A 133032-nucleotide genomic window follows, 5' to 3' on the forward strand; every position below is an offset into this window, starting at 1 on the left:
CCGACCAGAACAACACGGATCTATCCGAACCAGAAGCCATGGATAAATAGCGATGTTCGCGCGGCACTTAATGTGTGGACCTCTGCTTTTAATTCCGGGAAAGCGAAGGAGCATAAACATGCCAGTTATACCCTCCGAAAAACTATCAGAACAGCAAAACGCCAGTACAGGAACAAGACTGAAGGACAGTTTAACACCACCAACTCTAGAAGCATGTGGCAGGGAATTAACATCATCATGGACTTTAAAGGGAATAAAAACTCCGACATGAACACCGCTGCCTCTCTCCCGGTTGAGCTAAATAATTTTTATGCTTGTTTTGAGGGAAATAACACCGCCCTCGCGGAGAGAGCTCTCGCGGCCGAAGCTACAGAGGTTAGTTCACTCTCTGTCTCTGTAGCGGATGTAACCCGATCCTTCCGACGGGTGAATATCCGCAATGCCGCAGGCCCAGATGGCATTCCGGGCCGCGTCATCAGAGCATGCGCGAACCAGCTGGCTGGTGTTTTCACGGACATTTTCAACCTTTCCCTGTCTTTGTCTGTAGTCCCCACATGCTTTAAAACATCCACCATTGTGCCTGTTCCAAAGCAATCCAAAATCACTTGCTTAAATGACTGGCGTCCTGTTGCTCTGACCCCCATCATCAGCAAATGCTTTGAGAGACTAATCAGAGATTACATCTGCTCTGTGCTGCCCCTCTCTCTAGACCTATTGCAGTTTGCTTGCCGCAACAACCGCTCCACTGATGATGCCATTGCATCTACAATACACATTGCTCTCTCCCACCTGGAAAAAAAGAACACTTGTGTGAGAATGTTGTATGTAGACTACAGCTCAGCATTCAACACCATAGTGCCCTCCAAGCTTGATGAGAAACTCCGGGCTCTGGGCTTAAACAGCTCGCTGTGCAGCTGGATCCTGGACTTCCTGTCAAGCAGATGCCAGGTGGTTAGAATAGGCAGCAACATCTCCTCATCACTGACCCTCAACACTGGAGCCCCACAGGGCTGTGTTCTCAGCCCACTCTTGTATTCCTTGTACACACATGACTGTGTGGCAACACATAGCTCCAATGCCATCATTAAGTTTGCTGATGACACGACGGTGGTAGGTCTGATCACTGACAATGATGAAACAGCCTACAGAGAGGAGGTGCACACTCTGACACACTGGTGTCAGGAGCACAACCTCTTCCTCAATGTCAGTAAGACAAAGGAGCTTGTGATGGACTTCAGAAGAAAAGACAGAGAACACAGTCCAATCACCATCAATGGAGCACCAGTGGAGAGAGTCAGCAGCTTCAAGTTCCTGGGTGTCCACATCACTGAGGAACTCACATGGTCCATCCACACTGAAGTTGTTGTGAAGAAGGCTCATCAGCGCCTCTTCTTCCTGAGACAGCTGAGGAAGTTTGGAATGAACCACCACATCCTCACACGGTTCTACACCTGCACTGTAGAGAGCATCCTGACTGGCTGCATCTCTGCCTGGTACGGCAATAGCACAGTCCACAACCGCAAAGCACTGCAAAGGGTGGTGCGAACTGACACATCATCGGAGGTGAGCTTCCCTCCCTCCAGGACATATATACCAGGCGGTGTGTGAAAAAAGCTCGGAGGATCATCAGAGACTCCAGCCACCCGAGCCATGGGCTGTTCTCACTTCTACCATCAGGCAGGCGGTATCGCAGCATCAGGACCCACACCAGCCGACTCAATGTTAGCTTCTTCCCCCAAGCAATCAGACTTTTGAACTCTTGATCTCTCATGATCAAATACATCAGCACTGCACTTTATTACTCTTACTCTTATATCTCACACCGGACTGTCATAAATTATATTATTATTATATATATTCTCTCTTAACAACTTACTCTCAACCGACAGCCTGAATGTCAATACAGTACAATACTACCTACTGTACATTCTATATATACTATATATACTTTTTTTTATTGAATAATGTGTATGTATATTCTGTGTATTGTATATTGTACAGTGTATGTTATTATTTGTATATTGTGTTGTGTGTAATTATGTGTATATTAGACTTTAAATTGTGTTGTGTTAATTTGATGTTATTGTAAATTAATCACTGTCACGACTGCTATGTTAATCGGAACTGCACCCAAGAATTTCACACACCATTGCACTTGTGTATATGGCTGTGTGACAATAAAAGTGATTTGATTTTATTTGACATCTTTGTTATATTTCAGAGTGTCAGACCTGTGCACAACCATGGACAAGGAGGAGTTAGATGCCATAGTGACAGGGATTCTACGACAACACCCAAACACTGGGTACAAAATGATGATGGGGCATCTCAATGCTCAAGGCATTTGGATTCAGAGTATGAGAATTAATATCTAAAGTAGTGGTTCTCAACCTTTTTGACTCCAAGGCCCCCCTTTGTCCAAGACAATATTCGAAGGCCCTCCTATGTAGGCTGATATGTACCTCTGGTACTTCTGTTGTATTGAAAATAAATAAAATGAAAAACATGATGTGAGTTTAATGTTGTACATCTTTATTTTTAGTGTTTTTTTTATTTTTTTATTTTTTTTTATTTATAGTTTCATTTTAAATGCATCTCATCTCTGTGGTTTTAATTGATTGAATCATTATTTTATTTCATTCTATGTACTAACATTATAGAAATTATTTTGATCGTTAATATACCATTTGGGTCTGTTTGGTCTATTTTTATAGTTATGCATATGTAACATTAAGTAATAAGTAATTCATCCAGGTTCCGACCCTGCACCATAGTCTTTCTCAGCACATTAAGACATACAGATATTGGTTTTGGTGTTTCAGAAATGTTGATAGATAAAAGGCAAAATAACAAATGACACTGAATTATTTTTTTCCAATGCACATTATTTGTATATATTTATATTTATTATGTACACCATGCATATATGCCTTTAGTTATCGTCACAATTAAATGGGTTCCTTGCTCTTAAACTGTGAACCTCTCCTACCTAAACATCTTTATATTTTATTTCCTTACCACAGTTGCCTTTGACTTGCTTACTTGCACAGTTTTCCGTAAAACTATTGAAAAAAATTGACTTGTGTGATCAGAGTTATAATACTGTTTTTGTGCCTAATAATGCTTAAATGTTTATCATGTGTTCATTGGTCTCTTGTGATAAGCTTTGTTCACTTTCTATTACAAATGAATTTGTTAATAAGTGTTGCTTCATTTATGTGGTGTGTTAGAACCCAATTATTGACAGCTTCTCTTACCCAGCACTACTGCTACCTGTCCTTATCTCAGGAAGCCAGTTGCATCTTATCAGTCCATCACTAGAAACAAACATCTCTAAATGAACCTTCCTGGTTGAATTATTATATTTTTTTTTTTTTTTTTTTTTCAATTTGAGTTTAGATTAATGAACCAATGGTGTTTCTATCCTTTTGGTAACTAATATAAAATGTATGCATTCGTAACAGATGGCAAATCGTTGTGCATGGTGGTATTGACGGCTTTAGCCATCTTGTTTACCAAAATGCTGCTACCAACAACCGTGCTGACCAGCTTTAGAGAAGCAGTTACTCTCAATGGGTTGCCATCTCGAGTCAGGTCGGACAAAGGAGAGGAAAACATTGAGGTGGCAACCTAAATGGTGAACAACAAAGGGGACAACAGAAATTCCCACATCACTGGCAGAAGCGTACATAACCAAAGGTATTCAATATAGAATGTCTTGAATTTCAGACAGAGTTTGATTGTTGTGAATTTTTCAGGCCAAGGACCCGGTGGTGGATAGAGTGTTAAGTCTGGCCAATAATAATTTTAATGTTTACATTGTTAATTAATTGCACATCCATTAAAATAACAATTTGCATCGGTATTGATTTATCATCTGATGACTAAATTCATACATGTGTACATTACATTAAATTTCACATTCATTAAAAAATATTTACTTCTAAAATATTTCAGTGTTTTCAATGAAAACATAAAAAAAATGTAGAACACTGAACATTTTTTGGCAGAATTTTTACTTAATTTCAAGTTAACACATTTTTTTAGTTTTCCAACACTTTTTTGAGATCAAACAGTAATTGGTGGACCCCATGTCTAAGACCCCTGTGATAATCTGTTAAATCAAAACTCCTTTTCAGGATAGAAAGGTTGTGGAGCGATGTTTTTGGAGGGGTGCTTGATCTTTTCTACACCGCATTTTACAACCTGGAGCATGAGGGCCTACTAAACCCAGATGAAGTTCACCTGTATGCACTGCACTGGAGCTTTCTTCACACAAACACTTCTTCAAAGATGCTTGGAATCACCATAGACTCGGAAGGGATGGCAATCAATCACCTTACCAACTCTGGACACGTCATCGACTGGCAGAAGACCTTTCTCCGGTTTACATTACTAATATTGTTTTTTTTATATTCTTGAATTAACAATTTCATGTTTGGGTCTGTCTACAGCTTGTCATGTGTACTTACAATATCTGCTTACAGCATAGATATCTAAAACTAAAGGGCAAGGAGAGGAAACTGTTATACTATCTATATGTCAAGAAATACTGTATGGCAGGCATGCTATAGTGAACTGTAATTACCAACCACCTCTAATACTGTATCAGCCATGCACCACACTGCCTGACATGAGCCCCACTTTTATACAGTCATATTTTTAATTTTTGTTCCATTAGGTTGACCCTGAATATGGCATTGACTGGGCAGGTCCATACAGTCCTCATCAACAAGGTGTCCTCATCCCTGAAGTGCAACTTCAGCGCCCATTGACAGAAGAAATTGAGAGGTTGCCGAACCCAGAAGCATCTTTTCCAGTGTGTTGGACATATACAAACATTCAGTAGCCTTAATACAGGGAATGTTAAATTAAAATGCAGTATTCTAGTTAAGTCCTGCAACCTTTATTATTTGAATAAAGGAATAAAGAAAAAACATATTTTGTGTAGAAACAACTTAATGTCTTTTAAAAGCATTGTACAACAATAAAAACCCTGAAAAACAGTGTTGAAGTTTAATGACATGTAACTGCATAGCCATTTCTACAACATTGTTCCAAGATTTAAAAAGAAAAAAAAGCCACTGTTGTAAGTAGTCTTTAAATTAGCCCAAACCCTGCATCAGTCATGCCTACAGCCATGGTCATGTCTTCTTCAAACCTTTGATATTCATAGTATTGCTTGGACAGATTCAGGAGACAGACGCATGTTGATGCTTTAGGCAAGTCAGCTTCACTCTCAACTACAATGTCTAGGGATTTAGGTGGTACTTCCCACCCAGTCCTGAACTTGAGTAACTGTCCAAAAGTTTTGGAAGGGACTATAAAGAAAGACATTTAATCAATTACAAATAATGTACTCTATAATAAAAAATAAAACAAAAACACATTCATGCATACAATTTTCTGTGTAATCACAAAGGAAGCCGACAATCTGACAAATGTCTTCAAGACATCCTCGTCATCATCCAAATCATCAAATGATGGCCAGACTATTTTGTCCAGAATCATCTTAAACAAAATTGCCAATCACTACATCACACACATCAAGGCAGACAATTGTAACAAAGTTGACATTTAGAACATTTATGAAATGTTTATCTACTAAAATGGGAAAGAATAATTTCTTAATATATTTATTGTAATAAATTTAGCTTAAAGCTAAACTAATGCTATAAAATTGAAGATATGTAAATATATACATTTACACACATACTTTGAGGGCACAGCATGTCTGAGCATCTGGGAAAAAGCAGGGGAATAGTGTCTCTCCTCTCCATAAACAGAGGCCAAATGAGGGTTTCTTTCAAACCACGCCGCAGCTGCTTCAGTGGTTTGGCTGTTCTTCCTATGACCTAACAAATGCAGCAATTACCATATACATTCATTAGAATTACATTTATACAGATGTGGCACTGTTGGGAAAAAAAAAAAAGAAGAGACTCTCAGCATGGAGAAGCATTTTTTCCATCAACCACTGTCTGCTTTCCTGAGTCACTCCTGGCAGATCCCAAGACACAGCCAGTTGTATGATGGTTCTCTCCTTCTCCAAATCCATCAGTTCAGCAGTTCCTTGCAGCTAAGGCCTTGTCCACACTAATATGTTTTCATTTGAAAACGCATCTTTTTCTCTCCGTTTTGGCCTTCCGTCCACACTGAGATGGCGTTTTTGTCTGCGAAAACGGAACATTTTGAAAACACACTCCAAAGTGGATAAATTTGAAAACGCCGTTTTCGCGGTGTAGTGTGGACGGTGAAAACGGAGGCTTTTGAAAACGATGACGCAGTCATGTGACCCATTCAGTCCAAAACAAGATGGTGGACGACATTGTATCGCAGTTGTTTTGGCTACTCTCCAGTTTGATTGCGTTGTTTAAGATTAACGTCAGTTTGTACATACTTCAGCTTACATTTCTTCAAAGGAGACGGGATGTTTACTCGCAGTTGTTGTTCAGTGGTGGAACGCAAGGACAGTTGCGCTTTCAGATCTTACATGGAGCGGAGATTTTGGGTGAGACCTGGACGCACCCGTGCGGGGTGGGATAATTTTGTACATGAAATTATAGTGCCCAAGGAGTGGCGTGAGAACATTAGGATGTCTAGGGACTCTCTATATCATCAGAGTGAACTTCTACGTCCTCATATTCAAGGCCAGACAACATAACTGAGATCACAGGTGGATGTTGTTACAAAGGTTGCATGTACTCTATACTACTAAAGCGATGAAGGTAGATTTAGAAAAAAGGCGAATGCATTTGGATTAGCCCGACAAACTGTGTCTAAAATAAGAGAAGTGTGCAGAGCTATTACATTACACCTGGGTGTATGTTTGTCCGTCCATTTAAAAAACTCTGTGCCTTTCCTCGACATTGCCGCAACGTTTCAAAGAGGCGGTGTGGCAGCGGGGGCGTGGTCAAGCATCTCTCCGGAGAGAGAGAAAGCGGTAAGGGTGCTTACACCTGAGCTAAATTATGTCTAACACCTGTCTCTAATTTCAGTGAGCATGGGGAGAGCGGCATAAATAGAGCGACACAACACTTAGTCGAGAGAGAGACTTAGTCCAGAGCAAGGATTTTTCTAATAGTGAAAGTTTATTTGTGAAAGCAGTGTGTGTTAGTGTTTAGTTTAGTGCATAAAGGTAAACTGTAAAGTGGTGTCGAGGAAGAGGGGAAATAAAGCCTCACCTTAAGAAGGAAAAACTGCTTCTCGCTTCATCTTTTACAGGCGGAAAGTAAATAAATGGCTGACGTAAATTACGCATGTCGAAGCGTATTACGTTTTACTCATGCGCAGTACAGGGACATAAGCGTTTTCAGACATTTCAGTGTGGATGAGCAACTTTTGGAAAATGCTAGTGTGGATGGAGAGCGTTTTGAAACAAAAACGCCATTTTCAAATGTATCCGGATTAATGTAGACGTAGCCTAAATATCAACAAAGACACCATCAAAAAGGTAGCAAATGCATCAATTGTTTTAAAAAAATATTCTTGTGCACAATATAAAAGCTGACCAGCTGAATGGCCTCTCGGACATCACTATCTACACCGTCCCTAATTTCAATTGTGGATGTCTCTGGTGAACCTCCAAACAACACATGTATAATAGCTGGACTCAATCCAGTTAAACATGGTCCACCATGGAGGAACGAGTGGCCGATCATGCGCCCGGCCACAACAAACAGGTCACTTTCTAAGAGGAACAAATATGTTGATGGGACTAGATGTCCCTCTTCATGCTCAAAGAGCAGTGTGCCTCCAGGAACTAATTGAGAAAAAAAAAAAAAAGTTGAGTAAACATGCATATTACTAATATAATTAAATACAATGAATCGATCAAAAATACAAGTTCGTTTTCTTTTTCATCACCCTCTGAAACTGGTAGGTCTGCATGCATGAATGTTGTGCCTCGAAATCTTCAACTGTCTTTATTTGTTTTTGTATTTATTTTAAAATTAAAAATATAGATATTTTAAAATATAACAGTATAAGCTGTCAAGTTTGGGTTTGCCAGGCTGAGGAAAACTAAAGGCTATTGGCTATTTTTTTTTTTTTAAACGTTTGATATGCTCTGCCCCAAGTTTGCGTTCACATTGAAACATGAGAGAACACTGAGCTTATCAGACTATTTCATGGGATCCTTAATCTTTTCACATTTTTTCCACATTTCACATGTCAACAAAAAGTTAATAATTTTTTCTTAAATGATCAATAAAGTGTCAAAAGCTGTTGTAGAATTACAGAGATTCAGTTGAAATCCATGCTGAAGTTTAGACATTACAGTTGTGAAGAAATGTCTTTTCACTCCTTCACCTACTGCAGGATCACCTATAAAACAAGGGAAATAGAAAAACTTTGTTCATCAAACAGGTAACACTCAAAATAAAAAATAATAATAAAAAAACAAATACACTGCACACTTTACCTTCAAGTGAGCATTCGAGAGGACAAGCCCATTCCCTGTTGAGAATTTTGTAAAAGGACAGAAGTGACTTCTCACAATCCTCTTCTGTATCTCTGACAGCCATGTTTCGTACATGTGTAGGGTATGTTCTCTGAAACACTTCACAGCTTCCAATGGATCTGGTTCCATTTCCATGCTGAAAAATGCTAAATTGCATTAGAACCACTTATATCAAGTTACTAAATCAAACAATAAAATTAAATAATCCCAACTCCTCAACAGTATGGAACTCCCTGAAGCCTGAGATGCACTTGTGGAACTCCTTGAAGCCTGAGATGCACTTGTGGAACTCCCTGAAGCCTGAGATGCACTTGTGGAACTCCCTGAAGCCTGAGATGCACTTGTGGAACTCCCTGAAGCCTGAGATGCACTTGTGGAACTCCCTGAAGCCTGAGATACACTTGTGGAACTCCCTGAAGCCTGAGATGCACCGATGAAACTCCCTGAAGCCTGAGATGCACCGATGGAACTCCCTGAAGCCTGAGATACACCATATGGAACTCCCTGAAGCCTGAGATACACTTGTGGAACTGCCTGAAGCCTGAGATACACATGTGGAACTCCCTGAAGCCTGAGATGCACCGATGAAACTCCCTGAAGCCTGAGATGCACCGATGAAACTCCCTGAAGCCTGAGATGCATTGATGAAACTCCTTGAAGCCTCTTCATCTATAAGATCTATTATATGAACTTCCTCAGAAACCCTCACAGAAAAAAAATAATGGATCAGTTATGGTTACAGCAATTATCCGTGATCAGTTTTATTGGAGAATAATACCTCTAATACAAGAATTCTGCTAAATTATTTAGTAGAGGTATTATTTTCCACTTAAACTGATCATGGAGACAACTGAAAAAACAATAGTTTCTGGCACTTCATGTTTGGACCCCTAAAAATGCTCCTGTGTGATAAAACCATATAATTACAATGTACATTGAGAAAGTCAACAGTATGGTTTAACGTTTCCAATCTAATCCATGTCATTTACAGGTTTTCAAAATGCATATGTAGTAAATTACCTCATGCACAATTCACTGTGCAATTTTATGTCCGCAAAAGAAAACTCCTTTCCACAGTGTATGCAATGTTGTGGAGGACCACAGAGTCCACTCCTTTTCAATACACTGAACTCCTGTTCATACACACATACAAGAACACATTTAATAATAAACATTTAAACACCAACACCACTCAAATAATACAGAAAATAAATACAAATATATACATAAAAGATTCTCTCACTGCAATGTTACAAAAAGACTGTCTCAATCTCATATTTTGGTTAAATGGTGAATGTATTAATGAGCCAAGTTTGCAACACAAAGCATTTTTTAATGAATGCCAACACAACATTAGATCACACAGCATAAATTTCCGCTACACATTAAATTTTAGTAATACAGCAGAGACAAGTTATAGACTTACAAGATTTAAGTGTGTTTGAAGTGGACGGATAAAGATGGTGGCATGGCCTGTGTAGGTATGTGGGTCTTTGATATATTTAACATTGTAGTCATCATTTGGACAAAGGATGAGGACAAGTTCACGACTTCGTGTTGTTCCAGAAATTTTCATCAACTCATATCCTCCACCATTTCTCAACTGAGGAAAGGCACAGAAAATAAATTCCATGAACTCTTGCGGGTCTGATTGATTGCCTACAAAAAAGAAAATAAAAACAATTAAGAATGATTCTGCACTGAATAACCAAATGCAGTGGTCTTTAAAACAAAGGTTTCATTGGGTCATCAGCAGCAAAGTAATCTTTATATGTATGTGACTTAAACAAGCCATTCGTAAGCTTATTTCAATGAAAAGTGTAAACACTGTGGATCTGGTGCTATGGCAGATGGGGGAATGTTTGGGAAATCTGTTGAAAACAGTCAATAGGCTCATTTGAAAAGCCAAACGCCACACCTGATAGTAGACAAAGAGTATGCAGTTGCAGGGTAAAGTTTATATAAACTCAGCAAAAAGCGAAACGTCCCTTTTTCAGGACACTGTATTTTAAAGATAATTTTGTAAAAATCCAAATAACTTTACAGATCTTTATTGTAAAGGGTTTAAACAATGTTTTACATGCTTGTTCAGTGAACCATGAACAATTAATGAACATGTACCTGTGGAACAGTTGTTAAGACACTAACAGCTTATAGATAGTTTGGGAATTAAGGTCACAGTTATAAAAACTTAGGACACTAAAGAGACCTTTCTACTGACTCTGAAAAACACCAAAAGAAAGATGCCCAGGGTTCCTGCTCATCTGCGTGAACATGCCTTAGGCATGCTGCATGAGGACTGCAGATGTGGCCAGGGCAGTAAATTGCAATGTCCGTACTTTGAGACGCCTAAGACAGCACTACAGGGAGACAGGAAGGACAGCTGATCGTCCTCGCAGTGGCAGACCACGTGTAATAACACCTGCACAGGATCGGTACATCCAAATATCACACCTGCGGGACAGGTACAGGATGGCAACAACAACTGCCCGAGTTACACTAGGAATGCAAAATCCCTCCATCAGTGCTCAAGACTGTCCGCAATAGGCTGAGAGAGGCTGGACTGAGGGCTTTTAGGCCTGTTGTAGGTCCTTACCAGACATCACCGGCAAAAACATCACCTATGGGCACAAACCCACCTTCGCTGGACCAGACAGGACAAAGTGCTCTTCACTGACGAGTCACGGTTTTGTCTCACCAGGGGTGATGGTCGGACTCGCGTTTATCGTCGAAGGAATGAGCATTACACCGAGGCCTGTACTCTGGACCGGGAGCGATTTGAGGTGGAGGGTCTGTCATGGTCTGGGGTGGTGTGTCACAGCATCATCAGACTGAGTTTGTTGTCATTGCAGGCAATCTCAACGCTGTGCGTTACAGGGAAGACACACTTGCACATGTAATTATTTATATATTTATTTATGCAGGAATATGTGGATTTTTGTGATCATTTATTTATTTATTTATTTGTTTATTTATTGTTTTTGCAGGTTTCATCTTCCATATTGTGTGTACAATTTGTTCGGCCAGTCATAAAAATAAGATACTTATTGATGTTAAACAGAAGACGATCAATAGAGAAATAGTCAAACATGTTAATATGTAATGTAAAAACTCAAGTAGTAACCTAATCACTGGTAACATGGTTATTAACAGGTCACTCACTTTTGCATCTCACCAATATTACCAGAGTAATTAGCAATATCAAAGAATAAAGTTATAAGAAAAATTAAAAAAAATAAAAAAAATAAACACTTTGTCAGTTGGAACTAGATTTGTTTTTTAATGAATTACCTCTTTTCTTTTTCCGTGGCCATGCTCTACAAACTGAAAAAGTGAAAAAAGTCAGCATGGAACTGTTGTTTCAGTATGTGACCACTAGATGGTGCAACATAATTTAACAGGAATGAGCAAGTATACCAAATAAAATATTGTACAACAACAAATTGTACCCCTGCTTCACACCCATAAAGAACAAACAAATAAGAAAATAAAACAATGAAAACTCAAGTTCAAATTCAAATTTTTTGCACTGTTTAAAAAGACATTTCACCCAAAAAGGAAAATTCTCTCATCATTCACTCACCCTCATGCCATCCCAGATGTGTATGACAAATGAAGATTAGAAGAATATTTCAGCTCTGTAGCTTTGAAGCTTTAAAAAGCACATAAAGGTAGCATAAAAGTAATCAATAAGACTACAGTGGTTAAATCCATATCTTCAGAAGTGATATGATAGGTGTGGGTGAGAAACAGATCAATATTTAAGTCCTTTTCCACTATAAATTCTCCTCCCTGCCCAGTAGGTGGGGATATGCACAACGAATATGAATTGCCAAAAACAAAAGAATGTGAAAGTGGAGATTTAATATAAAAAGGACTTAAATATTGATTGTGGTTTCTCAACCACACTTATCATATCACTTCTTAAAATATGGATTTATCCACTGGAGTGGTATAGATTACATTTATGCTGCTTTTATGTGCTTTTGGAGCATCAAAATGTTGGTACCCATTCACTTGCATTGTGAGGAACTAGAGAGCTGAAATATTCTTCTAAACATTCCTGTTTGTGTTCAGCAGAAGAAAGAAAGTCATACACATCTGGGATGGCATTAGAGTGAGTAAATGATGAGAGAATTTTCATTTCTGGGTGAACTATTCCTTTAAAGGTCCCACATGATGGACATTAAGCCCACTGCTAGAGACCAACAAACTTTAAAAACAAATTATAATAATAAAATAAAAAATCTCCCTGACCCACTAAATAGAATAATTTGATGACTGAATAGCAAAGAGCAGTGTCCACGTACTCTCAAAACTAGGAAACATAAATAAAATGCTGTTTTATTAAAACTATCTGTCCATTAATATTTAATGACCCAAAGAGAAAAATCGATTATTGTGACTTTGAACAAGGTACTTATTCATGTTGCATCATCTCTGAAATTATCCTACTATTATTCAAAATCTCATCCATTCTTATACTAACTAAATGCATCTGTTAAATGCCAAGTAACCTTTAATCTTTGCAGAGCAATTCAGATAAACAAACCAAGTATAACACAGCTTTGGCTCAACATTAAAAATGTTCTTGTTTTAAAGACCTACAGGATCTAACATGTTGAAAATGACAAATCAGGATTACACTTTATGAACGGCCAAGCATCTGCACTGTAAAAAATTGCTGTAAATTTACAGCCAAATTCCTACAGCAGTCTACTGTGATTCTTAAATACAGTAGTTTGCTGTTTAAAATGTTCCATTCTGGGAGCTCAAGAGCAGGCTCACTGTGAAGTGACTAGTTTTACGGTAAATAGCTGTTCTATGCAAGGCATTAGGGGAAAATTAACATTTAAAATCATGATATCATCTTGGTGAAAGCTATAGTGACATTTTGAAACTTATATTTTAAGTAAAACACAAGTTGTTGCACTGTGCTACTTAGAAGACAAAACCTAAAGTCAGACTGAATATCTGATCCTACCTTGCAAATGGCACTATATGTGGCAATAGTGATGCATTACACATAAAAACATAAAAGAAAAACAGTAAAGGATATTTCAGCAAAATGATATGAGCAAATTGAGTGTTTGATATTTTTGATGAACTTGCAGCATAACAGGAGTTGTCAAGACACACAGAAATCAACTCTCGGCATACAAAACAACAATGGCGCCAATTAACAAACATACTTTTATGTAAAAAAGTAAAAGCTGAACATTAAAATACAAGTAACTTAGACAACAACAAAAACAATGTCAAATTAAACCAGTAAATAGTAAAAAATTTAAGTAATTTCTTCATGCCGCAGTGCATGCTGGGAACATAGCTGTTAATTTCAACAACAGTAGAGAGTATGTAATTTGACAGCTATATGCTGGTAAATTACAGTTGTATGCTGTAGCTGTAAAAACAGTATCTAGCTGTTCATTTCAGCAACAGCAAGACACTGGTAATTTTACAGTAAATTCTGGCAACCCTGCTGTCAATTCTTTACTGTTTTTTTACAAGAATTTCTTTAACAGTGTGTGAAAGGAATTTTTAGAGGCACATCCACAATTATTAATGAGCAATGTGCTCTGCGTCGGCTATAACATGGATAAAACAGGAGATTCAGCCTTTTCCCAAAGTGAACTATGCACAATGACAACATACATTAAAAGGCCAGTTAAAAAGAAAATTGCTCTATTTGCCAACATCTAAAGTTAATTCAGGGAGGAACTATTTCTTGTTTACATTACTGATGCCATTTCAAAAAGAAGTAAATGATCAGATTTAAGCACAGTGGAAAATTAATCAGAACAGTGTTATTATATGAATTTGGCCAGCTGTGCTCTAATTGCAGATTTGACAGCACCATAATTATGCATTATTCTCCATAAAATTAAAATAAATAAATAAATAAATAAAAACACTCATAATCATGTCAAGATTAAAGGTATAATAGCGGCACATTATGACAGATGAATTGGAATCTCAAGACAAATCTGACATATTTTGACAGCACACCCCACATCTAACAGCGTTAGGTTCTGCTAAAAATAGAACACTTCTTATGTATTTGAGTAGTTTTGTTTATTTGGCCTTCCTCTGCATTGTGACTTACATTCTCTGTGTCTGGCTTAGTCACACTGTTCTAAAAGAAGCAACCCTGTGTGAAGCATTTAAGCTCACAAAGGATTTTGGCACACTTGCAGTCTCTCTCAAAGTCTAATAGCTGTTTTGCTTTCTGAACTGGTTTCTTCACCTGTACAGAGTGCATGATGTTCCTAGTGAATTGTGGGTCCTTGAATACATCGTGGTCTTTTTAATCAATACAACTACTGTCCCCAGAGCTGAAATAAGCTCATAGCTGGTGGAGCTCCTTAGAGAGGCCTTGATTAATTTAACAAGGGCTGGTAAGTGAAAATAACCCAGAGACTAAACACATGAATTCATATGGGGCCATTATGAAACCACAACTGTAATGACATTAGAGATAGGTGACTTGTGCACTTTGCTTTGGTAGTGGTGATGTGTAGGATTTGAGGTTGTGTGTTTCTCTGCAACACAGGAGAAGGCTAACACACAAATGGATCTTGTTAATGTGTATCTATGATGTAATATTTACAATGACTGCATAGACCATAAACAGTGATTTCTTTCAGATCAGTGGTTTTATAGGATGACTCTAGTCATAATTTAAAAGTACATTATAAAATCCAAAAATTGTAATACAGAATTAAATTAGCCATTAAACTGATACATTTACTTTTGTATAAACAGTAGGTCATAGTAAGTAGGTAATTTCAGTGGTTTTCTACCATGTCCCGGCAGCCATCGAAATCAAAACCAGGTTGCATCAACCCTCCAGGTGTTGGCTCAATATGAAACTTATGAAAATATGAAATCATACTTTTAAAATATGAAACTAAATTATGAAATTGCAGAATCAGCATCTACCATGACAACAACAATAGTTTAAGTGTGCTCTGATGCTGCATTTCATTTACACAGAATCAAAGCAGATTTTGAGGTGGATCAGAGCAGGTATAATTTAGTCTGGCTTTTAAGCGGCATTGCATCTTTACACAGAATTTTGAGCAGGCCAGACCAGACTTAACTCGGCTGTCTAAAATTGGCTTTGGTTACCTAAATCCTCTTCAAAACCACTTTTTGAGGTCTTCAAGCTCATTCACAGCATATATCATTTAATAAAGCCTGATGGCCATTAAACCATACTGAACTGTATGTATACAAGTTTTTATTGTTGTCAACTCCGTAGTAAATACTTCATGTATCACCCTTACATTAATATACATTTTCATAGGTTACTAATGTTGAATAAGTGTTAAGCATTTATAACATATGAGGTAAAATGGCTTACTATTTAGCAGGTATACTGCATGAAAGTCACTGTTTTTAAGCACGTTGTTATTAACACACTATGACTTTGAATGCATTTGTAAATGAATTAGTAGTCAAGAAGAATGACTTACAATCTTCTTGTGTATGACCCCTTTAAAAATTCTTTAAGGGATAATTCACCCAAAAATGAAAATTCTCATTATTTACTCACCCTCATGCCATCCCATTTGTGTATGACTTACTTTCTTCTGCTGAACACAGAGATTTTAAAAAGAATATCTAATCTCTGTAGGTCCATACAATGCAAGTGAATGGTGACCAGAACTTTGAAGGTCCAAAAAGTATATAAAGGAAGCATAAAAGTAATCCATATGACCCCAGTGGTTAAATCCATGTCTTCAGAAGCTATATGATAGGTGTGGGTGAGAAAAAGATAAATATTTGTAATTTTTTACTATAAATCTTCTCCCTGCTCAGTAGGTGGCGATATAAACTAAGAATGTGAATCGCCAAAAACAAAAGAAGAAGAGTATGGAACTGAATGTGTGGCCCTGTCCCAATATCCACACTTGAGTTCTTGATACTTAAGTGTGCGTGCACACAGCACCGAGAAAGTGTTCAAGACTGTCCCATGTCTGAAATAAGCCAAAGTTTAGTGCACTTAACCCACACTGGCCCAAATACTGCTTTGAAGTGATCTTTCAGGCTAGTGTATCCCACAGTTTATCACATTCAGGAGCCTACACCCTGCCTACCATATAAGTGGAAATTTATAGTAAAAAAGGACTTAAATATTGATTTGTTTCTCACCCACACCTATCACATCACTTCTGAAGATATGGATTTAACTACTGGATTACTTTTATGCTGACTTTGTGCTTTTTTGGACCTTCAAAGTTCTGGCCATCATTCACTTGCATTGTATGGAACTACGGAGCTGATATATTTTCTTAAAATCTTCATTTGTGTTCAGCAGAAAAAAGTCATACATATCTGGGATGCCATAATGGTGAGTAAATGAAGAGAGAATTATCATTTTTGTGTGAACTATACCTTTAACAATGGGAACATTAATGCAAAGTGTCACCTTTATTTTTCACTTTCTTTTCCCCAAAGCTTGTGGTGGTTTAAGTTTGAGCAGATAATTAGGGAGTAATGAAGTATGTGTCCAACTATGATCAATGTATACCATGGAGGGGACAAAAGACAAAATAAAAATAACCTTCAGTTAATTAGACCACAAAAATATAATTGATTTTGTTATTTACAATGCTACAATGCATGAAACAAAAATGCAATGAAATATTTAAAAAAAAAAAAAAAATGTAAATGTATGTTCCCAAAGATGTAATTTCTTATTATTTAGGTTAAAATACTTTCAACTGAGGAGGACTAAAGTGATATTAACATAGGTCAACATATTGCTAATGTGATAAGTCATTTGCTCTTCTTTCTCTAATGATGTATGGCAATTGTAATTGCCAAATGTGTTATGAGTGACATTTGACCCAAAATGTGGGCTGTACAATATTTTGTAGTAGACTGCAAACTATTTGCAATAGCATTGGCAAAAAACACTAAAAACGGATAGTTTTTTAAATCTATGCCAAAGGTCAAGGTAGTCGAGGATAACGACAGAACAAGAGGATGCATCAGTTCTCCGGCGTTAGGACCTTGCGGTCCTCTTCCTCGCAAGAGAGGAGGGCGTATGCCGGTGTACGGGTTGACAGTCAAATAGACTGACATTCGAGAACAACTCAACGAGTGTCCTGGACGTGTTTAGAGCGATGCGAGGGCAAGGCTGAACCTGAGCCTGCGAGAAATAGATCAGAAATCCGTGAAACTCAACTCATTTAGTCGAGAAATAAAGGCTATTGTTCTTCTACAAGCGTTTGAAGGAAGCAGCCGAGAAATCATGTCGGTGCTGGCGCTGCAAGAGTACGAATTCGAGAGGCAATTCAATGAAGAAGAAGCCATTCGATGGATGCAAGAGAATTGGTACAGTAGCTCTGTTGCTTGATAAAGGATAGGCTGAACCATGGTGATGCGAGATAATCACAGCCGTAAACCAGGGCACGATTTGAAGCTGTTGCATCATCAGATACGAAGATATTTTAGTAAACAATATTGCGTTGCAGTGATTGAATAGCGTATTAAACATTTTAACCATGCATTAGCCGAAAGCTCTTTGCAAATCGCCAGGGGACTCCTGAAAGTCACTGGCTGCCGCCGTTTTAGACATGTATGCTACCATCCGTACCACGAGAGCACAGAGAGTTTTACCCCCTTGAGACCCATGATGTGACATCAGTATTATTTCAACATGGCGTTCTATTGAAGATCTTAAATGATCTGAACATAATGAGTGCGGCTATTTAAAACATCGCTGCTCTCTAATTAGATTTAAAGCCTGTTCAAGGTGATGCTGTGCTTTATGTGTCTTTCATTACTGGAATTTTCATCCTCTAGGATGCCGTCAATATCACATGCAGATCAAATAAGAAAAACAAAGATAACTTAATTTGGCTACATAAAATATCAGGTAATCGGTCTCCAATAGCCTTGGTGGTTATCTTGTCTGGAGTAGATCGCCTGGAGCCTAGCATAGCCCACTAATATCTATTAAGTAAAACATGAAAGCTAGATTCATTAAACCGGAAGACTTAATGTAGCCTATGCTTTTAATTAAGTGTATCTCCCTGTATGTGCATGTGCAAGCATTATCTTTTCATTCTTGCAGAAATGATCAGCGTTATTGCACATCTGGCACGTTTCCCTGCTGAGAAATACATCTGACAAATAGTAACGGCGACACGATTACTCGCCATGGATCAATTTCACGCGTTTGTCATTTTGTAGCGCGTGTGGAGAGACGCAGAAGTGAGGCTGGTTTAGAATTCATAGCCACTGACCAATGGGAGGCAGTTTAAGATGTCTGCTGACAGACATCTAACCAATCACGTTTCGGCATCACTGTCCCGACTTCTCTGGGTTGCTTGCATCGCATTTATCATCTTGCTTCGCGCACTATTGAATGAAGACCACATGAACCTGTTGTGAATTTATGGTTTTAGATTTAATTTGGTTGGTAAAAAAAAAAAAAAAAACAAAACAAAAAAAAACACAAACGCTTTAGCCTGTCTATTTCTGCTGATTAATAATGTAATGCGAGAAAGAAGATGGGGTTCATTAACTTGTTTGTCAGTGTCATCTTTTCTAAAACTGAGATGCACATTTAAAACATAATTAAACACATAGGCATTTGACACTTTTAGAGACAACCAGACAGCATATTTAATCATGCAACATTAATAATTAAATACAATTCAGAACAGGCCCATAAACTCATGTTTCCCTCCAGGTAGGCTATTTGGTTATCATGCAACCGCCACAAGTTTCATGGTTTCATAATAGTTCCTAGTAGTCACATTAACTATTTGAAAGATTATGATAATGGCCTCGGTGTTGTAATCTGGTGGGGTTTTTATTCCTGTTCCAACTTTCATATTGATCCATGCTGTTGCAGCAACTGTTCTGTTCTTAAAAGAATATTCGGGATTCAGTACACGTCAAGCTCAATCGACAGAATTGTGTGCATTATATCGATTGCCACAAATATAAATTTTGACTTGCCCCTTCTTTTCTATAAAAAAAAAAAAAATAATAAAAAAAATAAAAGAGCTAAATTCTGGGCTACAGTATGGCATTTTCAATGGATGTGAATAGGGTAAATCTGTAAACGTTAAAATACTCACTAGTTCAAAAGTATAGCTGCAAGACGTAGACTATATGCATGTTAACATGATTTTAGTGGGATGACATCACCTACAAATCTTTATTTGTAAAGTTATAGCCAATTTTACAACTTTGTTGCCATGAAAATGTAATGTCAACAAACCCTAAAACTGTAAAAATGACGATTTAAACAACTTAACAGCTCAAATAATACATGAGTTTTAACAGAAGAATTCCTGTAAGTGCTTTTATAAAATTATAAGCTTCACATTTCTGCCTTTAAACCCTCCAATAATTGGCCCCATTCACTTCCATTGTAAGTGCCTGACTGTAACTGCGATTTTTGGCTTTGTGCTCCATGTTAATTTAGTTCATACTTCTTGCCGATTTTTTAAGAGAATCAGAATCAATAGTCCTCCAGACAACAGGTCATGCACCTCTGTTTTAACATAGATGTACTGTTATTAAGAATTTACACAAAGAGATCAGACACCATGAACTGCTTTGAGGTCATTAAGCTGAATTTGCCAAGATAAATGGTATTAAATCAGCAGAACGTTGCCTCTAGACATAACACTATAACAAAGATTTGCCCTCCTCTGTAATGAAATCCTTATTGCTGACAGTCAAATGAATTTAATTTCACACTATATTTTGGTAGAATTTTTCACAATACAGATCAAAGCAGCTGCCCAAAGATCAGTACCTTAAAAACACCCAGTAAGCAGCAGTGCGGCAATAAGAATCTTACTACAGACTCACTGTGGGAAACCACCCTACTCTGTTTTGCAGTTAATGGTAAGATTTTACTTTTAGCGTTCATCATATGGTGATTAAGATTACACAGAAGAAGAAAAGCAGATAATGTTCGGCATTGCAATACTGGTGTTGTCGAGAGGTAGGTGAATGACGATAATGGCAGAAAAGAGCTAGATCTGGGCAGATGCAGGTATGTAGGGACTGAGTATGAGTTAATTGTTGTTTGTAGGTGGTTAGTACACATTCAGTGTTGTACTTTGTGCTAATAACGAAATCCACCATCCATCATCGCACACGTGTTGTAATTCACCTAGTGAAATGTTGCCAAAGGTCATTCAGCTGAGAGGTTGGTTGAAAATAGGGGTTAAATACCAGTTAGCTGTACCATTACTCAGCACTTTAAGACTATAGATCAGTTGGTTAATTCACATTGTGTAATTGCTACTTTCACATTTGATGAAACTGCATACGTGCTTAGAGAGTTGCTGTGAGGTGCACATTTCTGCTTTGTAAGGATGGATATTTTAATAATACTATGTTCTGCTCTGTGATGAAGGATTGCAACAACAGGATCTGTATGCACGTCTTCCTGCAATTATCAGGGAATCAGAATGTCAGCATTGATAAACAAATTGTGCATTATTTATGCTAGACATCCACAGACAGCGTGACATTTGGACTGTTCCTGAAGTTTTGTGAAAAAAGGTCTTGAAGTATATAAAGAGATTGACATAATATGGATTTTTTTTGTGTGTGTCCTGGCCTGGGCATGGTAATCAGTTGAATGTTTGAAGCAGCCTATGAGTTTTCATTTAGGTAATGAGTTCTTCATTAACAATATCACACAATACAGTGAACATTCAATTTAAGAAAAGCACTAAAATCAATTTGCACCCAGGAACAAAATGTTTACACAGACACATTTCTTTTAAAATACTCTGAATGTTTGACTTGGACAGGTACTTCTGCATTGCAGTGACAGAGCCAGTTGTCATCATGAATTCAATGTATGTAGCAGTAAATGTGTGTACGTGCTCAGGGCTCCATGCTAAGGATTTTTTCTACTGGCCCGGTCGGGCCAGTGCTTCAGATGTTTACTGGCCCTGCCAAAATTTTCACTGGCCCCAACACAAAAATGATAAATAGCTGTTTTTACCATCATGGCTTTAAAAATGTGTCCAAAGATAATAATTTTTTTACATATATTATGTTTTTAAGACAATGTCCCCCCAAACTGAATCACATTTATAATTTGCAAGATTGCCTTATGTGATCCCATATAAGCGCTTTACAGATATAAATTCATAAATACATCATATTAACCTTAGCTGTCCTGCCATTTACACATGAGTTTTTAAGTGAAGAGTTATGTTGTGCAGATGATGGGTTTTCGGTCACCCGTTTAGTCATGCTGTCATGCAACTTTTGGCCATGTGTAGTGTATTCACACACAGGATCAAAGATTTAATCACTGAGTTAAATATGTGATTATTGTCTGAATGTAATAAACATATGAATCCCTGAGAAGAGACTTGCTGCCAAATCGGTTGTGACGTGTAATATACATTAGGGAGATATTAGGCCTAATCTGTGAATTAAGAATGTGTATATAACATGAAATCAGACAACCTAAAGACCAACACAGACTGATGCACAAAGCACATAAACAAAAATACCTGTACGGTCCAGAAATTAGACATGTAACTGGTGTTTCATGAGGATGTTATGAAGTAGACTGTTTTGAATATTCATCTTCACCCTGCAGCTAAACAGCTCTGATAATAATAGCCTAATAGCCATAGTGATTTTGCTTCTTTTCATATCAAATGCCATTATAATGTTGAATAAATGATTACATTTTGAAACATTACCTAATTAAATGTATACTTACATTTTGGATACTGAACAGCTCGTGATTTCCAGACACGTGTATAACTGGGGTTTAACAAAGTTTATTACGTTTCATTTGGCGCTTCATCTCTAAAGGCAAATTAATGAGAGAAAATTGCTTTTTTTACAGTGGGAATAAAACTTGCGCTCTGTGCCTTATCGAGAGCGCATGCACATTAAACAGTCTACGCTGCACAGAGAGATATGATGATGAGACATATGCACAGAGAGACATGGATTTTTAGTCCTATAGAATGAAACTGTTGATTTTTTTGTGTTCCAGTGTGTGGATTATTGCTTTTCACCAACATGTAAAAATGAAAAATGTACTGCGTACTGTGAACTCGGAATGTGCGGGGATACTTAAAATGTTGCACAAGACGTGCATTCCTGCTACGAAATTCATTAAGTGGGTTTTTTTTAATCTACCTATTTTCTACACGTTGTGTTTTGATACACAGCCCATTTACACTATCAAATTCTTATGAATGTGCTGTCTTCTTTTATATAGACGTTGCTTCACAGGGAATGGATTTTCACAACCAGCTGTTTTGTTTGTGTAGTTACTGTGTAGTTGCAGCCTTTGTATGGCAGGAATGTCATCATAAAAAAGTTATAAATAATGACTTAATTATTTCTTTTATTTCATGAACAAAGTGGCCCTTTACATTCAGTATGCACCATACCATCAGTGAACAAAACATGGAATATCCATCAAATTAAATAAAAAGTTCTCTATCAAAACACTCAGTTTAGTAGAATATCACAATTTTTAGTTTCTTTCTTTAGAACCTTTTTATCAAAATTAATCTCTTTAAAGCACAAGAAAATAAATAACAGAAAATAAATATTGGTTCTCTATCAAAACACTAAAAAATGTTATCAAATTCATCAACTTATTATATTTAAATACATTTGTTTGTTTAAAGCATTGTTAATAATTTGTATTTAAGAATGTTTAATTATTAATTAGAATTAATCTATCCCAAGCAATTTTTGTTTTTTTGTTTTTACTAAAACCACAAATATAGGTTGCCCCTCCAGGATAGCTACATAAGATATCTGCTTCTGTGGGCGTGCAGATGTCAGCTTCTCCTTTCTTCCCCACAGATGATAGTACAGCGGCACAAATAGCGAGATTATTGCTTAAGAAATTTTCCATCTGTTTGTTCTGTGACTAGAAGTCTCACCTGCTTGAAATTTGTCTGACGGGTCATCAGGTGTGCACTCTGTTCCGACAAGCAAGAGACTGGCAACAAGCAAATGCCAATGAAATATAGAGAGCGCAAAAGAAAAGACATTGGGAAGCAGGAGACAAAAAGTAGAAAATAATTCATTAAAACATTACCCAGGTCTTCCAAACATGCTGTCTCAACTTTATTTCTAGCTGTTTGTTCCTGTTCTGTGCAAAACAGTGCAATAACAGGCACAAGCTTGTCTTTCATGCTGTTTGTTGACTTATCATGAATAAACTCTCCCATTGCCATGTGCGCAAGTTTGTGAATACATTTCAGGAACGTAATTTCAAATGGTCGTGTAGTGTGCGCTTGGCTTTAGTTAGTGTGCGCGTCTAACCATTTGTTTTCTAGCAGCTCTGTCTCTGGTTTGCACTTAAGCGCCACTACCCTGCCACGGTTTTCATTGACTCAGAATCAATCCTGAATTTCGATATCGATTCAGAATTGTTGGAGAAATAAAATCGCAATGCATCGGTAAATCGATTTGTTCTCCCAAATATATTCATTGCATACAGCCCATTTACACTATCAAATTCTTATGAATGTGCTGTCTTCTTTTATATAGACGTTGCTTCACAGGGAATGGAATATAAAATAGGGTGCAGATGGTGCAATTACTGGAGAAGAACCTCCGAATTAAATTGCACTAAACGCAGTCCATTAGGGCTTTGTGTGCACGCGTGATTTTCACAACCAACTTGCACTTAGACGAACACGAAAATACCAAAGCTTTATGGCCATGCCAACTGACTTTGCGCGTATGACATATTGAATACTCTTAAGATGTAGCAGTCTTAAAATAGGCCCTCCATCTTAGATGTTACTTTTGTGATAATTTTTATTATTATTATTTTTATTTTTATTTTTTTGATAGGCAAAACACTTTCAGCAAAGATCAATGAGACAAAGAGTAGTCATAGCCTGTGCTGTGTGCCATATTTGCTGTTGGTCTGGGTTGACTACAGAGAATTAGCCTAAGGTTGTAGGTAGCTGCAGGTCATTCTCTAATCTGGGTGTATTTTTATCCTCTATTCTCACAGTGATACACTGCACAAAAATGTTCTGTAATGAGCTCTATCGCATAGTCAAGACCCAAGTATAGTACGTTTTTCTGTGTTCCAAATCGGATCACGCCCTATCAACCGTGTTGCCTTTCAAAGTATACTGTTTTGACCGCAAGCAAATACAAACACGTCTGACGCATACGCACTATGACTGCTTTGTGATACTCTTCTACTACAGTCAATGCTAGGCGCATGCGCCGATGATGTGCACAGACAAGGATTGTCCTCGTGTCGAGAAGATCTTGGCAGTATGGCGACAGCCTGTGCAGAATGTGCTGATGATGAAATTTGCATCACGCATACAGTGTGCATTCCAATTAGCAACCCATACAACTGATGTATACTTTGGCTTTAAGATAGTCTGTCTCTCAAAATAAAAGACAATCAGGCATAGTTTCCTGACACAATCAGACTGATGCTAGTTGAAAGAAATGTTATTGAATATAATCTTACAAATGCATACAGTCACTGCCCAACACTGTGTAGTGAGATTCAGTCTCAGAAAAATACTGTCACTTACCTTGAATGTTAAACTTTATGAATGAGATTTGCTCTAATTGCATCCTTCAGTTGACACTGAAATATAAAAAGCCTTTAACAGAACTTAAAGCCTTTGACACTCACCACAGCTCAGAGCACAACAAATGCATTTCAAAATTTGACCTCTAAAAGAGCAGTCACCTTGTTTCTATTTTCATTGCGAGTAACCCTGAAGCAGAGATTGTATTTGATGTTTGGACAGGGCTGTAGAGAAAGAACAGATACCTCTGGCTACAGCCCTTTTTACCATGTCACAAAGTGTAACATCAGCCATGAGTTTGCTCAGCCTTACCCCTTCTTTACGCTCAGATATTAAACAGCAATTTAAAGTTCTTTCCAGATGATTACTGGTACAAGAAAACAAAGCAGTATTTCACTATAACTATACTTACATGGGGGAGACTAGTTGTCACACTTTTTACTTTAAAACAGCTAAATGTTGTCCCAAAAATCATTGTAAATAATAAATTACATTACATTTTTTAATGTGACAACTTGTCTGACCTGACATTAAAAATATCCGTGTCCTGAGAAAACAGTTTAACCTCTCTGTGTTAAAATCTCCATTATATAGTTGACTATAGTTGTCTGAATGTATGCTAGTGTGGTTTTGCTGAGTTGACTCATTTACCCAAAAACTTTAGTAAAAATATGATTATCTTGGTGTAAAAGTTTGGTAACACTTTACAGTAAGGTTGTATTTGTTAGGGGTGTAACGATATATTGTGCCAGCGCCACGATATGTAGCAATATAAGTAAGCGACCGTTTAAAAAACAAAAAATGAATCATGATATAAAATAGATTTAAATGTAACCAATTAAATATCTCAATTTTGACCAACAGAAGTTTGAATAACAGAGGGTGTAGTCAGCATAGGCCAATGCATCATGTGTTGGTATGATACATGATGCATCATTTCTCTAGCGGACATTCGATCACTCGTGCTAAAAAAGCGTATCTCTTTCTCTTACTCCCGGTGCTCCCTTATTCATTCGCTTAAATGATGAAGGAAAATCACCTAAAATGCAAAAGGCTGCGATAATTATAGTGCTTTCACGGATGTGAAAGTTTCAAGGACCTCAATCAGTGGAAGTGGGTGCAAAGGCGCTTTTGGGGTGGCCAGCGGTTTCACTAGCTGACATTCACGGCATGCAGTACATCATCTGCGAACATCCCCTCGAATGTCCGGCCAGTAGAAATGGGCCACGAGACGGTTCAGTGTCTTTTTTTGCCCTAAGTGACCCACCATCAGATTATAATGAGCCATCTGGAATAACATTTCCTGACGGCTCTTTGGTATCAATAACTAGGTTGTATCTTGCTTTGTCTGAGCGTCCTGCATCACTTGATACAACCGGTCATTTATAATAGAAAAGTACGGATATGCGAGTGCAATGTCTGGTTGAAGGCGGTGACCATCAATCACTCTCACTTGGTCGAAGGCGTGCCTAAGAGTCTTGTCTCGTGTCTGCTCCAGAGTGAAATCCCGGTGGGGATCCTCTAAGGGCTAGGGAAGCCGAGATTTCCCCCTCCCTTACATCATCCTGATGCAGAGCTGACGTAGATGGCCCCGGCTCTGCCTCCCCAGCCAGTGCATCACAAATCCCACACCGAGACGCTCTGTTACAGGACCCATCCGCACAAATTTACCTGAATAGAGTGGAAAACACTGACCAATTCGTGCCCAAAATTAGCGGATGGGTGAGGCGCAAACTAACCGCAGCCTCAACACTATGCTTTTGTCCCCGAAATCGAATCGTCACAGTCACTACAGGATAATCAAGGATATCCCCATGCACACACATTACCTTTACCTTGTGACTAGCAGCCATTGATGGATGGAGGTTTGGCTGCAACCTGAATCCATCAAGGCCTGGTATGTACCCCCCTTAAAACTCACAGGTATGATAAACCAGCTCGATCGGGGGCGGCCTGCGACGCATCTTGGACCCGAACCAATGAGCCCACCTCCATCAGCGGGCACTGGTCCCGGAAATGCCTGGGCTCCCCGCAGCCCCAACAGACCAGCCCAGGCTCCACACCTGTGCCCGTAACATCGGGTTCACCACCCTGGGAGTGAGAGCGGAGAGGGGCAGGGGAAACCGGCAGGTATTTCAATCCCAGGAGACGAGGAGCCGCTATTGGAGGGGCTCCTCAGTATGGGAGGGGCTCGTTTCCGGGGAGGAGGAACAGGACGGAAAGCAGGGGGAGGTGGGGAGACAAGGGAACGAGAGAGAGAGAGAGAGGGCTCGCCAGCTCCCGAATACGCCGCCATGTGGTCCTCTGCCAGCTGGATGGCCGCATCTGGACCCACAACGACGTCTGTCTTGGAAGTCGAGCTATGAACTGCTCCAGTACCACCAGATCGATGACAGCTCCGACGTTGTGTTCCTCAGCCAGCAACCACCTCTGGCAGGTGTCCCGGAACTGTTGGGTGAAGGCGAACGGGCGGCCGTGCTCGCCAATGTTTATATAGCGAAAGCGCTGGCGCTGCTGCTCGGGTGTCTGGCCGACCCATTGCAGGATGACTTTTCTCAAGTCGCCGTACACCAGGAGGTTCTCCACTGGTAACTGCTGCGCCGCGAGTTGGGCTTCCCTGGAGAGCAGTGGAATTCATCGGACCGCCCACTGGGTGCTCAGCCATCCGCATGCCCCTGCCGTCCACTCAAAGAGCTCCAAGAAGGCCTCCAGGTCATTGAGGGGGCCCATCTTGACAGGGTCCGGGGTCGCGGCGGCAGCACCTTCCTGGTGCAGCAAGCTCCAGAACATCTGCCGGTCCTCCGCTTGGGCCTGGAGGAGCACAATGAATCGCTGTTCGTGCTCAGTGCGCAGCTCGAGGAGGGCTTGATGTTGTGTCTAGTGAATGCTGGCAAGGGTCTTGACCACGTCCTCCATACAGTAGGTGAGGGATCCATGGTTGCATTCTTCCTCCCTTAATCCCGGGTTTCGGCACCAGTGTAAACAGTGTAGTTTTCTTGGAAAAGGAGGAAGTGGGAGATGCCGAGATCCAACTCAAAAGGGGCTTTATTTCCCACACTTTCACAGACTCAATAACACTTTTCAGTGTACATACTCAATAATGCTTTTCAGCTCAACAGAAATATTGCACGCTGGAACCATCTGCTCCGTGCAGCTCTCTCCCCCTCACTGGAGTCTGGCTCGCTCTTAAAAGCCCATCTCCACTCTCACTGCAACGACAAACAGCTGTTAGACAATCACTGCCAAGTGATGATCCTTACTGTTCTCATCTCCTGATCTCGCTCTCCATTCGCAAATCGTCGCTCAACCACGCGCCCACTACCACAGCTTAATAAAGCCTTCATTTTAAATGTACAGTGCATCCGGAAAGTATTCACAGCGCTTCACTTTTTCCACATTTTGTTATGTTACAGCCTTATTCCAAAATTGATTAAATTCATTATTTTCCTCAAAATTCTACAAACAATACCCCATAATGACAATGTGAAAGAAGTTTTGAAGTTTTAAGTATTGAAGTTTGTCTCTTTACATGCACAGAACAACACTTGCATTTGTCTGCCGCGGATGCATTTAATGTACAAAAATTTCAAGAATGTGAGCTGTTCCCAGAAGGCAATTATAATTGACAAAGGAAAGGTATGAGAAACACATTATACCATAATAATTGCGATTGGGAGCCTGCAAAGGAACAAATTATAGAGCATCAACGGCAGTTCACTTCCGCAATTAAGGATAATTGCATTCATATCAGCAGCAAACTGTACCAGAGTTCACATGAATCGTACCCCAGACAACCTTTTCAAGTGAACTCGGGTACAGTTCACAGGGGCGCACCCAAGTTCAGAAAATAGCATTCACATCATACAAAGGAATCGGGGTGCACATCAAAAGTGCAACTGTGAAAGCACCCTCAGTTAACAGTGACAGTAAGCAGAAAGCTTACATATCACCGGATATGAGCTCCTGATAAAAGATTAAATGATAGGGATCGGCCAATCAGAAAAATTGTTCATCGGTATCAGCTGTAAAAATCCTGTTTGGAGAATCCCTAGTTTCAAGTATAGAATTCAAAAAATTATTCTAATTAAACAGAGTTTTGAACTAGGTGTCTGAAACCAACATATAAAACCACTGCTTGAGAAAACACAATTGATGTATTTGGACATGTTTGACTCAAAGCTATGGTGAGTGTCAAAGGTTTTAAGTTCTGTCAAAGGCTTTTTAGACTTCAGTGTAAACTGAAGGATGCAAAGCTACTGAGATATAGCCATGTGACAGCTAGCCCCGGTCTCCCTTATATAATTCGCAGTTTAATGTTCATTAACGTAGAATCGGCACTGTTCCAAAAATGGACTGAGTTTGCATGTCCTCATGTAAGCTTTTGCAATGGTAGAAAATCTTTGCTGGCTGATATTTTGTGCTTGTATAGTGAGTTCCATCATCCTGCAATTTTCCAACATTGTGCTGCGTTTGGTTAAAAATCACTGAATTTAGCAGAATAAATTCTGCTTCCATCATTAGTCTAAAACTGCTATTAGGCTGTATATTCAATTTATTTAGCTGCTCTGATTTGCTTTGGAAGTACTTCAAGTGCACGCAGCTTTGGCCAGATGTGAGCTATTGCAGGTAGCTTCATTAGTCTTTTTCCGCTACAGGTCTGATGCACTCAAGGACTTGATGGTCTTGCTATGCATAAACCTACTTAGTCTGAGTTGATAATGCAGGACCTGAATTTGTTTGGCTGCTTTAAAATATTTGTTGTTCAGGACACTTCCATCTCACAAGCTTTTTCTGAATCATTTTGGCCGCATTATACACAAGCTCTGCTTTTTTTGACAAGGCAGCATGGCCCGATGTGAATCTTCATTCGCATCTCGAATGGATGGTCAGCACTGGAGGCTGGGCTTTACTGCAGCTGTGCGCCATCTGATTAAACCATGACCTCACTGGAGCGCTCAGCCTCACAGATTGAGATGTACTCTATGACACTCATTGGCTACGTTCACACCGCAGCTGAATGTGGCCCAAACTGATTTTTTCACTCACATGTGACACCAATCTGTTAATTTGATGACAGTGTGAACAGCCAAAAGCGCTTTGAATCTGAAATTCATATGTGGAAATAAATCAGATATGTATCAGATTTTTCCTATGTGCCTTCAGTGTGAACAGCCAGGTCAGATTTAATGAAATTTTTTTTAAATCAATCTTAACTCAACATTCGTCACTTGCCTGTGATAGTTTACAATTTCTTATTTCAAGTCATATCTTTTCTAGTTAATGCATTCAGTTCCTTTTAAGACATTAATAAGCTTCAACAATTGGGTTTAGCAGTTCGTTTGAATTTCACAAAGTAAAATATGCGCATGAAAATATGCAGAGTTAACACGGCTCTTTGCTCATGTCACTCGTACAGAAAACAGTTTATTTCTCAAAGTGTATCAAAATGTGAATGCAAGCAAGTAAATGGAAATCTGAAATAATTACAGATAACTCTTACCTTACATATATATAATGCCATTTTTCCTGTTCTTTTTTTATTTTTTATATTACAAAAACATTATATTACATTCTTGAGCTTCAGTTGTAAGGAAATTCCACCATATGACTGCAAATGACTTTATTTAAAATAACTTTATCCATCTGGTCTTCCATCACTTGCTGATATTTATTTATTTATTTATTTATTTATTATTTTTTTTTTTTTTGATAGTCATTAGTGTCCTATTTGGGTAAATAAAAAAAAATAATAAAAAAAAAAATAAAAAAACGTATAACTATTTTAATAAGTTAATTAATTATACATACTAAAATAATGAACACATCTGTGTTTGTTATACGCATCCGGGTCAGTTAACGAGCGTTGTCTGTTCAGACTAGTGCCTGATATGGGCTATATTTAAAATATTGTGTGAACAAACGTACAAAAAAATCTGATTTGAGCAGAAAATCAGATTTGGGCCACTTTCAGCTGTGGTGTGAACGTAGCCATTCACTCTCCTTGCAGGATATTTGAAGTCCTCCCAAAAACATGTCTCTTGACATGGCACTAATAAAAAGGGGACGAGATCGTTTTGTCCTTTACTGCAGTGCATCTCAGTGCCACATCTGTCTCTGAATGTCCATCTTCTATTAAATTAATAACCTTGCTGGTTCCATTAGAACCTGCCAATCTTTTTCTTCATTGCATCAAACGTTTGGTTCTGGTAGAATACATAATGACATGCAAACACAGATGTTTGTAACGATTTACTATTAGCAACGTCTTGGCATCCGTTTCTCAAGCTTTTTGTTTGCTAGCACAGCGAAGAAATGTCTCTGTTAGAGTGAGCAATCTCAGCCACTGTTTCTAACTCAGTAGCAACCAGCAACATTATCTTCCAATAATACTAATAAATTTGTCCCATAAAATATGTGCATACTGCTGCAGCCTCTGTTTGTACACAAAGAAAAATGCAATGACAAGTCAAGGTTGGAGGGGGTTGTATGCATAGAATGGACTCGCTGTTCTGAACAGAGTGAGGTCAGTGTTTCTCACATCCAGTAGGCAGGAAAATAAAATGATGCTCAGTGTGCCTTCAAAACCTACACCCTTCTTTTCTTCAAACAATGCCTTTCACATGGAGAAGAAATGGAACAACCTGGACAGATTGCTAAATATAAATGCAGACTTTCAGAACTGCATATTATATGTTTTGAGTTTGACTCAATGTACGCCTATTCAATGAAATCTACTGAATAGAGGAATTGTTTTTTGCTATACTTGTGTCAAACGGGGTGATCAGAACCCTGCAGAACATCTGGGGCTCATTGTCCAAGAGAAGTTTGAGTTGAGAAAACTTTTGAGTCTTGGAAAGACAACAAAAATCACACACATCTTCACAGTGATGATATTGTCAGAAAGAGACAGTTTTGGCTTATAATGCCAGCTGATAATGAGTGTTAGCCAGCTGAAAGCTCCTATCTGGTTGACTTATATAAAATAAAAAAAATAAAAAAAGAACACAATTTGCTGTCATAATTAATAAAAGCTCATTGATGTTAGTGTTGTTAGTACACTTGAACATAAATAATATTTTTGTCATTATGTCTGTGTTTAATGTACATATAATACATACATATATAGATCTCAGATAACTGTACAACAGTAAACCAGATGGTAATTCGTTTATTTAAAGTCAGTTATTTCAACATTCTAAATAATGATTGCAAATCACATTTAGGCAGATCAAAATGACCTCAGAATTTAATTAGGTTGCGCTGTGGATATTTCCAGCTATCACAGTGTAGTACAGCACTGCCAGAAATGATGAGGTCCTAAAAGCAACACAAGAAGTCAAAATAAGCCCAATAAGCTGTTTGTGTTGAAAAGCTCCAACAACAGTTTATTTCATTTCATTTTGGCAACAGAGAAGTGATGAATTTAGGCTAGAAGAAATACAATAACTTATTTATGCATTGTTTGACAGCAGCACTTGAAGCAGTTAAACATGCTGAGCCAAATGGATTACATTCTGAGGTCAGGATTTAATGTGATATGAAAAAAGGAAATATCAAAACCTATTGGTTTTACACAGAGCTCACAGTATCCTAGACCAATATGCAAAATGTATTTAGACTAGGATTGTGAGCTCAATAACTGTGGTTTCTGAGACAACATAACTGAAAAAGGCTGTATTACAGTCAGAATAGTCACAGGTCTAGTAAGAAGGAGGGTGCCTCACTATATGCAAAGTCTGGTAATTTCACTATGCAACATAGGCCATGTGTATTGTCAGGCAAAACAAAAGCATGCCAAAACTTGCTCATTAAGGTTGGGTATAGTTGGACTTTGAGAACATGGAAGTTTTGATGAGAGCAAGAAATCAGATGTAGAAATGAGAGCAAATTGATTATAACATGATACTTTCTCATTTGCGTTCTCCAGCACTCGACTCAGAGATATCATAATATTTTAGGATTACAGCTTCAAAATGGATTTTAATCAATAATATTAGATCATTTAGAATGACTAAAATATGAGCAGATGGTCACGTTATAGGTTGTAGCAGATACAAACATTTTTTTTAAACAAAATTATTATTATTTTTTACTCCTTACAGGAAGAAGTCCTTCCTCTTCTCTGCACTCTACGCTGCCTGCATACTGGGTGGGCGGCATGTAATGAAACAAAGGGAGAAGTTTGAGTTGAGGAAACCTTTGGTACTGTGGTCTTTGACACTTGCAGTCTTCAGGTAAATAATACTGGGTCTTACATGCAAATTGTCTACTAAAAAAATGATCTCACAACAAAACTGTAGGAATGCATCTACTCATCTGCCTGCAGTTCCTGTCAATGCTGGATTAAAATTTACATTTGCTTTAATTAAACACATTGCTGAGGGAGGATAGAAACATATGTAAATCAGTCATATGTAAACTAGATAATAACACAGTCAGCAATGTTTTAACACCACAGGCAATACCAAAGACTTACATCATGATGCATAAATTCTAATGTCATAATGTGGCAAATGCAACACAGTCAATAATAATGTAAGATAAAAGCATAGTAATAGAGACCTCCTTTCCATACAGTATGTACCAGTCATAATAACATTTTATGTTATATTATAATACAACATGGTTGTATTAGTTTAGTGAATACTGTGTATTCATAAACTTTTTCATGTTTTAGCAGATTAATTATGTGCATTACAGGCAGAAAAACAAGCCACTTCCTTGTTCCAAGTTACCTTAAAAAGACCTGCATTTATGGTACATAAGAGGCCTGCACATATGATTCACATATGATAACATTAACTCATGTTAAATAGTTTTACCATGTCACCTATTTTTTAATGTAAAGGGATCAATAATATAGTGACTAATAAGGGGTAGACACAGACTATGTTTCCTCACATTTCCAGATTTTTCATATGACCCAGTCATTAGAAATTAGTGTCCTAGAAACCTATAAACAGGAACCTGATCTTTAATTAACTGGGTCCATAATGTAATAAACTGTTAATTAGTAAGCCCAGCCAATGAAAATAAAGCATCATCATTCTTATTGCTTATTAGTACTGTTATGCCTTGCAGAAATCCTAATAGTGTTTATATGTGCAGATAACTCCTAAATTACAGACTATTTCAAAAGCTCATTGTGTCTGACTCTACTGACAGAAGTTCTTTTGTATTGTTGTACCTCTTTCCATTAGTATATTTGGTGCCGTCAGAACTGGAGGCTACATGATGTACATCTTGATGACCAAAGGCCTAAAGCAGTCAGTGTGCGATCAGAGCTTCTACAATGGACCAGTCAGCAAGTTCTGGGCCTATGCTTTTGTGCTCAGCAAAGCACCTGAACTAGGTGAGATGTAGAGTCAACCTCAAGACATTAAATTGGTATTGAATGTCCACAAAACAAAGACACCAAAGAAGTGAACAATTCATTTTTAATTTTATTTCTTTAACCCAAACGGGAATATACTTACACCAAGCAGTGTTGGGTAAGTTACTCTAAAAAAGTAATTCATTACTAACTACTAATTACATCTTCTACAGTGTTATTAGATTACTGTACTAATTACTCTGTCTGAAAATTGTATTACTTATTACTAATTACTTTCTAGAACCCTTATCAACCTCGACCAGATGAAAAATACAAGGATAGACATGAGATTGTTCTTTTAATACTTTCAAATAAATCATATATAATCAAATAAATTATTCATGAACTGGCCAAATAATTTAAGGGGGCTGCATTTAATTAGAAAACATAAATTTTAACATTAGACGTTAAATTTCGATTTTTAAATTCTATTTGTTTTGTATTATCCATTCTATTGTTTTACATAGAATTATTCTATAGTCTATACAGTATTTAACACAATTACATCAGAAGTAACTGTAATTAAATTGCTGAAAAATTAAGAATAATCCCTTTACTTTTTTTAATGAAAAAGTAATTTAAAGTAATTAATTACTTAGAAATGCATTACACCCAACACTGACACCAAGTTATAACATTAGCTATGTTTCCATCGAATTTGTCAAATGTTATTTATGTGAAAAAACATAACAATCACAAAAACAATTTGTGAATAAATCAGTGTTTACTTCCCATGTGTTCAAAAGAACAAAATTGTCACATCCGGAGAAACTGTAGCCACTGTAAGTCTTTTAATAATAAAATACTTGTGGTTTAGAGCACGCAGACAAAACATTCTTCTTATCGAATAAAACATGTATCCACCTCAAGCGAGCGTATAAGTATTTTTTTCCGCATCTTGGTGTTTACATCCAACAGTTTTAATGCAATATCCCACAGTGCTCTTAAAAATACATCGATGGAAACCCAGCTGTTGTCATTTTTTGAATGAACAATGGAGGGTGTATTTAACCTACAGTAAGTTTATGTTGTGTTTTTAATAACACAAAACACTTATATTAAAAACACTCACACAAATGTACACTTGTATAAAAGAGTGGAATGTCATTACATTTAGAATATTTGATGAATGTTGCATTTGTATAAAGCAAAACTAGGTACTGTTGAATCCTCAAGGCAGGCTATATTTTAAGGTTATGTAGTTAGACTACATTCTTACAGTGATGGACTTCTTCAGATCTTTCAACAGCAATGTATTTCCAGGTGCAGTCACTGTATCTTATTAAAAACAACAGTAAGGACTGAGAAATGGGAATGTATTAAAATAAATGGGAAAATAAAGTTGAAGACTGTTCTTTAAATGCATTCAACCTCTTCTATCTATTCTGCCACTGTGACAAAGCACTACTGAGAAGCCTAGTGTCCATCTGCACAAATATAATTGGTTGTGAGAGTATAACAGAATTCATTGTTAATGTGAATCTTGCAACATAACCCCAAGTCTAGAGATCTGGAATAGTGGTTCAATTTTCCACCTGCCTGGACCTATTGTGTTGCCCATACCCTGGCAGTTAGTGGGCTACCAGCCCCTTTGTAGAGAAAAAAAAAGGGGAAAAAAAAGACAACGTCAGGATCCTGAAAACCCCTCCTAGGTTCAGGCCAAGCGTGATGACTCATGATGCCCTGTCAGTGATAAATAGCAGGGGACACACCAACATACAGTTGAAGTCAGAAGTTTACATACACCTTAGCCAAATAAATTTAAACTCAGTTTTTCACAATTCCTGACACTTAATCGTAGAAAACATTCCCTGTCTTAGGTCAGTTAAGATCACTATTTTATTTTAAGAATGTAAAATGTCAGAATAATAGTAGAGAGAATTATTTCAGCTTTTATTTCTTTCATCACATTCCCAGTGGGTCAGAAGTTTACATACACTTTGTTTGTATTTGGCAGCATTGCCTTTAAATTGTTTAACTTGGGTCAAACGTTTTGAGTAGCCTTCCACAAGCTTCTCACAATAAGTTGCTGGACTTTTGGCCCATTCCTCCAGACAGAAGTGGTGTAACAAGTCAAGTTTGTAGGCCTCCTTGCTCACACACCCTTTTTCATTTCTGCCCACAAATCTTCTATCAGATTGAGGTCAGGGCTTTGTGATGGCCACTCCAATACCTTGACTTTGTTGTCCTTAAGCCATTTTGCCACAACTTTCGAGGTATGCTTGGGGTCAGAAGACCCATTTGCGACCGAGCTTTAACTTCCTAGCTGATGTCTTGAGATTTTGCTTCAATATATCCACATAATTTTCCTTCCTCGTGATGCCAACTATTTTTTTAAGTGCACCAATCCCTCCTGCAGCAAACCACCCCCAAAAAATTATGCTGCCACCCCCCACGCTTCCCGGTTGGGATGGTGTTCTTCGGCTTGCAAGCCTCACCCTTTTTCCTCCAAACATAATGATTGTCATTATGGCCAAACAGTTCCATTTTTGTTTCATCACACCAGAGGACATTTCTCCAAAAAGTAAGATCTTTGTCCCCATGTGCACTTGCAAGCTGTAGTCAGGCTTTTTTATGGCGGTTTTGGAGCAGTGGCTTCTTCCTTCCTGAGCAGCCTTTCAGATTATGTCGATATAGGACTCGTTGTAATGTGAATATAGATACTTGTCTACTTGTTTCCTCTAGCATCTTCACAAGGTCCTTTGCTGTTGTTCTGGGATTGATTTGCACTTTTCGCACCAAACTACGTTCATCTCTAGGAGACAGAATGCGTCTCCTTCCTGAGCGGTATGATGGCTGCATGGTCCCATGGTGTTTATACTTGCGTACTATTGTTTGTACGGATGAACATAGTAACTTCAGGCATTTGGAAATTGCTCCCAAGGATGAACCAGACTTGTGGAGGTCCACAATTTTTTTCTGAGGTCTTGGCTGATTTCTTTTGATTTTCCCATGATGTCAAGCAAAGAGGCACTGAGTTTGAAGGTAGGCCTTAAAATACATCCACAGGTACACCTCCAATTGACTCCAATTAGCCTATCAGAAGCTTATTGGCTAATTGCCTAAAGGCTTGACATCATTTTCTGGAATTTTCCAAGCTGCTTAAAGGCACAGTTAACAGTGTATGTAAACTTCTGAACCACTGGAATTGGGATATAGTCAATTAAAAGTGAAAAAATCTGTCTGTAAACAATTGTTGGAAAAATTACTCATGTCATGCACAAAGTAGATGTCCTAAACATCTTGCTAAAACTATAGTGTGCTAATATGAAATCTGTGGAGTGGTTAAAAAATGACGTTTAATGACTTCAACTTAAGTGTAAACGGTACATAGACCTTTGACCAGCTGAAAACCCTCACGTAGCCATCTTATACTAATATATGAAAAACTTAGGGTAAATGCACAAAATGTTTAACTCAGATTCAAGTAGAAAAGTGCTACTCATTCAAATACAAAAACAACTTGCAACACAAAGGCAAACTATTTCACGCTATACTATGTTATACTATCTTAATTTTTGCAACTAAAACAACCAGGAATTCCCGACACAAATAAAGGTAAAGTGTGTGAATTCTTCACCACTAGTATCACCATACAGAATTTCTAAAATAATTACAGGCTTCGCAAAATTCCCCTTGTCTGCCTTGTTCAAACAGGTTGTCCCGCCCCAAACTCATGCTTTTGGTTGAGTCAATGTTGCTAAGTTGAAAGCACCACACTGTTTACAGTTTTTGTGGAAATCAAATTTTGTGGAAATTAACGGTGACAGAAATAAGTTTTCTAACATAAATTACACACAGCATCTTTTATGACTTAATGCGAAATATGTCATTTCTTCATGTATCATTTTTTATTGGCCATTCTGTTCTTATCTTTTTCTACTTTATCAAACCTTTTTACAAAGTTTAATCAAGTATTTTCACTTGTCTGAAAAGACTTGTCTACTGAATACATTGATAAACTTTGCCCTGGTTAGATATTCAAGGACATGATGCACGTTTTTACACCTTAATCTCAATACCTCTCAATATCAAAAGCCTTCGGCATGTTAAACAAATAGTGAGATAGTTTACAAGAACAGATAAGTATATCCAAGAGGGGCCAATTGGTTGCGCAGAGACCAGGGGCCAGATTCACAAAAACATTTATGAGAAAAAAATTATTGAGATAAATGGAAAATTTTGCACTGTACATATTATTGTAATCAGTAAAAACCTCAAACTCATCAAATAGCCATGCGTCATATGTTGTTGGAAAGCTCTCAAAATTTTTTAATACAACCAGCCTATTTGTTTCACTCACAGACAAAACTATAGCATTGAGTCAAATGCAAAAATCATCCATATTTGGGCAGAGAGACATTTGATTGGTGACTGTTACATATGGCCACCAGGAGATGGCACCAAGTACATGACACAGACTCAATAATGGAGACTCATTGAGTCAAATGGCACTCTTTCTGTGAAATCTAATTACTAAAATCATGTCTGCATGCTATGTTGTGTTTGCATGTGTAATTGGTTATTAGTAATTAGTATGTACAATTATTATGTCTACCAGCAGAAGTCAGCAGCAGCATGTAAGTGTGTTTATTACTTGTTTCACTCGTTTTAGAGTAGTTATCGTTGCTAGGAGCTGCTTGTTTGTTTACTGTGTGCTGAAGTCGCGTTTGTTCTCGTGCTCATCTCACATGAGCTTTCAGTTTCGGTGCACTCATATACTAGCTTTTTTTTGCTAAGTAGTAAGGCGTGTCCTGCTGATTTCAAGCATCGAATTTACAGCGGTGTATATATTTGATACACGCACCGCAACAGCGGAAGCGGCAGCCCTCGTGTGAAGACATACGCGTGTAAAGACCAGCGAGTCTACCTGTGTGAGCCTACCTGTGCAAGTCTACCGAGCAGGGACACCAACAAGGCACTTAAGTATTTTACTTATTATCTTCTTTTCTTGTCTACTGCTTTTTGACATCTTTCTTCTCTATCCTATACCACTATGTGCTTCCAAATTCCTACTATCACTAACACTCGTCACAGACGCTCCAGGCACAGGAGACAGCGCAATCCTAATAACTTACGCACTATCCCCACGTCCTCTGCTAAGTTACTTTCTCTTCCTATCGGTCTTTGGAATTGCCAGTATGCTGTAAACAAAGCTGACTTCATTCCATCCATTGCTAGTCATTCAGGTCTCAACATTCTGGCCCTGACTGAGACCTGGATCAGACCAGAAGACACTGCCACACTGATCATGTTTATGTTACTCCACTGCACACTTCTGATCACTTCTTCCTTAGTTTCAACCTTAAATTGCATCCTGGCGCAACACACACTCCTCCTCAGGTCTCTTTTCGTGTTAACCTACGCTCACTCTCGCCCTCCCGTCTCTCCTCTATGGTGTCATCCTCACTTCCTCCCTCTAACCAGTTCTCCTTACTTTATGCAAATAATGCTACTAACTCTCTATGCTCCACTTTAACATCTTGTCTAGATAACATTTGTCACCTCTCATCAAGGCCAGCCCCCACCCCCTGGCTATCCGTTGTTCTCCGTGAACATTGCTCTAAACTCAGAGCAACGGAGAGGAAATGGCGCAAATCGAAAGATCTTGCTGACCTAAGTATGTATCAGTCACTCCTCTCTTCCTTCTCTGCTAACGTCTCCATGGCAAAAACATCATACTATCACAACAAAATTAACTATTATTCTGATACTCGCATACTTTTCAAAAAACGTTTCCTCTCTCCTTTGCCCACCTCCTCCCCATCCTGCATCATCTCTAACAGCTGATGACTTTGCCACATTTTTCATAGATAAATAACAACCATCAGCCATCAATTCTCCACACCACAAACCCACGAACACACATTAACATCACACACACTCGCTCTTCCTTCTTTCTCTCCCCTCTCGGAAGCAGAAGTCTCCAAACTTCTCCTTACCAGCCATCCTACTACCTGCCTTCTTGATCCTATCCCCTCCCACTTCCTTCAAGCCATTTCTCCTTCAATCTTACCTGCACTCACTCACATCATTAATACATCTCTTCTCACTGGCACCTTTCCCACTGCATTTAAGCAGGCTCGGGTAACCCCACTGCTTAAGAAACCCACCCTAAACCCAGCATTTTTAGAAACTACAGACCAGTATCCCTCCTCTCATTCATCGCTAAAACACTTAATTCAACCAAGTCTCACCTATTCTTACACAGAACAACCTGCTAGACAGCAACCAGTCTGGCTTCAAAAGCGGACACTCTATAGAGACTGCCCTGCTGTCAATTACTGAAGCTCTGAGACTGGCGAGAGCAGCATCCAAATCATCCGTACTCATCCTGCTGAACCTGTCTGCTGCTTTCAACACAGTAAACCACCAGATTCTCCTGTCAACCCTCACAACAAAGGGTATCACAGGATGCGCGCTCCACTGGTTCAAGTCTTACCTCACAGGTAGGTCTTTCAGGGTGTCTTGGAGGGGAGAGGTGTCCAAGTCTCCTCAACCAGGGTTCCTCAGGGTTCAGTGCTTAGACTGCTCCTCTTCTCCATATACATGTCATCACTAGGATCCGTCATTCAGGCACATGGCTTTTACTGCTATGCTGGTAACACATAACTCTACCTCTCATTCCAGCATGATGATCTGATGGTAGCAGCCTGGATATCAGCCTGCCTAGCAGACATTTCATGTTGGATGAAAGATCACCACCTCCAACTCAACCTTGCTAAGACAGAGCTGCTCATGCTTCCAGCGAGCCCAGCAATTCATCACAACTTCCCCATTCAGCTAGACCTGTCAATGATTACACCATCCAGGACAGCCAGAAATCTTGGAGTTGTGTTTGACAATCAGTTGAACTTCATAGATCACTTCGCAAGGACTGCCCGATCGTGCAGATTTGCCTTGTACAACATTAGGAAGATCAGGCCCTTCCTATCGGAGCATGCTTCACAACTTCTCATCCAAGCTCTTGTGCTATGCAGGCCTTCCAGCATGTACTTTCAAACCTCTGCAATTGATCCAGAATGTGGCAGCGAAAGTGGTCTTCAACGAGCCCAAGAGAGCGCACATTATGCCTTTCTTTAACTAATTGCACTGGCTGCCAATTGTTGCTTGCGTTAAATTTGCTTGCTTACAGAACAACCACTAGCTCTGCACCTCACTATCTAACCTCACTGCTTCAGACTTATGTGCCCTCCAGAAGCCTGCGTTCTTCAGGTGAACGGCGCCTTGTGGTGCCATCTCATAGAGGCACAAAATCACTGTCCCAGACCTTTAGCTTGACTGTTCCCCGCTGGTGGAATGGCCTGCCTAATTCCACCTGAGTGGCTGTGTCTTTAGCCTCTTTCAAAAAAACACACATCTTTTTCACCTAACCCATTCATACTAACACACTACCTTCATGTTCTTAAAAAAAAAAATTCCTTGCTATGTGTACTGCTCTAAGCTATGTGAGACTTGTATTACAGCACTTATTATATTGTTGCCCCTTTTGTTGGATGAATTGCTTCTATTATTCTCATTTATAAGTAAGTGGCTTTGAATAAAAGTGTCTGCTAAATTAATAAATGTAAATGAAAATGTTAAATTTGTTTGGAGAGGCTTTTTGTCACTTTGGTCACACGTTTTTGTACACTACGATAAATAATTTTTGAAATGCTATAACTTTTGATTGCTTTCTTGAATCAACACAAAATCTTACTCAATTACAGTTGACATGATTGGGAACAAAACAAAACCAGTTTTTCAGAGCCACCTTATTTACAGCCAGAGATATATAATGTCAAATCAGAATAATAAGGAAAACATTTTTTTTTTCTTTTTGGCTCTAGTTGTGTTTTGTTTTTTGTGATTTTTCAGCAGTTTCTTAGGCTGAGAGTTTCAAAATTTATCACAATCTACGCTACTGGTCAAAAGTTTTGAAACACGTGTCTGAAATGTTTCTCATGATCTTAAAAATCTTTTGATCTGAAGGCGTATGCTTAAATGTTTGAAATTAATTTTGTAGACAAAAATATAATTGTGCCACCATATTAATTCATTTCATTATAAAACTAAAATGTAATAATACATTTTTTTTTTTTTTTTTTTAATTAATGACTTGGACCAAATAATAAAGAAAAGCAGCCAATAAGTGCCCAACATAGATGGGAACTCCTATAATACTGTTTAAAAAGCATCCCAGGGTGATACCTCATGAAGTTGGTTGAGAAAATGCCAAGAGTACATTTCTGCAAATTCTAGGCAAACGGTGACTACTTTGAAGATGCTAAAATATAACACAGTTTTGATTTATTTTGGATTTTGTTTAGTCACAGCATAATTCCCATAGTTCCTTTTATGTTATTCCATAGTTGATGACTTTACTATTATTCAAAAATGTGAAGAAAAAAAAATAAAATATATATATATATAATAAAGAATGAGTAAGTGTTTCAAAACTTATGAGTATATCATTAAAAAATAAATTAATTATTATTTTATTTTGTATTTTTTTTTTTTTTTTTCAAGTTATAAGCCTTTAATTTTGGGTGTGCCACTGAAACAGGAAATATTTAAAAACACCTTCAGAGCTTAAAGGGTTTTAACTACCTTTTCTTTTTTTTTTCCTGTTTTTTCTTCTAACTAACGAAAAAAGGAACAAATATAATGTATTCCTGAAAAAAGACCTCTAAAGAATGTTCTTTTTTCTTAAACCATAAACATAATAGCTATATACTTTCTTACTAACTTCTTATAATGTATCCTAAGAACTTAAAAAAAAATTCTTAAGATTTTTGTGATTCTGTTCGTGAACATTTTTACAAAAATTAGGAGTCCAAATCACCTAGTTTGAGGTGTTAAATTTACCATCATTAACCAAGTTTCTTTCTTTAAATAACTACAATATTAATATTTTTTCAATACATTCTTCACTTTCTAAATCCTCCAACTACATCTCCCTCTGATCCTGTATCTTGTTCTTATATTTCAGGAGACACACTATTCATTGTGTTGCGCAAACAGAAGCTGATTTTCCTGCACTGGTATCATCACATCACAGTGTTGCTCTATTCCTGGTACTCCTACAAAGACATGGTGGCTGGTGGGGGCTGGTTCATGACTATGAACTATCTGGTGCATGCCGTCATGTATTCATACTACGCTCTTAGGGCTGCTGGCTTCAAAATCTCCCGCAAGTTTGCAATGTTCATCACTCTGACGCAGATCACTCAGATGGTGATGGGTTGCGTGGTCAACTACCTAGTGTATTCATGGATGCAGCAAGGGCAAGAGTGCCCGTCACATGTGCAGAACATAGTGTGGTCATCCCTCATGTACCTCAGCTACTTTGTGCTCTTCTGTCAGTTCTTTTTTGAAGCCTACGTCAACAAGACCAAATCCACTGCAGCCAAGAAAAGCCATTAAATGAAGCAAAAGATTAAAAATAAAAAATGGGGGAAAATTAACGTAAAAGTGGACCAATGAATGGATAGTGGCAGGGTAAATGAAGGAGCTGTTAGGGCTTATGTACTTGCGGAGGAAAGAAATGAAGACCATGATGGGCTACTATCAAAGTTTGTGCATTATCTATGTACTACTAACATATAGAGGTAAACCTCCTCAACACTAGGGGAGCTCTATTGGGCTGCACTGAGAAATCATTACGATTCTGATATCAGTTGAAGAAAAATGTGTCAATGTGATGTTTATGTGCCCAATATGATTCTCTGTATTTTAAAGAAAATGTATAGATAAGAAAGGGATTAAAATAAATCGAAATAGATGTTAGGAGAAGAGGACCAAATCGACTCAATGACATTTTGAAAAAAAAAAAAAAATGTGAATGAATTCTAAATTGAGAGGAAATTATATGAATATAATTTATATTTGTGTGGTTATGTCTTAAAAATTGTCTAAACATGTTACAGTTCCGTTATTATTTTTTATTGATTAGATACAAGAGAGTGTGTACGGTAGTTTTGTACGAAAGCCATGGATGACCTGTCAGTGTTGAGCTAAAAATGCCACAGTGTGTTCTATGTTTAGCATCACAGCACCAAAATTCTCTCAGGTCTTAGAGTTTAGCATTTGATGTGCATATCATTTTAGAAGAAAAAAGAAAACAAAAAGGCAAAATAGTCAAGGTATTTAAATAGGCCTGAAATGTTAATGCCATTGAGACATATATACACAAGCAACCACAAAAGTGTATAAATATATAAAAAAGAAAGGAGGAAAAAAGGCCATTAAGAGGACATTGGGACCAAATGATCATCGGAACACCCCGAGGCCCATGTGGAGTATGAACCATCAGAACCATCAGACCTCTGACCTCTGAAAGGCCTGGCCTATTCCCCATGGCTCAAATTCATCATCACCATCATCATATATTCCAAAGACCAAGGCCATAGAATCTAGTCAAACTAGTCCCGTCTAAAAGACCATGAAGTCAAGCATATTTACACAAATTGCAACACGTGACATCTGTATTCACTGTAACAAATCGGAATAGTGTCCATTGTGCTCTTGTGCATTTGCACTGTGTACATGTAAAGCAACTATAGACAATTTTAACAAAGAGCCAAGAGTGCTAAAATAATGTGTCTGATTTTAATTTTTATTTTTACATAAACTAATATCTGTCTCACAATCAGCACGTTTATATGTGCAGTTATAATCTACTGTGGGTTTTTGCAAAGTTGAGCTACAGCCTTCATCTGTCTGTCCAACCACACACACAATGCGTAATCGAATATTTGAAGGAAAGATGTCAGCTGAGAAAGTGCTACATACACGTTGCTGGTCACCTCTGTCCTTCCGAGCATGCTCTCAACGGCAAATCCAATTGTGGTCTGATTAAATTGTATACATGCTGGACAATGGCAAGCTAAAAATGCGTTATCTTGGTTTGTTAGTCCAACTTTGCAAAAATTGGGCTGGTCTGACTGACTAAAGCTTTTAAAAACATTATGTCATTTAAAATGACACTTTAAAAAAAAATAATTATTGTTTTAGTCCGACTGAAATCTAACTTTTAAAGTGCATGTAAATGTACTGAGTATGAGGTTGTTTTTAGTCATGTATCCTTATTAACTCTGACAGGAGCATGTGATACTCTTTCTGGCACATATTTTGCTCATGACTATTTTGAACGAGTCTGTCACTCTTGCTGTGAACAGGCTCAGCAACATGCCAGATGGGAGTACTATTGCCTCAGCAACAATGACATAAGACAGAAGTTCAGACTGTCCTTGTTTCTAAAGCCATACTAAGCAGCATGCTGTGTGTGCCTGATGAAGGGGTATGACAGAAAGGCTGCTAACAGGCATTTCAAACCTTTTGGAAATTATTGAAATGGACAATCTACTATAGTGTTACTGCTAACTTACACTGCTAAGAGCAGAGTTCACAGACTTAACTTATCGAGAAGTAAGAGATTGACATTTTCCTAGTGGAAATTCAACCAATATACATCATATAATCCCAATTGGCTGAAAGAATTTGGATCCACAGTAAATAAACACTGTAATGCTGCCTGTTATCACTGGACAATTGTGATCAGTGTTTTTTGGCCATTAGATAATTTGAAGAAAATTTGTTCGATGTTGGTTATTTGTTGAGTTTTTCACTAGTAAGTCTGCTGGTTATTTTGACCTCTAAAAATGTCTCTGAACACAGACACACCTTTTGAAATTTCATTAGCCACTCAAGATGATACTTTACAGTCTCCACACAGAGCTCTAGGTTAGCTTCACATTACCACTGGAGACTATAATGTGATAGACCATTTATGCAGACCACAACTATTATCTTGAGAGGCTTTTTTTTTTTTTTTTTTCACGGTTATTCACAACTCAACTGGAGTTTATATAATTATTCATGTTGTAGTAATATCCATGATCTCTCAGTGACACTACAGCAAGGGTTACATTTCTAGACTTTATTCAGAGCAGCACCATATTTTATTTATTTTTGACAGGAATGAAAACAAGTTTGTCAGGGATATACTTTTATACTCTTCAATGGATTTTGCTGTTTAATTTATTTATTTATTTATTTTTTTTAAACATGGAAAAAAACAAGTAGACAAGAAACTCCAGAAAACAGGAGTTGTGAAAATGATATGTGATCTATGACATTTATACAGTGCATGCCATTGTACTATTAAATCTATTCCTCACAGCCTCATTTCCCTTTCCATCAAAAATTAAATGTAGCACTATTCTGAATAAGGTCTATTAAACCAGTTTTTATGTTTTTATTTATGACAAAAGAACACTAACCTCAACATTTCTGGGAGCATTATTATATATGGGTATACAATATACATGTGGATTACAAGGTGAGTGTAGTAATGTAGTACAAAGTGTATTTTCTTTGATACAGAACAACCTCTGGAGGCTTTGGGATCTAATTCTACTGATATGTGGTTTTGGTAAATTTAGCATTGGACTTTGAAAATCATTGGCCTATGTCATAAATAACCAATAAATCAAAAACTTCCACCTTACATCTGATATCTTTAAATTCATGAAACCGATATAGAAGTTATCTAGTTTTCTAGACAAAAACTAAGAGACATTTGAGATAACACTTTGTCTTAAAGGGATAGTTCACCCAAAATTTATAATTCTCATATGACTTTTTTTCCTGCAGAACACAAACAAAGATTGTTTGAAGGATGTATGAGGTCCTTCTATCCATACAGTGTAAAACAATGGGGTCCAACACTTAAAGCTAGCATAAAGGTAATACAAACATTTTGAGTGGTTTAATCCAAGACATCTGAAGTAAGAACTTCTAGCTGTATCGCTTAGACATCAGTTCTCATGAGAACATGCAAACACGCATGGGTCAAGTGCAAGGATGTGTGAACGCGCTTCTTCATGAACCTGCATAAGAAAGCTGGGCGGACATGAAGATTTTTGGTGAATAAGGACTGAATTTCTGCTTTGTTTCTCATCCAAAGGGCATTTTATATCTATTTAATATAGCTTCAGAAGACATAGTTTAAACCACTCAAGTCGTATGGAATACTTTTATAATAACTTATGTCCTTTTTGAAGTTTGAAAGTATTGGACCCCACTGACTTACGGTAGCTTGCCAGGGCCAGTTGCGTTCCCACTGCCACTTCCGGTACTTCATTGTGCCTCCTCTGAACTTTCTCGGGGCCAGACAAGGGCAACTGGGGCAAGAGGCGGGGTCAATGTCAAAGGTGGAGTTTCACTGAACTTGCCAGGTTGTGTATCCGGTGCACAATGGTACAGGTTTGGGAAAAAATTCAAAATTGCGAGTACAGTAGTCTACAAATCCATTAAAACGCACAATGGACAAAGCGGTGCCCAAAGAAAGAACTTTCCATGTTTCGTTATCCCACTGTTAGTGGAGAAACCACTCGGGACACCATGGCAGTTACAGTCTTTGAGTTGTCAACGCTAACTTATCTTGCTAGCTAGCTAATGTTTACATACAATATAAACTTGATACTCTATATAACTAGATAACATGATATCTCCGCTTGAGCTTCCCTCTTGTGAATCAGGCGGGGTGTGTGACATTGGAACCAGGGTGGCGTGTTAAGGGTGCGGGGCTATTGGCATGATGGTGGGAACGCAGATCGATTTAGGTCTCGAAGTCCGAGGCTGATGGCCCCGGCTGGCCAATTGATAGCCCTGGCTCGCACTGGCCCGATGGTGGAAAAGCAGCTATTGTATGGACAAAAGCACCTTATAGGCTACATCCTTAAATATATTTTTATTGTGTTCCACAAAAAAAAGAAAGTCATACAAGTTTAAGACGGCATGAGAGCCAATAACATACAAACTAATGTTCAAACTTAGAGAAATGGAATGGGTTTCATAAATCACTGCCCTCTCTACACATTCCACATGTTGTAATAGTATGTTGTTTAGTAATCAGTAAAGAAGTCCTTTATAGACTGACTGTTTTACTGTACAGTTAATCCCTTCATACCAATCATGAAACAAGAAAAACTGGTGGAAAAGAACAACGTAGAGTGTCATGCATTATGAAATTTCAGCCCTGCAGGGCTGTTTCAATTACACACATTTGTCCCCTCACTGACTACATGGGAAATAATGAAATGATAACTTCATCTATACTAAATGACTTCAATGATTTGAAGCATTCAGCACAAGGCAAGCTGTAAAGACTGCTTCTCCTTCAGATGAGCAGGGGGCACTGACTCTAACTACAGAGAGGGTACGCAGCCACAGTGGCCGATGCAGAGAAAGCTCTGGTGAGGGGAAACACAGGGTTCACCTAAGGGGAAACCGAACAGTGGAAACTCATCATACGGGATGACCAAGGGGGAATCACCACGCATGGAGCACTGAGCCCGAGCACACGGGCTCACCTTAAAAGGGGCATACCACAAGTACTGGGCCTGGTGTCGTTATTCCTCCACCGAGTTCATCACTGAACAGTGCTTAAGAATTAAAGAGGCATCCGGGGTTCAGCGGATACGGGGAACTGTTGTGGACAATAAGGCGCACATTATCACCTTTGAAAAAGGGGAAAGGCGCAATGCAAGCGGTACACCCAACTCGCCGCCCGGTCTACCTGCTGTTACCGCGTAACACTCGGGTCGAAAATGTGTCTATGCGTAGGTTATAAAACCTCGCAAAGGTATTGGGTGTAGCCCTACCCGCAGCTCTGCATATGTCTGCTAGGGAGGTCCCCCTTGCCAGTACTCAGGAGGATGCAACACCTCTAGTGGAGTGCACCCGGACTCCCAAGGGGCACAGCAGGTCCTGAGATTGGTATGCAAGAGAAATGGCATCCACAATCCAATGGGTTAGCCTCTGCTTGGAGACAGCTTTCCCCTTCTGCTGTCCTCCAAAACAGACAAAGAGCTGCTCCGAGCATCTAAAGCTCTGAGTGCGGTCCAGATAGATTTGCAGGGTGCGAACTGGACACAGCATTGTAAAAAAGTACAAAATAATATTTTTTATATGTTTCTCACCCACATCTATCATATCACTTATGAAGACATGGATTTTAACACTGGAGTCATATTGATTAGTTTTTTGTTTCCTTTATGTGATTTTTGGAGCTACAAAGGTCTGATCACCATTCACTTGCATTATAAGGACCAACAGAGCTGAAATATTCTTCTAAAAATCTTCGTTTGTGTTCTGCTGAAGAAAGAAACTGATGAGAGAATTTTCTTTTTTGGGTGAACTATCCCTTTAATCATTCAGGAAACATCTCTGCAACACATATTGTACTTGCCTTATGCCATAAACAAGCTCAAATTCAACATGGCACTCTCCCAAAGTCCCCAGCATGCCACAGTTATATCTGTTCTGTCTGATAGTTCTGTTAGGGAACTGACAAGCGTACTCATCAATAGAACAGAACACATGTGCCTGTGCCCAAATTCATGCATTATCCCTTGTGCTAGATCTACTCAAAGCCAAGCAAAGAAGCATGGCTCTGGGCAGGCCACAGGCCACAAGGGCACTACACTGACCTGGAGGATCTGCAACAAAGCCTTTGAGTGGGCATCTAATGCCTTATTTAGTCCCCTCATCTGTGCACCTTTTGAAATTTCCACAGACCAACTGCTCCCTGGCTGATGAGATGGAAGACGATGGAAAAAAGGAAGTTGAAAAAGAGACACTGATCCGTTGTTGCAGGCAGACTACAAACACCTTTGTTCAAGCAATTTTCCTCTCTCTCTCTCTCTCCCTCTCTCTCTCTCTCTCTCCCTCTCCCTCTCTGTCTCTCTCTCCCCTGCTTTCTCTTCCACTCTCAGGTGGATTAGCTCTCTCATCCCTTGATCCCCCCATTTTAATTCCCAACAGTTGAGAGAGGGAGCGTGGCCAAATTGTTACAGATCACACAATTTTGTCAGCTAGAAAAAGTGGGAAATCATGGTTCTTTCCAAAACTGTAATACTGAAAGTGTAATAATAGGGTTTTGTGTTCTTGTGTTTCTCTAACACTCTTCCAAAAGCACTTCCTTGTAAACTGGCAATATTAAAGGGTTAGTTCATCCAAAAATGAAAATGCTGTTATCATCCACTTTCTTTATTATGCAAGACACAAAAGGAGATGTCAGGATAGTGTTAGCCTTGGTCATTAACTTTCATTGTACATAAAAAAAATAACAAAATAAAAATATGCAATGAAAGTGAATGGTGACTAATGCTGTCAGTCCATAACATTTTGCCTTCTCTTTTATATTCCACAGAAGAAAGACATACATGGTTGGAATAATTTGAGGGTGAGTAAATGATGACAAAACTTTCATTTTTGGGTGAGCTGTTCTTTAGAGCAGTGTGAACTAACTCTGCATCTGTGAAGAGATATGTAAGAAAAAAGAGAAAATGTAATGATAGATTCACTGAAAAAACTGGTAAAATGTATTTGTTACCTTACAGAGCTATTTCTACTTGATCTAACTCTTAAAATTAGTTTTGTTTGTGTAACCTAATGTAGGATATTTGATTCAGACTTGTTAAATTAAATTTATGAACTGAATTAAACCAGTTTATTTAGATCTTACAACATGAAGCATGCTTGTAGGTTAACCTTTTTTTAGTATATTTTGTAGAGAAAACAAAATAACAAAAGCACTTAAAGGAATAGTTCACCCAAAAATGAAAATACTCTCATAATTTACTCACCCTCATGCCATCCCAGATGTGTATGACTTTCTTTCTTTCTGCTGAACACAAACAACGATTTTTAGAAGAATATCTCATCTGTGTAGGTCCATACAATGCAGGTGAATTGTGGCCAGAACTTTGCGGGTCCAAAAAGCACACAAAGGCAGCACAAAAGTAATCCATACGACTCCAGTGATTGAATGCATATCTTCAGAAGCAATATGATAGGTGCCCAGTAGGTGGCAATATGCACAAAGAATGTGAATCTCCCAAAACAAAAGAAGTAATGTAAAAGTGAAAGTGGAGATTTATAGTAAAAAAATAAATGGATTAAATACTGATCTGTTTCTTAACCTCACCTATCATATCATTTCTGAAGATGTGGATTTAACCACTGGAGTAATATTAATTACTTTTATGCTGCCTTTATGTGCTTTTTGAACCTTCAAAGTTCTGGCCACTATTCACTTGCACTGAATGGACCTACAAAGCTGAGATTTTCTTCTAAAAATCTTTGTTTGTGTTCAGCAGAAGAAAGAAAGTCATACACATCTGTGATGGCATCAGGGTGAATAAATGATGAGATAATTTTCATTTTTGGGTGAACTATCCCTTTAAAGCACATTGTTGTGTTATGATTCTGTGCTCTACCGTGACTTCTGGATGTTGCGTCTTTTAAAAGTACGATTAAATCTTTTAACTAAAAAAAAAATTGAATAAAAACTTAAGGAAATATATTGACCCAAATATGCCCTTTGCCTTTGTGTTGTGACCACTGGAAATTGATGGTGGCAATATGCTTAGACGTTAAAGAAAACAAGTCGATTCATTTTCAGGTCTCTTGGCTTTTGGGAGACGTATTATCAGAGAAATGGACGTGGGTCCAATTTCACCTTTATTACAGGCTTCATTCCCCCCAGTTTGGAGTGTAACCTGGACTTCTGTTCATCGTATCAGAGAGCAATATAGAGATAAGTGGACTCTCACAGAAAATCAATAGTGATGTGGGCCAGTGATGGCAAAGAAAGAGATTAGAGAGAGGGGGAGAGAGACAAAGAGAGAGAGAGAGAGAGAGAGACAGAGAGAGAGCAGTAAATATATGTGGGTTATTCTTCCCTCCAAACAAAAAGCTATAGCTAACAGATAGCTGACCTCAGTTAAGAGGTCAGATGTTGCTGATGCTAGTCATTTTCAGGCACCTTTTAAAAGACGAGGGACAATTACCATATATACTTTGTATAAAGAATAAATAAAAATCTCAAATTATTCTTTGGTTGGCACATCTTGGCTCTCAACAATGACCCGTCTGTGTGTGTGTGTGTATTGAAGGGAGTGGGTTTACCCCTGTCTTTGCAGTCTATTAATGAGTTGAAGACTTTCACAAGCAATTGTTATAATGCTTGCTCATTTAACCCGGCTTCTGTGGAACGAATGCACATGTGAGTTATAATTAATTAATTGCTCATTGATTAAAGTAAGGGTTTTATTGTGTTTAAGTTTTAGGTCAAGAATGAACCTTCTGTACCCTTTTACCCAGAATATTAAGAGTTTAAAACTGTGCACGTACTAGCTGTGGTTTATCTATATGTTGTTGTTTTTTTCAGCAGAGAAGGCCAACATTCAGCCTGGGTCTCGATGACATTCAGCACTGAGATGATACAGACTTTTCTTTCTCTTTATATCTCTCTATCTCTCCTATAGTCTCTATCTAATGATGTCATTGCAGGGATTGTTTGGAATTTTGATAGTCATGTGACTCAGCCAGAGGAACTGAGCTCTAAGTGTATATAAGAAGAGAAGAGCACCCTAATTTATTATTCACCTATGACCAACAGAGAATTTAGTGTTTCAGAATAATCAATGTTATGTCTCTACTGTAAGGAACAGCTTTTGCGTATAACAACATTTCACCGGTTTGAATAGTTTCCATAAATATCTGTATAGTTAACCTATCACAAGCCTGTAAACAGTAAAGATGATGCCAATTAATTTGCATTTGCCTATAATTACTGTTGTTTCTGTAATTTAAGTTTGTTCTAAATTAAACTACATTTATTTTTCTGTCTTCTGCCTTTGGAAATGTGGAGAACTTTGTCCTCAGTAAATTCTCTCTCAACTTCTCTTTAACGCACATCCAGTTATTTAATTTATAGAACTTTATTAAATGCAAAAAGACAAACATGCATTGATTCACTACACCCATAATGCAGTTAGAGGAGCTGGAAAAAAACTGATTTAAATAAAGACATGGGAATATGTGAGATTTCCAGCTGAAGTTTAGGAACTTTATAGTAGTCATCAGATGAAAGTTCTTTAAAAATATCACTGATAAATAAAATAAACAAAATATAGCATTGTTTTAAAATATTTTTGGCATTTAATTTCTGGCTATTTGCAATTAAGGCTTGGAAAATAATGCACAAGGAACCTCTGATTCCCTTTGTTTCGTGATGTTTATATGCACTGTATATTGCTCTCAATTTGGCATTATACTAATGATGTTTCCAATGTTACATTTATTACAACAACAACAACAACAATAAAATGTTGTCTAGTCCAATATAATACTTCAATCTTCAGCTGTTTTTTGTTCTGGCCTATCATTTCTAAACAGCAGAAGTAGGTTAAAACCTTATAATCCCAGCACAAATAGTGTCTGTTGTAAAAACCAATATATAGATGTAGTTTAAATGTGCACTCAGCAATTGTCATGACATGAACTGTAATTTTGCAATATATGTAGGAAATCATGACCACTCACATTAAAATGAAGACTCCAGACATATCAGTAACCTTATAAAAGTTGTTTATTCTACATGGAGAAAGTCCGCACATGGGGGCTGCCATATTAGAATCACATGACCAGCCGAACACTACACGTTTAATCTCAGTAACCATCCTGTTATTTGACACTTTCACTCATTGATTTAAATAATCATGGCTGACTGTGAATACTACATTTCTACAATGGCATCTGAAACTGAAAACTATTGATTTTAAATTATGCAGCATCCAAGCCGCTAGGTGTCAGTGTCCAAGATGACACAAAGACAAAAGTTACTGAGTGCACCTTTAAACATACAGTATATAGCTTGTTGCCAAAATATTGCTCTAACTTCCCCCATGACTAGATCAAGACGGAATCTGTGGCGTTGTTTCACATTTTCTGCAATGATTTTGGGTGAAAGTCTGTGAAATGGATTTATACATGGTTTAATGTGTTAAATTGAGCTGAAACAACTACACTTTTAGTTGGAAGCATAATACAATTATTCTAAAAATTTAATAAACAAACATGCACTGCAGATATGTAAACATTTTGAATAATGATGTTCCAGTTCTGTGGAAATCTGCAGTTTCTACTGTATGTGCGCAGATTAAATGCGGGTCTGCCCAGTTTCCAAATGGGTGAGACCTACTAAACTGTTCAGTTTTCAGTTCTTAAATAATTTAAACATGATTCAATATAATTATAAACCATTTATCTGAAATCTGACATATTTTATAGTGGGTTCATCATAGAATGTGTTTTGTAATTTCTTTGTAAAAGTTTTTTTTTTGTTTGTTTTTTTTTTTTTGGTAAATGCTGATTTTAACAGGCCATTGATACAGCACTGAAATGTTACTCTTTGTGTGTGTGTGTGTGTAACAATTCCCTTGCACCAAGTTTAATTTGCTAAGACAACTAAAAGTACCTGTTTTCTGACCAGTTGCAGACAGGTGGAGTGTTTGGTTAACCTGTTTAAAAACAGTGATTATTTTTGCAAGTCTGTTTGGTACCCACGGTAGTGCAGAAATTACACCCTACTCACAAGATCTGAAGAAAAATAGACAATTAGCATATTATTTTCTGCTTACAAAGCAGGATGAGTCTCTCTTTTCCTGCTTCACCTGCTCAAACCCATTATTAAAATATCAACAGCCTTTAAAATGAAAATACATTAGTTCAATATAGTTAACAAGATCACAATCGATACACAATATGCAAGGCAAAAAAGAGGTATGTTTACTATTTACACAGTTAGTATGCAATACTATAACAAAAAGCTTAACTTTTGTGACAGGGACTTGTATACTATGTCTAATGTGGCTTAGTTAGAACTAGAACAGCCTTCAAAGCAACATTAAGTTGTTTGTGATTGCCTCCTTGTAGACTAGATGAAATGATCTTAAAACATCCTATAGCTCTTATTTATTTTGAAACCATAAAACCATTAGAGGGATGTGCACTGGTTTTACAGATCCCTGCATGTCTTATCTCCATCTCTGAATGAATAGTAACCAGGTAGTGACCTAGTTTGTGTATGAAATCATCTGAAAAATAACTGCTGCTACTTGAACCTTGTTTTTTTTGTTTTTTTTTTTTTTTAAACATGAAAACCTCATTGTGAATGTACTCCCTCATCTGGCTCAATTACATTGAATGACATTGAATTCAACATTGAAAATATTCACATTAGCGGTACATGGGCCAGCCTCCAGTGAGGGCTTTCTGGTGAATCACTGGGGCGTTGACTTATAGTCTTCTAAAGAGATGAGCTTATCAGCTGTCCTCTCTATAACCAACAATTTGTGTATGTCGCAGGATACAGAGAAGTTGGCAACATCCAGACCAAGTTTGTGTTTCTGTGGCGTCTCAGCCTCATCTAGAGCAAAACTCTCTCCTAGTTTAAAAGCACACACAATTACATACAGACTTAATGATAAAGCAGTATATAAGGGAATATACACTCACTGAGCACTTTCTAAGGAACACTATTGTCCTAATAAATTGCCCAACGTGGTCTTCTGCTGTTGTAACCATCTGCCTCAAGTTTTGACGTGTTGTGCATTCTGAGATGCTATTCTGATCAATACAATTGTACAGAGTGGTTGTCAGAGTTACTATAGCCTTTCAGTCAGCTCGAACCAGTCTGGCCATTCTCCGTTGACCTCTCACATCAACAAACTAGATGTTTTTTGTTTTTGGCACCATTCTGAGTAAACTCTAGAGATTGTTGTGCGTGAAAATCCCAGGAGATCAGCAGTTACAGAAATATTCAAACCAGCCCGTCTGGCACCAACAAACATGCCACGGTTGAAATCATGGAGATCACATTTTTCCCCCATTTTAATGGTTGATGTGAACATTAACTGAAGCTCCTGACCTGTATCTGCATGGTTTTATGCATTGCACTGCTGCCACATGATTGGCTGGCTAGATAATCACATGAATAAGTAGGTGTACAGGTGTTCCTAATAAAGTTATCAGTGAGTGCACTGTATAAGGAATTGAGAAAGCTGGTCCATACTATTGCTGAATGCAAATATTAGCAGTCATTTATGGGAGAAGACATGAAAGGAGATTCTCTCTTACCTGGTTCTGTGGAGCAAAAGGGGCATATGGCTCTTCTGGGACACTCCACAACATGAAGGACCTTTTCATCACCACAGGGACTAGTGTCCAAAACCACATAGACCTCCACACACACCAAATGTAAATATACAATATTATCAAGAACAATGTCTAAGTACTGTAAATAAGCATCTTACCTGTGGTGTGACAGCTGTTGTTTCAGTGATACTGTCCTCACTCATGCTCATGTCACTCACATCATCTTCTCCGGGACACGTTCCAAAATGTCTTTTAGACCTGACAAACAGCAAAATATTCATAATCTGTAAAAACAAAATCAGTGTTTTTCAAAAGATCACTGTTTTTTGTTTTTGTTTTTTCAACATATCCAAACATCCTTAAAGAAAAATAAATGTATTTGATAAGCAAAACTGCACAATATTATTTTTTTTTTTTTTTTTTTTGTCTATTTAATCTTGTGGCACTAGCAGATATATATAGAGTTGGGGAGTAACAGAATACATGTAACGGGATTACGTATTTAAAATACAAAATATAAGTAACTGTATTCCACTACAGTTACAATTTAAATCATTGGTATTTAGAATACAGTTACATTCAAAAAGTATTTTGATTACTGAAGAGATTACTTTGCATTTTATTGTCATTTGTTTCATTTAATATTTAGTCCTTTCAGATGGAAAATATTTATACATATAAATGATGTGATCCAAAGTGCATTTGAACAGCGGTGAAACACTTTCTTATGATGTGTTACATTCATACGAGCAGACAGAGAAGTAAGTTTGAAGTAAGTTTGGAGCAGAAGAAATAGATATAAACCTTGTGTAAATTGTCAGCTTTACGCTAAGCTAAAATGCTATTTCTAGCCATTTTACCAGGCACGATCATATCTTTTTATCAATAAAATTCACGTTGGATCATAATTTCTTTTTTTCTAGTAAGATCTTTGATATTAGGGCAAAAATCGTATTCTTGATAATAATCTTTGTATTGTTTTCCTGTAAAAATATCAAAAAATCATTAAAACTAAATTTGATTTATCTTGTTTTAGAAACAACACTGCATAAGATATTTAGGTTTTTCAGAGAATGTATTTTTAACATGTGTATTATGTCTTAATGTACTTGCAGAGTTTTTATAGTCAAAACAATTGAAAAGAAGTGCTGAAGAAGTAATCCAAATTATTTAGAATCCGTTACTTACCTTGAGTAATCTAACGAAATACGTTACAAATTACATTTTAGAGCATATATTCTGTAATCTGTAGTGGAATACATTTCAGAAGTAATCCTCCCAACCCTGTATATATAAATATATATATATATATATATATATATATATATATATGTGTGTGTGTGTGTGTGTGTGTGTGTGTGTATACATATACACACACGTATGTAAAAATACAAATACAAATCTGTTATATACAGAAGCAAGGGAATGTATGGCAGAAGAGGTAGGGTATGTTGGATAAATATAAATAGACTAAACTGTGTATTGCACATAATTATTGCTCAATGGGGCAGTTTTAACTGTTCATGAGATGGATAGCCTGAGGGAAAAAACTGTTCCTGTGCCTGATGGTTCTGGTGCTCAGTGCTCTGTAGTGCCTGCCAGAAGGCAACAGTTCAGAAAGGTAGTGGGCTGGGTGAGTGGGTTCCACAGTGATTTTTCAAGCCCTTTTCCTCAATCTGGAAGTGTACAGTTCTTGAAGGGAGGGCAGGGGCCAACCAATAATCCGCTCAGCAGTCCAAACTGTCCTTTGTAGTCTTCTGATGTCCGATTTCGTTGCTCAACCAAACCAGACAGTTACTGAAGTGCAGAAAACAGACTCAATGACTGCTGAGTAGAACTGTATCAGCAGCGCCTGTGGCAGGTTGAACTTCATCAGCTGGCGAAGGAAGTACAACCACTGCTGGGCCTTTTCACAGATTGAGTCAATGTGGGTCTCCCACTTCAGGTCCTGTTAGATGGTAGTGGTCCTGTTAGATGGTAGTGCCCAGGAACCTGAATGACTTCACTGCTGCCACAGTGCTGTTTAGAATGGTGAGTGGGGTCAATGTTGGGGTGCTCCACCTAAAGACCACTATCATCTCCACTGTTTTGAGCATATTGAGCTCCAGGTTGTTTTAATTAATAATAATAATAATAATAATAATTCCTTACATTTTATATAGCGCTTCTCTAGGCACTCAAAGCCAGTTTTACCTACTGGGTTTTGTATATATATATATATATATATATATATATATATATATATATATATATATATATATATATAGTTTTGACTGCACCAGTGAGCCAGCCATTCAACCTTCCTTCTGTATACAGACTAATCGTCATCTTGGATGAGGCCGATGATAGTAGTGTCGTCTGCAAACTTCATGTGCTTGACAGAGGGGTCTTTGGCGGTGCGGTCATTGGTATACAGAAAGAAGAGTAGTGGGGTGAGTACACATCCCTGGGGGGAACCAGTGCAGATCGTACATGTGCTGGAAGTGAATTTCCCCTGTCTCACTGGCTGCTGCCTGTCTGTCAGAAAGCTGGTGATCCACTGACAGATATGTATGTAGAGGGATTCCAGTGAGAAGGAAAATGGGAGCTGGGGTTGCAGTCCAAGTAAGTGGGTTTTCTTTATTTTTCTTGTATAACTCAAAATTATGCTTTTCAGCCAGACATTTACTTTTCACACACATCTTCGATTAAACGCTTCAAGTAACTTAAAAGTCTCTATGGTTCAGCTTCACATCGTGGCACCGGGTGTGCATGTGTGGCACCAACTCTCTTGGTCTGTCGCTCCGGCGGCCTTTTAAAGCCCGTCACTGCCGTCACTGAAACGAGACACAGGTGTTTAATATTAGCAATCACCAGGTGATGGTCCTTACCGCTTCCTCTCTCGCCATTGACAGACACACAACCACGTCCAAACGGTGTGGAAAATGCAATTTTTTCTCTGGATAATGGAGTTAAGGGGATCTGCCAATACCCCTTTGTTAAAACCAGTGTCGAATAAAATTGAGCCACACCCAACCGATCGAGCAGTTTGTCAATTCGGGGCATTGGGTATGTGTTAAATTTAGACACTGCATTGACTTTCCAGTAATCTACACAGAACCGAACTGACCTGTCACTGGCCCGGTGGGGCTGGCCCAACTGCTGTGCGATTCTTCTATTACCCCCATCTCGAGCATTGCCTCTAATTCGTCCCGAATCACTTTTATCTTGTGTTCGGGCAAGCGGTACGGCCAACTACGCACTCCCACACCGGGTGGGGTCTTGATATGGCGTTGTATGAGGTTCGTACGACCGGGAAGAGGAAAGACCACCTCTGCAAATTCTTCTTGCAGCCTCGCCACCTCCACGAGCTGGGACGGTGAGAGGTGGTCTCCACAAGGGACCGGGGTGAGTGGATCAGCTTTGAACTTCACCTCCGGGCCGAGCTCCACCCTCTCGTGAACTACCATCGCCATGGACACAGGGACCGCCTCTCTCCATAATTTAAGGAGTTGAGGTGGTAAATTTTATGTGCTCTGCCTCTATCCATTCGTTTAACCTCATAATCGAGATCCCCAACTTGCCTTGTAACCTCAAAGGGCCCTTGCTACTTGGCGAGTAATTTCGAGCTCAATGTGGGCAATAATACAAGGACTTTGTCTCCCGGTGCAAATTCTCATAGCTGGGCACCCCTATTATAGAGCCGGCTTTGTGTCTCTTGAGCTTGGAGCAAATTTTCCTGTGACAACCAACCCAATGTGTGTAGCTTTGCTCGATCATATTTTTCAGGATTCGATTAAATTGTTCAACAAGCCCGTCTGTTTGCAGGTAATAAACGCTGGTGCGAATCGATTTAATCCCCAGTAATTCATAAAGTTCGCACAGTGTACATGACATAAAAGTTGTGCCTTGGTCGTTGAGGATTTCCTTTGGAATCCCCACCTGGGAGATCATTTTGAAGAGTGCCTCCACAACATTGCGTGCTGAGATGTTGCGTAAAGGCACCGCTTCCGGATATCAAGTTGCATAATTCACCAGGACTAATACAAACTGATATCCGCGTGCTGACCGCTCTAATGGCCCGACGAGGTCCATACCAACTCTTTCGAAGGGGGCCTCGATCAACGGTAATGGGCGCAATGGTGCTCTTGGGGTGGCCGGTGGATTCACCAACTGTCATTTGCGGCATGTCGCACACCATTCTGCATACATCCCCGGGAATGCCCGGCCAATAAAAGTGGGCCATTAAACGGTGCAGTGTTCTCTCTTGTCCTAAGAGATCTGCCATAGGATTATGGTGAAGTGTTTCTCGACGGCTCCTTGGACTAATAACTGGGTTGTATTTTCATGGGTTTGAGTGTCCTGCGACACTCAATACAACCGGTCCCTAATAATCGAAAAATATGGATATGTGAAGGCGACGTCAGGCTGGAGCTGCTGGCCATCAATTACCCTCACTTGGTCAATGGCGTGCATAAGGGTTTTGTCACGTGACTGCTCTAGAGGGAAATCCCCCTCCAGGAACACTCTAAGGCTGGGAATGCCGGAGGATTCCACTCCTACGTCATTCTAACACCGAGCAGACGTGGACGGCCCCAGCTCCGCCTCCCCAGCCATTGCATCACACATCACACACCGAGATTTCGGCTTACAGGACCCATCCACACACAATGCTCTTAATAATCTTTTAAAGCCCAGCCAATTTGTCCCCAGAATCAGTGGATGGGTGAGGCGTGAATTAACCGCAGCTTTTCCCCCAGAATTGAATAATGGCTGTCACTACCGGATATTCATGAACATCCCCATGCACACACCTCACCATCACCTTGTGTTTTGCACCCAAAGCCCCATCATGAACCGAGCCATGGTGGATCGAGGTTTGATTACAGCCTGATTCCACCAGGGTTTGGTATGTATGGCCCTTAACTCTTACGGTATGTCCCAGCTCAATCAGGGGTGGTCTGTGGCATGTCGGGGACCCGGTTCCACATCCCCAGCTCCATTACCGGACACCGGTCTTGGATGTGTCCCAGCTCCCCACAACTCCAACAGGCCAGCACAGGCTCCCCGGCTGCACCCGGAGACATCATCCTGGGAAGGATGATGGAGTGGGACAGGGGAGGGGGCCAGCACATAGTGCAGACCACAGAAGCGGGGTGTTGGTCTGAGTGGAAACACTCCCTGTTTCCGGGGAGCGGGTACAGGGCGAGAGGGAGGAGAGGGAGGGACAAAAGGGGGAGGAGCAGTAGGAGAGGGAGAGAGAGATGTTTGGACTGCTCGCCGGCTTCCGGGTAGGCCGGGCTGATGGCACTGGACCCATTCTGCAGTTCTTCGTGGCAGGTGAACGGTCAGCTGCTCCAGCACCAACAGTCAAATAACATCCTCCACACAACGCCCTTCCTCGGCTAGCATCACGGAGCTGCTGGGCAAACGCAAACGGGCAGCCGGCATCGCTCAGGGTGAGGGAGCGGAACTGCTGGCGGTGTTGTTCTGGGGTGCGGCCAACCCGTTTCAAGACAGCAGTCTTCAGCTTCATGTAGTCCAGGCTATCCTCAGCTGGTAGTAGCTGGGTTTCCCCGGAAAGCAGCAGCAACAGGTGGAGGGCTCACCGAGCTCGTGGCCAGCTGGAGGCAGTGGCTGACTGCTCGTAAATGCCTCTGGATCGTCCTGGGGGCCCATCTTGGTAAGCAGGAGGTGCAGCTTCATCGCTGCCTCCGGGGTCGTGGCGGAGGATCCGCCTGGAGCTAGCCAGCTCCGTAAGTCCTGCCGATGCTCAGCTTGGGCTTGGAGGAGCTCCTGGAAATGCCGCTCCTGGGCGAGGAGGGCTTGATGATGGGTCTCCTAGATGCTAGCCAGGGCACTTCGCCCAACAGTGAGGTGTCCATGGTGGCCAGTCTTCTTCACATTCCCGGGTTTCGGCACAAGTGTAGAGGGGTTCCAGTGGGAAGGAAAATGGGAGCCAGGGTTGCAGTCCAAGTAGGTGGTTTTTCTTTATTTTTCTTGTATAACTCAAAATTATGCTTTTCAGCCAGACATTTACTTTTCACACATGGCTTCGATGAAATGCTTCAAGTAAATTAAGTCTCTATGTTTCAGCTTCACAGCGTGGCTCAGTGTGTGCGTGTGTGGCACCAACTCTCTCTCTCAGTCTGTCGCTCCGACGGCCTTTTAAAGCCCATCTCTGCTGTCACTGAAATGAGACACAGGTGTTTAATATCATCAATCACCACGTGATAGTCCTTACCGCTTCCTCTCTCCCCACTGACAGACACACAACCATGTCCCGCTCCACAGTGTAATTTACACTGGTGGCCAAAAGTTTGAAATAATGTACAGATTTTGCTCTTATGGAAAGAAATTGGTACTTTTATCCACCAAAGTGACATTCAACTGATCACAATGTATAGTCAGGACATTAATAAAGTGAAAAATTACTATTACAATTTGAAAAAAAATTTCAGAACTTCTTAAACTACTTCAAAGATTTCTCACCAAAAAATCCTCTACGTGTAGCAATGACAGCTTTGCAGATCCTTGGCATTCTAGCTGTCAGTTTGTCCAGATACTCAGGTGACATTTCACCCCACGCTTCCTGTAGCACTTGCCATAGATGTGGCTGTCTTGTCGGGCACTTCTCATGTACCTTACAGTCTAGCTGATCCCACAAAAGCTCAATGGGGTTAAGATCCATAACACTCTTTTCCAATTATCTGTTGTCCAATGTCTGTGTTTCTTAGCCCACTCTAACCTTTTCTTTTTGTTTTCTGTTTCAAAAGTGGCTTTTTCTTTGCAATTCTTCCCATAAGGCCTGCACCCATGAGTCTTCTCTTTACTGTTGTACATGAAACTGGTGTTGAGCAGGTAGAATTCAATGAAGCTGTCAGCTGAGGACATGTGAGGCATCTATAACTAACTAGAGACTCTGATGTACTTATCCTCTTGTTTAGTTGTACATCTGGCTTTCCACATCTCTTTCTGTCCTTGTTAGAGCCAGTTGTCCTTTGTCTTTGAAGACTGTAGTGTACACCTTTGTATGAAAAATGCAGTTTTTTTGGCAATTTCAAGCATTGTATATTCCTCAAAACAATGATTGACTGACAAGTTTCTAGAAAACGCTGTTTCTTTTTGCCATTTTTGACCTAATATTGACCTTAAGACATGCCAGTCTATTGCATACTGTGGCAACTCAACAAAGACAATGTTAAGCTTCATTTAATGAACCAAATAGCTTTCAACTGTGTTTGATATAATGGCAAGTGATTTTTAGCTATTTAGCATGATTACACAAGGATACGGTGTTGGAGTGATGGCTGCTGGAAATGGGGCCTGTCTAGATTTGGTCAAAAATGACTTTTTTCAAATAGTGATTTTTGCTGTTTTTTACATCAGTAATGTCCTGACTATACTTTGTAATCAGCCAAAATGCCACTTTGGTGAATTAAAGTACCAATTTCTTTCCAAAACAGCAAAATCTGCACATTATTCTAAACTTTTGGCTGCCAGTGTAGTCCAGAGTGTAGCTGGGATGATGGTGTGAAAGCCGAACTGAAGTCCACAAAAAGAATCCTTGCATATGTCCCTGGTCTGTCCAGATGTTGCAGGATATGATGCAATCCCATGTTGACTATATCATCCACAGACCTGTTTGCTCGATAAGCAAATTGAAGGGGATCTAGAAAGGGTCCAGTGATGTCCTTCAGGTGGGCCAACACCAGTCTCTCAAATGACTTCATGACCACAGACGTCAGAGCGATGGGTTTGTAGTCATTAAGTCCTGTGATTTTGGGTTTCTTTGGGACAGGAATGATGGTGGAGCATTTGAAACAGCAGGGAACTTCACACTGCTCCAGTGATCTGTTGAAGATCTGTGTGAAGATGGGGGCCAGCTGGTCAGACAATTGGGTCAAACAATGTCTGGGCCCTGGGCTTTCCTTGTATTTTTTTCCAGAAGACACAGTACACCTCCTCTTCACAGACCTTAAGTGCAGATTGAGTAGCAGGAGGGGGAGAAGAGGGGCTTGCAGGAGGTGTTGATGTTTGTGTGAAGGTCAGAGTGGGTGTGGGGTGTGAAACTGGGCCTATCAAATCTACAGTAAAACACATTCAAGTCATCAGCCAGTTGTTGGTTCCCTACAGTGCTGGGGGATGATGTCTTGAAGTAGTAAAGCACAAAGAAGTGAAAAACAAGTGAACATCTCTGCCAAAATGCCACAAGACAAAATACACGTACATATCTTACATACAAAATATACTCAATATCTTGAGTATTAAAGGTCCCTTTAGTCATTTTTTCCTCATTATAAAGTTTAACTCCTAAAGACATGAATTGTAATTTTGCAATATACTCTATGTAGGAAATCTTGACCACTCACATTAAATTGAAGACTCCAGTCATATCAGTAACCTTATAAAAGCTGTTTTATTCTACATGGAGAGGGCCCGCACATGGGGACTGCCATGTTAGAATCACATGACCAGCCGAACACTACTTGCTTAATCTCAGTAACAATCTTGTTATTTGACACTTTCACTAATTGATTAAAGTAATCATGGCTGAGTGTGAATGCAAATTTCTACAACAGGATCTGAAACTGAAAACTATTGTTTTTAAATGATGCTGCATCCAAGCCGCTAGGTGTCAGTGTAAGTCCAAGATGACACAAAGACAAAAGTTATGAGTGCACCTTGAAGCTTATCAGGTAAATGTATCTTGTTTAGAGGATGGTTAAAAAAAAAAAAAAAGAAAAACGCAGTGCTGATAGTTTTTACATGACAATAAATGAAATAAACCTATTAAGCAATTTTAAATGTTATTTTTAACACTTAAAACTTGACACACCATGCATCTTTTCATCTAATCTAGTGTTTTACTGAAACTGAGACAGTCACATTGCCTACTTTTTTCATAGCTGCAGTAGATTCAATGACCTTTAAACACATGTTCTTTTTTGTGTTTCTGAAGGGAGAAATGTCAGATTTATTGAACTGGCTCCTACAAAATGGCTTACATTCACATAACCCTCATATCTATGTAAATAGTAATCTGAGGCATTTTGATCTTTTTCTTTTCACAGATTGGCACCATGCTAACTGACACAGAGGGCAAAACTAATCTCTGGATCCTGTTGAGTGAGAATGAAATACTGAGACTTGCACAGAGGCGTGAAGGTATGATAAGTAGTATTATTACAAACATGTGTATTTGATATGTGTGTGTCTCACCCTTACACCTGGGGCAATAATGGGCATGTACTGTATGTGTGTGTGAGAGAGTTAGAGTGTGTGTAAAGTTGATATAGATAGAAAAATATGGAGGAAAGAGAGAATGGGAACATGAGTAACCAAGTGAAAAACGCAATTTTAGACAGAAAAATTGCTGCCCATGTAGCTTTAAAATAAGGTTATAGATCACTGAGTCCATTTTGGGCATAGGAATGACCTATTTTGATGTGTAATTGCTGTAGTACAAGCTAAACCAAGCATGTAATTGAAAGCGTGCAACTGCTGCATTGAGAAGAGAATCCCTTACATAAGTATGCTGCTTTAAGGGTATAAGAAATCACCACGTCACGGCTGAATGTCACTTAGACCCCTAAATATAGGCATAGAGAATTAGACTTAACCAAGGTGGGGAAAATATCGCCCAGCTGTGAGAGTATGCGTGGTTAAAGTCTTCTGACACATGCTCAAGGGGATGAAAACATCTTTAAATCTTTCATTGGCCTTGGCTCAAGCCTCCTCTCCAAATAAACAATTTAATGCCACTTTACATGCTTTTCAACCGGTAGAGCAGGCAAATGAACCCAGACCAGCAGCAACTGAACTATTAGAGGTCTTTGATGAAATGGTAACCGAAGGATGTTTTTAAGCCATTTTTTGTCATGGGCTCTATTTTCATCTTGTCCCTTGAATTCAATACAAATTGGAGGCATTAAGACTGCAAAATGTGGCAGATGCTCTGGTTTCATGTCAACTAGCCTGTTTTTCTATAGGGATGAACATGATATATTTATTTACTATGAACTATGTTTTATAAATAAATATTTTTTATCCTAATCTATTATATCCATTACTTAATTGAAATTTTGAAAAAAATATTAATAAAATAAAATGGTTAAACATGAGCTGACATGTGTATTCTGACCCACATGCCCTCTCTCTCTCTCCCTCTCTCTCTCACCCATAGCAGTAGGTGACGCAGGCAGCGATGGAGAGCAGGGTAACAAGGAGCACAATGCACAATGCTATACCCATATTCCTTCTCTTCTCCTGTTCAGCTTGCTGCAGCTCCCACCATTCAAGATCACTGAACTGACAGCGCTCCCCCATGTAGCCCGGCACACATCTGTACCATACATATAGATTGCATCATTAAACACAGCATTAATTATTTCTCATTGCTGGATACAGAGGGCGGAAACAATAAAATGGTCTGTAGAATAGGCTTGATGGGTGTCCTTATTGTCAAGGGCAAACAGCCAATAAAAAGCATAGTCATTTTAAATACAAGACTGCCATCTGCTGCTTGCAGCTTGGGTTTTATGGCTTAAAGGATTAGTTCACCCCAAAATGAAAATGCTGTCATCATTTACTCACCCTTATGTTGTTCCAAAGCCAGTATGACTTTCTTTCATCCGTGGAACACAAAGGAGATATTAGAATTTTAGGGACTGAAAACCACAGTCACCATTTACCTGGGTTGTATAGTAAATAAAATGTAATGAAAGTCAATTGTGACTGAGGAATAACACCTCCTTTTGTGTCCCACAGGACAAAGAAATTCACACATGTTGGGAGCAACATGAGGATGTGTGTATGAATTTAAATGGTTTTGGGTGGACTATGACTTTAAGGAATTTGTGGACCATTCAAAGACATGGATTATGAGAAACTAAATAAGTGATTAGACAGATCAGGTTAAAGTTTTGAAGGATTCTCTCTGACAAAGCTATATTTGCAGATACTTGCTTGCAGGCATAAGACTCCATCTCAGGGAAATAAAGGCACACTCCTTCATACAGACAGTAGGAGTCATGTGTTGAGGGGCAACTCTGCACAGTGTTGTGTTGCAATGGAGAAGTGACATCAAGTGGACTACTCGTACTCAGCAAAGAGGGGGTGCCCTTAAACTCCTCTGCAACAAGAAACAGCATAAAAATTAGGTCACTATACCACATAATGTTGCATCATACATTGGCTTCTAAATGTAAGTGCATTACCCTTTTACATAAACTCAAATTTACAGGTCTTATCACGTAACTGCTTATAGTCTCTATGCATAACAACACATACTATAAAAAGGCTGCATAACATTTGAGAAGTAACTGGTTCTGTAAAACATTTTAAATGCAAATCTTACCCTGACAGCTGAATCCAGTGCCTGTGTAGCCAGATGTACATCTACACTGATATTTTCCTACTGTATTCAGGCACTCTGCGTGCACATCACAGTCATGCATATCTAACCGACACTCATCTATATCTGTAAAAACACACATGCACATACATATAAAGAGGTCTACCACTGGAAAGAAAATGTATGTAAAAGAGATTTGTATATATTACAGTGGGGGCCAAATTTGAGGCTACTAGTGAAAATTGTTCCATTTTGTGTTTTTACATTACAAATTATTATCAGGATTACAATTTGAGTGAACATTTTAGTGGAAAAAATAACATTAATTTCAGAATTTCTTAGTATTTCTTTCGTATTTCCAATTTTGGAGCATGTCAGCATGCATTCAAGATGGTATGGTGGACTCAAGATGGCGCCGAGTATGGCTGCTGCGTTGCGAGCTCTGAAACAACATGGTAGTGTTTTGTTTGTTTTGTTTACAATTCTTATGTTTTTTTGTCTTGGATGTTGTCTGCCTTATTGTCTACGACAGACAAACACTTTTGGACATTGGTTCAGCAATTTCACACCGTAAACCGGACTTCAAATTCCTCAATGCCGACCCGCTGTTTACAAACACGCAAGCGGAGCCCTTTGTCTGTGCTGCACGGCCGCGGAAACGCAGGAGGAAAAGGGGAAACAGAGCCGGCGTTCTCATCAGAGTAAGACACCGCACAAATCGACCCCCGCTACCCAGTATTCTACTGGCAAATGTTCAGTCTCTGGATAACAAGCTCTGCGAGCTGAAAGCGCGGATCTCTTTCCAATGAGAGATGAGGGACTGCTGCATTATCTGCCTTACGGAAACTTGGATGTCTGCGGAGATTCCAGACCACTTGACCGCCATTGAACCCGCAGGGTTCTCCGTGCACCGAGCGGACAGAGCGAAAGACCTCTCAGGTAAAAGCAGAGGTGGTGGTGTATGTTTAATGATCAACAAATCCTGGTGTGATCAGAGGAACGTACATTCTATCAAGTCTTTCTGCTCTCCTGATCTGGAATTTCTCATGCTTCTGTGTCAACCATTCTGGCTACCGAGGGAATTCACAGCGGTCATTATCACTGCTGTGTACATCCCGCCACAAGCCGACACAGACCGGGCACTCAAGGAACTGTATGGGATTATAAGCAAGCAGGAAAGGCCGCGTCCATTGTGACCGGGGACTTTAATAAAGCCAGTTTCAAATCAGTCGAAGCAAAATACCACCAGCACATTAGTTTCAACACACGAGGGGACCGGGTTTTGGACCATTGCTAATCTCCCTTCTGGGATGGCTACAAATCCCTCCCCCGCCCACCATTTGGCAAATCGGACCACTCTTCTATTCTGCTTCTGCCTGCTTACAGGCAGAAACTGAAACAGGAAGCACCCACCCTCAGAACGATCCAGTGCTGGTCGGACCAATCAGACTCTACGCTACAAGACTGTTTTGATCACACGGACTGGGAGATGTTCCAGTCCGCCTCTGATGACGACATCAAGATTTACGCTGATGGCGTAATGTGTTTCATCAGAAAGTGCGTAGAGGACGTTGTTCCGACCAGAACAACACGGATCTATCCGAACCAGAAGCCATGGATAAATAGCGATGTTCGCGCGGCACTTAATGTGCGGACCTCCGCTTTTAATTCCAGGAAAGCGGAGGAGCATAAACAAGCCAGTTATGCCCTCCGATCAGAACAGCAAAACGCCAGTACAGGAACAAGATTGAAGGACAGTTTAACACCACCAACTCTAGAAGCATGTGGCAGGGAATTAACATCATCACGGACTTTAAAGGGAATAAAAACTCCACCATGAACACCGCTGCCTCTCTCCCGGATGTGCTAAATACTTTTTATGCTTGTTTTGAGGGAAATAACACCGCCCTCGTGGAGAGAGCTCTCGCGGCCGAAGCTACAGAGGTTAGTTCACTCTCCGTCTCTGTAGCAGATGTAACCCGATCCTTCCGACGGGTGAATATCCGCAAAGCCACAGGCCCAGACGGCATTCCGGGCCGTGTCATCAGAGCGTGCGTGAACCAGCTGGCTGGTGTTTTTATGGACATTTTCAACCTTTCCCTCTCTTTGTCTGTAGTCCCCACATGCTTTAAAACATCCACCATTGTGCCTGTTCCAAAGCAATCAAAAATCACTTGCTTAAATGACTGGCATCCTGTTGCTCTGACCCCCATCATCAGCAAATGCTTTGAGAGACTAATCAGAGGTTACATCTGCTCTGTGCTGCCTCTCTCTCTAGACCCACTGCAGTTTGCTTACCGCAACAACCTCTCCACTGATGATGCCATTGCATCTACAATACACACTGCTCTCTCCCACCTGGAAAAAAAGAACACTTATGTGAGAATGCTGTTTGTAGACTACAGCTCAGCATTCAACACCATAGTGCCCTCCAAGCTTGATGAGAAACTCCGGGCTCTGGGCTTAAACAGCTCGCTGTGCAGCTGGATCCTGGACTTCCTGTCAAGGAGACGCCAGGTGGTTAGAATAGGCAGCAACATCTCCTCATCACTGACTCTCAACACTGGAGCCCCACAGGGCTGTGTTCTCAGCCCACTCTTGTGTTCCTTGTACACACATGACTGTGTGGCAACACATAGCTCCAATGCCATCATTAAGTTTGCTGATAACACGACAGTGGTAGGTCTGATCACTGACAATGATGAAACAGCCTACAGAGAGGAGGTGCACACTCTGACACACTGGTGTCAGGAGCACAACTTCTCCCTCAACAAAGGAGCTTGTGGTGGACTTCAGAAGAAAAGACAGAGAACACAGTCCCATCACCATCAATGGAGCACCAGTGGAGAGAGTCAGCAGCTTCAAGTTCCTGGGTGTCCACATCACTGAGGAACTCACATGGTCCATCCACACTGAAGTCCTTGTGAAGAAGGCTCATCAGCGCCTCTTCTTCCTGAGACGGCTGAGGAAGTTTGGAATGAACCGCCACATCCTCACACGGTTCTACACCTGCACTGTAGAGAGCATCCTGACTGGCTGCATCTCCACCTGGTATGGCAATAGCACAGCCCACAACCGCAAAGCACTGCAAAGGGTGGTGCGAACTGCCAGACACAATATCGGAGGTGAGCTTCCCTCCCTCCAGGACATATATACCAGGCGGTGTGTGAAAAAAGCTCGGAGGATTTTCAGAGACTCCAGCCATCCGAGCCATGGGCTGTTCTCACTGCTACCATCAGGCAGGCGGTATCGCAGCAACAGGACCTGCACCAGCCGACTCCATGATAGCTTCTTCCCCCAAGCAATCAGACTTTTGAACTCTTGATCTCCCATGATCAAAATACATCAGCACTGCACTTTATTACTCTTACTCTTATATCTCACACCGGACTGTCATAAATTACAGTGCATCTGGAAAGTATTCACAGCGCTTCACTTTTTACACATTTTGTTATGTTACAGCCTTATTCCAAAATGGATTAAATTCATTATTTTCCTCAAAATTCTACAAACAATACCCCATAATGACAATGTGAAAGAAGTTTGTTTGAAATCTTTGCAAATTTATTACAAATAAAAATCACATGTACATAAGTATTCACAGCCTTTGCCATGACACTCAAAATTGAGCTCAGGTGCATTCTGTTTCCACTGATTATCCTTGAAATGTTTCTACAACTTGATTGGAGTCCACCTGTGATAAATTCAGTTGATTGGACATGATTTGGAAAGGCACACACCTGTCTATATAAGGTCCCACAGTTAACAGTGCATGTCAGAGCACAAACCAAGCCATGAATTCCAAGGAATTGTCTGTAGACCTCCGAGACAGGATTGTATCGAGGCACATGGAAGAAGTTTGGAACCACCAGGACTCTTCCTAGAGCTGGCCGCCTGGCCAAACTGAGCGATCGGGGGAGAAGGGCCTTAGTCAGGGAGGTGACCAAGAACCCGATGGTCACTCTGACAGAGCTCCAGCATTTCTCTGTGGAGAGAGGAGAACCTTCCAGAAGAACAACCATCTCTGCAGCACTCCACCAATCAGGCCTGTATGGTAGAGTGGCCAGACGGAAGCCACTCCTCAGTAAAAGGCACGTGACAGCCTGCCTGGAGGACTCTCAGACAATGAGAAACAAAATTCTCTGGTCTGATGAAACAAAGATTGAACTCTTTGGCCTGAATGGCAAGCGTCATGTCTGGAGGAAACCAGGCACCGCTCATCACCTGGCCAATACCATCCCTACAGTGAAGCATGGTGGTGGCAGCATCATGCTGTGGGGATGTTTTTTAGCGGCAGGAACTGGAAGACTAGTCAGGATCGAGGGAAAGATGAATGCAGCAATGTACAGAGACATCCTAGATGAAAACCTGCTCCAGAGCGCTCTGGACCTCAGACTGGGGCAAAGGTTCATCTTCCAACAGGACAACGACCCTAAGCACACAGCCAAGATAACAAAGGAGTGGTTTAGGGACAATTCTGTGAATGTCCTTGAGTGGCCCAGCCAGAGCCCAGACTTGAACCCAATTGAACATCTCTGGAGAGATCTGAAAATGGCTGTGCTCCGACGCTCCCCATCCAACCTGATGGAGCTTGAGAGGTCCTGCAAAAAAGAATGGGAGAAACTGCCCAAAAATAGGTGTGCCAAGCTTGTAGCATCATACTCAAAAAGACTTAAGGCTGTAATTGGTGCCAAAGGTGCTTCAACAAAGTATTGAGCAAAGGCTGTGAATACTTATGTACATGTGATTTTTTTTTTTTTTTTTTTTTTTTTTCATTTTTTTTTTTTAATAAACTTGCAAAGATTTCAAACAAATTTCTTTCACATTGTCATTATGGGGTATTGTTTGTAGAATTTTGAGGAAAATAATTAATTTAATCCATTTTGGAATAAGGCTGTAACATAACAAAATGTGGAAAAAATGAAGCACTGTGAATACTTTCCGGATGCACTGTATATTATTATTATATTATATTCTCTCTTAACAACTTACTATCAACCGACAGCCTGAATGTCAATACAGTACAATACAACCTACTGTATATACTATATATACTTTTTATTGAATAATGTGTATCTATATTGTGTGTATTGTATACTGTACAGTGTATGTTATTATTTGTAAATTGTGTTGTGTGTAATTATGTGTATATTAGACTTTAAATTGTGTTGTGTTAATTTGATGTTATTGTAAATTGGTATGTCTCATCACTGTCACGACTGCTATGTTGATCAGAACTGCACCCAAGAATTTCACACACCATTGCACTTGTGTATATGGCTGTGTGACAATAAAAGTGATTTGATTTGATTTGATTTGATTTGTATGGATGGCAGAGCTTAGTTCAAAACCTGATGCTATCCTCATGTTATCCCAACATGATTTGAAAATGTTCCAAAGAGCATCTTATGTGCATCAGTGGAAGTAAGGAAATCTGACAATTACTTGGTCAATGCCACAAATTATCTTATTTGATTAGTGACCTAGGAATAGTGCATAATCTTTAATATTTCTTTATTTTACATCATAACATTTCTTTGTTTTCGATTTTTCAAAATCCTAAACCTTTGTTTTTTTCCTGATTTAGATTTCGAATCTCAGATTTTCAGTGTGGTCTCAGACTTTCAAACCCTATACATCATTACATATAGTGATCCATGTATTTATCCCATACAGAAATCTGATATATGGCAATGTATACAATGTATTTTTTATCATGTATTACATATTTACAGTGTTGGGTAAATTACTTAAAAATAGTAATCCACTACAAATGATTAATTTTTTCTCTAAAATTGTTAAATCTTAATCAGATTAATTTACTAATTACTTCATTTACAAAGTAATCACATTAATAATTACTTTACTTTAAAGTTACTTTCTAAAAAACTTTTCCATTCAACAATTTTAAAATAATGTCTATATTTCTTTCTTGTTCATTGTTACACCAAGCCATACACTCAGCACCTTATATTTCTCTTTTGCAATGACTAATTACGGGGCCATAATTAATGTATTCTACATAAATAATATATTAGAAATAAGCATAACCCTATAATGTACTTAAAAGTCATTAAATTAATTGAAAGTCAGTAACTGTTATCTGATTACAAGAAATTAAAATGTAAAGCATTACACTACTTTTTTTTACTACAAAAGTAATTAGATTACTGTAAACAATTACGGATAACACCCAACACTGTATATTTATTACATATGCAAGCTAGTGTTTCTCTTCGTAATCTAGTTTTGCACTAACAGTGTTGTAGGCCAGTATTTATTATGTGTATGTGTGTTTTGTCGCACCCATACAGTGATGACCATCTCCAATGAATCCAGTTTTGCACTGGCAGAAATATCCACCTCCTGTGTTCACACACTGAGAACTGCTACACTCTGCCAGGCCTGTTGTGCATTCATCAATATCTGTGCAAACAAAAACACACACACATATGGTCAATACTGTATGTGTGCAGGTAAACAAACTAAAATGTACATAAAGATTGATCAGTGCATTCAATAACAGGCATATACTCCACACACATATGTAAACTACTCATCAATATCCATACACACAAATCCAGCTTCAGACATATATCACAAACCACCTGCTTATACCAAATCTATACCAAGTCTATACCAAATCAAAATCATCCGACATCTGGTGAAAACACACACAGAGGCATGCTTTCACACACTTACCCACACATAGCTCCCCATCACCAGTGAAACCTCTCACACACTGACACACTGCTCTGCCTCCCTCCAGCGTGCAGTGAGCGTTCACATCACAATTAAGAGAGTCGCAGTCATCCTGGTCTAAAAGAGTGAACAACCTTTATCGTTAAGCGAGCTGGCAACAAGGATTGTCATTCTTAGTTATCCAACAAAACCAGGTAGAGAATCTTAAAGGCATATTTTAACCACCCAATTCTGTCATCATTTCACACCCTCATCTCATTCCTCTCTTTTATGAGTATGTTTTTTTTTTTTTCATGGACCGCAAAAGGAAATATTTTGTAGAAAGCCCATGCTGCTCTTTTCCATTGAAAGTTTAAAAAAGGACAAACAGCACCATTAAGTATTTAAGTCTAGGCCTACAGTATATGACTTGTGCACAGCACAAGTACAACTGTAGTTTATTTTATCCAGTTGGAATACATTTCCATGACTTTGTTCACACAGAACATCTGAACACACAATTTTGTTTAGAAAATTCTCATTTTATATATATATATATATATATATATATATATATATATACTCAGCAAAAAAAAAAAAAAAAGAAACGTCCTCTCACTTTCAACTGCTTTTATTTTCAGCAAACTAAACATGTGTAAATATTTGTATGAACATAAAGATCCAACAACTAAGACATAAACTAAACAAGTTTCACAGACATGTGACTAACAGAAATGGAATAATGTGTCCCTGAACAAAGTCAAAAGTAACAGTCAGTAACTGGTGTGGCCACCAGCTGCATTAAGTACTGCAGTGCATCTCCTCCTCATGGACTGCACCAGATTTGCCAGTTCTTGCTGTGAGATGTTACCCCACTCTTCCACAAAGGCACTTGCAAGTTCCCGGACATTTCTGGGGGGGAATGGCCCTAGCCCTCACCCTCCGATCCAACAGGTCCTAGACGTGCTCAATGGGATTGAGATCCGGGCACTTCGCTGGCCATGGCAGAACACTGACATTCCTGTCTTGCTGGAAATCACGCACAGAATGAGCAGTATGGCTGGTGGCATTGCCATGCTGGAGGGTCGTGTCAGGATGAGCCTGCAGGAAGGATACCACATGAGGGAGGACGATGTCTTCCCTGTAACGCACAGCGTTGAGATTGCCTGCAATGACAACAAGCTCAGTCCTATGATGCTGTGACACACTACCCCAGACTATGACAGACCCTCCACCTCCAAATCGATCCCACTCCAGAGTACAGGCCTCGGTGTAACGCTCATTCCTTCGACGATAAACGTGAGTCCGACCATCACCCCTGGTGAGACAAAACTGCGACTCAAAACTGCGACTCAAAACTGCACTTTTTGCCAGTCCTGTCTTGTCCAGCGAAGGTGGGTTTGTGCCCATAGGCAACGTTGTTGCTGGTGATGTCTGGTAAGGACCTGCTTTACAACAGGCCTACAAGTCCTCAGTCCAGCCTCTATCAGCCTATTTGGACAGTCTGAGCACTGATGGAGGGATTGTGCATTCCTGGTGTAACTCGGACAGTTGTTCTTGCCATCCTGTACCTGTCCCGCAGGTGTGATATTCGGATGTACCGATCCTGTGCAGGTGTTGTTACACGTGGTCTGCCACTGTGAGGACGATCAGCTGTCCTTCCTGTCTCCCTGTAGCACTCTCTTAGGCGTCTCAAAGTATGGACATTGCAATTTATTGCCCTGGCCACATCTGCAGTCTTCATGCCTCCATGCAGGCATGTTCACGCAGATGAGCAGGAACCCTGGGCATCTTTCTTTTGGTGATTTTCAGAGTCAGTAGAAAGGTCTCTTTAGTGTCCTAAGTTTTTATAACTGTGACCTTAATTGCCTACTGTCTGTTAGCTGTTAGTGTCTTAACGACCGTTCCACAGGTGTATGTTCATTAATTGTTTATGGTTCATTGAACAAGCATGTAAAACATTGTTTAAACCCTTTACAGTAAATATCTGTAAAGTTATTTGGATTTTTACAAAATTATCTTTCAAATACCGTGTCCTGAAAAAGGGACGTTTCTTTTTTGCTGAGTTTATATTAATAAATTATGTAAAAAAAAAAAAAAAAAAAAAAAAAAAAGAAGCACAAAACCTGTCATAATTACTAAAAAAGAAGTTGACAAATGTAATATCTTGGAATAATATATGCAATATGAGAGAATTATTAACAATCTTAGTGGGCTGGTAATTTTTGACCAGGAACACAAAAGGTGTTAGCACAAACAAACACAACACAAGGGTTAAAGCCATACAGCTTTATGTAGGAACAAATCTAAATTTAAGTTATTTTTAACTGAAAATGTTGCCCTCCACCCAAGATCTCAAATCTTATGACATTTTTGCACATATCTTACAATGTTTTTGAATCTGACATGGTTTGATACCCATAAAAACCTATAAAGTCTGTCCACAGTTTACAGGCTGTTCCTCATTCAAAGCTATAATATTGCTTTAGAAGACTTTTAGAAGACACAATATGGTTGTATGGTGCTTTATTTTTGGATTTTGACTGTATTAAAAATTGTCTGCTTTTATTGGTTGAAAAAAAGCAGTCTGGACATTCACATAAATATCTACTTTTATATTCCAAGGAAGACAACAACATACAGTTTTAAACAACAAGGGTGATTATATCATTTTTGGGTGAACTAGCACTTTAAAAAAGCAAAAATAAGAAATGCAAAAATGAGAAATAGACTTTTTCTTGAGACATTCTTGTGGATCATCTACCTGACAGCATCTTCTCATTGAAAAGCTGGTCTCCTTCTGAATGGAGGTCTGATATGGCCAACGGTGTGCTCTCATCATTTAGTGTTTTATTGCTCAGATGATCGCTTAATTCACCATCACCTGATTCATTGTGGAAAAATAAAGCTCTTTTTTAACATATAGATGTGTCCCATTAGTCTATATGGAAAAACTTTCAGAAGGTGATTTCCTATTGACCTTGATGGTTTAACATGGTAGATCTATTATTTGCAAAGCAAATAAAATTATTCAAAAACAATATAATTTTTTTTTAATTATTACATTTTTTTTTTTTTAGAGTACTGATAAAAGTGGCAGGATAGTAAAGGGCATACACTGTTATACATTTTATTTTCATTACACTGACCAGTAAATGATGTGTTTGTTGGCAGGCAGTCTTTGCCATCATCTAATAGGATGTGATTTGAGTGACAGGAGCAATGAGCCAATCCCAGTCTGCTCTCACACACTTGGGCACACCCTCCATTTTCATGAAGACACAGATCCCCTCCTAGGAGAAAGTAACATGCATAGCACCAGTCCATTCTGTCTCCACTTGGAGATACAAACTAGAAAGCAACAAACCCCCTAATCTTATGCCCTTATTTTTAAAGATATACAGATGGCAAAGTTCCCATCAGGTGGGTTAAGAATGGGATACTGCATCAGTACCTGGTTTGGCGAGAGGATGGACAACAACCAGAGCAGCTGGTTGAATAGAGTCAACATGGAGAAGCTCAGGGTTTTGTCCAGTTCTTATGTCCAGCCGATAGAGCAAGTGACCCTCCCAGTCACTGACCCAGAGCACATTCTCAAACACAGCAATGTCAAACGGATGACCTGAGCCAAAGCAAAAATCATGAATTTACATTCAAAACAAAACAGAAAACAGAAAAAAAAACAGTTTTTCTGTTTTTGTTGAGTGTTTACGAGTGGGCCCTAATGAAAAGGCCAACATAACAGGTCACCAGCTGTTTTGTTTTGCAGGTGAATAGATTATATTTGCTTGTGTGAGTGAAGGTGTCTTTGTATGTTTTTGGCAGAGAAGCCTCACCTACTTGGTTCTCGCTTATTACAAGGCGATCAGAACCATTCAGGCTGGCTGATTCAATCAGACCTCTGCTCAGGTCACACCAGTACAGACGCTGGGAGCCATGGTCCACAGCTAGTCCACTAGGAGACACCAGTCCAGTGCTGACCACAACTTCACGCATCTCTCTGTTCAGACCTGACCGCTCCACTGAAGGGCGACTCCCCATGTCTGTCCAGTATACCTTCCTCCAAACACACAGATGAGAAGTTCCATGTATAATTCCATGCAAGATCCATGGTGATTTCATAACAAGTACAGTTGAAACATGAGATTACAATTGTATAAATATAAAAACACTGTATACTATAGGTCCTGAAGTACAGTATTCTCATTTTATTAAAAAAAATATAATAAAGAATAATTAACCTCAAAATGAAAATTCTGTAATTTTTTACTCATCCTCATGTCGTTCCAAACCCGTATGCATTTTTTTCTTTCTGTGGGACACATTGGAGATTTTTTAAAGAATCTTCACGCTGCTCTTATCGATACAAAGACATTTCGTTTTGACCATGTTTGTCAGGTCAAAAAAGGACCAAAAAAAAAAAAAAAACATATAAGCAACATCTAGTGCTGTAATCCAAGTATTCTTAAGTCACAAAATAGCTTTGTGTAAGGAACAGACTGAAATTTGATACAAACTGAAAATCTTTCCAGTGACATTTGGTCTCGAGGCAGATAATGTCATTAAAGTCTAACCTAACGCGATGTGTTGAATGGTGCAGTATACAGTATTTTCGCATGAAAGCTACAGTGGAGGTTAAGATTTTCAGTGAATACTGACTTAAATATCTGTTTGCCACCCAAAGCTATCGGATGGCTTCAGAAGACTTGAAATGTTGCAAGTCATATGGTCTATTTTTATGGTGCTTTTGGTCTTTTTTGGGCCTTGACAGATGTGGTTACTATGAACCGTCACTGTAAGGAAACAAGTTACAGATTCTTCAAATTCTCTTTTTGGGTTCCATGAAAAGATATAAGCATACAGGTTTGGAAAAACAGGTTTGGTTCCAAACAACATTTGGAACATTAAAGCTGGACTACGTAAGATTTTTTGGTAAAAAATTAATTGAGTACATAAACAATCAGCGTTCAAAACAATGTCCTTACCTTACCCCAATTCACTACGGTAAACCTATAAAAATGATTTGTATTTTGATCTGTCGGGTCGAATTTGGCATGAAATCGCTGGCTTATGTCTTTCATTCTTGCTACATTACGTCATGTCATTTATTACAGGAAAGAAGTACCGGCTGTCTCATGTTTCGGCCTGAAAAACTGCATTCAATTCAGTCAGTCACATTCACACAGTTCCGGACAGCATCGCAGCAGTCTGGATGTATGTTTATCTGTTATCCATTTGGCAAAGTTGTTTAGCTGCTATATTGCTTGGATATGTTGTCTGGTAGGGTTGTTGAAGCTAATATTGCTCGTCATGCTTGTATGAATGAAATTTTACTCGTGCATTAACCAATTGTGATGTATTTACGTTGTCGGCGGAAATTACTGTGACATGTTTACTAATATTTATGACATCTGAAATTTACTTCTTGTAATTTTTATATTGCATATTTGATCTCCATGATTATTGAATCCTCATTTTATGTTTTTAGTTTACTGTGTTATTGTGTGTATTTATAGACATACAGTATTATGGTTCACTTGCATTATCAACTGAGGCTGTACAAATAATATAAAAATAATCAAGTCTTCCATTGTACTCGTGTCCATATCACGAGTTTCACCTCTTAAATTGATACGTGTTGTACAATACAAACATTAATAGTAGATAAAACATTTGGGAAAATCATATTAAAATATACTGGTGGTGATTGAGTCCCCTGTTCTCGATGTAAGAGCATTTTGAGTGTAGTGTTAGAAAAGTGTCAAATTCATTCATTCAAAATATGTAAATAATACTTTTTTTATCTTCATCATAGGAAGTAATATTTCAGTTTTAAATGTTTAATCGTATAACATAATATCAACATGAAAATAGCACATTATGACTGCAGCTCTGAATGTCTCCCAGTCATGATCACACACAGGCGATGTCCAGGTAAGCTCAAATCATGAGATTCATCCCAATGACATAAAGTGTTTTTTCTGCAAATTGCTTACAATTTTAAGTTTCAACCACAGATGTCGCTAGAGTGCACAAAGTTACGTAGTGCAGCTTTAATGACATAATTTCCATTTTAGGGTGAACTTTTACTTTAAAAATAGACTGTTTTTGCTTTACAATTTTTAACTCGAATAAGTGAGACAGTAGAGGTGAAAATTTACTTGCATTTTAAAAGGTCTTACTGTGCCTGAGGATGTAGGGTAATGCCTCTGGGTTTCTCTATGTCTTTATCTATAAACACCTCCCTGTCAAGGCCATTTAAACTGCTGCGGGAAATTGAGGATAATCTGAAATATAGAATGTTAAGTCAGTTAATGAAGTAAGTACAGTTTTGAGAAGTGTAAGCATGCAAGGGTGTAGATTTGGCTTGAACACTGGGGGGTTACAGTGTGAAGAATTTCCATGTTCCAGGTTACCCCCCCCCCCCCATCCACCCTGGAATCTACGCCCCTGTGTGCATGTGCATGTCTGTAACTTACCCTCTATCAGTCCAGTACAGCTTGTGATTGACCCAGTCCACAGCCAGCCCCTCAGGTGAGTCAAGCCCAGTGGAGAACACGATCTCTCTGAAACCTCCATCCAGTGAAGCCCTCACAATACGCTTCAGGCCTTTGTCTGCAAAATACACCTAAAAAAAAAACAAGCACACACAGATTCACCCAGATGAGGAACATCCATATGAGACATTTTCATGACTAGGCCACAATTTCAAAGAAGAAAATGTCAAATGTTACATGTATGTTTTAACCAAGTATGTAACCACATATTTAGGATTGTGGGGGTGGGGGAACCAAATGTAATAAAATAAGAATCACCAATTGAAAAACACATATTGATCGACCACTTTACTGATTATGTGTCCACCCCTCCATGTCTATGGTGGTTACAGCCCTGGTTGTTTCCCAGAATTTCCTAGAGGAGATGCACTGACAATATCAGATATTTTTGATAAGTTATTGGTAATATCTGACACAATTCATAGTCAGTTGACCAAAGAAAAATGCAAAACTGGATTGTCAAAAATTGCCATTGGTTAAACTAGACAATTATTAGGGTAGCTTGGGTGTTGGAATATTTTAAGTGTTTTGACTGTCAACATGTTCTAGTGTTCTAGCATTAGCAGTTGATACAGACATACAGTATATCAGAAACAATGGTCTCATAGAAACATGCTACTATACACCTACACTTTTGCATACTAGATGCGCAACAACGACAACAAAATAATTTATTTTAATGAAAATAGTAACGTCCTTGCTTGCTTGCTTGTACAGGTATCATCTGTAGCCACTAGATGGCAGTAAACACATCCTACTGTCGCCCCATCTGCTTCACGAGCCTATAAATCCTATACAAACCCTCTTGCATTTACATGATGTAGCCACTGGGTGGCAGTTGTAAACACTTAATGAAATATTCCAGGTTCAATAAAAGTTTAACCTCATTCAACAGCATTTGTGGCATAATGTTGATTACCAAAAAAATAAATAAAAATAAAATGATAATATTATTAATAATAATAATAATAATAAAAAAATTATCGACTTGTTTATTATTGTAATAATAATAAAAGCAAAAATCGAGGTTACAGTGAGGATCTTACAATGGAAGTGAATGGGGCCAATTGTTTGAGGGTTTAAAGGCAGAAATGGGATGCTTATAATTTTATAAAAGCACTTACATTAATTCTTCTGTTAAAACTTGTGTATTATTTGAGCTGTAAATTGTAAAATTGAACACAAACTTTATACTGAAAAGGCATGTAAGCCTTAGATTTTATTTATCTCAATAAAATCATGTTAACACACATATTGTTTATGTCTTGTAGCTATACTTTTGAAACAGTGAGTATTATAACATTTACGGATTGGCCCCATTCACTTCCATTGTGCGTACCTCACTGTAACCCAGATTGTTGCTTTTTTTAAAGAAAATGAGGGACAAGTAAAGTTATTATTTGTGGTAATCAACAATATCCCACAAATGCTGCCGACTGAGCTAAACTTGTATTGAACCTGGAATATTCCTTTAACCATAGTGGCCTCATCCAATGAGCAATCCAAACTTCACAGGATACAGTATTCTCACATTCTCTTCAGCTACTGTATGTGTTTGAGTGATCTGTTACCTTGTTCTGCACTGGATCATAGTCCACAGCTATGATAGTGCCCCTTGGCTCCTCCAGCAGTCTCCTGTTCTTTGTGCCATCTGTGTTAATCTGTCTTATATCCAATACATTGGCAAATAACAGGTACGGTGGAGGCCCTGTGCAAAATACAGCAAAGAGATGCTAGATTCCAGACGTGTCTGGGTCATTAGAAAAGTTGCCATTAAGTGCCCTTAAATGCTGATTAACTACATTCTTAACCCAATAATTTAGGAAGACAGAACGGTGAATGTTGAGACAGACAGGCACCATGCATACAGACAAAGTTGTTCAGTGGAACTTGCCTGTGGCAGCACAGTGTTTTCCATCGGGCTGTAGCTGATATCCAGGTTGGCACTCACACTCCCACTGGCCTGGATATAATGTCACACACACCTGACTGCAGCCTCCACGATCTGCAGACAAACAGCCTGAAACATACAGTCAGAGACAATAGTAAAATCCTCTCGCATACATATATGGTCAAGACTGCATACATGATGTGGTTTTCAAAAGCAAAGACGCTAGTAAATTACTTTGATTCACAAAAACACACCTGTGCACGTACGCCCATTGGCCTTTAGTACAGATCCCTCTGGACACACACAAACATCTCCTTCTGCTGTTCTGATGCATGCATAGTCACAAACTGTCCCATTCTCCAGACAGGGTTTAGCATCTGTAGAAACATATGGCAGAAAGCCAACAAGCCAGTTATAATAAGCCTCTGCTCCACTTGACCTTTTATTAATTTACTATACATATTTTATTGCTTTCCTAAAACTGAAGTGTGTAACCTTTTTGTTATTGACATTAGGGCTGTCAATTGATTACAATTTTAATCTAATTAATTACATGATATGGTGAATAATTAATCCAGTTTATCTCATACATCAATATTTGCAATATATATATATATATATATATATATATATATATATATATATATATATATATATATATATATATATACAGGGTTGGGGAGTAACGGAATAAATGTAACAGGATTACGTATTTAAAATACAAAATATAAGTAACTGTATTCCACTACAATTTACAATTTAAATCATTGGTAATTAGAATAAAGTTACATTCAAAAAGTATTTTGATTACTGAAGAGATTACTTTGCATTTTATTGTCATTTGTTTAATTTAATATTTAGTCCTTTCAGATGGAAAACATTTATACATATAAATGATGCGATCCAAAGTTTGAACAGCGGTGAAACACTTTCGTATGATGTTTTACATTCATATGAGCAGACAGAGAAGTTTGAAGTAAGTTTGGAGCAGAAAAAATAGAAATAAACCTTGTGTAAATTGTCAGCTTTACGCTAAGCTAAAATGCTATTTCTAGCCATTTTACATGCACGTTACCAGGTACGAACATATTTTTTTATCAAGAAAATTCATGTTGGATCATAATTTCTTTTTTTCTTGTAAGACCCTTGAGATTAGGGCAAAAATAGTATTCTTGATGCTAATTTATTTTGTTGTTTTCCTGTAAAAATATCTAAAAATCCTTAATCCTTAAAAATACATTCTCTGAAAAACCTAAATATCTTATGCAGTGTTGTTTCTAAAACAAGATTAATTGATCTTGTTTTAGAAACAACACTGCATAAGATATTTAGGTTTTTCAGAGAAAGTATTTTTTACATGTGTATTTTGTCTTACTGTACTGGCAGAGTTTTTATAGTCAAAACAAGTAAAAAAATCTACCAGTGCTGTAGAAGTAATCCAAAGTATTTAGAATACGTTACTGACTTTGAGTAATCTAATGGAATACATTACAAATGATATTTTACAGCATGTATTCTGTAATCTGTAGTGGAATACATTTCAAAAGTAACCCTCCCAACCCTGTATATATATATATATATATATATATATATGATAAATGTAATCATTGAAATACATTTAATTATTGTGGCAATCGAGTAAAGCATTGATTAGGCAATACAAAAAGTGACTTTAGAAGGCAACAAATTGTTTATTTTCATATCATTCAACATAACCTATCATTGGCCTACAGTGAAGAGCAGTCCATTTTGTAATTGAATTCGTCAATTTGTCCAAAGTAGTCTTACTATAAGGGCTTTTCTAAGGACTCGTCAATGTACACATGCGTCAGGACGCTTTTAAAGCCTCTCACTTTGGTTGCATCGCATTATAAACAACATTTTTAAGGACACTGTGTCACTTTAAACAGTTTGAAACATAAAAATCACGTCTCAGGAGTCGCACTCTAAGTATATCAACACAAGAACGCGTCCTCATCATCTTGTGCTGTCTGCTGTCAGTTAAGTGTTGTTTGTTGCCTGTACAGCTGGAGTTGCACTTACTGCCCCCTGCTGACTGCTTGAAATGCTCAGATGGTAGGAAAAGTCCTTATTACAGTCCGGGGTGTGATTAATTGTGTTTATATATATATATATATATATATATATATATATATATATATATATATATATATATATATTATTTTTTTTTTTTTTTTTTTTTTTTTTTTCGTGTTATTCTTCATGTTATAAATCACACTGAATTGACACATTAAATAGACAGCAGTAATTAAAATGCTTTCTCCTATTCCAGCTTAATATGCAGAGACAACTGTAAGTAAGACATTTGTAAATTAATTTTCTTGAAAACTGTAAACACTGTCTTTGTGGTTCTACAAAAAATCCTCAAAAAAATAAATAAATAAATAAATAAATAAATAAATTAAAAAAAACTTGTTATGAGTGGCCTGTCCATCCCGATACAAAATAACTCAACCGGAAAAGCTGTTTGGAAACAATTCTTTATTTTTATAATTCGGCTCAGTGGTGCTAGTGGCACAGAAATCACACACTTCAGCTTTAATACAAGTTTTATTTTGTTTTCACTATTGTTTAATTAATATTGTTTCAATTAATATTTTTGTCATGCTACCTTGAACTTTTTCACTGTCACAAAAACTACCAGCTCTGGCAATATTATATGCATTACAGTCATGTCAATAAAGCTCACTGAATTGAATTGTTGAATTTATTTGAATTGAATTGAATTAAGTTGAGTTGAATTGATTTTAACTGTATTAATAATAACTTGCCACTTTGAACAATGTATTACCAAATGAAAACAAATATATTTCAAATATAAGTAAAGATTCAGAAACTCTGGTGTAAAAACTCTGACAAAGTTTTTTTGTTCCCTTCATTTCCAAAGGGTCAAGAAAATGATTTAAATTTATTTTAAATATAAATAAAATATTTCCAAGTAAATTATTACCTTCATAACACACAAATAAAAAAATAAGTAAACAAAATAAATGAATAAATAAATAAATATTGAATTTTAAAATGTAATTCATAAATAAATAAATTTCTGAAGATGTGTTGACACTTAACGAACTGGCTTTAAAAAGCAGTGTTACAAGAGAGAACAAATAAAAAATTTAAAGTTCTCTTTTTGAGAAAAACATTTATTTGACTTTTTAAAATTGCCTTATCACAACCTGTCTTTTCAATTATATTGCCACTTCACATATTCTATGCACTTCACACCAGGAATTAACAGGATTCCTGAATAACAAATTAATGTCTTTGGATAAACAGCTTGCTAATGGATGATAAGAAAGGGCAAACAAGTCTAAAGTCTAAAGCTAATGCCCTCAGTCTTTACTATCCCAAACCCTTGTCCTCAGCTGATCAACACTCACCTCAACATTTCCATAAACACCACTGAACATTCCCTAAACCAAAAGAACTGAAGCCAAGGCAAGGCGTTTCTGAGCATATGGAGGCTTTAAGTTAAATCTTACTTGGGGGCACACACATGAATGATGCAGTCGTTCACAGCTTTTAGTCACAGAGTCACAGCTTTTAGTATGTTTAAAAAATATACACTAATACACTGGTGGCTCGGCGACCCTAAGTGGCCGCTTATAACGCTAATAGCTAGAAAAGACCCTGACTCAAGGCACTGTGGTCGTAAATTAGGCCTATCAGGCAGTCTTTATTTTGACACCTAATAATCCCAAATCCAATTATCCTATATTTACAAAACATTAGTACTGAAATCAATTAAGATTGTCTAGAACAGTTTTTGTTCCAGAAAACAATGGATAAATATAAATCAATGCAACCAATTACATAATTACACTAGCCAAGACAGATATAAATATAGATTTAAATCCAGAGAGCTCCTGAAAAAGGAGCAATTTTTATCCTAAAAATTGTGGAATTGTGCTGTCACTGTTGCCAATGATAGGCTTTGAAGAAACCAGATGGTTGGTGGGAAACAAGCTTCTTAATGGGACACTCTCTCCAATCCCTTTATGATGTCAGGACCATAATCCCACCCATAAAGTTGAAAGTGCAAAACGGGTCTCTTGTATAGAATGGCTGACAGCTTGTGAAGTTCTGTGATGGAATGGAACAGTACATAATGTCAAATAGAGGTTTAATGATTAATTTCATTCTCAGGCTTGATTTTGCATAAATTTACATTATTTTTCTGCATTATAATCATTATCATTTTTATTAGATATTTTTCTGTTGATTATAAATACATTTTTTATTCACAATAAAAAAGTATTCCATAATTTCCATATATTGATATAAATCATTATGGTTGTTCTCACTGTCAGGAAACATGACAACAAACTTGATTGCATGTTTGTATGTGTGCATGTATGTCTGTGAGCACGAGAATTGTATTGAGAGTTAATCTTGATGTTGCTTTGCTCTTGACCTGCTTAGCCAGGCAAAGCTGCTGACTAAATATGTTCCTTATTACTGATGTCACCTCATTATCTTATCGCAGTGCGCTGTCCATTTCTGCCTCAATGCACAATTAGAGCAACAACAATGGAGTCTACAGACTCTGTCTCTCTCTTTCTCCATATCTGACCCATAAATTCCAGAACCCAGCTGCTTGATATGTATGATAACAGTGCTCTAAACATATCTTTCATAATCCATCTCCTATTCGCCAGTCCTACCTTGGCAGGTCTTCATATCAGGCAGTAACATGTAGCCCATGGGACAGGTGCAAAAGTAGGAGCCCGGAACATTCTCACACCCCAGTGAGCAGCCGTGATTCCACAAGGCACATTCATTTATATCTAAAAGAGAGGAATAGGGCTTTTTCTTTCAAAAGAACACCTTTTCAAGGTTTTGAACAAAGAATAAGAAAGTAATCTTTGTTTATCTCTGCTGGTTTTCTATACTAAGGCTATAGTAGGTGTTACTATGATTGACAGGGGAAATGGATATTCTACCTTCACAGAAGTTGCCTTGTTTACTGAAAGAAAAACCATCCCTGCAGCGGCAAAGACCATTGTCACTGTGACTGGAACACACTTTCACACACTGTCCTCTCTGTGGATTACAGCCTGCACAAGAATGGACACAGTGGACTTTCCAAGCACATTTCACCACAATTTAATGGAGAAGGGCTCGCTTTGACATTCAAGATGAATGAAAGGAACAACCTGGGATACTAACAATTACCTAATTAGATTAATAATGTAGTATAATTTTATTTCAGATTATTATTGGAATAATTTGAATAATGTAATAATTATTTATTTTTATTTTTTTCGGAATGAAAATAGGTAACTAATGCAACTAAGATTATGTGTAATGACTTAAAGAGGACATCTGAGACATGATGACATTTAATTTTCCATTACCAACCTGAAGTGAATGGAGTAGCAATCTCCACCACTGGCTGATTGATGGGATGTACCACTTTGACATCAGCAGGGGCATTCGGCATCCTTTTGGAATTGACATTCTTCACAGGGCCCCCTGTGTACTTGTTTACTTGTGTTATGCTTTTGGATTTAGAGTCTGTTAGGTACACATAATCCAGGAAAATTGTCATCCTCAGAGACTGGGATCTAGGGGTAGAGCAGTTAGGATATCTTTACACTAAAAGTTTGAAAATATCCAGTTTTACTCCTTTCTCTAGTATACATAAGGCTGCAAAATTGGCCCTCAGCCCTGAATGGTCAATTGAAGCATTTTGTGGTCAGACATTTTTAATGACTGTTGAACTGTAAAATTGACTGTTTTCTAGCTGTGCTAGTTTCTCAAAACTCTGCAATTTCTTTCTTCTCACACAATACAATTATTTCAACTTAAATTCATGTCCATTTATTTATTTTGTTAGTAGCTAGCCATGCAATAAGTGGGATAATGTACAGTCATCCGGTCATTATCGCAAAATAAACCCCTTCAAGATGATACAAGACTGTGGTCACCCTGTTGGGGTTCATTTTGCGATAAAGACCAGCTGACTGTACATTATTCTTTACATGAAGGACAAAGCTTTATTTTACCTTATGGGCTGATTGAAGACATTGATAATATTGCCATCGTAGTTGCAGGAACCCATTGCCATGTGCGCTGCAAGGCCTTGCTGAACCCAGAATAATCTCCTATCCCTGTGGTCTATGGCCAAAACCTTTAGTCTGTCTGCAACTTTCAGCACTGTTGTCATCATCCCACCTGTGATATCTGAACGCTGGATACTAGGAGTCACCCCATCTGATAACCAGAAAATATATCTGGAACAAAAAAATAAAAATAATAATAATAATAAAATGGAGGAATAGAATATAAATTATTAAGCTCCATATACTCTTAATGTGCAGCATTATAAAAAATCAAAGATTAAAAGTTGAAATCTCTGATATAGATTCATTCAAATTATGTGTCCCTTTGAAATAGTATTAAAAACACTTAAAAATTAAATAAAAATGATTAAAATATTAATTGAATGTTGCAATGATCTATTCTGCATTAATACAAACATGTTCTTTTAAGTCAACTGAAAACTGATTCTTTTTATTTCCCTCAATAAATATCTGTTAATGTGGCTTTATTTCTATATAAGGAAAACCAAAAATGGCTGAGGATTAGTACTTAATTATTACCTCTTCTCAGACCAGTTCTTTGATAGAAAAGTGAGCTTTTTCTAACTATCTGTTAGAATTACACCTTTGTGCCAGCCATGTTTAAAAGAATGTGGCCATCTGAATTCTTCAGCATTTATAGCTAGCAAGCAAACAAGGAGTTATGCAACACAGTCCTGAGTAGAATTGTGAAAGTGACAAAGCTTTTAGTCATTCTTGGTCTCCCCTAGAGTCAACAAGCACATTGCTGAGAGAACAGAAAACTCTTTTTTGGACTATATTTACTCAATTTAACACAAAACTAAAAAATATTATTGCATTTTATATGGTAGATAGCAGTTTCTTCAGATTTCTGTTTAGTCATCAATTTTAGTAATTTATTTGCTTAGAAATTGTTAATATATTAGGAAGAAGAAAATAACAGTACACACAGTAGTCCAGCAACAATGGATGGCATGTCCACATTAGTAGTCGCATTTACTCAAAATATACCAAATCAAACCAATTGTACATACAGTGCATAGTGAATAAGACATTTACTTATAGCACACATGATGCGCTTTTACTTTGGGTTGCATCCAAAAAAGACGTAGGCAGCTGACTTGCTACCTTGCTGCCTAATCAGTTAATGGCTTAACTGACAGCTGTTTTGAATGAATGGAACTCTTACGGAAACTGGTCTCCGAACAGTTTGAAAAGCACCTTATATTCATCCTACCTCCGTGTACAGCCTCCGGAAGCAGCATTTTCCTGGTTTCGGACGCAGCCTTGAAGTTGCATTCACGCGCTCATGCAGATCTATCTCCTGACATTTTAAACAGCCTGAATCGCCTGCTTGGATTGTGACCAATGACCATCATGATTTGTGAATCAGAGCAACTTTTGATCCTGATCCTGAAGTTTTTTATTCTGGCTGATGGAATACACGCTTCAGAGGAAGATATTAGATGAGCGCTCGATGGGAAGAAAACGCTGGATTTTCGTGAGGTTTGTGAATTACATCTGTTTAAACGAGATATCTGCATATTTGCAAACAGTATATAATAGAAGTTTTATTGATATTTTCATTAGAAAAGAATGCTAAAAATGACAGGGAACTGTATAGAGTTGAATGTTAGAATATGTGCTTTAGAGGTAAATAAATGAGCGCTCCACAGGATGCTAGATCCGCTGAAGTTGTGTTTGGGTTATTACATCTATTTAAATGAGATATGTGCATGTGTGCAGATGGTAGATGATATTAGTTTTATTGATATTTGCCTTTTTATAATTAGACAAGACAGTTAAAAGTTACAGGGAACTGTTGAGGAGGGAGAGGGAGAATGAAACAGATGAGAACTTTAACATTATGAGCTCAAATGCGTCTGCTGCGGCTCTGATATGCGGATCGTTTAAATGACACTGTATTGCACACCGGTCTATTATTGTAGTAACACGAACGCATGTTACAAGAAAAAGAACTGTGACTGGTCATTCACATGTCTCAGTCACTTCACATGCTAAGATTATTGGCACCTTCAAGAAAAAAATCGCCCAAACGGGAAAACTTATCGGCGAAAGCCGATAATTAAAAAAGTCAGAATATCGGCCGATTTATGGACCTCGGCGATATATTGGCCGACCACAAATTTTTACCTATCATTTGGATCAACAGCAACACTGCTTGGCTGAGACAGGTCTCTTAAAAGAGTCTTTGCATTTCTCCCATCTGTGTCCACTTTCTGTATTGTTCCTCTTTCCGCATTGCACCAGATGACAGAGTTTTCAATCCAGTCAACGGCCAACCCTGTGATTCCTTTCACTGATGAGAGAAGCTTCTAAAAGAATGAAACAAATCTGCATTGAGAGGCTAAAACCAGAGGTTACAAACAAATAGAAGACAGTTATTTTGTGTCAATATGGTTGTTTATGGTGCTCCAATACTACCTGTCTGCCTGTTCCATCCAATCCTGCCCTGTTGATTACTCCTGCATGTCTATCGGCCCAGACCACTGTACCTTCACTTAAGTGGAAGTCCAACAAGATGGACCTCCCCACCACAGACACAATCCTTCTCTGGTCCCCACCATCAAAGTTCATTCTGAGAATGCTGTTTCCAAGGCCAATTAACAGATAAGGCTCGGGATCTTTGAAGAGACAAATATAAGCTCTCATATAACATTTCAATGACAAATGACAACATTTTGTAATGACAAAAGCTCTGTCGTAAAAAAAAAAAAAAAACATTATTACAATAATAATTTGATCCCAAATTTAAACAACCATAATTCACATTTAAATGCACATCCCATGTTCATCACTCTCTGTTCAACATGATCACACAGGAATTCGACATGTTGCTGCTGAATGTTCCAGTACCCTGATATCTCTCTTCAGAAAACACTTCCATCTTCGACCACTGGGGGCAGTGATTTGAATTTCGGTGAACACAGGCCGATTTCAGCAACAGAACTTTCAACCTAATGTTGCTGTATTTACAATGAGATCAGTCTAACATTCAGTGATTCTAGATCCAATAAATCTCCAGTTAAGCCTTATCTTAGCAAAGGAATACATTTTCCTTTGATCTGTTGACAAAAAAGAGGCCATTGTACTATAAAAACATACTGTAAGTTTCAGAACTGAAACTTCCTCCTTAATAGAAAATGAGCATTTATTTAAAGCAAGCTGCAAAAATGGCTTGTTTGGAATTCGTGGAACTTGTGATGTCACAAGGACAAAATACATCTGCCTATGCAATGCCTATTTTTCCATCATTGCACCCTTGGTCCTGCCCACTGGTGCTCAGTCAGTCAAAAAGGTGAAGAGGAGAGAGGAGGCCTGTCGTGGGAGATTCATCCAAAGTAAACTTACACAGCACAATTTCATGTGCCTTCATGTGTTCATACATCTGGACTTGCTCTGCTTTTAAAAGACGTGATGTCAAGTTATTACTCTAAAAAGGATTCACCTTTGTGTTTCATTCAGCTGCAACAGTCTTGCTGTTGTGCTGTTTTGAAGGCATCCTGGACTGTTTTGCACCCATCTGTGCTATTTTAAATTCTTGGTCTTTTGGAAACATGAACAAGATGGACGTCTTTGATCAATTTGATGCGTTTCTGGCGATGTGTGCCGCGTTTTAAAAGCGGCAAAAAATTCGTCTCATTCTGCTGCTGCCACTGACTTGGAGAAACACATGCAGTCCTGTGTGTAAACAACCGGGAAAATATGAGATGTGAAGATCAGCATCTCTGCTTTGGCCTGTTGAAGCTGGTTGAAGCACCCAACATCACTGTGAATTGAATTATGTTTGTGTTTTCAGAAGATTTCAGTGTGAATTGCAGTATGTCACAGTATGATTCAAACTCTGCAAAGGAACTGTCATTGGAAGAGTTAAAATTGGACTATTGGATGAAAAACTGTAAGTAACCAATTTCATTCATGAATATTTCATATGTCATGACTGTTTGATAGTTTATGCTGTGCTTGAGTGGACAGTGTGATACATTCAGATGAAATGTGTTGGGTGTACGTTATGCGTTAACCCTGAAATGTTGTTTTAATTTTGTGTGGAGTTGGTTCATTTTCTTTGGATTGCACTTCAAATATGCCTGTTTTGGAAGGGCTGCATGATGTTAGCCAATCACAACAGTGGGCATTTACATTGAAGTCTTAAAGTGCCAGGCAGCTTAAAACCGAGTGTTTCAGACAGAGGGACAGGAACAGGGTGAAAAAATATTGTATATTAATCAATTATGACTGTTTGGTCCAAGAAACTACTAAAATTCTAATTGGACCTCAGGGAATATAATTAAATTATAAAAAAAGAGTATGTCATGACCCCTTTAAATATTTTTAATGTTTAATTGTAAATCAGCATCTGATATATGTTCGGTAAGTGTTTTCTTAAAGAGGTGGGTGGATGGGTTGTGGGATTGCTTACACAGACCTGATACAAGTCAACAGCCAGGTGCCTATGTCACCAGTCCTACTTGACCCACCTCAAGTGGGATTTGAACCGGCGATCCCCGGCTTGGCAGTCGGATGCACTAGCAAAGAGGCTATAAAAGCCATGTCCTCTAGCCTCGGTCGCTAGTGCGTCTCTTAAGGCCAGGAGAGTGAGGTTTACACACTGCACAGTTATCATGTACCAGCTGACTAATGTTACACTCACCCCCTTGAACCTCACTCCCATCCGGGTCACGGCAACAATACACTAGTCCAACTCGACCCACCCTGAGCAGGATTTGAGCCAGTAATCCCCGGTATGGCAGTCGGAAGCGTTAGCATGGAGGCTATAAAAGCCATGGCCTCTAACCTCGGTCGCTAGTGCATCTCTTAAGGCCAGGAGCGTGAGGTTTACACACTGCACAGCTATCACGTACCAGCTGGCTACGGTTACACCTATAATTACACTGAAGATGGAGCGTTAATCCACACATAAATGCCGAAGACTGCATTAGTGCGGTAAAGTATTAGTTTTGCAAATTGCTTTTGTACTCAGCTTCAAAAATTTACATGAATGCACTTTTGCTTTTGTGACAACTTTTAGTTTTTTTGTGATGTTGATTAACAAATAAAACTGGTCTAATCTGTTATCACACATTGTATGGCATCTGTAATGCCAACATTCCCTATGTAAGAACATTTTAAGTGCCTTTATATTTAACTCAGTAACAGGCAAATAGCAAGTCAAACACACACATAAAAAATCATATCAATTCTAATATTTTGATCCATTAAGCACATTTTCTATTATGCATTTAAGCAACATTATGTCAAGATGGTACAAGCTTATTCTACTCAAATGCATGTTACATCAAATAAACAACAATTAGGTCAGAAGTAGTCTCACATAGCAGACCTTTGACTAAAATGGCAAAGAGCACAGACTGTTGCCATGCCGCCTGAAGCCAGGTCAAGTAATCTAAAATCAATCAGATTAGATACTTAAAATTTAATCTAATAGGTTACATTACTGACTATAATTTTAGTGTAATTTGTAATCAGTAGCAGATTACAATCCAGAAGTAATATACCCAGCACTGTCTGTTAAAGGTACTCTGAATCTTTTTGAAGATATTCAGACAAGCAAGCAAGATGCAAGATTTAAGCCCAAAGTTGGAAGGAAGACAACATGGGCTGTGTTGTTCTTGTGTTGTATAAAGGTGGCAGTGATATTTTGGTGTGACATTTTTTTCCCATATAAAGGGTATACCCTGAAACAAGGCATTTGATGAACAAGACTTGTCGGCCAACAAAAACATTCTTTCTTGGTCATAAAATTACTTATTATTTTATTTTTCTTGATCGTCCACACTAGCACTTGTAATAGTCATTCAGAGAGTCACATAATGTTGCTGTGTGACAGGTCTTTTCTTGCTTTAAAGGGGAAAGTTTTACATGTCTATCTCACAGATGCCTCTATAGAAATAAAGCAACTGAATCCTAGCAACATACATGATAATGGAGGCCTTCTAGTTAAGGATAAGTTGATTACACAAAGACTGCCGTGTTGCTAAGATGTGTGGGTACAAATGATAGAAAATGTAGAATATGGTGATGGTTAATAGTTTACATTTAGATGTGTATATTTTAGCAATACCGTTTTGGTCTGGTTAAACAAATGATTAAATGCTCCTCCAAAGTTTGCAAGAAAAAGACTACACATATTAAATCCGCAGGTATGTTTAAACTCTTAGAGTTTATTTAATAAAGGGGTTTTTTCCTCAAGATTTAGGATGTATTCTGTTTTAAGGGATATTTGACAGACTTATGCTGATCAGTGTAAATATTATGACTCATAAAGGGAGGGTCAAGTTCCTTTCTCCTGCTGCAGAGCTGTGGGCAAATTGTCCAAAAATCATTGTTGATTTAGAGCAACTTAAAATTATAATGCAAAGGTATATCCAACCTCTTCTAAAACCAAGTTTCCAACCAAATTTTGTCCTTTATTGCCATGCAATGGCTATGAAAGGAAATAATTATCTACAAATTAAAGAACAATTTAGAAAAAACTTTATCCTGCTGTGTTAACACATTTTGGTTTGTGATACTCACAAAGTGCAAAGACATGTACCACAGAAATATAAATGTTACATAAAAGGGTCATTGACAAATAAGGTTGTCTGAGAATTCTTTTAAAAAGGGGTTACACCTCATGACATTATAAATTCTTAAATAATAGATCTGACCAAAAAATGTGTCACTTCATTGACCCATAATCTGCCAAATGATAAGCAAAAGGGAACTCTCTAAATTTCTTTATTTTTCAATTCAAAATAGTACTTGATAACAGCTATAGTCATTTCCTGTTCAGACCAAGTTAAAAGCTAAATATTAAACATTTTGTGATCACACATAAGAGATTTACAGAATTCAGGTCTTGTGCATCAGGGTACTGTGTATCTATACCTGCATTCAACCATTTGTCAGCATTAGAAATGCCACAGCATCTCTTATTTAGCTTTACACCAGTATGTGATGCAATGATTGTCTCAGTATAGACTGATCAAAAGATTTGTGGCAGTCAAAGGCTCCACAGCAGTCAAAAGAGTCATGCCTCCACTTTAATGGCACATTGGATAAAAATATTACACACTTACTTTCAAACTTTGAACTTACCCACACAGCTGAAGTTTCCAGCAGCCCAGGGACGTCCACCCCAGCATAAAGCTCCCTCAGTGGGACCTGTAGCACAGGCAGGGCCCATGCCTACTATCCAGAACCACAACTGAAAGGTGTTCGCAATCGTCCTCCAGAACATAATCCTGTCTCACTTTCCACAGGGCTCTCCTCTTAGGTATTTCCTTGGACACAGCACCACACCATCCAGCCGTAACCCCCACGCATCTTACACGCAGCCTACCAACTTCAACCAAGAGAACGAATGAGAACTGAGCCACGAAAAAAAAAAAAAAACAGAAAGAGAGAAATTGTGTCTGTATCCCAGAGGTGGCCTTTTCACACAGAGCTGGTTGAAAGTGAGAGTACTTGGGAACAGGCAGGTTTGTGTAGAGCCCTGCCAGGCACACACATACACATGCAGCTTCAATCTCTCCTGCACTCTAGCTGTTTTGGAAGCAAAGTATGAAATTCCTGACAGTCCCGTGGTAAATTTGACACATGGTGAAACCTGCCAGGGCTGCAAAGAGGGTTTTTCCTGGTCTGACGGTCTAAGCCTGCACTCAGTACACTCAGAGTGGCCACAAGGAACACAAAAACTGCCCTTTTGCTTGTACCAATTACACAAGTTGCCCCCGGTTTACCTCCTGCCCTTCCTTGGTCCTGAGCTCTGTGCTCGTGATTTAGAAGGAGTAGTCATTAAATCGGCCTAACCCTTTTTCTGCTGCTCATGACTAATGGGATGCTCCCTCAACATTTTCTCACATCCCTTCCCACACACTCACACACACAAACCATTAAACTAGTGTTGTTTTGTCTACATACTCTCTGTCTGTCTCCCAGAATAAGGAATCACTGGGGTGGGGCTTGGAAGTGCTTCACCCATTTCCTATTTACCCGGATAAACACATTCTTATTAAATGAATGACTGTCATATTGTTACAGGAATTAGTAGCACTGCACTGGGAAAAAAATGTGGCAGGTATGGAGACAACAGCTTCCCTGTTGTTTAAGTTAACCAGGGCAAGAAATGCAGCAGCACAATATCTGCGTTGACACGCACTCACAGCCACAGGACACTGTGTACCTCCTCTTCTCTGTATTAAGCAGGTCAGCCGTTCTGTATGAGTGCTGTATATAGCCTGGGCTAAGCCCTCACTGACACAGCACTCCAATTGATTGTGTTCATTGTGAAAGCATTAAACTCAACACACTTTACTCTCGGTTTGCTTTCGTTCTGAAAGCTGAAGCCGCTCCCCCACTCTCCTCTCTATTACTCCTCTGTGGCTCCTGAGTGGAGATTTTAGGAGGGTTTGTCGCTGACTCAAGCCTTGTATGCCTCCTTTTCTCCATATCAAGCGGCTTTGCCTGGATGTGACGGTCTGAGTCCTACAGATGGCATGCATGATATGACCACATTTGGTGGAGGGGGATACTATATCACTGACCATTGGGCTTTCATTTTTGAGACGTGTATGCACTCAGTTCAGGCAATTACCGTATTTCCCCCCAAGGGTGAGAAACAGGACTAAGCGGCCTACCCATGTGTCCCAGGGTGTGTTGAATTGCTGCGGGCATGCATGGTGCGGTCTCTTGGGGTCTCCAGCTGGGAACTGAGTACAGTCGAACTCTGCTACATGCTTCAGTTCGTAAGATGACCGCCTCGCATCAACAGCATTCCGTCCTCCAACATACGCTGCGGGACGTGCTCATTTTACACTCAGAGGTACAATGAGACCTCGCCAAATATGCGATAGAGAAAGTACTGGCGTGCGAGACACAGAACTGCTTCTGCAGCCACAAATTTTCTGGTCGTCAAGAAGGATTGTGGGCTGTGGGCATGACTGGACTTGAGGTGCTTGAATTGGACACTTAGTGTATATGTCTCTACTGAAGGTGGTTACACTGAGACAGATTTTATCTCATGTTTGTCCGGTGGACTGGTTTGTGTCAATCAATTTGGAAGATGCATATGTGCAGAAAACCCCTTGCTTCAGGCCATTCATTCAGGGGACTACATTCATGTTCAAGTTCCTACCCTTCATTGTTCAGCCACGCACACTATTTGAAGGAACCTCGATTGTTATGGGGAAGGTGTGACACTCATCCAGATGGCCAGATGCAAAGATGTCACCACGGACACGTCCAGCACAGGCTGGGAAGCCCTGTGTGGAGGACTAACAGCTTTTGGCTCCAGGACAGGTGTGCAAACTGTGGGGCAAATAAATCACCTGTAACTGTTTGCAGTCCTCTTGGCTCTGAGGGCCTTTCAGTCAGATGTTCAAAAGTTTCACGTTCAAATTCGTACAGACAGCAATTTAGATGTGGTGAATAAAAATCGACAAGGAGGAGTACATCACGCCAAATGCTGAATCTTTTGCACCATCTTTTCAGCAAGGAAATGGTGATACTAGCTGCACTGAAATGGCCAAACAGACACTGGTTCCTAGAGGTGGTAGAGCTGTTGGATACTCTCCTACTGGAAATCTATTTGAGGGTAGGTCTGCTCTAGCCAGCTCGAGTCAATCTAACATCCTCAGCCAGAACTTTGGAGACGTCATGTCTGGCCCCTAAACAGGGCTTGTCTGACACAAAAGGGTTGTCGCAACCTTTTCTAGGCATCATACTACAGGCCAAGGCCCCCTCAATGAGGTGGCTGTATGCCTTAAAAAGGCGACTTATTGCTGATTGGTGTTGCTCCCGGGGTGAGGACCAAACGCATTGCCCATTGCAGACAATACTCTGTTTTCTGCAAGAGCGTTGGATATAGAACTCACTCCATCCATGCTCAAAGTATGTGTCACTGCCATAGTGACCACTCATGACCTCTTAGAGCTTGTCTGTAGGTAAACACCCTCTTGTCAGCAAATTTTTGTGATGGCTCAGACACTTTCGCCTCACTACCATCCCAGTCTGGGATTAGGCTTGGTGTTAAACACACTTACGGGTTCCCCACTTGAGCCGTTAGAGGTGGTAAGCTTATGCTTACTCCCTTTGAAGACTGTGCTGCTACTGACCTTGGGGACCTCCAGGCCTTTTCATTCAGCGACACGTCTTTAGAGTTTGGACCGGCCTGTCAAAGGTGGGACATGGGACATGTTTACATGCACACCGATACACTGATAACTACCAAAAATTAGCTTATCCAAAAATATCTGACAATGCAAGAAAAAGATGTTTACAAGAGACTTAAAATCATCAGGTCATTTTATTTATTTATTTTGTTTGCTTTTTACATCAAAACTTAAACAGGCATGCATGTTTACACACAGGACAATACAAACTCTGGGTAATGGGCAAAAATCTATGTGTGCCAAACAGTTTACCCTTAAAATATTTATGATCATATGATTTATGATCTGCCCTGAAAAAAGGAAAACAGTTTAAGGCATTGACATGACCACACACATTGTTGGTTAATTAAAGGTGCATGCTTTGTAACTTTTGTCCTTGTGTCATCTTGGACTTACACTGACACCTAGTGGCTTGGATGCAGCATCATTTAAAATCAATAGTTTTCAGTTTTAGATGCCATTGTAGAAATTTAGTATTCCCGGTTAGCCATGATTACTTTAATCAGTGAGTGAAAGTGTCAAATAACAGGACAGTTACTGAGATTAAGCAAGTAGTATTCGGCTGGTCATGTGAGTCAAAAATGGCAGCCCCCATGTATGGACCCTCTCCATGTAGAATAAAACAGCTTTTATAAGGTTAGTGATATGACTGGAGTCTTCATTTAAATGTGTGTGGTCATGATTTCCTACATATATTGCATAATTACAATTCATGTCTTTAGGAGTTAAACTTTTTTCATGAGGAAATAATTACTGAGTAAATCTATAAGCATAATTGGTGTAAGATTGTGCATTTAAAGGCGCTCAGGCAATTGTCCCTATGAGGAAAATGATTAAAAAACATCCCGATAATGTTTTAATAAAAATATAAAAATGCAGAAAGGTTTCTGAATGTTAGGGGCAGAAGTAGGGTTATTGGAAAGAAAACAAATATTATTTGCTCAGTATACAAACAATAGAAATAGAATGAAAGTCTCCACCATGACGGAAAAATAAATGTGTGTGTTCTTGAGGTCATCATGGAAATGGACCTCCAATGCTCTCTTACCATAAAATCGTACATTTAGCTATTTTATGCGGATGGAACATGATGGAAATATGGCCATGTCAGTGACACACACAACACAAATACAGATACACACCAGATAAACATGTTTAAACAAGCAAGTGCATAAACATATATGAGTAAACGGGAACTAAAGACAGAAAGAGATAGAAAGAGACTTTAAAAAAGAGAAAAAGGAGAGGGAGGACAGAGACACACAGAAATACACCTGTTGCATTTAGAAGAATGCATGATATCAGCATGATGACTCAACAATGTAGACACACCCAGACACATTAGCACAGAAACCACAGAAAATAGATGTAACCAATAAAGTGTCTCTTATTGTACGATTCTACTATCTGATCCCTATCTAACATACTTAGCCAGCAATTTTAGATTTGAAAAAGACAAGTGACATTAAACCATAAGAAAAGTAGAGGCTGTAAATTTGGAATGTCAACATTTCATTGCCATTCACTGACTATTTGAACATAAAACAACTAAAAAGCAGTAAAGTTAATAGTTTATGCTGTGTCAGAGAATGCTGTGATTCCTTTGACTTCAATTGGGATTGTGCATTGTTAGAACATAAAGCAAGGATTTGCGAAAGTGACACTCAGTCATGCAACCATACGTTGAGCACATTTCAACTTTTGCTCCAACACACAATTAGCCAATACGAATTTCAGAGAGGCGGGTTCAGCTGTTCTTTTGAAAATTCAGTTCACTGTATTTCAACTTGATTTCAAACTCACACAATTCTTTCAACAACCTTAGATATTACTTCATATCCATCAAATTCTTTCTGTAGTGTGTAGGTACCCAAATCCTCCCAGTGATTCCGAGATAGAATAAAGAAAATACATCAAAGGCAGTACACATTTATTTATTACATTTATCATGACTGTATGTAAAACTATATAATCATTTATTGGCATACACAAAAATACTCAATATTAACATTAAGTATATTTGCATTTCATTAAAAAACAAAAACAAATATATAGTTATGTTTGTTTGGGTGAACAAAATGATTAATTTATAAAAATGAGAGATGAGACAGAAAATACAAATTTGAGTTAAGAGAAGTCTTGTAAGGCAACAAAATGAATATCCAAAACCTAATCTTTAAAAACTGATGTTGCCACATCTTGTCTAATACCATGTGTATAGAAAGAAAAACACTTCAAAGATGATATGCCATAATAATGAGGCTATACATTAGCACAGGTACTCAGATCTAGAACTGTCACTCTTGTATGTCATTTGAGAGTCAATGCTTGAACGTGAGCAGAGGAGCATTCTCTCTGATTCCTGAGTCTGCCTTCGGGGCCAGAGATCATTTGCCTGCCCATTCAGAGTCCTTTGTTTCATGGTAAGTGTCTCAAACTTTACATATGTCTCTTTTGAAAGGTCATCATCTGGTCCATTGCTCCTGCTGCTGTTTCCTTTACAGTAGAGACACAAGATCTTGTAGAGCAGCACCACAATGAGAGGTACTGCAACTACACATGCAATCCCACTGGCAATCATCAGAAATTTGTTCTGTCCATCATCCCCAGTGTTATCCAGAGTACTAAAATCCACACATTGCTCTTTCCCAGATGCCGAAGACTTAGTAACCAAGCACACTGTGTAGAGCTGGTTAGGCATCAAATATTCCAAGAGAAGTTTCCCCTGCCCCACCTCTGCATCAACTGACACTTTATCATCTTTTGCATCATATGGAAAGTAGACCACAGTTAAGGGTGTGTTGCTAGACAAGCCTTCAGCTGTCCATAGCAAGACTGCTGTGTCACTTGTCTCCTCCACTACCTCAATGTCTCTGACATCAGCTTTCTTTTTTGTCTTGTTGTTCATTTGACCTTTTCCACCCTTGCTTTGCTGGATCTTAGCTGGCTTGTCTCCAGCAGGTGGGGATCTCTGTACTCCTCCGCCTGGTCCCAGACTCTTCTTGGTTGATAGAGGTGACTGTGTAGATATGGCAGTTTTGGTTGTAAGCAAGGCAGGGCTTAAGGAAGTAGAAAATGTGATCCCAGTCCCTGAAAAAGATGTCATGGGCTGACCAAGTTTGGAATCTGCATATGGCCTCCTAGTTATGTTCAGCAATGTTGGCTGTGTCTCAGTTTCCACCCCATCCACAGACAGGGTGATGTATGCCTCAGCACTCCCTGCAACGTTCTTGGCCTTGCAACGGTAATCGCCAGCATCCTTCAAAATGATACTATGCAAACTGAGAATGGACCAACGAACGCCCTCACCTGGAGATTCCTGCACAACTACAGAGAAAGGAAACGGTAAATATCAGAAACAACTTGAAGGATTAAACTCATAAGAATAAGATTAAAGGATGCTTTGGAGATTGACAGAACTTCTATACCTGTGTTATCGACTGCTGATCCATCAGTTCTGGTCCACAGAAGGGTGGGGGTAGGGAAACCAGTGGTATCACAGCGCAGAAGGACATTGCTGCCCAGTGGTGAAGTGATCTTAGTGGCTGAGGTCCTAACTGATGGCTTGAGGCACTGATCCAGTTCAGCCCGCTGGAACAGAACACCAGCTAGGTTCTCTGGTCCACTGCATGTCAGGAACTGATCCATCAGCACCACAGGTATGTTGGCCATCTTCGACAACTCAATGAGCTTTGAAATCCGGCAGTCACAGTACCAGGGATTATCCTGCAGACCTATAAATATTTAAGTATTTGTTACATTTGGGTGGACAACAGACAGAAAAACATACACTTTACAATATTGATTGTGAAATTCAAATTTTCAATATGTTGACAATTTAAATTCCCCACTACCTTCAACCCCCGTGATATAGTCGAATGGCTTAGTGAAATTGTATATTTTGATATGGTTACCCATGTATATTTCAACAGACTGAACATATAAAGACTACAGCTTTACTTTACAGTTCAACTATTGATATTTAACTTAAGAGACAGAAATTCATCTCAGAAGCAGCAATTCACTCCCATTAAATCAGAAATGTGTCTAAGGTGCTGTAAATCTTAAATCCAGGATGTCTTGTCTGACTAGTATCAGGTGTTGGACAGTAACACCACAGTCTGCCCATTATTCTTTCTATGGCAGCATGGTAGGTCAGTTGACTGTAAACAAGGAATTAGACATACCCCTGATGCAGCTGAACAGCTGCGAGGTGGTAACTGCTAAAATGCTGATGATACAGGGTAATAGGTCCTAATGGCTTGTGCTTTTGAGCATTCCACCAGTGATTTTCAAACTGGGTGCCACTGCTCATTTCCATATTTTAATAGCGTATTATACTGTAGCCTAGAAAGAGTCCTGGTTGTTCCAAACTTCTTCCATTTAAGAATTATGGAGGCCACTGTGCTCTTGGGAACCTTCAATGCAGCCAAAATGTTTTTGTAGCCTTCCCCAAATCTGTGCCTTGACACAATCCTGTCTCTGAGCTCTGCATGCAATCTCTAATATGCATTTTCAGTTCTGAGACCTTATATAGACAGGTGTGTGCCTTTCCAAATCATGTCCAATCTATTGAATTTGCCACAGGTGGACTCCAGTCAAAGTGTTGAAACATCTCAAGTAAAATTTAAAGTGTCATAGTAACTTACATAGCAATAACATACTTATGTTAATGTGAGACTTCAGTTTTTTCAGTTTTACGCACCGTTTTCTTTTCATTTTTCCACTTGTCTGCATCTCACATTTCGACTGCGTCCATTCGTTATCTCCTCTGTGTTTGACACGGATTACTGCATCAATATCAAACATCTGCTGATCAGGAACCAACACAACAACAGCAAACAATTGTGTGAGGGATTCACATCAATCTCAAACCCTCGTCACTCAAGAACAAGCATAACAACAACAACAACAAACAATTGCGGTAAGTCATGGTATCCGCTCATGCTATTGCTTCCTGCATTTCATGCCATATGTTTACTATAGCTTCTTCCATCAGCAGTGAGGATTTACATGTGCTAAATGTAAGGAATTAGTCAGGCTGATGGAGAAGATTAATGAGTTAGAGACAAGCATCCGAACACTAGTGGAGGTCAGTGAGAAAGAGAATCTGGTATATACTGTTTCGGATGCGGGTAGAACAGCGAGTAACACATACACTTTGGTTCTGGCCTTAGAGCCCACACAGCAGGGCGTTTGGGTGATGTCTCAGCAGCATACTAGCTCAGCAAAGCAACACCACTCTCCTATTGTAGGGTTTCCAATCGATTCTCCCCACTCAGTGATGCACCCACTGAGAATCATGTTGAAAGTGCCCTTGTTATAGGAGATTCTGAAAGGAACATGGAAATAGAGACTCCACAATTGTTAAATGCATTTTGGGGGCTCGGGCGTCTGACATCAGATCAAATTTACAAGTGCTGGCTAATGCTAAACGTAGATTTTCTAAAATTGTTATTCATGTCGGCACTAATGATGTCCGGCTTCGCCAGTCGCAGATCACTAGAGAAAATGTTAAAGGGATGTGTGAACTTGCAAAAACGAAGTCAGACACTGTAATATGTTCTGGCTCCTCCCTGTTCGTCGAGGTGACGAGGTATAGAGTAGATTAGTGTCACTGAATGGCTTGATGTCTGAGTGGTTTCCAGAGAATAGCATAGGATTTATGGAGTTTTTGGGGTAGACCTGACCTGCTCAAGAGAGACAGACTCCATCCCTCCAGGGAAGGTGACAATCTCCTCTCTAGTAATTTGGCTCATAGTCTTAATAGTGATAGTAGTTGACTAACTGGGGCCCATGTCTGGAAGCAGACAAACTGGCTAATCCGAACATCTGCTAGCTGCCTTGAGATGTCACACAGGTCACATAAACTACAAAATATAGAGACTGTATCACCTAGATATCACAGAGTCTGTCTGTTCCCCGAACTACCAAACACAAACCCCTCACTAAATAATTGAGAAAAAATCGGATTATTGTAAAATGTGAAAAAAAAAAATGTTAAGATACTGTAAACATCATATAAAGGTAGGGCTACTAAACATTAGATTTCTTTCAACCAAAGCACTAATTGTAAATGAAATTATTACAGATCATAGTTTGGATGCTCTCTGTTTCACTGAAACCAGACTTAAACCGGATGAATATATTACATTTAAATGAATCTACTCCCTCAGAATATTGTTATAAAAATGAGCCTCATCTAAAGGGTCAAGGAGGAGGTGTTGCTGCAATTTACAGTGAAGTTTTTGGTGTTACTTAGAGGACAGGATATAAGTTTAAGTCTTTTGAACTAATAATGCTTGATGTGACACCGTCAGATACAAATAAAAAATCTCTGCCTCTTTTGCCCTTGCTACAGTATATAGATCACCAGGGCTGTATTCTGATTTCCTTGGTGAATTTGCTAATTTTCTATCAGATCTAGTAGTTACTGTGGATAGATCTTTAATTGTTGGTGACATCAACATTCACATAGATAATGAAAATGACACATTGGGATTAGCATTTATCTATATTCTCAACTCTTTTGGAGTCAGACAAAATGTGACAGGACCAACTCATCGCCATAATCATACGCTAGATTTAATTCTGTCATATTGACTTGATGTTGATACTATAGAAATTCTGCCGCAGAGCGATGACATCTCAGATCATTACCTCGTCTCTTGTATGCTGCGAACAGCTAATCTTACTCAATCTACACCATGCTGTCGTTCAGGTAGAACTATTCTTTTGACCACTAAAGATAGCTTCACTAATAATCTTCCAGATTTAATATACTCAGTAAGCCAATAAGTCTAGAAGAACTTGAAAGTAATAACAGAAGATATAAATACAGTCTTCTCTAGCACTCTTGATAGTGTCGCCCCCCTTCGATTAAAGAAAATTAAAGATAAAAGCCCCGCACCATGGTACAATTATCACACTCATCACACTCATAGGTCATGAAGAGCTAACAAAATTATCTAAACATCAAAAGCCACAACATGTATGTTAGATCCAATGCCAATTAAGCACTTAAAAAAGATATTCCTTGTAATCTCAGAACCTCTTCTTAAAATGATTAACTCCTCACTATCCTTAGGACATGTCCCAAGAAACTTTACAATGGCAGTTATCAAACCACTTATTAAAAAGCCACAGCTTGATCCTGGAAAATTGGCTAATTATAGACCGATTTCAAATCTCCCATTTATGTAGAAAATACTAGTAAAGGTAGTGTCCTCCCAACTATGTTCATTTCTACAGAGAAATAGTATATATGAACAATTTCAGTCAGGATCATAGTACAGAGACTGCACTTATCAGAGTTACAAATGACTTGCTCTTATCATCTGATCACAGCTGCATTTCTCTTCTAGTGCTTTTAGATCTTAGTGCTGCCTTTGACATCATAGATCACGACATTCTCTTGAATAGGCTTGAGAATTATGTAGGCATTTGTGGACTTGCATTAGCTTGGTTTAGGTCCTATTTAGCAAACCGCTACCACTTTGTCTGTGTAAAAGAAGAATTGCCTAATCAAACAAAAGTATGGAGTGCCACAGGGATCAGTTTTAGGGCCTCTGCTTTTCTTCTTATATATGCTTCCCCTGGGAGATATTATCAGGAACCATGGAATAAGTTTCCACTGTAATGCCAACGATATTCGAAATAAATCGAAGCCAAATTAAATTTCACTTTTCCAAATTAGCAGAGTGTATCAATGAAATCAAAGACAGAAACAGAAACTTCCTTCTACTCAATTCCGACAAAACAGAAGTACTAATTATTGGACCAAAAACCTCTAAAAATAAGCCGCTAAAATATAATTTGACCCTTGATGGATGTAGTTACATCATCTTCTACAGTGAAGAACTTAGGTGTTATATTTGATACCAATCTGTCCTTTGAAAATCACATTTCCAATGTTTGCAGAACAGCATTCTTCCACCTCAGAAATATTGCTAAGTTACGACACTCTTTTGCTCTTTGTTGCTGATGCCGAAAAACTAATTAATGCGTTCATGACCTCAAGACAAGATTATTGTAATGCATTACTGGAAGGATGTCCAACAAATTAAATAAATAAACTTCAATTGTTTCAAAATGCAGCAGCCAGAGTGCTGACTAGAACAAGAAATATGATCACATTAGCCCCATTTTATCATCGTTACGTTGGCTACCTGTTAAATTTCGTATTAATAAAAAAAAAAATAGCTAACTATGTACAAAGTTTTGAATGGTCTAGCTCTGCAGTAGCAAAGTGACCTTCTACCATGCTATATTCCATCACTTTCATTATGATCGCAAAATTCTGGCCTCTTAATAGTTCCTAGAATATCAAAATCCACAAAAAGAGTTAGAACATTTTCCAATTTGACTCCTAAACTATGGAATAGTCTCCCTAACACTGTTCGGGATGCAGACACACTCACTCAGTTTAAGTCTAGACTAAAAACTCATCTTAATTTAGCCATGCATACACCTAATTTATTCATCAACTCACAATTAGGCTGCTTTAGTTAGGACTGCCAGAACCAGAAACATTTATCATGATCTGTAACTCTGCAAAAAATGTAATGGCATCTATGCTAATATTTTTCTGTTTGTTTCCCTGTCTCAACCTCGAGATTTATATCCCCAGGTTACCAGAGCCGGCCAGATCCAGCTCCATTCTTGCTTGGTGTCGGACTCCACTGCTACGTGTCTCTGAATGATAATGACTAAATGCAGCCGGTGCCAGCCAGACATCATTTCAGTCTATTACGATGGACTTCAGGGGATGAACTGATGCCAACTCCAAACATAAGACATGGGATACTTCATATGCCACTGCCTGAACCTTGGACTTAGGACAGACCTCACGAAATGACATGCCAGTTGAACTGCGATTCCCCTCAATGATCTCTGTAACATCACCTTGGTCTAATGATGGACTACACTCTTAAAATGGAATACATAGACTATCAATTAATTGCCAAAAAAAAAAAAAAGAAAATCCTTCATCAGCCAACTAACAAAGGTCAATGTATATATGTGATCTTTTGCAGTTAATACAGGATGAACTTCAAAGATATTAGTCATTAATTTTACAGTTCATACAAAATCTTTGTTTAAACACTGGCCCTTAACACTTACTTAGTATACTTATTTTAAACCATGACTTGCACTGCACACAAATAACTAATATTGGCATTATATTCATGCTGTTTAGCCAGAGGGGTACTGGCCCCCACAGTAAGCCTGTTTTCTCCCAAGGTTATTTTTCTCCATTAACCAACATCTTATGGAGTTTTGTGTTCCTTGCCACAGTCACCTTAGGCTTGCTCACTGGGGTTCTAAATACAATTTGTATTTAATTATTTATTTTTAACCATAATTTACAATCATATTTAATCAAACTACACAATGATGACTGTAAGACTTTATAGATATTACAGTTTCATTTTCTGTTAATGCATGATTTTCTGTAAAGCTGCTTTGAAACGATGTGTGTTGTGAAAAGTGCTATACAAATAAAAATGACTTGATTTGAGATTAAGATTATTTGATGTCATATTTATGCAGAATAGGATCATCTATCTAAAGTATTAAGTATTTAAGTTGGTCAGCCATGTACGTTGTGTGAACCCCAAGGGTAGTCTGTGTTATTTTGGCATAATATTCCAATTAAAATTAACTGTGATGATAATAACCTAGCCAAATCTTTTGCCCACATATTATATCACATAACCTGCAATAATTGCTAGCTGGTGGTGCTACTCTTGAATTTTTAAAGACCCCAATGAAATAAAAATTACAGTTTTGTTGCTTTTAGCCGTCTGTGCTTTTTAGTTTTTTGTTTTGAAATTGAAAAACAAAATATGAATGATTTTAACGTAAAGAAACCAGAAAAAGAAATGGATTTATCTGACAGCCCTCCAACTGAGAAAAAAGGAGGGCTCTTGGATAAATCCATCTGACATGACCTGCCACAATTTCATGTTTCAGTAGGAAATACGTCAACGGACCAAAGAAAACGGTACTCTTCAAGGCAGTTCACAGGGAGGTCTGTTACTTTTTTAACAAATGCACATATAACAAATAATACACTGAAAGTCACTGAACAAACACTACCTCCCAGATGAGCGCTTCAAAGAAACTCAAATCTCAGAGCAGTTGAAAGTCCCATTAGACGATTAGTTTGTACTTAACTTGGGATAGCCCATGAAGACACAGGCTAGATTTAGATCACAGTTTCACTTACTATATAAAGACAAGGTGAAGGTGGAATATTGCAAACTCTCACATGTGAAGATTCCAGAGAAGATACATTTTCAATGTAATTAGCTCTTAAATTGAATCCCTACCTTCCCTACACATCTATGGGTAGTCTGTATTTGTTCCTGACCAAGGTAAATTAATTTGCAACTTTGCAAGTTGACATTAGCATCACATTAAAATAGCAATGCCTTAAAGGTATAGTTCACCCAAAAATGAAAATTCTCTCATCATTTACTCACCCTTATGCCATCCCAGATGTGTATGACATTCATTCTTCAGCAGAACACAAACGTAGATTTTTAGAAGAATTTCTCAGCTCTTTTGGTCCATACAATGCAAGTGAATGGGTTCCACAATTTTGAAGCTCCAAAAATCACATAGGCAGCATAAAAGTAATTCATAAGTCAATGTCTACAGAAGCGATTTGATAGGTGTGGGGGAGAAACAGATCAATATTTAAGTACATTTTTACTATAAATTCTTCTCCCTGCCCAGTCAATCTCCACTTTAACTTTAACTTTTACGCTTCTTGTGTTTTTGGTGTTTCACATTCTTCATGCATATGCCCCCTACTGGGCTGGGAGAATAATTTCTAGATTTAAATATTAATCTGTTTCTCACCTACACCTATCATATCACTTCTGAAGATATGGATTTAACCACTGGAGTCTTATGGATTACTTTTACGCTGCCTTTATGTGTTTTTTGGAGCATCAACATTTTGGCACCCATTCACTTGCATTGTATGGACCTACAATATTCTTCTAAAAGTCTTAATTTGTGTTCAGCAGAAGAAAGAAATTCATACACATCTGGGATGGCATGAGGGGGAGTAAATTATGAGAGAATTAAAATTTTTGGGTGAACAATTCCTTTAAAATGCTGTCTACTTAGATAGCTCACGATGTTTTGGAACATAGCCTATGTTTCAAAATCATTTCCCTGAGGGAACAGACAGCTATATGCCAATATACATCAGGAAAGAAGATGGTACTATTGACTAATTATCAGTTCAGTATAACTTAACTAAAAAAAGCTCACACCAGCTACTGTGAATCCTAATGTAATAATATCCTATCCTAACTATCCTAATGCCATGTAGAAACAATAATCCCTTAAAAGAAAAACTGGTCATACCATTTGTCTTTGTCATAATGGAAGTTCAACACATTTTTAGAACCACCATCATAATTTTTACCCACCAAGAACAGTCTTTTGTGAAGGATTTGTACTGGTCAGAATGCCAGAAAATGGAGGCCAGATGTCTACCAGGTCAGAGGGAAGGGTAGTTAGCTTGTTACTAGAAATATCCAAGTAGGTGATGTTAACCAGGTAAGGTGCTGCCTCCACAGCAACACTAGTCAGTCGGTTGTTGTGCAGATCCAAGGTCTTCAGACTGGGCATTTCTTTCAGAGACTCCCAGGGAAAGGTAGAGATCATGTTCCCATCCAGTCGTAGCTCATGAAGAACCTTCAGATTGTAGAAACTGCCAGGATCCACAGTGGTGATGGAATTGTATGTTATCCACAGGTAGCGTAATTCTGTCAGGTAGTAGAAGGCCTCAGTGGGCACTCGACGCACAGCTGTCTTCTCTACCCGCAATTTCATGGTGTCCACAGGAACATTAACTGGAATGTCTGACATGTCAGGATCATTGCATAGAACAGACCTGTGGAAAAATTTTAGAGCAGAGGTTCATGATGTTGACTGGCAAGCTTCAATATGAAACCTATGTTTGATGATGTTGATTGTGGGTTTTATTGATAAAGGAAATTACAAGGTAAAAATGTACATTTTTAATAATCATTGTAGTCTGATTTTATGTTGTACCCTTTACAAAATCGTATGCTTTTGAATGTTTCAGAATAGTTTCATATGGTATGTGTTTCATCACCGCATTAACCCTTGAGATAAACATACAGGAGGCTTACTGTATATCCCACGTGATAAGATTGAAGCTTTTATTTGAGCTGAGGATTCAGTTTATGTTTGAAATTCAATGTATTTATTTAAAAGTATATTTATAAAGATAAATATATTCCTCTTAATATACATTTATTAAATATTGTTATCAAAGTGCTTATTAAAATGTATTAAAAGTTACTATTATGAAAATCAATATTTGATATTGTTACTTTGCCGCTGAATGCATTTGAATTCTAACATTTCTGAATCTTTCTTTCTTTCTTTCTTTCTTATTTTTGTTTTCCTGTTGTGCATTTTATTCTATCTACTTCTTTCTACTCTACAATGGCTTTCTACTCCAATGACTAATGTCAGCACAGTTTGTATTATTCCATGAACCTAAATTTCACTTCATTGTTATTACAATACAAGTTTTTAGAGCCCCAAACCATTCTTACCTGGTACCAGTGCCATCACTGTGTCCGTGGTACACACAGGTGCACTGGGAAGGACAGAAAGGCTGTGCCACACTCCAGCAGCCCAGAAGGACTTGGGCCACCAGCAGACGATACATCCTTCACTCAGCTGATCCAGCTCTGCCACGCACAATCACACACATCAGATCCCAGCACTCAACCATTAGTGGACAAGAACACATTTATCAGTCCTCAAAGAGAAATAAAAGCAAGAAAAGTGCATTGCAGCATGCATTCTGTTTAGCATGCTAACAGCGAAGAGGCACCCTGGAAACCGAGAAGAGTGGGAGGATTGGGAGGGGTGGCCAGGGATGGGATGGGGGAATCTAGATTAGAAAGGATTTCTCAAGGCTGAGTAGGTTACTAAGGTTGAACAGTGTGGGATGGGGCAAGATGGCTAGTGTTCGTGAGTGCATTTGTGTGTGTGTGTGTGTGTGTGTGTGTGTGTGTGTGTGTGTGTGTGTGTGTGTGTGACTGTGTTTGAAGAGGAGGATAAGCTCTGAAGGCACACGCTAATCAGCTAACAACAAGAAGGTGCTCCCATCACATGACCCACCCCAGCCCAAACACTTTTCCATCAGAGTGATTTTGGCTGCTCTTTGCTTCTTTCCGTCACCTGCCTCGTCTGCTTGCATCAAGGCAAGATGACACCTGAGTGTAAGCTGTAGTCCAGATCATGATTTACTGAGAGCAGGAAGGGGGGCAGACAGGTCAGTTTGTATTGTCTGAGAGATATTAGGTTCATGCAGACTGAAAATCTACATCTATATTCAAGACTGAATAAAAGACTAATTTAGCTTAGTTTAACTTAAGGTACGTTAGGAAATAAAGAGATTTCCCTTTAATGCCACTCTCAAGCTTGATTGCCAAGCATGTCTTTATGTAAACACTCACACATTTATTTAACCGGAGTATAATGGACAACAGCCTCAGAGAATGCAATAAAACTTATCCAAGTTTAAAATAGACATACAATAAATATGTAAGCTAAAAACACAAATGAGGATTTTCTGATGAACACATAGATTTTTAATTTTAAGAATACTTCAGCTCTGTAGGTCATCACAATGCAAGTAAATGGGTATCAACATTTTTAAGCTCCAAAACCACTCCATAAAAGTAATCCATATGACTCCAGTGGTTAAATCCATATCCTCAGAAGCAATATGATAAGTGTGGGTGAGAAACAGATCAATATTTAAGTCCTTTTTTTCTAAAAATATCCACTTCCACTTTCACTTTCTTCTTTTTTTTTTTTTTTTTTTTTTGGCGATTAGCATTCTTTGTGCATATCACCACCTACTGGGCAGGGAGGAGAATTTATAGTATTTATAGTAAAAAAACACGCAAAGATCTCATGGATCAGGAACATTTTGCAGTGCATAGTGACAAGCAGGTGTTTAGGAAAGTGCTATAGTAGTTTTTATTGATATATTTAGCATTTTGGGCCTTTTACCCCACAGGGCCTTTAGCCCCATTAATACTAAGAATGCATTTGTGTCAGTAAACACATGCTACATTAATGACAAGTAAGTTAAGTTCAGTTCAGTTCTCCACATGGCGTGGCTGATAGGTCAAACAGGTGCACATCATCCTATGAACCCAATCAGAAGCTTTTCCCGTGCATGTTTCAAAATATATAAAGCTACTACTCACCTCATGCAATACACTGGGAAATGGCTACAGCAGCACAGTATGTGTAGTGGTCTCATCCTGCATGGTCTCGAACAGGTTTCACATGCAGACTTTCTAGGTTCCAAGTCTAGAATCCTTTAGGATCGGCTAGCCACGTTGCCACCCGGCTTTCCATTGGATCGCCGCGACTTCACAAAGACTTCAGTCAGCATCTATTCTGGCTTCAGCATCCCAGCTGTCAGCGGTTATGCAGCAGCAATAACTCGCAGTCAGACAAAGCAGGTAAAGTCATCAATTTACCCTTTGCTCTTGAGTTTTCCTGTATTATTAATCTCCAGCATGACTTCTTTAATGCACGCCGTAATATTTAAGTTTAAATTACAGTCACAGCAGATGCACTGGAGGACAGTTTTATAAATAAATAAATCAATATATCATGTGATTATTAGATGTTTACAAGGTTTCCATTATGCCAAGATGGTGTTGCAGATGGCTACTTTGGTGTGGAGCTCTCTAGCATTTTTGTTACTTTTGTTTGTTTGTCATGTTTTTTGTCACTCTTTCCCAATCAGTTTCACCAGGGATGAACTGCTGAATATTCAGTAGAGCATACCAGATAATAGCTGTGATTGATTATTCAGACATTTTATTAGACATCTTAGTTGGAGGTGCAGCAGTGCTCTACAAGCGATCCAAAAGACACATGCGAAGGAAGTGAGCTGGCACGCTTGTGAAGCTTCATCAACGCGGCTTTAGAACTCCGCTGCCGAGTATTCATCTGGCAAATGTCCGCTCCCTCGCCAACAAAACGGACGATCTGCTTCTGCTCTCTCAAACAAATAAGGACATTTCTAACTCTGCTGCTCTGTTTCATGGAAACCTGGCTGAATGTAGCCATCCCGGACAGCGCGTTTCATCTGCAAGGCTTCCAGCTGTTCAGAGTGGATCGCATTGCGGAATCATCGGGGAAAACGAGAGGCGGTGGAACATGCTTTTACATCAATGAAAGTTGGTGTAAAGATGTAACAGCATTGAAGAAGATGTGCTGTCCTAATTTAGAAGCGCTCTTCATCAACTGTAAGCCTTTCTACGCGCCATGGGAATTTTCCTCATTCATTCTGGTGAGTGTTTATATCCTGCCACAAGCATGCGTGAATGCAGCGTTGCAACAGCTGGCTGATCACATCACAGACACAGAGCAACAACACCTGGACTCACTTATTAATATTCTGGGAGATTTGAATAAAGCTAACCTCACCCGTGAACTGCCAAAATACAAACAACATATCACATGCCCCACCAGAGACAGAAATATACTGGACCACTACTACAACACTGTAAAGGATGCATATCGCTTTGTCCCATGTGCAACTTTAGGACTCTTTGATCACTGTCTGGTTCATCTTCTCCCGACCTACAAGCAGAAACTAAAATCAGCTAAGCCTGTAGTAAGGACTGTAAAGCGATGGACCAATGAAGCAGTGCTGAAACTACAAGCCTGCTTTAACTGCACTGACTGGAGTGTTTTTGAGGCTGCAGCCACAGACCTGGACGAGCTCATAGACACTGTGACATCATATATCAGTTTCTGTGAGGGCATATGCATCCCTACTAGGACATTTTTATCATTCAATAACAATAAACCATGGTTTACAGGAAAACTCAGACAGCTTCGTCATGCCAAAGAGGATGCTTACAGTAGTGGGGATAAAATATTGTACAACCTGGCCAGGAACACACTGACTAAGGAAATCAGAGTGGCTAAAAGAAGCTACTCTGAAAAGCTGAAAAAAACAGTTTTCAGCCAACAATCCTGCATCTGTGTGGAAAGGCCTGAAAAGCATCAAGTACAAGACACCTCCCCCTCGCTCTGTAGAGAGTCAACTAATGGCTGATGAACTAAATGTTTTACTGCAGGTTTGAAAAGCTAGTCTCACACCCCACAGCCGCTCTGATCTTCATTTCACACACACACCAACACCTCCTGGAACCCCCTCCTCCCCCCTCCTTTTACTCAGTCTATACTTATGATCTGAGAGGAGGATGTGTGCCGGGTCTTTTGGAAACAAAAGACTAGGTAAGCTTCGGTCCCAGATGGTGTTTCACCTGCCAGCTGACCAACTGGCCCTCATCATCACTCAGATCTTCAATAGATCACTGGAGCAGTGTGAAGTTCCCTGCTGCTTCAAATGCTCCACCATAATTTTGGTCCCCAAAAAACCCAAAATCACAGGACTTAATGACTACAGACTGTCGCTCTAAAGTCTGTAGTCATGAAGTCATTTGAGAGACTGGTTTTGGCCTACCGAAAGGACATCTCTGGACCCCTGTTGGACCCCTTTCAGTTTGATTACCGAGCAAACAGGTCTGTGGATGATGCTGTCATTATGGGACTGAATTATTTCCTGCAACACCTTGACAGACCTGGGACTTATGCAAGGATCCTATTTGTGGACTTCAGTTCAGCCTTCAATACTATCATGCCTGATCTTCTCTCAACCATACTGACCCAGACCTCCATGCCCACCCCAATCTGTTGATGGATCACCAGCTTTCTGACAGATAGGCAGAAGCTAGTTAGACTGGGGAAACTCACATCCAGGACCCTCACTATTAGCACTGGTGTTCCTCAGGGATGCATTCTCTCCCCACTGCTCTTCTCCCTGTACACGAATGCCTGCACTGCAAAGGACCCCCCAGCTCCTGAAGTTTGCAGATGACACCACAGTCATTGACCTCATCTGTGATGGTGACGAGTCTGCTTAGAGACAGGAGGCTGATCAGCTGGCTGTCTGGTGCGGTCACAAGAACCTTGAGCTGAACATGCTCAAAACATGGCAGAGGACTTCAGGAGAAATCCTCCCGCAGTCCCCCCACCCCTCACCATCCTGAACAGCACTGTGGCAGCAGTGGAGTCATTCAGGTTCCTGGGTTCTACCAACTCTCAGGACCTGAATTGGGACACCCACATAGACTCCATTGCGAAGAAGACTCAGCAGAGTTTGTACTTCCTTCACCAGCTGAGGAAGTTCAACCTGCCACAGGAGCTGCTGACAGTTCTACTCAGCCATCACCTGAGTCTGTCCTGTGTACATCTATAATGGTATGGTTTGGTTCAGCCATCAAATCAGACAGAAGGAAACTACAACGGACAGTCAGGACTGCTGAGAGGATTATTGGTGCCCCCCTGTCCCCCCGCCCCCCTCCAAGGACTGTAAGTCTCCAGATTGAGGAAATGTACAGGTAGAATCACTCTGGACCCCACACACCCTGCCCACTCCCTCTTTGAACTGTTGCAATCTGGCCAGCACTACAGAGCAGCCAGGACATCCAGGCACAAGAACGTCTCGGGTTACTTAACCGTAACCCTTGTTCCCTGAAAAAGTGGAACGAGATGCTGCACTTGATTAAGCGCTTATGGGAACGTCTTTAGAAGTGACCAGCTCTGAGTATGTGTGCAACACGTCAATGAAATTGAATAGAACCTATATAGCCTCTTATGGTGACATCATCAGAATGCGCCAGTACCTGAGGCTATAAATAGATGTGCCACAGGTGCATCATCAGGTATATTTGTCTGAAGAGCAGTCCTGGGACGTCCTCAGTGCGGCAATGAAGCACAGCATCTCATTCCACTTTTTCAGGGAACATGGGTTACGGTTAAGTAACCCGAGACGTTCCCTGTCAAAAGCTACACTTAATGCTGCACTTGATTAAGCGCTTATGGGAACGAGAATACCCACACTGCCGCACTGTGGGTGTCTGGACCCTTTACGGTTGTGTAGTGTGTGCTCACAAGAACACGAAATGTCTCAGACATGAGCTTGTGACGTTGACTCAAGGACGTGAGAGCCCGGAGTGGCATGAACATCCAAACTATAAAATCTTATGAATGTGTGCGGAGAGGACCAGCCTGCCGCATTATAAACATGCTGCAGAGGGGCACCCTCCGCCAAAGCTTTAGAAGAAGCAACCCCCCTGGTAGAATGAGCCCTGATGCCTACTGGCGAAGCTTGACCACGCGCCTCATAGGCAAGGGCAATAGCATCCCTCATCCAATGTGACATTGTCTGTTTTGTGGCAGCCGCCCCCCTGTTACGGCCCCCATGAAAAACAAATAGTTGCCCTGACTTACGCCACTGGCTAGTACGGTGGACGTAGGCCTGAAGAGCACGGACTGGACACAGTCTCAAGAGTGACTGGATGCATGGTCGAGAAAGGAACCTTAGGCAGGTAGTCAGGATGAGGATGCAATATCGCTTTTGCCATTCCTGGGGAAAAGTCTAAGCAGGATGGCAAGACAGACAGTGCCTGCAAATCCCCAATTCTTTTTAAAGAAGTGATAGCCCTAAGAAAAAACATCTTTAGAGTCAGGAGCTTGTTAGACACCGACTCTAGAGGCTCAAAGGGGGTCTCAACCAGACCCTCAAGGACTATAGCTAAGTCCCATTAAGGGATCCTGGTTCTAATGGGAGGCCTCAGTCGCATGGCCCCACGAACGAAGCGAGCGAGCAAAGGATGTTTCCCCAGTGGCACCCCGCCAATCACGGTGTGGCAAGCCGACAGAGCGTCCACATAAACCCTGAGAGTGGCGGGGCATGTGCCTGCTGATAATTTCTCCTTCAGAAAGTCCAGAACTGAAGCAATCTGGAGGTTAACTGGATCTGCATTATGTGCAGTGCACCACCTTTCAAAGATACCCCATTTATTGGCATAACTTTTTCTAGTGGCAGGAGCCCTAGCACTCAGAATGGTCTCAATAACTTCAGGTGAAAACCCAGTGTCCCTCAGTTGGTACCCTTCAGGGGCCAAACATGAAGGTTCCACAGCTCGGGCCGGTGACTAAATACTGTCCCCTACGCTTGAGACAGAAGGTCCCTCCTCTCCGGTATCACCCAAGGCGAGCCGTCAAGGAGAGATATTATCTCCGAGAACCATACTCTGTTCGGCCAACGCGCGCTATCAGTAAGAGGCAAGATCCTTGTTGACAAACTCTGGCTAGAACTCCCGGGAGCAGAGAAACCAGAGGAAACGCATACAGGCGTATTTTGGGCCATGTATACGCCATCGCGTCCAGACCCAGGGGCGGCTGGGTGACTCAGAGAGAAGTAGAGGGGACATTGCGCTGTCTGTTGGGAGGTGAAGAGGTCCACCTCTGCTTTGTAAAATCGTAATCAGATTTGTTTTACTACCTCGGGGTGGAGTTTCCATTCTCCCGTCGGTATTTTCTGTCTGGACAGTAAATCCGCTCTCTCATTCAGGCATCCAGGGATATATAATGCTTTGAGTGACAGGAGCTTACCCTGGGCCCAAAGAAAAATCTGCCGCGCTAGTCTGATTAGCTGGCATGACCGCAGACCTCCCTGGTGATTTATGTAAGAGACTGCCGCTGTGTTGTCCACCCACACCAGGACATGGCAGCCTCTCAGATGCTGGAGAAAGTACTTCAGGGCCAGAAATACAGCCATCAACTCGAGACAGTTGATGTGCCAATCGAGCTGATGACCCTCCCATTCACCTTGTGCTGGACGACCACTTAAGACCGCTCCCCAGCCCGACAGGGAGGCGTCTGTCATTAACAATCTGCGACGGCAAGATGCACCTAGAGTGGGACCCAAGATGAGGAACCGGGGTCTGAGCCACATAGAGAAGGTACGTAGCTCATGGCACGTAAACCTTATCTGCCTTCGGGGATTGGCCCTTGGATGAAATCCCCTGGCTTTGAGCCACAACTGAAATGGTCTCATATGCAAAAGGACCATAGGGATCACAGAGGACGCAGATGCCATGAGACCTAACATTCGTTGATACTGAAGAACAGTACGATCTTGGCCTAGCCTGACTTTGCTCAGGGTATTCTGAATGGTCTCGATTCGAGCGGGAGACAGCTGTGTCCGCATCGTGATCGAATTCCATATGATCCCTAAATATGTCGTTCTCTGGGCAGGAGAAAGAGTGCTTTTCTTGTTGTTGAGTCTCAACCCCAGAGAAACTAGATTAGCTAAGACGACATTTCTGTGCTGTAATGCCAGTTCTTGCGATTGTGCTAGTATCAGCCAGTCGTCTATGTAATTCAAAATGCGGATGCCCTGAAGTCGCAATAGAGCCAGTGCTGCATCCGTGCACTTTGTGAATGTGTGAGGTGATAAGGCTAGGCCGAATGAAAGAACCCAATATTTGTAAGCTTCACCCCCGAAAGAAAACCTCAGGAACTTCCTGTGTTGTGGCAGTATTTCTATATGAAAGTATGCGTCCATGAGATCGATCGTGACTAACCAATTGTGATGTTGAATTTGTGACATGACCGTCTTGACAGTTAGCATCTTGAACTTGAGTGCCTTGATTGAGCGGTTCAAGCAATCCCCCATCCTTCTTGGGGACTAGGAAGTATCTGCTGTAGTAACCTGACTCTCTCTCTGGGAGGGGAACATGTTCTATGGCCCCTTTGACCAGAAGAGATTGCAGCTCTTGTGACAGTAAATTTGCTTGTTCCAGTTTCATGGTAGTGGGGAACACACCGTTGAAACGCGGAGGACGGCAAACGAATTGAATTCTGTAGCCCTTTTCTACTGTCTTTAGGACCCACATAGAAACACCTGACAGTAGCTTCCATGCTGCCAGGTTCTCTGAAATGGATACCAATTTTGATACTTCCCATTGAGGGGATGTTGGATGTTCCGTGTCCTTGGCGACAACAGAAAGCATCGTAACACTCAACATTTCGCTAGAAACCGCTGCCCCTGAAACACCAGAGGTGATGGGGATGGAGAGGTTTCGTGGGGGTGTCGGGAAGGAGCAGGTAGATGTTTAGCGCACCCTGTCCCGAGGGGGGCTACCCCCACAATGCTGGGCGCAAGACCGTCAGGACTTCTTCTTTTTGGAAATAATGGTCCTGAGGTCCTGCTTTGGAGGCTGCTCATGGCAACGAGCCAGTCCCCAATCTTTACAAGGGGGAGCACGACTCGCCACACTTTGTTTTTGAGCCTCCCTTCTAGAAGGACCGGGGTGAGGCTGGGTGGCCGGCAGCCCCTCCCCCTGAGTGCGGCGAGGAAGGAATTGCATAAAGGCTTCCTCGTGTTTTTTTACCTCCCAAAACCTGGTGATGACTGTATTCACCAAATCGCCAAACAGGCCGGAAGGTGAGACCGGGGCATCAAGTAGGAATACTCTGTCCTTATCCTTGATGCCCGTGAGGTTTAGCCACAGATGCCTCTCCATGCTGACCAAAGCAGCCATTGAGCAGCCGATAGCACGAGCCGTCTGCTTGGTTGCACGGAGAGATAAATCTGTGGCTCGACGAAGCTCTGAGAATGCTTCCTCGTCGATTGTACTACCCACACTCGGGTCCTTCAACAGATCAGCCTGGTATGCCTGTAACATTGCCATGGTGTGTAGTGCAACACCAGCCTGACCTTCTGCTTGATAAGCTTTCCCCACAAGCGTTGAGGTGGTTCTACACGGCTTTGTGGGGAGAGTTGGTCTTTTTAATGATGATGTCGAACCAGGTGAGAGATAGCCTGCGAGCGTCTCTTCTACCTGTGGCATCATCGTATACCCCCGTGCCTTAGCACCCACGATAGTCGAATATGTCGACGTCGAAGGCACAAAGATACGGGAAGTATAAGGTTTCCCCCATGAACGAGTCAACTCATCATGAAGGTCTTCAAAGAAGGGGAGAGACTGACTTTGTGTTCCCCTCCCCTGGCCACCAGACAGAAATCTGTCTTCTAGTTTCGATCATTTGGGGGTCTCTTGTTTGCATGGCCAGTCAAGCTGTAATCTGGCCACCGTATGAGTAACCACCTTGAGTAATTCCTCAACCGCTTTGTTATCATGTGAGGAACGTTCAGAGGTAAGACCCAAGAAATTCATCGTCCCCCTCATGAACCGAAGAGGTGCCGCGGCACGCTTTGAGATCACGCAAGGGACAAACTGAGTCTGGAGATAGAGCGAGCGATAGGGACGGACCCATCTCTCACTCCTCAGCCAGATCCATACGCGAGCGCCACGATGGAATGGTGGGTGCTGGCTTTTGGAAGTAAGCAAGACAAGTGCGCAGCGTCTTCACTGTGAACAGCTCACAATGCTCACACTCGCCTCGCTGCAATGCAAAAGCAGCGTGCTCTTCCCCCAAACAAACAAAACAAAACTGGTGTGTGTCCGATTCAGCCATAGGACGTAAGCATGGAAACACACACCGTTTGCTTTGTTGATCGCTCATCATTGTTTTTTTTTTCTTTCTTTTGTCTTTTCCACACTTGAATGACAGAGAAAGAGAAAGTTTTCTGCACACTGCCTGACAAATCTAACTCCTATCAGAAGAAAAATAGAGAGCTTGAGAAGCTGTAGAAGCACAAACACAACACAGAGTGGTCTGAAGACAAAAGACCCGATGGTGCACCTGTGGCACATCTATTTATAGCCTCAGGTACTGGCGCATTCTGGTGATGTCACCATCAGAGGCTATAAAGGTTCTAGTCAATTTCATTGATGTGTTGCACACATATTCACAGCTGGTCACTTCTAAAGATGTTCCCATAAGCGCTTAATCAAGGGCAGCATTAAGTGAAGCTTTTGACAGGGAACAGTATTTACCCACAGGCCATTTTCCACATGAACAATTAAACTGCCTCAGGACTCCCCCATAGTGCAATAATGTAAATACATATCTCATATACATATGTAAATGCACATATTTAATTCAGTATTATGTATGGAGAAAGTAGAGGTTTTAAACATAGTAATTTATTGAATGTTTGTACATACATTAAATATTGTGACATTGAAAAGACTACAAGCAGCGATTCAAATGACAGTCGCTTTAGTCCCTTGGCTGGTAACTGCAGCACAAATATAAGACTGCACCAGGTAGATCGTATGCCCTGAGCCCAGCTAGTGTATTCACACCAGGTAAAATATTACAGTGCCATCTGGGTTATAGACTGGCTCATAGTGGATTGTTTGATTCTGTCTTCTAAGGAGTGTCACACCATGATCTTAAATCTCACCTAGCCTTCGGAGTGCATAGGGATACATCGTTTTATACCATCTTTACACCCCATGGTGGCACAGAATCTGCATCTGAAGTGGCATTAGGTCTTATTGACCTTAAATCTGATCAGAGCAGGCATAAATGCATTACACAGCAGATACAATGCTGAAATTTTATGAGATAATATTTAAATTACGAATATGAATTATGAAGTAAACTTGAAATATAAAAAATAACTAATGAAATGGTTAAACAACTGTTTAATGCTGCCCTGATGCTGTGTTTCATTTCCACACAGAACCTAAGTTTACACCTTGACGCTGCATTTTACACAGATATGATGATGCCTCTCTGGGTTTGCTTAAATGATTGGAATGGTTTAAAATAATATGACAAATTGGATTAGCCAACTACCTCAACCAATTTAAAGATGCAGCTCTTTTGGCAGGTTGGATATTTTGACTTAAGCGGTCTACAGACTGGCCGCCGATTCCCTTCTCTTGCCCTGGGTCTAAATCTATCGCGTTTTTTGAACTCTACACCAGGTATGGCAAGGCAACATGATCATCTTCTATGTGACGTTCAAGCATTAGTCATATTATAATAAAGGTCACTATTTGATTCCCTATATCAATGGTAGTGTTGACTCAGCTGGGCTGCATATTTAAACTTCATTTCTATCTACCAAATCAGGTTAATAATATTAAGATAACTGGCACCCCTCCTAAATCTTCTATTCATGAATACTGCTGCCAAAATATGAGGTCATGGATGGCTAAATCCACACTCCTCTTATTCTGCCCTCAGAGAACTTGACTGTGCTCTGTTAGACAGACTGTGAACATTCCACAATAAAGTCCCAAGGTGTCACTTTTCTTGGGAGTTTATCTTTTACTGTGTTTTCCATACATGTAAAACTGAAAATAAAATTAACAAAACATGTTAACATATTACAAGAAAATATTAACAAAAAAGATACATAATCCACAAAAAGTGTGATCAATTATTTAAAGAGGCCATATTATGTTTTTGGGGATTTTACCTTTCCTTTAGTGTAAAATATGTGTTTGTGCATGTAAAAGGTCTGCAAAGTTACAAAGCCCATGCAAAAGGGAGTTATTCTCTCCCAAAGACAACACTGCTCAAGAACTACAAGAAACGGCTGGATTGTAGTTCAGCCATTTCTTCCATAAAGTATCTACATCACTATGTAACACATTTAGATAATGCCCACCTATGGGCTATTTTGGCCCACCCTCAAACAAACATAGTTATAGCCGAGGCCAGGATGAGTTGGGTTATTGGTGTCGCCATGTCGAGAAGATGCTGTTTTCTTCACTGCAAAAGCAAAACCTCTTTGTTTGGACTTCCAAAGGCAGACGGATTGAAGAATCAGTGGTTAAAATGTATTTTAATTATTTAGCAGTACAACCACAACCAATGCCGGATTTTCAAGATGGTTACTCCTGAAAGATGGTGCAGTTCCCACATAGTTGGGACAATCTGGCACTTCAGGATCACAACCTGTAAGCAGGCTTGATTATTTGTGGATTTATCTGCTACCGAGAGTTCAAAAGCGGAGTTTTGTGTTGTTGCTACGGTGTACACCCAGTGCACAGCTGTAGGCCTCTGCTAACCTGCTAGTTAATGTTATTGTGTTGAAATAGTTTTGCTAATCAGCTGAGGGCCCACTTTTACCTACAATTGTGTAGAATTATGCAGATTGTTTGTCGTTCTTACTATCATGAATAATGATCAAGTGTGGAGATGGATTTATTTTTACAAACGGTAATTTTACATCTGCAATCCACGGTAGTGCTCGGCTAACTTGTTATGTAAAGTTATTGTTTTGGTAAGGGTTTACTGTTCAGCTGTAGGCCGGCTTTTACCTAAAACTGTGTAACAAAATGGTCGATCTCAACAGTCTTATATAATTATATAATTACAAGCTCTGATGTTACAGCCGCTATCCACGATAGTCCATGGCTAACTTCCCCACTAACACTCTAATACCCCCGGTAATGTCCAACCGGGAGTAAGCCTCTGTTCTCCGTTCATAGCTCTGCCGAAAAAGTTCGGCTACACCCATTCCAGCAAAAGATGACTAACTTAGATACTACGTGCCTTTAACTTGAAGCTTTGTTAGGTTCACAATAATCAACACAGTACTTGTAAGAAAGCTACAAAAGTAAAACTTACCACTGTGAAAAGTCCTGCTCAAGTTGTGCTTGCGAAGGTTGTTCGGGTTGATCAGCTTGTTCTTCCAAACTTTCATTATCGGACTCAAACTGGTATGGCAAAAACTGACGCCATTGTTACCATAGTTACAATAGTGTTTACAGCTGACCAATCAGAGCAGACTGGGCTTTTCGGAAAGGGGGTCTTTAAAGAGACAGGACCTAAATCAGAACGTTTGAGCAAGAGGATGAAAATAGGTTTAGCAGAAATGTACAGTATGAGAAAAAGAATGTGTTTTTTGAACATTAAAGCATGTAAACCTATTCTAGTAGACCCCCAAAATAAAATCATGAACCTGTAAATTAGCATAATATGGGCTCTTTAACATTGGCTTTAGCCTAAATATTCAATCATTTTCTTCCATCCATTTGCTTACTTTAATATCCATTTAATAAAGTTGATCAAATCACTTATTATCATCAAATAATCATTACACACTATATATTCTTTCAATAAAGTTGTAAATTACTTACAGTCAAATATTTCATAATAAAACATTAAACAAATTATATAAAAAACTATTTTCACTTTTTACATGAATAGGTAGCACACTCCCCAGCTGGTATAATATAATTATGCCACTACTTTGCTTGGTTTAAGTTTTGTTAAAATGTCTCTAAGATCTCTGAGAGAAGAGTCAGAAAGAATTTAGTAGTTCCTTGAACAACAATTTTCAGTTCCACTTTCTGAACCATTTTGTCTGAACTGGGAAAAGCTTTTACAACAAGTCCGAAAGGCCAATTGTTCCTTGGTGCCTGACTTTCCTCTAACAAGACAACATCACCAAGTTTCACATTTGACTTTTCGTCAGGCCACTTTATACGGTTTTGCAGTGTTGTTAAATACTACCTTCTACATCTTTTCCAGAGAGAATCGGCAAGACACTGCACTTGTTTCCATTGTTCTGCATGCAGATTACTTGTGTCAAATGTTCCATCAGGAGCTGAAACCGCACTCCTTTTCTGTGTCAACAGTACTGCTGGATTAAGTATTTCTGGTGCCTCAGGGTCTGTGGACACTGCTACTAAGGGCCTTGCATTTATGACTGTCATAACTTCTGCCATTACTGTTGCCAAATCCTCATGTGTGAGGTGTGAGGGATTTTGAATCAGCATACTGTCCAGGACATGTCTGCCAACTCCAATGAGTCTCTCCCAAGCTCCATCCTTGTGTGATGCATGGGGTGGATTAAATGTCCAGGTACATCCCTTGTCTGTAAGGTAGTTTTTTAACTCTTGAGTTATTCACATTGATTTTCAACTCTTTGCAGGCACCTACGAAATTTGGTACATAAGGTTTGTTGCAATGATGCCAGCCTCTGCAATGAGTGTCAATTGTTTTACCACAAAAGGATCTTGTGTTATGAATTAACTGAGCAATTGTCTTTTGAAGAGTTTTCCAGCTAGAAATTTTCTAAAATCTGTGAGAGCTTAGCTGAGCTTCAGAAGTCTTTGTTGCAAGAACTGAAATGTCAGGTCGAATTTCAGCATCAGCATTAGGTTCTACCAATTCAAATGTCTCAGGGAATTCTTGAGCATCATTCTGGAGTAGAAAATGTTGCCCAGAAAACCAATTTGTGTACTGTAGGCATTCTGCTGATACAGCTCTGGTGGCAATGTCTGCTGGGTTATTGTTGGTGTTCACATAGAACCACTGGTCAGGATGTGTTGATTTCCTTATATGAGCTCCTTTTGGTGACAGTATGGATATACCCTTAGATGATCCTGCTGTCAGTATAGAATCAAACTCAGTCTATTTCCACATCAAACTCATCCCTGATTAGCTCGTATATTTCCACTGCTAGCACAGCAGAACATAGTTCAAGTCGAGGTGTGGTGTGGGCTGGATGAGGGGCTAACTTTGCTTTCCCCATGACAAACCCAACATGGCATTGGTCATTAGTGTCAATTATCCTAAGGTAAGCAACTGCTTCTATGGAAACTGTGGAGGCATCTGCAAATATGCACAGTTCTTTTCTTTATGTGGCAGACAGTGAAGCAGGAACATATGGCCTCTTAATCTGTAAATTATCCAAAGTCATGAGAGAATTTCTCCACTCATTACACTCTGCTTGTCTTTCTTTTGAAAGAGGTGCATCCCAGTCACTTTGTTCAGATGAAAGTTCTCTGAATAAATCTTTTCCTTGCACTACAACAGGTGCCACAAATCCCAGTGTGTCATAGAGGCTATTCACTGTGGATAGAATACCCCTTCTTGTAAATGGCTTCTCTTCTGGATTCACTTGGAAGTTAAAGCTGTCAGTCTCTTAGTTCCAAGAGAGGCTCAGACTGTGCTGCTGAACAGGTAAAGGAAGTCTTTTAAGTCTTTGGCATGATCCTCTTTGCGAAACGCTTCCTTTACAATTTTGCTGTTGGATGCGATTTTGTGTAATCTCAAATTTGACACTGCAAGCATCTTTTGTGTGTTTTTGAATAGATCAGTGGCTTCTTCATGAGTGGAGACTGAGGTCAGTCCATCATCAACATAGAAATTTCTCACAACAAAGTGCTCTGCGAGAGGTCACGTGACGCCATGCAAGGAACAGATGTGTGTGCGACGAGCTCTGCGCACTTTGTTGAATTTTCGATTATTTTCATGTTATAATCTGGTGAATTTTGATATACCCAGTTACACATTTGCCCTTTGTTGCAAAACATGGCAAAGAAGTCAAAATCCTCGGGCTCTGGAGATATTAAAAGACACTTACGTGTTCAGGATAAAAGCCCTGACAGGCCTACAGACCGGGGACTCGATTTGGATGGCACGGCAGGAGAAGGAATCCAGCGTCAGTTGTCCATCATGTTGGTGATGTTGACGAAGATTCTTGCTGACTTGGAGGATCTCGCTGTAATACGTCGATCGATTACGGCGATGGAAATAAAATTCTCTGAGTTAGCTACAAGAGTGATGTTGAAAAACGAATCGATTTTCTGGAATCTTCGGAGAGGGAATTAACCGCTAATCTGCCTGCGACCAAAGTTGATTTGGAACATCTCCTTGAAAAGCTTGAAGATCTTGAGAATAGAAACCGCAGGAATAATGTTCGAATTGTTGGAATTCCTGAGCATGAGGAGGGCAGAGATATGGTGAAATTCCTAGACGAGTTTTTCCCGAGTCTGCTCGACATAACAGGCCACAAGTTGGAAATCGAGCGAGCTCACAGAGTGCCAGCTCACAGATCTGCTGAGGGAGACCGGCCCAGATCGATTCTGGCCAGATTTCTGAGATCATCCGATAAAGATCTTGTGTTGCGCCAGGCGAGGAGCAAAGGGAAGCTTTCTTGGAAGAACCATAATATTTTCTTTTTCCTTTGCAAGTTCGACAAGAGAGAAACACGATCAGTTCAAGGAATGTAAGAAACTCTTACATCAGAAAAAGATCTCGTTTGCTCTGATGTTTCCAGCAAAACTGAGAATAGAAATGAAGGTCGGTCGCAAAGTATTTACATGTCCAAATCTGGCAGTGTCTTTTATTGAATCAATGTCTGAGTAAACCATTGGATGTTTCTCATGTGAGTGGGCCTGACTCGCTGTACTTGCTCTTGAGGAAGCTGGGCAACATTTTAGGTTTTTTGCATTGGCTCCGCCTAGCGGCTGGAGCTTGTTTTGTGAATAACACTTTCCTTAAATAAACTTTTGCATTTAAGTTCCCGGACAGATTGAGAGTGGACACTATGGATGACTGCAAAATATCTACATGCTCACACAAAGGATGTCTTTTATAAAGTTGACGGATTGTGTAAGTCATGGTATATACGTTTATGCGGATTCCGAGTGAATTGACTCGACCATCCAGGGAACCGGGATGCCGGTTTTGTTTCCTTTTGTGTTGGCTCTGCCTAGCGGCTGGAGCTTGTTCTATTGAATAACACTCCTTTGCAACAGCTGTGGATTAATCTATTCATTCTTCGTGCTTACTCCTCCTGCTGGCTGTAGTTTGTTTTGTTGAGTTTTTTTTTACGGGACTTTGGAATGAATACGTCATCTGTTGAACTCATAACAGCTGGCTCACTGAACATTTGTTTGTCTGACCGAGGAATCTGATCGGTTTTATATCAGCTGGAATTTGTTTTGTGGAAGATCACACCTTTGAGACAGTTCTGTGAATTAATCTACATGTCCTTTGTGTTCATTCTTCCTATTTACTGGGTGTATTTTACAATGTATTTTCTGTTATGTAATTTTGCCCACAAATTTGTGAGGCAAAATTGAGCAATCCGATGGCAAAGTTGTCGTGGGGACTCGTGGGCGTTCATGGACCTTTTGAGTTTAGAGGGATTGGCACCGGTTGGCACTGTCGTGCGCGGGGTTAATGCGCACGTTTTTCTTTTTTCTGTTTGTTTTGTTCAGGGGGATGTTCGGGGGTTGATTGTTTCACTAATGGGGAATGTGGTCTGTATAATTTTGTTTTTGACATACAGTTTATTTTTTTTAATTATATCAATATGTCAAATGTTAATATGAGTGGATTGTCTCTCTCCACATGGAATGTGAATGGGTTGGGGCACCCCATTAATAGAAGGAAGGTTATTTCTTTTCTTAAATGTAAGAAATATGATATAGTGTTTCTTCAAGAAACACATCTCTCCCCGCAGGAAGCTGAAAAATTTGGGAAGATATGGGGTGGGCATGTTTTCTTTAGTGCTGGCTCAAGTAAGAGCAAGGGAGTCATTATATTGATTAATAAACATCTACAATTTAAATGTCTCAAACAGATTAAAGATAAATTAGGAAGAGTAATTATTGTGTTAGTTGAAATTCAAGGGCAAAGGTTGATTTTGGCTAATATTTACGCACCTAACGCTGATGATCAGGGCTTTTTTATAGATCTTGAAGGGATGTTGCAAGCCGCTGGCACCCCTCATTATATAATATTGGGAGGAGACTTTAATCTTTTGATGGACTCAGTCCTTGATCATAGTGAAGCAAAAGTGTGTAAGCCCCCGAGAGCAACATTGATGCTTCACAGGATGTGTAAAAATCTTGGTCTTACGGATATTTGGAGACTTTTGAACCCATCTGGTAGGGACTATACATTTTTTTCATCAGTCCATAAGATTTATTCTAGAATAGATTTTTTTTTTATATCCAAATCCCTCATTTCATCTGTTGTTGATTGCTCAATTGGAAATATCTTAGTCTCAGATCACGCCCTGGTGAGTTTAAAGGTGTTGCCATATACAGAGAAAAAGAAATCATATAGTTGGTGCCTTAATGTGTCCCTTTTGCAAAATCCTGATTTCCAACAAATGTTAAAGACTGAAATCAGTGTTTATATGGAGACCAACTGGTCCTCAGTATCCTCTGTGGGCGTGGCTTGGGAGGCACTTAAGGCGGTTCTTAGGGGTCGGATCATACAGTATGCCTCATTCATTAAAATATCCAGGGCACAAGAAATTGTGGAGTTGGAAGGGAATATTAAAAGTGCCGAGGCAAAGCTGAAGCGCCGATTGTCGTCTGATGGCCTCAGAGAATTGACTGTAGCTCCTAGATTATCAGTAGTTATCCCAGCACCTGATTTCTTTTTGTAATCTGGAGAGATGCTGTGCCTCCATCTTTGGAAGTTCATGGCTCTCCTGCCAGAAATCTGGTTTACCCCACCACAAGTCTTAATGGTGTCTCAAAGCTAGCTTTGACACCAAAGAGATTGAAAAACTCTGAAAAACAGAGACCTGTTACTCTGTTCATCTAAAACTGCATACATTTTAACTTCTTTCTCTCGCTTGCACACAGGATACACTTTCACCAGACAAATTTTAAAACATGACCAGACTCTTCATATACACTATATTGCCAAAAGTATTCGCTCACCCATCCAAATAATTGAATTCAAGTGTTCCAATCACTTCCATGGCCACAGGTGTATAAAATGAAGCACCTAGGCATGCAGACTGCTTCTACAAACATTTGTGAAAGAATGGGCCGCTCTCAGGAGCTCAGTGAATTCCAGCGTGGTACTGTGATAGGATGCCACCTGTGCAACAAGTCCAGTCATGAAATTTCCTCGCTACTAAATATTCCACAGTCAACTGTCAGTGGTATTATAACAAAGTGAAAGCGATTGGGAATGACAGCAACTCAGCCATGAAGTGGTAGGCCATGTAAAATGACAGAGCGGGGTCAGCGGATGCTGAGGTGCATAGTGCGCAGATGTCGCCAACTTTCTGCAGAGTCAATCGCTACAGACCTCCAAAGTTCATGTGGCCTTCAGATTAGCTCAAGAACAGTGCGTAGAGAGCTTCATGGAATGGGTTTCCATGGCCGAGCAGCTGCATCCAAGCCATACATCACCAAGTGCAATGCAAAGCGTCGGATGCAGTGGTGAAAAGCACGCCGCCACTGGACTCTAGAGCAGTGGAGACGCATTCTCTGGAGTGACGAATCATGCTTCTCCATCTGGCAATCTGATGGACGAGTCTGGGTTTGGCGGTTGCCAGGAGAACGGTACTTGTCTGACTGCATTGTGCCAACTGTGAAGTTTGGTGGAGGGGGGATTATGGTGTGTGGTTGTTTTTCAGCAGCTGGGCTTGGCCCCTTAGTTCCAGTGAAAGGAACTCTGAATGCTTCAGCATACCAAGAGATTTTGGACAATTCCATGCTCCCAACTTTGTGGGAACAGTTTGGGGATGGCCCCTTCCTGTTCCAACATGACTGCGCACCAGTGCACAAAGCAAGGTCCATAAAGACATGGATGAGCGAGTTTGGTGTGGAAGAACTTGACTGGCCTGCACATAGTCCTGACCTCAACCCGACAGAGCACCTTTGGGATGAATTAGAGCGAAGACTGCGAGCCAGGCCTTCTCGTCCAACATCAGTGTCTGACCTCACAAATGCGCTTCTGGAAGAATGGTCAAAAATTCCCATAAACACATTCCTAAACCTTGTGGAAAGCCTTCCCAGAAGAGTTGAAGCTGTTATAGCTGCAAAGGGTGGGCCAACGTCATATTAAACCCTATGGATAAAGAATGGGATGTCACTTAAGTTCATATGCGTCTAAAGGCAGATGAGCGAATACTTTTGGCAATATAGTGTATCTCGTTACATTTTGAAGTAACTGAAGTAGGCTTGACTTCATTTTGCTCCCCGCCTTGCTCGTTCTCCTTCTCAGCCTTGTCTGGAGTCAAGGTGGGTGAATCAGGGTTCAGAGCAGTAACATGTCTCTCACTGTTACATTCAGAGCATTTGACTGATGCCTTGCAGTCTTTTACAATATGTTTTCTGGAATTGCAACATCTGAAGCAGATACAGTTTTCTTTCAGAAAAGATTTGCGCTCATCTAAAGATCTCCCTCTGAAGGTCCTACACTTTTTGAGAGGATGGGGTTTGTGATGGATTGGACCCTGGCAATCTGGGCTTTCAATCCTTTTTTGTGGTTCTTTAAACTGTTGTTCTAATGTTTGGGATGCCACATCAGTTTTGTGTACTGCTACAGACAACTTTGTGGTATAATTATTGGGTTCAGCTCTGAATACTGCTTGATTAATAGCGCTGGACAGTGCAAAACTAGGGTCATTCCTAATTTTAGCTTGACTTCCTCACAAACTGTGAAAAAAATGCCAAGGGTGGGAATATTACCTGATAATTTCCCTTGTAATTGGAGCTCTGGACTATACATTTCTCTTGGAGGCTTGTCTGAAATTTCTCCACTATTGGGTTAGACCCACGAGGTGTATCAAGGTAAGTAAGGCCTGTAAGGTTCCCTTCAGCCTTGGCATATTCCAGTTCGAGAAGGATGTCACTTAACTCCATCAATTTATGGTTGTCCTTGTTTGAAAGTTTTGGAAAAGTTTCCGTTTTCTTTAGAAGTACATTTTCAATCAGAGACTGAAGGTGATGGTAATTTAACATTTGTTTGAATTTGCTCATCTCTGAATGGGAGTTCTGAAAAAGATGCCCTGGAGTGTTTCTGAACATACACATGAGTACACTGAACACAACTGACTGACTGCATACCAGGAACTGGGTTTATACATAGCTCACCACTTTCTAGCTCTTCAGCTTCCTCATATGCTGCTGCTTCAGGTGAAGCAACTGCTACTTCTTGTTGTACCTGAAGAACATGTAAACTTGCATCTATGTCTGCTTTTGTTTTAGCGTATTTGCTTCGAGCTCTGCCTTTTGCTTCATCACAAGTGCCTCTTTTTCAGCAAAGGCAATATGAGCACGTGCTGCAACTGCTTTTGCTCTGGCTTTCATGGCTGCAGAACTTGTGCTTGATTTTTTGGATGATGATGATCTGGATGATCAAGATCTATTCTCCACCTCTTGAAGAGGCTCGGTGGTTTGCCTTACTTGCTCCACTTCCTCTGCTTGTTGGTGGCTCACCTCTTGTTGTTGCTCCATTGTGGATAGCTCCTTATCCTCAGAAGAGAGAACTCTCTTGGAAGACTGCTGTATCATGTGAGTCACATACAGT

At 39.5% G+C, this 133032-nt stretch overlaps 3 protein-coding genes across 3 annotated transcripts; 1 reads left to right on the forward strand and 2 right to left on the reverse strand.

The window, feature by feature from the left end:
* Positions 1-17520: 17520 nt before the first annotated feature.
* On the forward strand, positions 17521-44289 carry LOC127412926 (elongation of very long chain fatty acids protein 6). Its single transcript, XM_051649654.1, has 4 exons — positions 17521-17806; positions 33117-33248; positions 34215-34366; positions 43359-44289. The coding sequence occupies exons 1-4, from the start codon at positions 17724-17726 to the stop codon at positions 43790-43792; spliced, it is 801 nt and encodes a 266-aa protein (XP_051505614.1). The 5' UTR covers positions 17521-17723; the 3' UTR covers positions 43793-44289.
* An 8972-nt stretch (positions 44290-53261) lies between these two features.
* On the reverse strand, positions 53262-96257 carry LOC127412934 (pro-epidermal growth factor-like). The gene is given in 24 exon segments (XM_051649663.1): positions 53262-55667; positions 56360-56462; positions 56536-56635; positions 66537-66701; positions 67325-67490; positions 67716-67838; positions 74019-74138; positions 74415-74531; positions 77158-77277; positions 77543-77686; positions 77848-78015; positions 78230-78453; positions 80576-80680; positions 80873-81021; positions 82522-82683; positions 82819-82970; positions 83096-83218; positions 87527-87649; positions 87806-87919; positions 88224-88429; positions 88871-89098; positions 91082-91263; positions 91373-91572; positions 96050-96257. Coding segments are annotated over 24 exon segments (3600 nt in total). The 5' UTR covers positions 96192-96257; the 3' UTR covers positions 53262-55503.
* Positions 96258-99257: 3000 nt separating this feature from the next.
* On the reverse strand, positions 99258-112123 carry LOC127412907 (leucine-rich repeat, immunoglobulin-like domain and transmembrane domain-containing protein 3). Its single transcript, XM_051649622.1, has 4 exons — positions 111735-112123; positions 110574-111040; positions 102552-102857; positions 99258-102450 (listed from the first exon to the last, which is right to left on the reverse strand). The coding sequence occupies exons 1-4, from the start codon at positions 111848-111850 to the stop codon at positions 101393-101395; spliced, it is 1947 nt and encodes a 648-aa protein (XP_051505582.1). The 5' UTR covers positions 111851-112123; the 3' UTR covers positions 99258-101392.
* Positions 112124-133032: the final 20909 nt, after the last annotated feature.

This window comes from Myxocyprinus asiaticus, chromosome 22 (genome assembly GCF_019703515.2).
Source record: "Myxocyprinus asiaticus isolate MX2 ecotype Aquarium Trade chromosome 22, UBuf_Myxa_2, whole genome shotgun sequence".
Taxonomy (NCBI): Eukaryota; Metazoa; Chordata; class Actinopteri; order Cypriniformes; family Catostomidae; genus Myxocyprinus; species Myxocyprinus asiaticus.

Excerpts from the sequence above, each read along its gene's own strand:
- LOC127412926 (XM_051649654.1), top strand. The coding sequence starts at position 17,724 with ATGTCGGTGCTGGCGCTGCAAGAGTACGAATTCGAGAGGCAATTCAAT. Across the intron at positions 17,807-33,116 it reads CGATGGATGCAAGAGAATTG|GAAGAAGTCCTTCCTCTTCT; the intron begins GTACAGTAGCTC and ends TACTCCTTACAG. Across the intron at positions 34,367-43,358 it reads CAGCAAAGCACCTGAACTAG|GAGACACACTATTCATTGTG; the intron begins GTGAGATGTAGA and ends CTTATATTTCAG.
- LOC127412907 (XM_051649622.1), bottom strand. The coding sequence starts at position 111,850 with ATGTATCGTCTGCTGGTGGCCCAAGTCCTTCTGGGCTGCTGGAGTGTG. Across the intron at positions 111,041-111,734 it reads AGTGATGGCACTGGTACCAG|GTCTGTTCTATGCAATGATC; the intron begins GTAAGAATGGTT and ends ATTTTTCCACAG. Across the intron at positions 102,451-102,551 it reads ATCAGCAGTCGATAACACAG|TTGTGCAGGAATCTCCAGGT; the intron begins GTATAGAAGTTC and ends CTTTCTCTGTAG.